Source organism: Falco rusticolus, chromosome 6 (genome assembly GCF_015220075.1).
Source record: "Falco rusticolus isolate bFalRus1 chromosome 6, bFalRus1.pri, whole genome shotgun sequence".
Taxonomy (NCBI): domain Eukaryota; kingdom Metazoa; phylum Chordata; class Aves; order Falconiformes; family Falconidae; genus Falco; species Falco rusticolus.
Window position 1 is genome coordinate 43,777,275 of NC_051192.1, and position 144,179 is coordinate 43,921,453.

General features: G+C 41.2%; 2 protein-coding genes across 3 annotated transcripts; one reads left to right on the forward strand and one right to left on the reverse strand.

The window, feature by feature from the left end:
- The first annotated feature begins 30,759 nt into the window (after positions 1-30,759).
- Positions 30,760-90,228, forward strand: IPCEF1 (interaction protein for cytohesin exchange factors 1). Of its 2 annotated transcripts, XM_037391143.1 has the most exons (11): positions 30,760-30,816; positions 46,330-46,380; positions 52,313-52,349; positions 53,018-53,187; positions 61,794-61,867; positions 63,587-63,658; positions 66,629-66,690; positions 70,675-70,763; positions 76,063-76,429; positions 85,572-85,762; positions 89,296-90,228. In XM_037391143.1, the coding sequence occupies exons 2-11, from the start codon at positions 46,357-46,359 to the stop codon at positions 89,494-89,496; spliced, it is 1,287 nt and encodes a 428-aa protein (XP_037247040.1). In that variant the 5' UTR covers positions 30,760-30,816; positions 46,330-46,356; the 3' UTR covers positions 89,497-90,228. The 2 variants fall into 2 exon arrangements, with proteins under 2 accessions (XP_037247040.1, XP_037247041.1); XM_037391144.1 differs by lacking the exons at positions 30,760-30,816; positions 46,330-46,380; positions 52,313-52,349 and adding an exon at positions 52,369-52,543.
- Positions 90,229-115,885: 25,657 nt separating this feature from the next.
- Positions 115,886-132,979, reverse strand: OPRM1 (opioid receptor mu 1). Its single transcript, XM_037392915.1, has 3 exons — positions 132,522-132,979; positions 117,345-117,697; positions 115,886-116,412 (listed from the first exon to the last, which is right to left on the reverse strand). The coding sequence occupies exons 1-3, from the start codon at positions 132,857-132,859 to the stop codon at positions 115,886-115,888; spliced, it is 1,218 nt and encodes a 405-aa protein (XP_037248812.1). The 5' UTR covers positions 132,860-132,979.
- Positions 132,980-144,179: the final 11,200 nt, after the last annotated feature.

The following is a 144,179-nucleotide window of genomic DNA, read 5'->3' on the forward strand; positions in this document are numbered from 1 at the left end:
CTCTCCTCCGTCCTGTGGAGTTTTTTGCTATGTGAAGTGGTTGTATGTGGCTGTGAGAGATGACCACTAAGTAAGGGTGTTTCTTGGCTCAGGTATGCACAAATAATGTCCGAATGACTCCTTTACCAAGGAGGAAGCATGTAGCTTTATTTCCTTTCCTTCCTATTTGTTATAAATTGCTAATAATACTAGGAAGGTCTTTCCCAGAGAACTGATGGGGCTCTGATCTGGAGAGGGACCATGTAGAGAACAAGTGTGTTGCCATTGGGTGATAGTGTAATTGGTTGAATAAGCTGCTGCAGATGTGTAGTGACAGCTAATAAATAATAGTCCTACATTTTGTTTCAAAGAACTACTGAAGGCCCTCACTGCATGAACACCGAATGAGAGGGAAAATATAGGTACCAGTGTAGGAAGAGAAATAAAGTGAAGTTGCAAGGAACTTATAGAAAGCAGATCTTTAAGAGCAGCTTTTACGCTTTTCTATGAAAAGCACTTAGACTTTAGATGGTTTGCTTCCCTACACAACCTCTCTTCCCTAGCAAAGAACAGAGATTTAAACCCCCTGGCTTTCTCTGTCTACGCACAGTGTGCGGTAGTAACCAGCTGATGTTTAGCAAGTAGGAGCACGTTGCAGATCACTTACCACTATTGTTGCCATTTGGGAGAAAATGCTGCTGTTGGTTTGGGAGAATGGTTTAAAATGCAGGATAGACCCATAGTGGTTCATGTCACAGCACTCCTGAGTGGTTATTTTTCTTTTTTACAGTAATGGCTTCTGTTAGAAGTTCTGGTGTATGGAGAAGTGTCAAAAATTTAGCTTTTTCAGATTGTTTCTTTTTCATTTTAATCTCATTTGAAGAGGGTGAAATCCATCCTGCATTTTTGGAATAATTTCTCCTACCCACCTCTTCTGCTATTCTTCTTTGTAGCTTATTGATTGAAAATCGAGGGGAAAAATCTGAAAAGCCTGAACTCCCAAAGACTAACGCACTTTCTTTGTTGATGAGGGTAAATTTGGAAGACGTTGATTGCTTAACTTACTGTGCATAGTAAATATAAATAGTGCTCTGTAGTTTGGGGGTTAAAAAAAGACCCACAGATCTAGGAATAAATCACAAGCAATATCTTTCTGGCTTAATTGGAGAAAAACGTAGGTACAAGTTAGAAACTGCTGCTATGCAGAAACTTGTCTCATCTCTTGGTATGAAAGGTACATGTATCTGTTCTGACAAAAACCGGGCCTAAGTTGACTTCCCTAATGAGTACATCGTGAATCCAGATATCCTGCCATGGTACAGTACTCCACAATACTCTGAATACTCTGTCACAGTGGCAAAACAACACAGTTAATGGGAAAAGATTGTAAAGTCCACAAGAATGAAAAAGAATGTTTCGTACTCTTGCATATATGTATAATGAGGTTTCAGGAATGTGCACTTCAGAAATACTGAGCAGGCTTCTATTTTAGTCTGTAGAGCATTTGGAAGCTGATATCTTGGGTGTTCCCTTAAATTAACTGTTGCAAGAAAATAATATTCTAGATGAAAATGCGCGAGAGGAAATAAGATAAAAATGAGTACTAATGGCTTGTAGAGACAGAGTTCAGGGCAATTCTAAAAGCAATGTTTCCTCTAATATTATGGTTAATGAAATTAGTGTTTGAATTGTGGATGACCAACGGGGTGGACAGAGTACTGAGAGTGTTATGCTAATTTTGTACTAATCAATGAAGTGATAACCTTTTCTTCCTCTTAGACAGGACTTGTTTTAAAAACATAATCTTCCATAAGCTGAGTGCTCATTGAATGGGGGGGGGCTATCTAAAACTTAGCCAAACCAGGAAACAGATGGTGAAGACTAGCTTTACAGTCGGAGAGGATAAAGCATTTTCTTTTTACAAAACTAGGGCTTTTTTGTTCAGTCTTATGTCCTGTTTTCTTACATTGGCAGCAGGCAGTTGTTCACAAATTGCCCTCTACCTGCAGTCATATCCTGAATAGACAAAGTTAAAACCTCTCATCAGACTTTAACTTGGGCCTTGCTGAAAAATCAGGCTCAAATCTTTTTGTGCAGGTTTTACTTCCTCAGGAGCTTTTTGGCATTCATCAGTCAGTTTTTGGTCTTGTTCATGATCTGGGCAGCAAGACTCTTGTGTGTATGCATTCTCAGAACTGCCATTGCCAGCAGGATTGGTATCTTGGAGGAGGGTGGGTGCTGGCTTGTGGTTTCTGCACTCAGATAAGTACTTCTTTCCCTGGCTTCCACCACACATCCTACTGTGCCATCTCTGAGTGTGAGTTCGAAATGCTGGTGCCCAACTGGAAAGATGTGTTGGATCCTTTGGATTAAACTGACCTTGTCCTGCTCTACTACTGTGGTTTCATTCCTCTCTTTAGTTAGAGTTTTCCTTTGCACATCCTGTGGTTATGGAGCACTTTTGTGGTCATTGCATAGAAATGCTTTTTGTCATCTTGCAGGCTGTAAGGTTTTGTAATGCATGATTGCTCTCGAGAAAGCCATTGACTTAAAGTAAAATGTAGAAAGAGCGCTACAAAAAGACTCAGTTTGGAGAATGAAGAGGGGCTGGGCTAAGCTGAATGTATGGGTGGGATATGTCAAATAAGTTTCAGTTGTGTAGCAGTAACTCCACAGAGAAACCAACCTGCTGAAGTGTTACATGCCCATTTGTTTCTACTGCTACATTTTTGTGGTGCTGGAATATGAAAGTCATTCGAAGTAGTTATATATAGTTCCATGCATGGCATTTGAGCTGTAAGATGCATGACAAAAGCAGTCAAGATCTGCTATCAATATATACTTTCACCACATTCTACTGCCTACGCTGCTGCTGCATCGGTTTAAAATAGTAACCCCTCTTTATCCTGTTGCCCACACGATGTGAGCCCAGCTCTCTGGCAAGTGTGTAACCATCAGTTTTGCCTTCTTTTGTGATAGTTGGGAACTGCTGGTGAGATCGTGTCATTCCCACAGGGCCTTACGCAGTGGTCCAAAAATTTGGTTAGTTTGGGTGACTGTGGACTCCGTCCAGAAGTGGAAACTCAAATTTAAATACAATGTTGCTGGACCAATATCACTTAGAGTTGGGATTTTTTTTATACATACTAAGTATGAAACAGGCAGGAGTTGTCTGTTACACATACTTGCCAGGAGGAAGAAAAATTAAGATTACATATTCGGTGGAGGAAAAAAACCCCAGACCTTTGGGTGTCCTCCAGTTCCTGCCAGTGGGAGAAATGTGTTTGTTTTAGCATGACATGAAATAGGTTTGAAAAGAAATGTTTACATCTCCTTGTGTGGCCATGTCAGTTGTTCAGGATGATGTAAGCCACTGAATTTCCCTCTTAAGTGTTTCTGCAGTTAACCAAATATATTTTTTTTTGGAGAGGGCAAAGACATCTTAGATGATTACATGATTTGTTAATTGGGTACGGAAGTGGAGGAATTAAACAAAAAACATGCTGGACAGTGCTGATTTACAGGGACAATCCTTGGGGTCAATTTGTGATTGTAATTTTTGTTTGTTCCCTGGGCTCTGGTGAGGATGAAATTTCACCGTGCATGGTGCCAGTTTGGCAGCTAGGCAGCAGCCAAGTAATCGGAGGACAACCAAGTCCAATTTATAGTGCCACTTTCAGCAAAGCGGGTTAGCTGCCTGGGTGTTGTGTTTGGCTGTTTCTTTTTTTGTTTCTTCCTCCACCCCCATAAACTAGCCCTCCTTCAGTATGGATGGGCCAGAGTAGGAGCTGCTGGAACATGCCTGTGGAGCAAACCCAGTGAAGCCATGGGCTGTGCTTGCTGCTGGCACTCAGCTGCCATGAGTTTTGATGTACTCTGGGAGTGCCTTTGCAGGTAATGAGCCTCCAGACCCTTGTGACCTTCGCTTAGAGGCTTTTTTCTTTGCGAAACATTTACTGAGAGCCATAGAAAATGCCACAGTCTAAAACAGCTCTCTGTATTTAATGGGGTTTCCAAGTAATTACATGCTTCTTGTGGCTACTTATTAACGTGCTTCCCTCTTCCATACCCCATTAGCTATTTCCAATGCAAATGCTTCTAATGAAATCCTCACCTATTTCCAGTGAAAATGTTAAATATTCATAAATGGGCTATATAATTTTATCTGTAAGCTGTGTAAAACCCAAGCAAACCAAAAAACCCCTGAAACACAAGAAGAAAAACTTTTCCTACCTTATAATAAAGTAGAAAATAATAATAAACTTCAGGAATGATAATGAATCATAATGAAACTAAGGATTTTCACCCAGGTGAAATGATCACTCAGATGGCTGCATCTTGGGTGATTTGTTTGATTTTATTAAATGGTAGTAGGAAGTGAGGGCAGCAGTTCAGGTATTGTAGATTCTTGTAGAGCAACTGTGGTGGTTAAATTTCTCTCATCAGAACTTAAAGGCTTTCTTAAGGATAACTTAAGAGACTGTCTTCTTTCTTAAGCATAACTTAGGAGACTGTCTTCCCCACGCCCATTGAACATCCCATTGAACACACAACTCTTAATATCTTCTGGCACAGCTCTTGGCTGTTTGTTTCTAGTGGGAAGTTGGTATAAGTTGCTATAAGTGAGTAGGATGAGGACAAAATATAAACTATCTCCAAAATGAATTATTTCCCTTACCCTGCTTCCTTCTTTCTGACCTTTTCCTACCTACATTAAGGCCAAGGGACTTTCCAGGAATTTATTGCACAAACAAGCAGCTATAAAGCTTTTAATATTTATAGCATAATCTAGTTTGTTTTGATGTCCAAGATAGTTTTGGACAGAGCTTTCCAGTAAAAATAGCGCCACCGGCAAGACAGTATTTCCAAGCTCTCAATTTGCGTAAGAGTTCCTCTCTGCCTAGTAGGCTGTTGGCTTAAACTCTGCTTTGAAGCTGCTTAGACCACCCCAAGCAGCCCTTGCCCTTTAGCTTCACATTGGCTTCTTATCTCTGTAGAGGAAGAGGAGCCTGCTCTTTCTCCTTGCTTTTGAGTTTTGTAACTCTGAATTCACAGGTCCTGTTGGAGAGATGGGTGCGGACCTGCTGCACAGCCCTCCTGCTTCTCTGCTGCTGCCTGTGCCTGCCCTGGGCAGGGTGATGGAGGGACCAGAAGGTGGGGAGGAGCCCAGCAGCTAAAGCAGCAGTCCCTTTCTTCCTCCTGCTCAGGAGCTGAGCAGCAGGCCTCTGGTTCAGCTTTCAAAATATGAATATAGAATGTTTTTGGTTGCAGAAGAGATGAGTAGTTGTTCAGGTTTGGGTTTTTTTTTTAGAAGTAATAAAATCAAAGTTAGGAAATACAAACCTTTAGGATCGAGTGCACCTTACTGTTTCCCAGTCAGAGTCTTGCCTGGGATGCTGCCGATGGGGCTGGGCATTAACCCTTGAAGCAGCAGGCTCCTGCTGAGCTCCGTGGCCCTCATGCCATCCTGGAGGAGCTGCTCTGTGGCTTTTTTCAGGGCTGGGTTGGATTTTATTAACAGCATCTGCACTGAGAGCTTCCTGCTGCCCTGTAGCCCAGTAGGGGATTTTCTTCCTCCTTCAGTGTGGCTTTTTCATGAGCTGGGAGCCAGGTGAGACTCACTCCCAGTTAGCAGGGAGAGACTGGTGTGGTGTGCTGGGTCATACACCTGGTCCACATCAACTGTGTGGGGCCCTGTGGTGAATAACCTGCACTCGACGGCTGTGACTGTGGTCCCGATGAGCTGTGGGTCAGAACTAGCTTGTGAGCGTACTCGAATAGCAAATGAATCTGGGGCTAGAAAATGAAAAACCAGAGTAGAAGACTAATGTGATAAGCATGAGTTGTTCTTTGTTTTGCAAAGTTTGTGGAAGTGTGGGAACAGTTTGGAGAGATGATGTGTCCCACAGCATGGTGTTAATGCAGAGGCAGCATGAGAGAGCCATTATTTAAAAAAAAAAAAGGTTTTGGAGCATTTGAGCTCCTCATGTGGCATGGCCATGATTCACCTAGTGCTGTGCAGAAAGGCCTGGGTTAGTGGTTGGACTTGATGATCTTAAAGGTCTTCTCCAACCTAAATAATTCTATGAAAGCAAAGTGGCAAGTAAGCTGGGGTTGTTGGGGAGAGACTGTGAAGTGAGGCAGACACCCGGGGATGCTCACGCATGGGTGAGCCTGGCCACAAGAAGTGCAATTGACTGGTGTTTGCTGTTGTGCGTGGGGTGGATATAGTCTGTGTGTGTGGAGTAAAGCTCTAGCAGGATGTGGAAGAGGCTCAGATTTCAATATCATGACTCATTTTCCCAGTGGTTGACCAAAAAGGGGGGAATGTGATGGGAAACCATGATGAGAAGTACTCCTGTTGGTGTCAAGAAATGGCAGTGAACAAAAAAAAATATAAAAAAATCCCAAACCATCACCAGCAATTTGAAGTTCAGAAAACCTGAATCACCCCTGGTAACTGAAGCACGTGATGTCTCCCACAGCTTGCTCCTGAAAATGTAGATAATTTTTTTTTCCTCTAGTTTCCAGTGAAGTATTTAACATGTTTTCAAAATGCAGAAATTTTCAGGCACCCTCTGGTCTCACACAGTGCTTGCTGCTCACATAGCTGGGTGTGATCGGAGACATCTTGGCAAGAGTGGGCGAGACTGGCAGTGTTGACTTGGGGCAGGAGCAAGTTGAGAGTTGCACCAGCCTGACTAGTTTAGTATGAGCTCTTCGGGTTAGACAGACATAACACGTTTACATCTTAAAATAAAGTGAAAGTAAATTATAAAAACAAAACAAAACAAAAACAAAGCCATTAGTGGAAGAAGAGACGCTGCCAAAGCATGGTTCTCTGCTTGTTCTCCAGTACTCTTACCTACCTTGCACCCCCTAAGACAAAATCCCAGGTAGTGCCTGAAAAGAAAGAGGCACACTAGGTGACCCCAAAGGCTTTCTTCTCTTGGTCAAAGCGCCAGATCAAGCAACAATTCTGTTATTTTTCTGTAGCTCTTGAGTGGCTTCCAGTGATGACCAGCTCATTCAGTCTGTTGCTGCCTTCTCCCTTTGCTGAAGCAAGGTGACTGGTGGTGGCACAGGTGCTGCACATGCATTTGGGCTGCAGTTGTGTGCTCCTCTAAGTGGCTCCGATTTGTCTGTCCTTGCTGAGCACCTTGGGCAGTTTCTGCATTTTCACTCTTGCATGCCTGCAGAAGGCAGTGTTGTGTTCAACATGCTTGTGCTGCTTTCATACTCCAGGATAAATAAGCATTTCTCCTGCTAAGTAAACAGAGCTTCTCTGGCAAGAGATCCTGTCCAAGGCAGCACTAGGTGTGATTCTTCTTTTTACTTTTTGTGTCAAATATGTTAGGTTTATTAGATCGGTTTCTAATTTGTGGCTGCAGGGGTGAAATGAAAATAGGATGCTGTTTATGAAGAGGATTCAAGTGAACATTTGAACAAACGAGAAAAGGCCAAGGAAATTAGAGAAGTAAAAACAGGCGCTATTTCTTCATCTTTGAGCAGTGCTAAACCAAAAATACACCAAGTGAATGTGTATGCGTTTTGCATTTGTGTGTGGGTTTTTTTTTTTTTCCTCTCAGCCTGCTGTCTGGAAACTTTTAATATTATTTTCCTACAAGTTTCCAGACAATAAGAATATCTTGAACTTTCAAAATGTAGCTGCAGGTAATTTTGAGGGACGGTTATGATCAAGCTGCTGCTTATTGTGCTGTTGTATCTGGGAGAGCAGACTGCTTGCAACATCTGGCTTTTCTGTTCCCAGTCCTCCCACTCTAAAACCAATGCACATCACATCAGGTGGCTTTCAAAATGATGAGCTCGTCACTAGATCCTCTTTTCACTGCCCTGTTTGGTGCAACTTTTGAGAACAATGTAAAATGGATTTTTAAAGGCTGGGGATATATACCACAGTATATAAGCACAGGTAGATATAATTATTGATAGGTTTGAGAACCGGAGCCATTGTAAGGTAACAGATACACTGTTTTAGATGAAAAGTGCATCAAATAGAGATTGTGTTGATATGTACTTGGACTATTAATTATGTGTTTGATTCAGAAATGCACAAAGCACCATTTGTGTGCAACTTCAGTAAAGTTCACGTGGAAAAGCTGAATCATCCAAGCCATCTGAATGATGTGCACTCTTTGGTGGTTGTTTTCTTCAGCAGGCAGCTGGTGATCTCTCTTCCTGTATTTGGGGTGGGGGGGAAGAAAAAGAAGATGGGAAGGAGCCTCCATGGGAGGGGAAGCCTCTTGGTTCATATGTGCAAACTTTATGATTTTCCTGAGAGATCTCTAGATTTGTGGTAAGTTAAAACTTTTTCAGAGGATTGAAGAGGCAATATATATTACAACTAGGTTACCAGTGGTTTTATTTTGAAATAGTAGTGCTTTATCCACTTCCCAGAAACCATTTGCTTAGTATAAGTTATATTTCAACTGGTGATTCATGGGGAGGACATGGGAGTTGTGCTAGGGCTGGGGATCCTTTAGACTGGGTGGCTTCTGTGCTCCTGCTCCCCTCTCGAAATCCAGAGGTGAACTGTGAGATTTGATGCCTCTCAGCCACCAGCCAGAAGATGACAACTCTGCTTCTCTTGTGCTGCCTGTGTTGTAAACTTAATGTGTATGTTTACCTGCCTAAGCTCAGTGGTAGTGAAGGGCTGTCTAATGCTGCAAAGGATTCCAGCTGAGGAGTGGGGGCCACAGGTGACAGGCGTGGGGGCGATAGTAGTTTTGCAGACACTCCCCCCGCACACACCCTACAGCTACGTGATCTTTAGTTTTTTGTATGTAGGATGTATCTAGTTTTCTGTGGGATGTTTTGTTTAATTGACGTTGGCAAACAAATTAACTGTTTTTAATGCTCTATCCTTTTATTACAGCCTTATCTATTTAGATCATAAGTTGTGGGGGGTTTTGTTGGTGGTTGGTTGTTTTTTTTTGTGTGTGTGTGTGTAGCAAGCCATATCTTACAGCTGTAACTTCCTGAGCATGTTGGGTCAGTGATTTAATTGGTCTCTAGGCACTTTCATACTGAATTGTAGTAATACAGCTCAAAAGGCCTAAAGAGCAGCAGAATGGAAAAAGCAACACAAAGAAGCTTTGCTCAGAGATCTTCTTGTTGGCTTGATTTTCTTTTCTGTTCTTTTTCTTTTCCACCCCCCCCATCCCAAGTTGAAGAGGGACACAACCAGCAGGCATTCAAATCTTCTTTTGTCTGCACCAAACTCTGTGACTGTGTCAGTATGAATAATAATCTGCCTGGGAAATGATGGCGAATTGCTTGTATTTCTAACCAACAACTGTTCTAACACAGAACAGAAAAAAAGGGTCAGGACTACTCTTCTCAGCAGGTTCTTCAAGAGAGTCTCCTGCTGACTGTGCTGGGGGGCACTTCCATTCTCTTTGGTGACTGTCATTTTAGGGCTGGCAGTGCCTGTCACATAACCTGAAGTACTCGCCACAGCAGGTAGTTCTAACGAGGGGGTAACAGTTCTTTGCTCAGAAAACATTGGCCTTTGAGGAAATATTAAATAAAATGGTGTTGCATAGTCTTAAGAAGAGGTGACTGGACTGGTGTTGTAAGAATAAACATTATAAAGATATGTGTAAGAAACTTATAGGACAGATTTTTACAAGATAAGAGACAGTAGGCTTAGGAGCCTAAAATCAGTAGAAAAACCTAATGTCAAGGAGAGTTAAGCACTGGTTTGGGCTGCTGAAGGAAGCTGTGGAACCTCCATTATTTGATGTATTTAAGAACAGGTTAGGCAGCCTCTGTCAGGAATAGCCCAAGTATAATTGATCCTGCTGGGAGGGACAGACTTAATGATCTCTTGATGTCTCTTTCCAATGTTATGAATCTGCAGAGATGTGAGTAGGCTGTGCATAATTGCCTCCTGGTAGAGTTCATCAAGCACTTCCAGGTTGTTCTGGATAAAAGCCACCATATGCACTTCAAATCACTATAACCATAGTGAAGTTTTGAGGCTTAAAGGAGCCTGAAGCAATGTGAGTCAATGCATGAGGGGATTCAGTTCAGTGGCGCCATAGAGGAAAAAAGGACAGGGAGCAGTAACATAAAAGAATCAGTACTTTTGCTGTTTTGTAGTTATCTGGAATCGACTCATCATCTTCTATGATTACTATTGTCATGTCTTCAGTCAAGGCACTTGCAGAACATTGTAAAAAGCTATTTATTTTGAAAAACTACAGGGTGTTTTTCCCTTAACGAAAGGAAAGTATTAAGGATGGTGCTACACTTCTGAGTCTTCAAGGGAAAGCATACTGATAGTTCTAAAAGGTGTTTCAGTCTTTGAAAACAAAACCAACAGATCTACAAAACCTACTCTTTAATATTGCTTCCTTTGGTATGATGAAGCTGAAAGACCTTCCTCTGCCTGGTTCCTATTGTAATCCTTAATTTTTAAAAAGGAAAAGTAACTAGTGGACAGGCAGGGTAGCTCAGTGCTGATGGAAGTAGTTTGTTTCTGTATAAGTTCTTTGTTAAAACAAGCTGTGAAGCAAAAAAAAAAAAAAAGTACCCAACCCCATCTTTCAACCAATGGGTGGTGGCCCAGGGATAAGAGCTTTGTGGGGAGATGCAGTGATGGCAGTATACTGAAAAATTAGTTTTCCATACAGTGCAAGTCATTAGTGGCCAGTCTCCAGAAAGCAGCACCAGATGCCCTGATTATTTTGGTATGCAAGTCTGTAGAAAGCTCCAAAGAAAAGGAACTGAAAGAATGGTGGCAGGTCCCTTGCTAGCAATTTTAAAGATGTGGGGTTTCATTTGCACATGAGTACAACAGCTCTCTTCAACAAAAAGCATGGTGGGAAGTGGGATAGACTGTGTCTCTTCAACCACTCAAAGGAGTAAGCCATCTGCTTTTCCATGTCATCACTGAACACTATCTGGTCTGCTGTCTTTGTCTCTTATGGACCATTAATTCTTTCTGTAAGTAACACATGCACTATGCACTTCTTCAGGCCCGTCACTGTTATCCTTTCTGTGACTTGATGCACATACAAAGGCAGTAGTGATTTTAGGAAGCAATAGCTGAGTCTGTGTATCAGATTCCAAAGTATGTTCTTGGGCAAGTTTTCAGGTAATCCATTTATATGCAGTTGAAGTGCTTTGAAGATATAAAGTGCCATGTTGCTGATAAATACTGATTAGTCATGCAAATAAATGGAAATATTTTAATTAGAGCAATTTCAACATGACTCTAACTGTGCAAAAAGAGTCTATATAAACATATTAAATAAGTAATTTATTAGTGGGAAAAACTTCTGATTAATGACACTGTGTTTTAATTTTTTTGGGGGGTGGGGAATAATACACATAGTAAAGTAGCAATGCAGGAGAATAATAATCTGATAAGATAAAAACCAATAACTAATAACCTCTGTTTCTCAAAGTATGCAGAAAGGTGCAAATGAGATATTTATGTGTCTGCATCTCTTCTTGAGCCACAGTAGAACTCCGAATAGGCTGGAGATGCTCAGATATGTACTGCCTGAAATGTGGCAGCTTTGCCAGATGGTTGCTGTTTGAGTCTACCTACGTGTCCTATGGTTCATAGTAGTTTTGCTCTAGGGTTTAGCACCCTTCTTTCTTGCAATGTTTTATTGGTATTGTGTTTTGTTGTGTGTGTGTGTGTGATCTGCCAGCATCCTGACTGGGAGTAACAGCAAGTGGCTGGAGCATTTGCCATGAGGCCTCTGGTGTTATGCAGGAGATGCATGTCAAATGTTACCAGGTCACTTATATCTACTTCATAGTCACTTCTGCATGTGTGTACAATTGCATCTGAGGTGAATAGAAATGGAGGGCCAGGATCAAGGTATCGTATTATGCTATACATGTTCAGGAAAGCTTTGGAGAGTTGGAGCCAGATCTTTCTTTCACGTTCTTGAGTGTGGTTGCACCCTACATTTTTGCTTCCCTTGGAAAGCAGAATCAGTTACCTTTGTGATGGGGAATAGAGCAGAATATCAGGCTATTGATATGTGTGTTCATCAACTTTGACAGTTGTGGTGACGCAAGTCGAGGCAGACTTAAAAGAAACACTATGTCTGCGTGGCTGGGTTCGGACAAAATGGCCTTTATTGTTTATACAAACTATTTATATATCTTACACAGTGCAGGTGTTAGACCCTGATAGGTTTTTTGTGTCCTCCTTCTTGCTTGCTATTTGCTGTTGCTGTAGGTGCCCGTATGCTGTGGTTCTAAGTTCCGATTCTTCACATCCTGTTCACATACCTGACAATCTGTCTTAAAGGTACACGGCTAACTAAGTCTTTGAGGTCAACTAACTTATCTGCAGACCCCAACAGACAGTGTATCTGGGCAATGTAAGTGACAAATGTTTGATGGACCATGGGAATATATTCATGAAATTGTTCCTTGTCTTCTTGGTTTTAGTGGAGTGTGCCAGAGTTCAGTTAACCTCCATTTAAAAATCAGGAGAAGCAACAGTTTATCTCGTGGCAAACACCACACAGTGGCTCAATTTACTGTCTGCCAGTTAGTCACAACACCCACATTCTATTTAATTTATGAATAAAATGCAAAGGCTTAATGTAAAATGAATCTTCCAGTCCAGCTTCCAAGTTTCAGGGGATTTTGCCTGAGCTTTTTATGAGCATTTACATGTGTGTATTTTTGTGGGTATATGTGTATATGCCCATGTATTTTTGAATCCCACCTGAATTTAAACTACTCATCTGTAATATTTATCAGAGATGGAATAGCAGGACTTGTCAGCTCTGTCTTTCAGAGTCATTCTTCCACCTTTGCTACAACCCTTCCCAAAAGCTTAGACTTATAAAGTCAAGGCACACAGGTCTGCCAGTTGCCACATTTCCCTGTCCTCACAGCAAGTCCTCTTACCTAGAAAGGGGGTAAAACCAGGCTCAAGTGAATGGTGTAATTATGCAGCTTGTGTGACTTGCAACTTTATGCCTGTACAAGAGGCATATTTCTCTCCCCTCCCCCTTTTTTTTCTTTCAACTGAGAATACACAGCAATAAATTTTTACAATCATTGAGGTTGTGATGCTTACTGAGTACATATTTAAATTTTTTATGGCTGTCTACACAAAGTTCAGTGCAAAACATCTTGTTATTCATTGCTATTCTCTTTCTAGCGTAAGGGTTACACTCCAAGTGCAGCTGTGTCTGTCTCTGCCTTTAAAAAGAGGTCAAATTGACATTTAGGAGTTGTGCTTTGAAAAAACTGCTGTGACTTCATGACCTTTCTAAAACTGGTGTTCTCTGCCTTTTAAATAGGGACTTTCACTTGAAGGAATTTACAACATATTTTCCTCTCAATCCTTCACACTTAGATCCTGGCTTCGTTCCAGGGTGTAGAAACTAGATTTGTTATTGCCTTATTTACAAGGTAGAGTTTCCCCCCTCGTTTGCTGAATTTGACAGATTGTAGACTATCAGACGCCACTTAACCTTTTTAAAAAATGTTTTATTTCAATTCTTTTTGCCTTAAAGAACCATTTATTCTCTTGAGAGATCCTCATCAGAATGAATAGGAAAAGTGGGTTATTCTGGATTAAATTTGTAATACCATTGTGTCAAATTGTGAGTTTATCAGAATGGGAGAAAATAGATTAAAGTTGTGCTCAGTTTTACCAACAGAATTTTACTTAAAATTCCTGTTTTATTTTTCCTGTGCATTTGCATATTTGGATAAAATTTGGGTAAAACAGTGGTCTGAATTTCCATTCCAAGCTTAAAACAAGACTCAAACATGGTAAACGTTTCAGGGAACAAACCTGTTACCCCAAATGGCTTCTGGCTCGAGACTGCAGGTTACTTATTTTTACCTTCAGTTTTTGTCTCTTGATATCTGACTGGCGCTAGGAGCCTGAAGCTCTGTTGGGAGACACAGCCAGCACTGGGACACTTGTCAGGAAGACTTGTGCATTCAGGACATGCTCAAGCCTTTCTCTCCCAAACATGCCATCATTAAGTCCTTCTGCCTCCTTGTTGCCCAAAACAGCTCCTCATCAGTACCTTCCTCTTGCCAGTGACCCTGCACACAGGTCCTGGGCCCAGAGTTTTCATTAGGAAGAGATAGTTGATGGTTGAGAGAGGTTGTAGTCCAGAGTTTGTTTTGGGACCAAAGGGCTCTTAAGAAAGCTCCCAAGTGAGCTGGTTGTCCTCCTGGTATCTCTGCTTTTCTGCTGGATTCCTCCCATTGCAGAACAAGGCTGCAGCAGTGCCAGGTCCTACTCAGGAGGGTGGAGGAGAAATGGTGCTGTGGTAGGGACCGGACCATGGCTGGAGGAGCTGATGTGTCTGTCTGATTATCCTGTTGTGCCAGGAGTGCTGGGTGTTGCTGAAGATCCCTGAGGAGGATTGTAGATTACAGCAAAGAGTAAGATACCCTACACCAAAGCACGTCTGATGTCTGCAGAGTCCATCCACACAGCACAGTCATTGTGTGAGGTGAAAGCAGGCACAGTGGCACCACTGCTGAACCTCACTCCTTGGAGACTGGCACCAACTGACTGCCCAGCATTGGTGGGTCTGAGGCATTTGTGCCTGTGGTGCTGGTCAGAAGGTCTGTCTGAGGAAGGTCTTCCTCTTAGATGCAATACTCTTTGGTGCTTGCCTGCTGGAGCTTCCTCACTTTTCTCCTTTCACGGAGCGTACGCAGACATTAGAGGTACAGCTGGAGAGATCTGGTGCTTTTCTGCAAACTGCAGCATCTTGTGTTAGTAACCCTGCAGACCCTACATCAGTCTCTGCTGGTTTTGGCAAAGATGGGAACTTCTGTGTGAGTGTGCAGACAGTAACTACTGATACGTGTATTACTTATACAGCATAGTCTCATATTACTTTCTTTAGATTTATTTCCAATGGATCTGGGCAAAAGGCTAGCCCTCATCTGGAATTTCTGAAAATGTTCTGTTGCTGTGTTATTTCACTTCCCCCCCCCCCCCCCCCCCCCCAATATCACTGTGTGAGCAGATGGCGCTTGCTGTCTGACTGGTTGGGCAGCCAGGCTTTTATTTGTATGACTGCTGCAGGAGGGCACAACAGTAGCTATGCAGCTAGCTGGGCTTCTGAGGAGTTTTAGTGGAGACTAGTGCTGCTTGGATTTTCTGATCCACTCAGCCCTCTTTTTTTAAAAAAATCTCAAATATATTGCAAGAAGATCCTGAATTGTACAACTTAACTCATTTGTAACAGCATGACATGCAGCTGAGGTATAACAGTCTGGTGCACAAATCCTTCAGAAACTGCTTCCATGGTTTCCTATTTGTTATTTGTGGCTTTTGACTGCCTGCCTGAGTTGTGTGTGGGTCTCTCTGCCCCATGACAAACTTGCAGTAGGAGAAAGATGATTTGTCCTCTGTGGATGAATATGGGTATTCATATAAAGCACAGACTGTCCAGTCATGCACATCAATAAAAATCCATTCAAGATAATGATGATAAAAATGGTTCATATATAAGTCAAATAGATAGTCTTCTGTAAACCCAGATACTAGCCAAGTCTGTAGAATGTGCTTAACTTATGCCCTGGTCCTGCAAGCATTTATCTGTGTGTGAATACATTTACGTAGCATTGTTGACTTTGAGAACTGTTCTGAAGAGTACTTCAAAGAATAAAAAAAGCCATGGAATACCCAAATCAATTTTGTTAAATCTCATCTATTTTAGTCTTCAGGCTGTGGTCAGGTGTATTTTGTATATCGGTAAGGGAAGGCTATCCCAGAGGTAAACAGCTGTTAACTGTGAACTTGCAAGATGTGAGCGCAGGTCCCAGGGCTCCTCAGCCTGCCTAACATCTTGTGTCTCAGGAGTAGGAAAACAAAGATGGTAGGAGAAAGTAATGTTTAACTCTTATTACAAAGTCTTATAAAAAACTGTGAGACAATCAAGAACTAGCTATGGCTCTTTATATTTCCTATTTGGGGTCAACAGGGTAACTGACATTTGATAGTGAATGTAGCTTATTGCAAGGTTTGGGTGTGAAACTTCTTGTAAATTCCTTCGGGTTTGCCATCAGGAAGAAAACTTGGAATGACTTGTATGGCCTCATCCACAAGCTAAAACAACTTAACACCTCCCCACCACACCCACCACCCCAAACAAACAAACAAACAATCAAAAGGCTTTGGAGCTAAATGACTGTTTAAAACCACTCTGGTAGACAAAATTGAATTTGATTTTTTTAAAGAAAAGACATTTAAATCATGTATATGTTAAATATGATGGCAGTGAGTGTCAATAGTCATTTATAACTGTACTCCTTTTTGGCACACTGAAGACTTGTAAGCTGTGGTCTCTTAGTAGACACCGAGCAGGAGAATGGTGCCCATTCATTCTCGCAGCATCGTTGTTGAGCTGACTGAAATATGAAGTTCAAATGCCTCTTTAGGGGATAGTTTCATGCTTTATCATGTACATGTGTACTATCAAAATTCACATTTGAATTGATTCCATGCCAGTGAGAACATCATGTATAGCTGGGTGTCATAATGGAAACCTGGATACAATGAATAAAAAGAGAAGAACTTGAAGGGAAAGAATGAGAACAGGAAGTCTAATCTTCAGCTTTTCTATATATAGAGGACACCTCAAGGGTAAGCACATACTGTTTTGTAGAAATACATTTAAAATGTGTTTTGTAGGCACATATTTTCACTGTGTTGTCATGATTGAAAACACATGTAGACTCTGAAAAATTATGTGAAGCATGCAGAGCCTTTGCTCATGCACATAAGTAAGAGCTATGCACAGTGTATACGTGTATAAATATTTAGCTGGAGGAACAGCCATATGAGAACTAGTTCAGAACCATCCCCAAGTCAGGAAGCTACAAATTATAGGTCTGAAATTTACCACACTGGCATGTCTACATAAATGAAACCAACTGGAAAGATAGGAGGGAGGAAAAACACATTTACAAATAGTATTAGAGAAGAGGAGAAATGCTAAACCCTTTTCTTGGCTCTAATCAGAAGGCAGGAAGATTATTACAGACAAGAGGTTTCAGGCTTCAGCTAAACAACTTCCCGGCTCTGAGTCTGAGTCTTGGTTTTTATTTACATATTTGCATGCAATTGGGGCTTTAAGCATAATCATTATTTTGATAGAGGCCAAGAGGCGGCATGGTTAAATATGGTTTTTCCCTTTCCAGGAACACTGTCATCATCTTATTTCCTCTTTATCTTTGCCAAGTCTTTAAGATGGGATGAAGTCATCTTCTTTATCTACCTAGTATCTACCATGACGAAGCCTTGATCCTGACCAAGGGTGTTGGCTGTTTCATGAATGTTGAGTTGGGAAGCAGCCATAGGAAACCTGAATTTGTATTGCAGACAGCAACACTTCAGCTAGAGTAAATACAACTGATACTTGCAAAACCACTGAGACAACTGCTAGTTGTCACAAGGCCTTATACAAGCACTGGTACATCAGTCCTCTTCCAGTCCTCCCACCCTTAGCCTACACCAGAGCAAGCTCTCAGAGCTTCTCTCCTGGCTCAGCTGTCACACTTGCAGCTCTAACTCAGTTGCAGCCAGGCTGCTGAAGGCTTGGGAAAAGTAGCTGCCTGGAACTATTGGTCGCTTCTCAGATCCAGGTGTTCCTGGAGCTGGAGTAAGGACAGCAGGTAAAATACAATCCTTTGAACTGAAGAGTAGGAAAAGGGGATGTCAGTAGGTCTAAAGCAAGAAAGCAAAGCAACTATGCATGTTTGGATTTGCCTTTTCCTTCTGCCTCTCTGAAGAGAATTGCTGAGCAGAGGTGTAACTCTTTCTGATGAGGAGCATCCCCACGTGGTGGGGGAAGGCTGGCGCTCACCTCATCTGGCTGGGTCTGGGAGGTCTGTAGTATGACTGGTGAGAATGTATCAGGACCGCTGCTCTTCCTCATGCAGACTTCTTGGAGCTTTGTCCATGTCGTTTGCTTCACCAACTTGGAGGATGTAAGGGAAGAGAAGGAGAAAAGAAAGCATTGTGTAAGTTGGGGAAACTGCCTTAATTATGCAATGTCTGAAACTTCTAAACTGGGGGGGAGGAGGGGTAAAAGCAAACATTTTCTTGAAACTGTATGCCATGAAACTAGGATTGAACACGTAGGCTCAGCTCATCACCTGGCTTCTCATCACCTTTCTTCAGGAAAGGAAATATGAGGAGTTTGTAAGTGCCTGGAAACTGGAGGCTTGGTGTAGGGAACTCCCTTGTTACAGGAGAAGAATCAGTAGGTTTAGAAACTTTAGTTCTGTCCTCAGGCTCTGCTGTTGGACAACATAAGTGGACACTGCATGTAACCCTAAGGAAAATGACTGTCAAGAATGTGTTGGCATTAATGTTACATGGCAGCTCCTGGAAACTGGCAGCGCCTGGACCAGAGGTGCTTCTGTGGGAGGGTACCAGCACGAAGAGCTGACTTCTGTCTTATTGTAGCCATGGCATTGTCATCAGCTTTGTTAACTTAAAATAATGAGACTTTGGCCAGCAGTTAGTAGTCTTTGCATCTTTTTAATTCCTCTGGTTGAAAAGCTAACTGCTGCTGTTAATGAGGTAGGTTAATCCTGATTGGTGTCTGATAATAAATACCTGTCTTGGGTAGTACCTGGGGACTGCAGCCCACACAGCTGGGGAGCTGTGGTTCCCTGTAGCGCTCAGTGGATTTGTGTCTGCTCTTCACAATGTTTCCGTCTGCAGGAGAGATCAGCTGTTGCTCTCCGTGGGTGATTTGGGGAATGGAGAGGGAGGTAAGCCAAGTTTGCTCGGCACTGCAAAGCAAACGGGGGAATAGAAAGCCCTTGAATTGTAAACCAGTGCTCTTCTATGGCTGGACTATTTTCCCTGCTGTCAATCTTTTAACTTTTCAATGGCTGTGGATCATTCAGTAGTACGTGGTGGTGGTCAGTCACTACCAGTTATTTGGTCCTTGAAATGACCTTTGCTAGATGGGGTTCCTGTGCCTGCAGAGAACTTGTCTGAACCATATTTAATGAAGAACATGAAAAAACATTAGTCTGAAAATTAGGACTAAGGAAAACATCTGGCTGGATATTTCTTCTTCCAGAATGAGTTTTAATTTTCTGTTAAGATTTTTAGTCAGTGCTTTGATATGTTTGGAATGATGACACTTACTTTTTGCAGTAAGAGGTGGTCAGGGTCTAAATCTTATTTCCATTTAATTCCCCTGGATTAGAATGCACACAGTTCTCCTTACTGGAGAAGGGGGAAGGAAATGGTTTGAGCTGTGGTATGAAGAAGTTGTGTAAAGAGAGGCTCAAAGTTTGTGGCTTGTGATGTTTCCACTGCCCGCTCCATTGTGCGCATATAGAGTGCAGTCTCTTTGGGTATGACACACGTGTACTGTTGTCACCTTCTACAGCAGAAGGCTGAGAATAGACATCTGCAGGAGGGGGAGTCTCTGCTGGGCTGTAGTCGTTGGAACAAAGCTGCATTCTAGAGATTTCAGTGGAGTTGGATTTATATGTGGCACTTCTTTCAAAATATCTTCCTATGTATTTCCCAAAGGCTTTTTAGCTGTAGGTAATGCTCCTTTTGGATTACCCTGTGTGTGATAGGGCAGAACTGGGAAAGGAGACTTAAACATTTAATCTGAGTACCATTCATTGGATTCAAAATTGGTTGTAACTAGTGCTTTCTTGAATACTTTGTATAGCTGTAATTGCTAACATTTTACACAATTGCATGCTGTTCCAGCATAACCAGCTTCTACCATGCTTTGATTAGAGCTGATGGGATCATGCACAGAAACTAGATGTCTTATTAGGCTCTGCTTATCTCATCCCAGAGCACAAGAGCTCCAAGAGAGCCTCCGACTGAAACCTGAGCTCCCCACAGGGCGAGCCCCAATGCAAGTGTAGGCTCCTGCTCACCTCTCTGGCTGGAGGAGGTCACCCCACCAGCTTTCAGGTTCTGCTCTTTAAACCAGCACTTCATCCAGCTGTAATGCCATGGCTGGATCAGGAAGCGTGCCGTTGATGCAAATCTTTTGTGGTCTAATGAGTAGTTAATAGTTAAACACTTTATGACTGGTGGAGGCTGGGTCATACGCTGGCTCACATTTTTAATGTGAGGCTAGGCTATAGAGAAATCTTGAACTGCTGCAGTTGAGTGTTTCTGGCAGACGGCCTAAGGGGGAGAAGAAAGGGTTTTGTAAATACACTGCTGTACAAATGTATGCTTAATGTGTGCACGTATATGTAGTATTTACTAAACAAGTAGCTTTGCGCAGTGGGAGAGGTAAGCAGCTGTTCTGCGTATGGCTGGGGCATGGTGCTGCTTCCCAGGAGAGCCTGGCCACATCCTCTCCTGCCAGGTGTTACCAGCCCCAGCGTGCAGCAGCAGCAGCACCCTGATTTCTAAGAAAGCGAACATCAGCGCTTAATACAGGGATTTTCTTTTGGAGGATGGACAAAAGCTCTCAATTATAAAGATTGTTTAGTAGGAAGCACTTATTAAGAAGAAAGAAAACATCCTGGATAAAATTTTAATTCCAAATGTCAGTGTTTAGAGGGAATGCCAAAGAAAGCATTGAATGTCTCATCTTCGTTAGATTAAAGAAGTGTAGGAAGCACAGTGACTTCAAATTCAGCATCAATCTGCTACTCAAGAAACCACATAAAGTAACTTTAAAAAGTGGATCTAAATGATATGAGAAAATGTGTTGAGAGAAAAATAAGAGGAGCAGCTAAAAGGATGAAATGCATCAAGACTTCTTATGTTTGTTTTGTTTCAATGTACCATTATTAGAAACTAAGAGTAAATATTTGTCTCCTGTCAAGGAAGACTTAAAAAGTACCAATAATAAAATGAAAAAGATAGTATGTGTAAGCAGAAAATTACAAGGGTCTATTAGAAATAAAAATATGTTGTGTTTTTTTTTTTTTAAATGGAAGTCATATCCAATAAAGTAAAATGGCAAGGACCATAAGTTCTGGTAAAGTTGTTAGGTTTTTTAGTTTGATTGCTAAAGTAGTACAAAATGAACTGGGGAGGGGTACATGCCAAAAATCCTTCCAAGACATCAGAAACAGAAACCAGAGAAATATTTTGATCCTGTTTGAGTTGTAAAAGAAGTGGGAAAAGATGACAAGACCATAAGAAACAGTGTTAAATGAGCCCTTGTACTAAATGTTTCTAGTGGAAAGTTTTTTTGTGTTGAAGAAATCGAAGGATTTCTAAGTAAGCAATCTAAGTCATCTTTCTAAGATTTCTAAGGCATCTAAGTAGTTCAAACTGAACTACTACTTGGATTTGTGAACCAACCTGAGCTGAAGGTTAATCCAGTTGATAGATGATGTGGTGCCGTAAGCATGTTAATTCAGACCAGGAGTGCACTTTGAAGCAAATCTTCTGATTATTCCCACTTACCTTGCTGTGGCACACGTGGTAGACTGAGCTCGTGTTATTTAAAATGAGTATCCTTGGAATAAAATTAAACTAGATGTGCTCCACCTATTTTGCTTTACAAATTCATTGTTGTTGGCCTACTGCACTTTGTGCCCATTGATGCAGTGGACTTGGCAGGGCTATTGCCAAAGGCTTGTGACAGGCAGCTACAGGTCTTTTGAAGCTTAATGGCTAATTAAAAGATGGCAAGTGAAGGTCAAGGTCAGAAACAAGATATGGAAAAGGGGAACTAGAATTTCAGTACATTGGGGCTCCCCAGCTTGAAAAAGAGGATTGCAAGTTAATGTGATAAAGGTTTGTCAGTTCTGACTGGCCCAGGGGTGGTTAGAGGGCAGCGCTGAATACCCACTTTTTCACAGGAAAACTAATATGCGCCTTTTAATAAAAAAAAAAATAAAAAACCCCCACCACACCCTAAAACCAACAAGCCTGACAGTAAATTTAAGCACAAAAGAAACTACTTTTTCACACACCACACAATTGAATTGTAGGAGTGAGTGTGGATTCTGTCTTGCTGAATGTGTAAATGGATTCAAAAAACAAGAAGAAAAGTTTATGGAAGGACAGGCTGTTGAGAGTTACTGCATAAAACAAAGCTGTGGAAGTCTTGCTTCAAGACGTACCCAGACTGTGGGATGGTTGAAGCCCCTGTGGAAGCCTCATTTGACATTGTCTCTGTTCCTATGCTCTCTACTTTGGCATCTGCTGTTGGCCACTGTCAGAGGTAGGGTTTGGGATTACCTTTACTCTGATACAGTTCACAGCATTGAATAAAAATTCCATTTTCTTTTCCCCCCAAAATCTGTTAAGTAATCCAGAAAAATAATAATCCGTGAAATCAATTTTATTCAGCTTGTTATTGAAGATACAAGTGCTTCATCTCTGAATTCCCTTGGGGGACACCAAAATTATCCATATTTTTTTTTAATATATCAGCCTTGGGGCAAGGTCTCTAGAAAGTGCTGTAGATGAAATCTGCACACGTATATTCTTCTCCAACAACATTGCATTCCCTTTCAATGGCCAAGGAAGTGTGCTTTAATTTTGGAGATCCTGCTGATGCTGTGAAGACTTGTGCAGGGCCTCTCAGCCTTGTGCACCATTTGTAACCTCACTTGCAGAGTCTTGCTGTAGTAGCCAGCTGTGGAAGTACCTTGGTTATACTGTCTCTGTGTCAGCCTTGGGAGTGATGTTGCCCTTGGGCATCTGGGCCAAAGATCAGTGGTAGCAGGGAGGTGGCTGGTGGGGCATGGGACAGGTGGGGAGAGGTGCTTTGCCAAGGACTGAGACAAGCAAGAATGTTCATAGGGTACCTTGGTAGTTTCTGATGGTGGGTGACACCAGGGATGCTACAGCTGTGGTTACAGCTGTTGTAGCAGCCTGTACCACAGGAATGGAACTACTTTTAAAGTGATGACACTGGGGAAAACAAGTACAGCTCCTTAGAGAGTTAAAATTGGAAGATCAGGTGGGTGGGTGTCCTGGGAAGCAGAAACTGCCCAGGGAGCTCCCCGAAGGATATGGTGCTCTTCTAAGTTTCAAAGATGCTTGGGACTCTTCAGCAAAGAACTGGTGTGGGCTCTTGGGGAAAAGGTGTGTGGCAAAGCAGAAATCTGTAACACTGGCTCATCTAATCACATCTTCTTTCTTGCCTTCCCACTTCCCCTTTTTCACTAACCATTCACCTTTGTTCCCCTTTGTCTCTTTTTGGAATAGACAAGGAATTCCTATATAACAGGAACTGTTGGAACTAAAATATAATATATGAGCTTGAAATGTTTGTTGAAGTGCTGCTACATCCAAAGCATTGCGTGATGAGCTGTTTGGGTCTCAGCAGCTGTTTATAGTGGTGGAACAATAGGAGTAGCAGAGGGGTGGAGGAGCTCTGAGCCCTGCTTGAAGCTTGGAGGATGACATGTGGCAATGTCACGGAGTCATGCTGGCCACAATGTTGGAGAGCAGCTGAAGGGCTCTTTGCTTTGTTTCCATCAGCTTGAACTTTGCTGCTTTCAAGGGAATTTGCCCAAAGACTAGTCAGTTCTGGTATAAAAGGAAAATAAATTCCTGCTTGTGGTGACAAGCTTGAAAACTGTATTTGACAAAACCCTAGATAACATTGTCTTTTTAATCAAGAAGGCTTTTTTGAGAGCTGGTTAAGCAATTGCTCCCTTACAACAAAGCAGAAACCAGTGGAATATCTTTAGTGTGCCTGCATGGGAAGTTTTGCTATCTTTGCACAGAACTGCTGCCATTAGCAACGTCAGTGTTGGTAGAGGTGTCACACAAGTTCTTAGGGTTTTGTTTGGTTTTGTTTGATCAGGGTAAAATCTAGTCTTTACATTTTCACATTCCTCATCCATACAATGGGCTTAACACTGAGCTGTCTTCCTTAAGTCTTGCAGAGATATCCGGACTTAAGTCTTCACAGAGGTGAAGTGCCCTGTTGAGGCACATTTGAACCTCGAAGAAAAATTACTTGATAAAAAAGGATCAGTGAATCCCAATTACATTTCTTGAAGTCTAGTGCTTAGGTACTAAGCCTATTTAAAATAGAGAGATTTTCATCACTAGACCACGATGACTCAAATGTTTACTAAGATGCTTTTAATCCTTTCTCTCACCTTATTATGACTGACTGTTGATGATGAAAAATGCAAATAAGCTGGGGAGGTGGAGGAAGGATAGAAATCATAGCTGGGCAGAAAAAGTGACAGGAGAGCATCCTTCAACTTCTTCGTCCTGGTGGGTTTATTGCTGTGCCAAGGATGAATGCTGTGGGGGAGGAAGAGAGAGAACAAGGAAATAGCAATTGTGGATGCTTTGCAATCTCAGCAGAAAATACTGATGAGAAACAACACACATGCAGCTGAGGTCAGTGCTTTCCCTGGTGAACAGGTCAGCGTGACCTCCTTTGCTCCTGGGAGGTGTGAGAGCTCAGCAGTCAGCTTCCCTCAGCCCAAGGATGCACAGCAAAGGAAATAAACTGGGAGGGAATTTGATTTGGGGAAATTCAATTTAATCCAAATGAATACAGATGATGTGTATATATCATTTGAAAAGCCATTATTTGATAAACAGGTGTGCAAACAAAAAGACCACGGTATGTCAGCCTTTTCTTACCAATGTTTCAAAAACTGGCCTTTTGCAAGTTAAAGATTTTTGAAGGCTCTGCATTTCAGGTGGCTATATCATCACAGTATTTGAATTTAAATGCAGCTCATGTGACCCTAAATTGTGATTGAATTCAATGCACTCTCAGTGACTTATATACAAAGTTATTAAAGTTTATTGATGAATTGTTGAATTTGATGACACAAGTCAGTGGCTGCATTGGCTTTTAATCTATTTATTTTACAGCTGGAATGGGATGTCCCTTTTTTGTGTTCTTTACAACTGATTAGGTGGGCTAGCCTGAGGAAGCTTAGAGCACAACTCAGTTACTTCAAAAAATAAATTTGAGATACATGAGAATAATGATATTTTTTAGAAGACTTTATAACACTTTAAAATATTTTCTTTTTCAAGAAATATGCTAGGGTTTTTTTTCTTTTTAATATTTGGTTTTGCAAAATTACCCTGTGTTTAGAATAGAAACAACTGAGTGAGAATACAAAAAATGTGTGTGGTGTTGGTTTATTTTTCTTATTTAACTAATCTTTTCTTCTCAAGAAAAGCATTGCATCCAGCAACTCCCCTCTTTTCTTAATTTTTTTCTTTTAAAAAAACATGCAGTAGTTGGATCAAGGTAGTCCTGTCCATGAAAAAACATGAAAAAACTCTTAAGTTTGATGACTTGGCAGAACCACTGAAACGTATGAATGGAGAAGGACGTGCTGGCTTAGTGAGAAAAGAAAACTTCTAAAGGAGTCTGTTTTTGAAGGTGAATAGTCTTAATTCATTACCATATCCCTAACAGTGGTAGTTTACAGTTGGATTTTAGCACATATTTTTACAAATGTGCACAAGTACACAGGTTCTCTTAAACTTGTATTTGTACTCATGTGTATCCTGCTTTTTGAAAATATATACATCTTTCTGCTTCTGGGAAGGCTTTTTAATATCTTTACTACTGGTTCGTGGATGACCTGCTAGTCAGAGGTAGGTTTGGATCTAATGGGGAATGCAGGCTCATTGCAACACCCAGGCTGGAGGGGAGCTCAGGAGGTGTCAGTCCAGCCACCTGCCCACAGCAGGCTCAGCTGTGAGCTCAGACCAGCTCACTCAGGGATTTATCCTCTTGAGTCTTGAAAACCTCCAAGGATGGAGACTGCACAATCTCTCTGGGTGACGAGTCCTGCCGTTCTCATGGGGAAAGAGGTTTTCTTTATACCCAGTCTGAAGCTCTGCTGTTTCAGCTTCTACCTGTTGTGTCTCATACTTCTGCCATGCACCACTGGGAAGAGCCTATCTCCATCATCCTGCTGACCCCCTTGTAGATGGCGGAGGGCTGCTTGATTGCCCCTGAAGCTGTCCCTTCTCTAAGCTGGAAATGTCCCAGTCCCTCAGCTTCTCCTCACAGGACACGTGTCCAGCTCCAACCATCTTGGTGGTCCCCTGCTGAGCTTGTCCCAGTGTGTCACTATCTTTCCTATGCTGGGGGATGGGGTGGGGATCTCAAACTGGATACAGTATTTAGATGTGGTTCAGGTCAAGCAAAGGGGGATAATTATGTCCCTCGATCTCCTGCTTATGCTCCCATCAATATAGCCCATGATGCTGTTACCCTCCTTACAAGCCCACCACACTCCCAGTGTATCTGCAACACCCAGTTCCTGTCACAGGGTTAGTGATGAAATTGTCCATGTGAATATTTACAATGGGAAGCTGTCACGGGCTCTCTGGCAGGTCACTGCATTTTGCTCATGCAGCCACAGCAACCAGCAGTAGTGTTAGTATGACTGGAACTGCTGAAGGCCTTTTATCAGAGATGAAAGGAAAGCAGTGGTATAAGGTTGTGCAAGAAATTATTTTGAAGCAAAGAGTGGGATTTAGGATTCTGTACATATGTTAAACTCTTTGATTAGTATAGTGCTGCAATAAAACCACTGTCTAATGTTTAACTCTGGCAGCTGTTTGTTTTCAATATGATTAAGCAATTTTCTGGTCACTTTAAAGACGTTCTGTTTTTCTTTTCTGATAACACTGTCATTATAAAGATCGTTCATATACTGCTCTCCTGTGTAACAGTTAGTTTGGGGAACTCCAAATATTTTAGAGGCATTAATTAGTAAATTTTCAAAACATTTCTCCAATGTAGGTAATATGTACCTCCTTTAAAAGTGTGGAGGTAACGCTATGGAAGTAGGCAAGGCTGGAGTCTGAGTGCTCGTTCCCTGCTCAAAGGCTGCTAGTCCCATGCTGTCCATTAGCATTTCATTCTCAAAGTCTCACACTGGGATTTAGCCAAGTGGTAGAGGTAAATATACAGCTGATTTCCTCCCTTTTGATTTTGCAAATAATGGTCCCACAAGGTTGACTTGATCTGAGGGAAGAGAGAAATACAAAACTGAAGTGATGTGTATAAAATCCCATCGGTCTCTCAGCACTGGAGTGCTCAAGGGCTGGTGAGTGCTCTCAGTTTCAATTTCACTTCATTGGGTGAAAGAAGTTAAAATATAAAGGAAACCTCACCGAGGAAGCTGGAACATCTTTACTGCTTAGAAGGAGACCTTCATGGTAGTGGGAGTTGGTAGATTTCAGTCATAAACGTTGAGTGCCAGCAGCAACTGGTTTGCATGTAACAGATGAGTACAGCAAATATGAATCACAGTGGTTGATAGAGTCTCATCTCATCCCACTTGTGGTCTCCACAGCTGGTGGCAGAAGTCATGCAACCAATAGTGTTTGCTGGTAAGTGATATGTAATCTGCTTTCAGTGGCTTTCCCATACCTTTTGGTACGTTCACCAGTTACTTAGTTGGCTGAATAGACAAAGGAAGGCTCAGATGAAACCTTACTTTCCTATCTGGTGAGAAACAAACACTCATAGAGCGTTTTGGAACGAAGACACAGTGTCTAATAGGATTCCGTTGCAAAAATGCAATGAATATGTGAACTGGGTTACTCTTTTTCTGATTCCTGTGACAAATGCTGCTCGACTCAAGGAGAAAATACAGATGCTATGTCTTGAATTTTTAACCACATAGATGTGTTTTCCCCTGTATAATGTCCAGGTCCAGTGGATTTGAAATCTTCTGTAGGAACACAAGGGAAAAGTAGTTTAACCTGCCTGCTTTTCACCAAGCCTTACTTCTTTTATCTCTGTGAGCTGCCCTTATGTTTCTGGTACATGTGATTTTGGTTATTCTGCTTCCACTGTCCTTTGCTCCCTCACAGGGAGCTTGCCAGATAAATCGGAATTGGGAATTCCTAAATTTTTGTGGTGCCCCCCACCCCCTGCAACTTTTCTTGTGTCCTTGTAGGCATGGTGGCAAGCTGTCAGGGACTTGGAAGTCCCTTTAGAAATCTCTTTTCTGCATCCCCCACGTCCATGGATGGAAGCTTAGTGATTTCTACAGCCTGTATTTGCACAAATTTATGCATATTTTTTTAACTCTCTGCATCACTCACCCTACTAAAATTTTTATTCCTGTGTTGCTCAGCATCTGCTTCAAAAGTTAGTGAAGCTCTCTTACTCTTTGCCACTGCTGTGGCCATAAGAAGCTAGTAAAACTCAGAGAATAATTTTCTTATGCTGTAAAATCTGCCATGTGTGTTTCAACCCAACACTCCAGGAAATCACCTCATTTATTGCTCTGTGCATACAGTGCGTTGCTATTTGCCTGCTTCACAGGGTAACATTTTCAATTCTGCACGCTCTGTTCACTGCTGCAGTGAGTTCCGAATACCGCGCTCAAAGCCGCTTCCTTTTGTCCATTTTATTACCTTTAATTGTTTGTTCCTTCCCTTTTTGTTTTATATAACTGAGAAAGAGTTCTCTTTTCCCTATATAAATCACAATTTTAAATATTTATGTTGCATCACTTATCAGTTATGCCATACTACAAAGCATTGTTTGTATTAAAATCCATCTTCCTACAAGAACTTCCCCCCCGCCCCCCTCCCCGGCAATTCTAGCTCATTCTTTTCACTCACTGCTATTTAGGCTTACAGAATTCTTTCTATTGTTTGTTGGTGATGGTTATTTTACATAATACTCCACACAAAACTGCTGTTGATTTAAACAAAAGCATTCTTAAATCCATTATATTATTCACCATTCCCTTCCTCATTTGTCTGAACATTTTGTTCCTTCTTTGACCACGGCTGAACATTAAGCAGAAGCTTCCTTTGAACATGTCACACCTCCTCTTTTAAGTCTGTTTGCAGAAGCAGAGCTATTAATCAGTTAAGTATTTTGCACTTCAAACGTTATTAATAGAAATTTAACAACAAAGGTGCATATATTTAGCTTTGCCTTACTGTGTATCTTCAAATGTTACACTGGAGAGAAGTCTTAACAGACGTCATCTTAGCTATGGGTTAGAAAAGTGGAAAAAAAAGTTGGTAAAAGGGGGGGAAGAAAGGCAACATAAAATAAATTTATTAGTATATCCTGAAGGATATACTGAGTGCTTCACAACACTGATGCAAAGCACCACATGCAATGTAAATACCAGTCATGGAAGTGTGATGCATTGAGTTATGTAGTAAATAGCTAAAAAGTGGGAAAGTTAAAAAAGAAAAAAAGTGTGCAGCCATAATGGAAATTTTCCTCAGTTTCATTGTTTGAGCATGTTCCAGTCTTGGTTGGAACTGGTTGAAGATGCGGCCTTTCTCTTCTGCCTAGAGTGTCACAAGCTCTAAGGTGGATGGACTTTGAATGTATTGTACTGGCATGTCCGCTCCCACAAAAGATTAATCTTTGTAGCAAAATATACTCTTCTGGGTGAACTGAGGTGCTTAAAACAATGTATGTTGTTCTGTGTGAACAAGGCTTTCAAGGTAATCCCTGTAGACTGACATGAGTCATCCGTTTTTTTGTGTTCTTATGCTTCTGTCAAGACTATTAGAAAGCCCTGTAATTATAACAACTGGCATTTGTGGCATCAAGGTCCAAATTAAATTTCTTCTGGGTGTCCTACAGATGGCACTGTAATTTCAGCATCATGAATAGTAAAGCATTCAGATCTCTGGATGTTTGTTTTACTTGCCTTTGCACCCTGGAATTTCCCAGCTGCAGTAGAGAGAGATCTGAGGAAGCACAGGAGAATCCCTATGCAGCCGCATCCCTCTGTCCTGCTTTGAAGAAACTGGTCTGTAATATTCCAGTGAGTCAAAAAGGAAAATTCACAGCAAATCATGCAATGATCGGCTTTATTTCTAGCAATGCCTACATTTTGAAGATGGATGAGGTTTATCAGAACGTATGCTCTGTCTTTTCTAGACTGTGATATGTGAATTAAGTAGAGTTGTGTAGAAAGCAATGAAAACTATTTAGATGTTTTTGCTGTAGTTAGGTCTTTATTCATTCTTGAAGTCCACATACCTGTGGCTGAAACTGTTGAATACACAAACCAGAAGAGTACCCAAAACTACAAGGTCCTGATTTTTATTTTATTTATTCTCCAAGCCTAATAACAATGTAACTTTCAGAAACATGTCTCATATTTTTAGTAGGGCTATTAATTTTGGCTTGCCATTGCATCAGCTAGTTAAAAATAAAAATGGGAAATAAAGATAATTGCTTTTAAACTATTAGACCTGTGTGCTCTTCTGTCGACCTTGCTGTCAGCCCTGTCCCTGCCTGGATGGTGTTTCCTGGGACACACCTTGCAGGTGACCCAGAAAAAACAAACCAGTAGAGCTCCGTGCCCTATCCTTTTTGTCCTGAGGGCTCCCTGGCCTTGGTGTGGCTGGGCTCAGGCTGCTCTGAGCTCTCCTGTATCTCGGGGTGCAGGGTCTGGATGCTGTCGGGCCCTGGGAGACTGAGGCTGATGGGTGCTCTGCGGAACAGGTTAGCAACAGAGATTGCGCTGCAGCTTGGGTACTGTGATCTGTTATGAGACACCTGTAATATTCTTTTTCCTGTCTCCTGTAATGTACTCTGAGTCTCTTCTCAGAAGCATTTGATAGCACAATTTTTAAACCAGTTTCCATTACAAAAAAATTTAAAAATTAGTTATCTGGGAATATTTCTGATGTTTTAGTCCCATTCCCTACCCAATTTCCATCTATCTTGGTTCTAGTATTAATAGTTCTGGCAGGCATGGCTTTTAGCGCTCACTTTGATGCCTAGCTAGTGGTTTGCGTAGTCATGACTTGTAAAAGAGACAGCAGTTTCCTCTTGGGCAATTTTGGCATTGCAACAGATTTCTGTAAGAGTTTCCTTTCTGCTTTGTGAGGTGTGGGAGTTGACAAGTGTGGCTGTTCATCAGAATTCCTTGCTGGTAAGGCTGTGGTTTATTTCTTTCCTCTTAAATGACAAATCTTAGTTGTTTCTGTCTAATTATATCTATTTTTTTTCTCTTTTTAAAAAACAATATAGTTTTAGCTGATGAAAAACAACACTTATTTGGTACAATAAAGGAAGTTCATACTGACAAGTAATTGCCTTGTTTAAGGGTTGTGTAAAAGATCTTACGCTTCTCTTTTTATTTCTCCTGTTTTGGTTAAAAAATGCAAATGGTTTACTTAAAAATGCTGAAATCTTTAGAAATAATGGAGTTTGTTTCTGAAGTGAAGACAAGTGACAGCATGTACGTGAATGATTCCTGATTTGGACCCGTTTAATTCAGTTATGTTTTAAGATCCATCAAAGGACAGGGTGGCAGTCTAGTCATGACTGTTTCATGCAAAGCGGATATTTGTGAAGGCAAGTGTGTAATATGGAAATGGAAGCACTTCCTTTATTGATTTTAGGTTCCTAGAGAAAAATGTGCAAATCTAGTGTCATGTAAAGACTGTTTAAATTGCAATATGGGGGTAGACTATAATGTGCTGTGGTGACAGCACTGAGCAGATTGATTTCTGGTTTTAATATGAAAAGAATTCTAGAATACATTAATTTTAATGCTTTTTTTCATAGACATGAAATTGTGTGAGTAAAGACACAGCAAAAGTACTAGGTGAATGGGCCTACCCATACTGTCAACAAAAGGACAGCCAGAATTGAAACCTCCTGTCCTTTGCACTGAAACAGAAAACCCAGACCCCTTACTGCATCTCTGGACTTGAGTTTTTCTCAACAAAATGTGCCTCTGGTGGAAGCTGATAGTAACAAATTGTTTAATTGTTCACTTGCCTACTTGCTTCCAACAAGTCCTTTTCGGGGTTTAGGGTAATATCTCCCTTTACTGGGCCTAGCTGGATTTCCTGAAAGGTTTGTTACCCCTGCTTAGGAGTTGAGTTTCAGTTCAGCAGGATTTTTCTGTCTGCCAGTTATGCCAACATTTAATGGTTTGTGGTAATTCATAAAGAAGAGAGAAATTGTGTGGTAGCTTCTCAGGAAATGGCATTCCTGTACCCTCCCCTGTGGTGAAATTTTTACTTTTTAGAGGTGAAAAGTGCCTCCCTGGGAAGGAGAGACTGCCACCAGCTCTTGGTGTTGACTCCGGTGACACAGCTGCACACGCTTTGATCAGGTGGAAGTCCCGTGGCATGGCAAAGGCTGCGTGCCTCGGGTCAGGGGTGCTGGAGCTCTTAGCTTTCAAGTGCTGCCTTGCTTTGACTTCGCCCAGCGTGCTGCCTCACCACTGCCCCTGAGAGCCGTCTGCTCCTCAAAGTAGAGAGTGGGTCCTGGCACACTGCATTCCAACACCTGCTTTCCATTGGAGAGTCATGCTGGTTTTGTAGGTGGGAAAGATGAAAGGGCACATTAAAATGTATACTGTGCAAAAGCATGCTTCACAACAGCATCTGTACTAGAGTTAGGAAGAAAAAGGGTGACAGAAAGCTCTGCTTCACTCTATAAACAACAAAAGCCATTAATACCAGGCTGCTAATGTACACATGAACCTTTTTGTGCAAGCTGCTTGTCCCGTCCATACGGGGAAACTTGATCTCTTGCAGGCATGTCCAGTAGCCAGGAAGCAGCATTTGCATCTCACTTTTTTGAGTGTTTTTCCGTAAGTGGGTGCAGCCACCGGGTGCTGCATGCTCAGCATGGCGTGCTCTGCACCAGCATCTGCGCAATCCCTGCAAGGTGGCCAGGGAAGGCATTGAGCCAACATGGGTTGAAAAGCTTCCACAGTTAAGATGCTGTCTGTTTTGTCTTTGTTAATTCCAGATGTTTCCCATTGCCCCACACATCCATCCCTTTCATATTCCCAGATGTTCTAGCTAAACTAATAGTGGTTGTGGTTGTGAATAGGATGAGGACTGGTTTGGATAAAGACGCAGCAGTAGGACACTGTACAGACAACAGTACTGTGCACTTACTTGATTAAATGGTACAGGTGTGCAGCCTGCCATTGATCATCTTGCCATGTGGTGGTCCTAGCAGATTCTCAGTTGGTGTCGGATCCTGAGGCAGGAGCAGTAACCCAGGGAGAGAGAGAGCTGTGTCACTGAGTGACATGTTGAATAGTTTCACTATTTTGTGTGTGGAACTGACTTCGAGGGATCACTTAACCACTCACTAACACACCTAGTACTATTTATGGGCCAATGTAGCTAGTACTGTTTATGGGCCTGGAGGAAATGTCCTGCCTGATGCATCACTTACTGCTAATGAAATCATGCTGAGTGTGGTTACACAATCATTAACAGGGAGATGGGCCTTGAGGTAATATTGTATGTGAAACTATACCTATTACCCCTTTCTGCATCTCAGTTTCCCTCTCAGCTGAAGCAGAGACCCATTTCTGTCTCTTAAGGATTTTTCTGAAAAGCAAAACATGCAGTTAAAGGATTAACTCATCAAAGTGCCTATGTGTATGCACTGTTTATGGCTTAGTGGCATACATTTCTAAAAATATTTTCCTTCTGCAGCCTCCTCTACCCTCTAATTGTTCACTTCTCTTTCCTACCATCAAGTTACAGGCTGGCTGCCCTCCAGTGTCTGATTCTTTTGCTTTTGCTATAGGAGCATCCCTGGCATAAGTCTGGTGAATAGGCTGAATTCTTCTGCCATGAAGAGTGTGTCTGTCCTCCTTTAGCTCTATCCCCTGCTTCTGGCTTAGCTGAGTCATGCTTTCTCTGTGCATACACTTTCAGTTGTCCCCATGGTCTTGCCTTTTTCCTTTCCAAACAGGTCTTGCATATTGTTTCCAAGGGGGGAAGGGGGAAACTAACACAATGACATGGCTTTGCCTCACTACTACTTCTTTAACTGCTTCTTCTCCTGCAGATATGGCTTCCTCATCTGGGTAGAGCTCATCTTCCTTTGACTCCTTTACTTTGCTTTTCCCCAGCAGCCCTCTACTCTATCTCCCTTTTCTCAGCCAGTACGTTTTTATTTTTTCTATTAAATACAATCAATTAACAAAAAACTCGCTTCTCTACCATCATTTTATCCTGGCACTTATCTCTGATTTTATCTGAACATTTCTTCTTAAAACCTTACCATCCATGATTCTGTCTGCCAATGGTTCACCTGTTTTCTGAGACACACCTAAAAATTGCCTTTTAGAAGGTCCTGGTATACCCCAAAATACTGTCTATGGTCTAATAAAAGATCCTATCCTCTGATCCATTTTTTTTCTCTCATGTTATTCCCAAGTAATTTTATTCACAATCATTAGCATGACATCTCCTTCTATAAAGGGTAGATCTACTCCTTTAATACAGCATTGTCTTTTTTTTTTTTTTTTGACCAAATGTAGAATTTAGTCTGTCTCTCTGGTATTTCATGGCTTAGTCTCTAGCTGGATCCAGCATGATTAACTTTTGCCTTTCCTAAATCATACTTGCTCATTACTGATAATGACATTATGGTCTAAGTGCCTTCTTCAATTCTCTATGTCCTCATTTCCAAGCTGTGTTTAAATTTTGCACAGACTTTCAAATGTTTTCACTCTTCATACAGAGAAATAAACTGTCATCCAAGCTGTCATTTCTCTCATGTCACATTTACTGAAATCTCCTATTCTCTGGCCTTGACAAAAGTAATTTCACCACCTCATATCAATTCAGAAACTCACTGCAAGGATAGTTTTCTTGCTCTGCTTCTTCGTGGAATCTCCTAGCCTATTTATTTAAGCTTCTGGACAGCACCAAACACATGCTGAGCCTTAACTCTCATTTTGAACTCCCTGGGATCCCTCCCTCCTTCCCTGGGATCCCTCTCTTAGTTTTACAAACATTTGAAAGCATTATATCACATCATTTGCAAAGCCACTTGCTATGGCACTAACACAAACCTTGACAATGTCTGTCCTGAAGCATGCTGAGACCCAACATATGAACCTGATGTCTGTTGTCTCTGTTATTTTGGACTCCATCTGATTCCTGTCTACATCGTCCAGTTGTATTCTGTCTTAAACTGGAAGCTGCCAGGAGCAGAGTTACCTTCTCTTTTCTTCCATGTTCCTACAGTACCTGCCACATGGTCCATTATAATGGAAATAAACTTACTGCAATCTACACTGCCAATACTTCAGCAAAATTTCTTCAACTTCTTTGGGTTGTAATGCTGTAAATCATTTTATATAGTGCCCTGCTTTGTTACATTGTTTAGTTGCTTTGTTATTCTTGTTCCTTCTTCCAAGGTCTCAGGAGAACTCATCATGCTCTTACTCTTTGGTGCATCCTGGTCTTTAAGGTTCTTCCAGGAACAGCTTATGGGTACAAGCACCATCAAAGTACAGTACCAGATAAATCATATTTATTGTGCTTATTTTCTTTTAATCTAGAGAAAATACAACTTCTAGGTGATTCAGTTCAGCTTAGATCTGTTATAGTTAATATGTCTCAGCCGACACAGTAACTTGCTCATGCATCTGAAATTTCTGTAGCTCCCTAGTATAGTCTTTAAATGATTTGTGTGGACCTAATGAAGTGCAAGGAGATTGGAGATGATGTTAAATAGTCAAATTTTCTCAGAAAGCAACAGTTTGAAGATGTTTGTAGTAAGTAGGAAGCAGCACTTCCCACATTTTTTGTTGAACATCAGTTAAGAGCAAAATAGGGAATTGGGAGGGAAGGGGAGGCAGTGAGGAATGGGGAAACACAAATATTAGTAATAATTATTGCTATTTTTAAAATTTATTAACTAGCAATTTAATGCACTGGAGTAGAGGTTCTTAGGTATGATTTTTGCCTTGTGTCTCTATCTGGAATCTTGTGGGTTGCACCCAAGTGCACTACCAGTACACTTAAAGCACTTTTCCTCCTGCTGAGATGAAGATTGAAGCTATACTCTAAAGTGCTGCATAGTACATGCCATTGCAGGGGTAAGCAAGATCCCCTAGCATTTTTTTTGTCTTCAGCATGCATTGTCTGCACCTGACGTTTCCAGTAAAGATGCATTGCGGAGATACAGTCCTAGAAACAGGGTGAATCACAGCAACTTGTCCTCAGTCTTGGGTTCCTGCAACCACAGAAGAAACATCTTGCTCTTGTATTGGTTAATTGCTGAGCTGGAGGAACTGGGGAAAACCCTGCGATGTTAATGATTTCTGATGAGATATACTTTCAGGTGGTGTTTGTGTTCTAGCCTGTTTGCCTCCCGATGGAAACCTTTGGACAGCTTTAGAGACAGCTTTTGGGCCATTATATTGCTTTATAATATTATCACGATATTATATTTGTATCCTATATTGCTGCTTGCAGATGTGCAAGGACATTGGGTGCGCAGTTAAAGTTACTATCTTTTCTGCACTGCTGCTTCCTCTTCTTTCACTTTTACTGAAGTGACACAGTAGGAGCATATTGGTTGCACATGCAACACATTATGAAATGTGCTGAAAACTTGAGTGACATTCAGTTTGAACAGCTGTTCAACCTTCTGACCTGACTTACAAAGCCCTGTGGAGTTTCAGCCTTGGCCACCTTGAATTCAACATTTCAGCATTCTTTTATCCTAGTATTTGTGGTCAGCTCACTTTCTTTTGCTAAGAATTGGGGTTTAAACTATGGAGTGGCAGACATTTCAAAACCAACACAAACATTTTGAAAGTGAGTCCTCTGGATTAGTTTGATTTTCTTGTTTGGGGTAGCTTGGATATTTTTTCTTCCTCATTGATCTCAGCAAATCACAGATTGATAGTCAAAAGTCTGTCTGCTTCATGAGAAACGTGGTTTTTGTGCTAACCTTCTTCTGAATTTAGGTGCATTTTATATTATTGTTCAATTGTATGTAAGTTGTGAAATTGAAATTTAAGGACTGTAATAGAATTTTTGAAAAATAAATATTTTGAAATAAGGACATAATGAACTTTAAACATGATATTGTGGCTTGATTCCACTTAATGTTTTTGTCATCCTGTGTTGGGCTACGGGTTTCAGCAAAAGGGATGATTAATGGAAAGATGGAATTAATACTGTGAAAAACACAAATGAAAAAATGTATTTGCCTTAACAGTCATTCAGCTTTTAGACTTTATCTAATCGGTGTTTTTAGACAAAAACAATTCCCCCCCCCCCCCCCCCTCTTTTTTTTTCCCATGGTAAGAAAGCAAGACTTTTCCTTTAAAACTGTATATTTTTATTAAATCTTGTTATACTTTCTGTCTTAAAATCTCTAGGGAGAGAAATTCTTTTTTCTTTTAAATGAAACGGTGTTTTTTGTTTTTTGTGGGTTTTTGTTTTGTTTTGTTTTGTTTTTTTTTTCCTGAGATTCTCTGGGGAAGAGAAATACAAAGAACTAATAGCTTGAAGATGAGAAATTTGTGGTCATGATTATTGTGTTAACTCACATTAGTTAATGGGATGTTATATTGGCATGTTAAAGTAATTTAAGTGTGATGCTTATCTTGTTCACATTTAGACTTTCTTCAAGATATTTCTTCATTACTGAAAAAATGAGGGTGGAATGGACAGTAACAGCTCTTGCCCAGAAAGATTAAGTTCTTACTGGTAGAGCAGGACTTTTGCATTCAGATATTCCCCTCAGAGCTCTGTGTGCTCACTGAGCTGTTTCTGGTCGTCTGAAAAGCACCATCACACATCATGAGGTAGTAATTTAGTTGTGTTCTGCCAGCGATATGCCTAGAGGAGTTATATCCAGTCTTTTCCACGATCTTCCAATCTTCTCGATCTTTTCATGGCTTTAACAAGACAGGTGTATTACAACCTTTTTCTTGACAATGCTTGCCAAACAGATGTGCTAGTTTATAATATCTGGTCAGAAGACATGAGAAGCTATCTAACTGACAACAGAAACAGGATGCGTTGTGGCACTTCCTTGAGTAAAGCCTGGGAGATCAGCTAGGAAGACAAATACACCATTCCTTCCCGTGTCAGGAAAAGTGTGTGTTGAAAGTTGTGTCATCAAGTGAGTTGATTTAAAGTGAGACAATTTAAATTATGAGTGCTTCAATTCCATATATTAGCTTCAAACCCTTTAACTGGTATGAATTATAACTCTGCTGCAATGGGAAATACCAAGCATGGTGTTGCTTTTCTCCAAGCATTTACTTCTCATTATTTGTCCTACGTTGCGGGGTTTGTTGCCAATATTTTTTGTTGCCAAAATAGCAGATGGCATGAGAGGGAAAACTGAAGTAACATTATTTAAAGAGAATCATAAAAGTAAGAGTAACTATTGAGGCTGCAATTAGTGAGCTATACATTGCCATTTAAATAGTTGATACTAATAATTTATAATTTTGTCTTTATTACTGTTTTTTATCACTGGGAAGTCTGAAAGTTATTTTTTCTATTTGCTTTTCTTATGTAGAACTTGAAAGATATTTGTGTAAGAATCAAGTTAACAAATGAAGGTACATTATATTGGAATATATCATAGAAATATAAAAGGACAAACAGCTGGGGGCTGATTCAGAAGAAAAACAGAGGAGAGAGAGTCTCTCCTTAGAAGAGAAAGGAGACAGACAGACTTAACTTTGTATGAAGTATCGGGAGAGTCAGAATATGGTGGAATTTAAGGGGAAAATGTTTTGTCATATACCACTTATGACATCAAAAAAAGCCAGATCTTTTAAGAAAACTTGGAAATTGTTTCTGTGAAAGGACAAGTTCAGTTTTTAGTTTTATGTAACTAGTTTCACCATATTACCTTCCCCATTAGAAAAATGATCACTGCTTTCCTTTCAGATTTTACTACAGTGAGGGTAAACCCACAGAAAAGGAGTAAGGTAAAATGTTCATTTATGTAAAATCAAGAAGCAAGTGTCTGATTTAGTCAGATCTGTATTTGTAGGAGTAGTAAATAGCCAACTTTAATGATTTATTTCTGCGTGCAGATGTTTTGGCAAAGGATGTAGTGTTTAAGAAGCAAGAATCATAGTAAATCCCCAATGCCTAGAGGCAGTGATGGCTGTAGAAAAGTATTGCAGCAATCTTTTGTAACCAGTAATAGTTTTTTCTGAGTTTTATTTCAGCTCTCAGGGCCAACCAGCTTGTTATGCTACCCATCTTGGACAAGACCCCCTTTTCACACTGGTGGGAGGCAATCTTTTAGCAGATATTTCTTGCTATGCTCTTGCTATGCTCTTTTTTGTGTGGTGAAACAGGCTTTCTTCTCTTGCTCATTGCAAACATACGTCAAAGTGAAGATGGCTGGTAGCAATTTGAACAGATAATGAGAATGAATGTGATTAAAAGAAAACCAGATCTAGTGCTGAAATAGCCTGGAAGCAGGGAAGCCACTGATGATTAAACTGGATTCCCAGGGCAAAGTGTTCCATGAGGAGGCACCTCCTCCTCATATCTTTGAGGTTTTATCATAGAGGTGATTTTTTGCCTCTCAGCAGTCCATATCTGGTCTGACTCAGATATACTGAGAACAGCACTGCGCTCCCAGCTTGCTGGCCTGCCTGTCCTGAACCCTGGAGAAACTCCATGTTATATACTAGCACGTGGACCTAGATGTTGAATTGAGCAATGGGTGCTGGTTAAATTTATCTGGAGAAGCTCTGATGTGAACAGTCCAGTTTTCTCTATTCTCTTGTTCCTGGGGAAATGCTTTTCACCCATGGGGAAAAGAAGACCACGTGCAAATCTCTATGGTTGACCAGACTACACTGTAGTGCAGGAGCAGTTCCACCTCCTGGTGCCACCTGCCAGGGCAGTCTTCCATTGCCATCCCTTGCCCCGCTAGGTTGCTCTGTTGCAGAGGTGACATCTGAGTACAGTTTATGTACTTTGTGTACTGTGAAGGGTGGAAGGAAGATAAACTCTTCAGTGCTCCCAATCTTTTAATGAAGAATCAAACAGGACTCTCAAGACTTCTGTTTCTTGTGAACTTTGTGAATATGGAGTTGAAGTCTTTGATGGAAGAAACAACAAGCCCCCTCCAGCTATTTCTTCCTTATTTCGTTCTCATAATCATCAGCATAACTATTTTGCTTTACTTTTTAAAACCTGTTCTCTTGACATTTCTTTGAAAGTGTGAACGCTGGCCCTTTGTATGATGCTGTCAATAAAATGACCATTGCCTGAGTGGAAAAAAGGAGGAGAGGATTCACATCTAAAATTCAGAGAGTGCAAACAGTAGCAATTTTTTGTGGCCTTTTGTACTCAAATGCAGGAGCCAAAAGTGTGCTCCTGTTATCCTGATGTACTACATTGCAGTTGTGGCAGTTGTAATGGAACTGAATTTCCTTGTTACATTGCTTGTCAGGGTGGCAGCTTGGGAAATATTGCTCAGGTAACTGTTCTTTTTGGACATAGCAGAAAACTCCATCCACAGTGCTCTGGAGAGCAGCTGTAAACACAGGAAGGACTGGTAAACTTCTTTTCTAGTTGTGGTTTTGCTGACTTAAATCAAATTATCACTGCCCACAAGATGCCTCTGGCAATGTGTAGGTGGGGGCTGAGACCCACTGTGCATTCCGGCAGCACCAAGGGGGCTGCAGGGAGGCCATTCTCTGCCCAGGGGACTCCAGCCTCTGTGATGGGTTTTCATCCTGATGGCCACTGGAGGGGAAATGGTATAAATTCTCCAAAAGGAAAATGACACTGTGTTGTGCTGGGCAAAGGGCCTTGAAGTCAGTTTGGTCTTGAAATGGTGCAGCACAGAGCTGGAAGCAGGGATGCGCCAGGCAGTCTCCCCATGGCAGCTTTATCTGCCAGAATTTTTTTATTGGCTTTTCTAGGAGATCTGGTTCATTTTGATGACCGTAACTTTTCTCTTTATTTTTTTTTTCCTCTGAACCTCATCCTCCAAGTTCACAACATGTTTTGTAGCAGCTTATTCCTGTGATAATTTTTTTTACGATTTTTACCTTCCACTGAATGCATAAAACCTTCTGCAATGTCTTGACACCAAATGTTTGTCAGAACTGCCTTCCAGTGAGGATGTCTCAGGTTCCTGTCACTACAATAACCCGTGTTTATGATTAGTGCAGCATTTCTGTGCCTTTGTGCTGGGGGCAAACATCCCTTTCATTCTCTCTTTAGATGCTGAACCTTGCAGTGTTCCCTCAAGACTGTTTGCTGAATGGCTGGTCTGAAAAAACAGGAGGGAATAATGTTCCCTCTCCCCTCATCGGTACCTTTTTGCAAGGAACTTGTTTCAAGAGAAACCCCTTAATTGTTGTCTCAGGAGGGGCTACAGGCTTTGGGCTTTTTTTCCTGCTTCTCCTCTGTGTTTCATCTTCTGGGCTAGCAAGAACTTGCATGTCTTTGGAAAAGAGTAGAACACCAGGGAAAATCTTCTTTAGACCTAGAGTGTTTCCTTACACCTTAACTGTACTAATACTTCATCCATTTCTGCAGCCAGCTTAACTTTGCCTGCTTTTATTGCCTGTCACAGCAAAAAAGCCAGTTAGGAGGCAGTAATGATTACAGCATTGCACTTAATGTTTCTGCAAACTCTTCCTTGGCCTTCAAATATAAGAGCAGTAGGAATCAGCTCAACACTATAAACAGGAGTTTGCATGCAAACTCACATTTGGGGCAGACACACTTCACTAAGCATGCCATTTTGATATCTTGTTTTTGTCTGTGTGGCCACGGAGGCAGCTGGAGCATCTCTCCTCTGTTGAATCTCTTCTTTCCAGCCCCTCTCCTCCTGAAGGCATTGAGCGTGGGCTCCTGCAACTGCTTGCTCAGAGCTGTCAAGACCTGTAACCTGCTGCTCTTGGGCTTCCTGGCTGGAGTGACAGGACCTGGCCACCATCCAAGCAGGGCAATGTTTCCAGATCTTTTCTGTCTCTGACACAGGAGCAGTAAACTTTGTTCCAGTTTTTCCTGGCTCTCTCCTAAACAGAGTCAGAAGTTGAATTTTTGAATTGCTTGCAGGTGAGGGGACTGAATAATTTCAAATGCATTTGAAAATAAGGCTATAACCAACATTATTATAAAGTGACAAATACAGTTTCTTGCTGCTAAGCCTGTGATAAGAACCCTTTTGGCTTTTCAAGGGGTAATTTTTGTTTAACAAGCTTAAATTTATCCATTGTGGCCAAAGCTGTACATATAGTCTGGCAATTATGACTTATGATTATACTTATTGTTTCTGATGCTAATGGTGAATCAGTAGTTTCATCTGCAATTTGAAATACGAAGTCATGGGGACTGAGGTGGGTGGGGTGCAACATAAATGGTGTGGGATGGGCCATGAACTTTCATAAAAAGTGCCTTAATGTTGGTTTGTCGTTGCCACATTGCAAAACATGAGCTTAATATCCAACTTTCCTGGTAAGTCAGTAAATGAGAGAAAATCTACAGATCAAAAAATTCCTTGTAAAGTAAGGTAGTCAATTTAGATAGCTAATTAAGCAGTTAAGTAACTGGCTAGATCTGATTAACTAGTAGTTAATGGTAAAGTTCTGTCAGATTAAGTTGATGTCTAGTAACCCGAAGGACAACTATGGGTTTACGATCACAGTAATTACTTTTCCCCCTGCATTGTTGCAAGAACCCCAGTTAGAGGTAATGTGATAATTTAGGTTTATTATGTAAGGCTGTCTCCTTGCCACAAGACAGTGCTTCAAGCCCTTCTGTAATACAGGGCAATGCTGTTCCTAATGCCTGTTAAGTGAGATATGTGGTTAAGTAATCATAGATATTTTTTTTAACGGAAATTTTTGTAGCACTATCACTAGTTTCATATTGCCTGTCAATTCATTGTCCATTGAAGTGCAGATTGTTGCATGCAGCCAAACAAACAGAAAGCAAACAGAGAGGTTAAAGCTGGTGACCAGTGTGAGAAATATAAACAGAAGGAAGGCAAAGAGCATATTTTCCAGGTTGTCTTATAAACCTGACTTGGTACTTGGTAAAGCAGATTATTTTTGTTGGTTTTTTGTTTGTTTGTTTTAAGTAGTCTGCCATCTTTTTTTTTTGTTTGTTTGGTTTTTTTTTGGAGTAATCTGCCATCTGAACAGGAACTGAGAGCTATGCATATTTTGGGTGCTTCTGCAACACAAATCATTTGAGTCATGTTGCATATCTCAAATATTTTGTTCAGAAGCAGGAAGGCATATGCCCGCTCTGGATGTCATCTGAGGGATGCCTGGAAGGCACGTCTGGCAGGTTCATGTCAGCATCATTGCATATTGACGTACTCAGCGCAGTTTGTAACTGGTTAGAGACAGCATGAGGCCCTGTCGATTTTGACTTCCACAAGAGTAACATTACTAATTAATTAAGATTGTTTTTTACAGTTAGAATCAATGGAACATCAGTGGTTTTCTTCCTTTTTTCCATCCTTTGATCTTTAACAGAAATATTTCCATTTATTTCAAAAGAGTTGATGTAGTCAGATGGAAATAATTGCAAGGTTCTTCTAATAAGTCACTTGCTGTGTTTCCACATTTATTGCATCAGCTATTACTCATGTACCTACTTGTTTATTACTCTTCTTGAAAGAGCAGGAGTGAAGTGGGACTACTACAGCTGTGCAAACTGATATTTACAATTCAGTTGTTGAATCAAAATTAAAAAAAAAAACCCACAACCAAACACTCAAAAACTTGAATTTGAAGTCTTTTAGCTGAAACCACTTTTGACATACTGTATGCAATTCAGACTGAAATTAAATGAGCCGTTTCGAGCACCTCTAAGAAAAGCTAAAGAAATGTAGTTATGGTTTACCCATGATAATGTAAATCCATCCCCTTTGCTTTTATCTAGGAGATCCATTCTGCTTTATCCTCCAGGAAGTAAGAGATTCCAGTTTGTTTTCTTCTTTATAAAGCCATTTGAAGTGGGAGAGGTTTCACTGTGCCTTGGGTTTTTTTTCTGTCTTCAGTTTGTTCCACTTTGCAATTTTAGTGGATTGAACATCCATGGCAGCAGATTGCATTCCTGGTGCACATTTTCCGTGTGGGTGCCTTAATCTGTAGGCTGGAGGGTTTCCCTCTCTTTCTGTTCTTATCTCATTGCAAATGGAGAGGCTTAGGAGGAAGAGCAGAGTCCCACACCCTCACCTTGATGCTTAGGGGGTGACACCTCCTTCAAATTCAAGGTCCACCTAAGTCAGGTCAAGGATACACACACAGGTGTCTCCAATCTGCCCTGAGTCCTATGAAATGAGGTGTTCTGGGCCAAGTCATCTCCTGCTGCAGTGGTTCCAGTCAGGAATCTAGACACCTTCCCGGTGCTGTGAACTTATGTTGTCTCCTGCTGACCCCTCGCAGGCTTGCCCAGCTCCCCAGCTCAGGTGTAGCTTTTGTGGGTGTAGAAGCTCTTCTGCCAGCAAAACCACCAGCCCTGGGCTGCTATGGTGTGACCACCTACCATCACACAGAGGGCATGTGAGGGGCACAGCTCAGCAGGGGATGCAAACTGCAGCCTGTGGGAGGGGAATACTGGGGGGTAGGGGGTTATGGTTTCCAGAGACGGCCCTTATGGATTCATGCTAGACCAGTAAGGTGGGTATAGACTAGCTCTACTTGAGTGGTCATATTTATCCAGCTCCTTCTCCTAATTCACCTGTCTGTTTAGAAAGGATAGATGGTTTTCATACAGAGCACCTGCAGAAAATTGAAAGGAAACACTTATTTTATCATAGTGCAGAGATAAACAGGTTATGCCCTTCCGAAATATTGGTTTTGCAACAGTTCAGTACACTTGAGCAGACATAAAAGTCCTAATGTTATTTTACAGTGTAACTAATCTCACTCAAGTTGGGTTTACTTAAGAGAAATAAACTCAGGTTATGTGTATGAGAATTATTTCTGCAGTGAATGTGTGATTTATTTATTTTTAAAATATCTTCCTTTACACAAGGAATAATAACTTATGCTCTTAGCTAAAATGAGAGAGAAGTTAATGCTGCTTTTAAAAATTGGATGCTGGCTCAAAGATTGCTTATCCAGTTTCTGGAAACTAAAGCAAAGTTTGAGTTAAAATCACTGACAACATTCTGCTGAAATCCATTTCAACACAAAGCACGCAGGTGGAAGCATTTCCTTGCCAATTAACGAACACTTCTCCTCTTGCTTCCGTACCATGGCTAATTCAAATTTGTGTAGTTCATATAATTGCACCCCACCCTCCCTAAATCCACAGCACACATAAAATGAAGAAATGACAGGAAAAAAGTACCCATCACAATAATTACTATAATTTAGTTTGTTATTCCCTTGCTTTCTGGCTCGGTATTTGAGTCTTGATATTAATTTGCTTGTATAACTAAAGGTGTTTCCTCTACTTGTTGATACTAGCTATGATTTCTAAACATCCTTGAATCTATTTGCTATAACATCTCTCCTCATCATAATATGTCTTCAATTTGAGCCACTAATAGAAAGCACTTCTTTCTATTTTTGGACAGAAACAGTTGGGAGCCAGAAAAATATGTATTTGTTTGTCTTTCTATTTTTGGTTTGAAATTGCTGGAAGCCAGTAGGTGGGTTTTTATTTTGTTTTAAGTTTTTATTTTAAACTAAAACAAATATTATGTATGAGGAATGGCACATATCTTAAATTACTGGTTCTAGTAACAGGAAAAAGTTCTCGTTAGAAATTCCTCTGAAGTGTGGCTCTATTTCTGGAAATCCTTTCTTGTTCACTTCAACAGTCTTGTATCCTCTGCTGTTTCACTCAATGATTCTGTCATATGCAGAGGGCTGAGTTTTGTAGGAACCTTACTGGCACTAAAAAGTTGGTATGTTTTCCTTCATCTTGTATGCTGCACCGTTTCTTTCATCATCTGTCCATTCCACCAGTCAAAGAAAAATCATGCAGGGAGTTGACTATCAGTTGTATATACCAAATGAAATCACCTGAACTGTCACCTAGATGGAAAACTACTAACTTTGTGTTTTTTCGGAAAATACATCCTAGCATCTACCGTTGGACTGCACAGATTTTGCTCTTGAGAACAGAAAATTGCAATTTGATATAAAATGGGTAATTCACTATGAGATCTCATCCCACTTAGGAGAGCCAGCAGGTTACCTAATTAGAATTCCCAAAAAACACTTGGAATTACTCAGCCAAAATGGAAATAAAAATCTTACAGATTTTTTTCAAAGTAAAAAACTAAATGGAAAAAAATTCCAACTCCCAACCTGTCCCGTTTTACTGATTTATTCTCTATGCATTTCCATAAAAAAACCACCCAAACCAACAAACTAAACCAAACCAACACCCCCCCTGCCCCCGTGAAAAACTAACCCCAAAACACAACTAAACAAAAAGCACCCCCCCTAAAACTTTGATAGCTTTGAGTTAGTGTTCCTTATTATTGGTTGACTTCTAAATCAGTAAAATCAGTTCACATAGCATAGCATTCTCTTTTGAAAAGGTCTTTTTCTTTGAGGGCTGAGTGGTGTGGGGAGGGTAAAGCTGGCAGGTCAAAGTGTATTAACACAGCTTTTTACTGGCAAGTCTTACATTATATGAAAATATAATACAGAAGTAATGGAAACTTTCTCTTTTTACAGTGTTCCCACTAAGCTTTGAAACCATTCATGGAAGCTGATGGCAACGCTCTTGTAAGTATAATTAAAGTTTTACCAGGCCTACTGATCAGCTGAAGAGGCTGTATGTGCAGGTTGTGTCCTTGTAACCATAGAAGACTGTGGACAACATCAGTATCCAAGCTTATGGGCCAGATCAAGTGTTGAAACTGCCACAGGCTGCCCCAGTTTTGCTCTAAGGATGAAATGAAGTCTATTGTATGGGCCTGATGCCAGGGTGCCCTCACTTCCAAGTCCTACTCCTCAATGGATGAGAAAGCAGTAACTTAGTATACATGTGCTTAGTAAAGGAAAGCACAACTCTGTTGAAGATGTACTGTGGATCACAGCTGCCTTTGGTACCTTAGACTCATGCATTGTGACTCGAACTTCATGAGATAAGAAATCTGGTCTTCAGTATTAGCCCAATGCCCTTGCTTTTACTTATAAAACAATTCCCCACCCCACCCCTATCCCCTGAAACAGCCCCATATACCTATGTCACCCCATTTTTTTTCTCCTGGGGAGCTTGCAGGCTGCAAGCTCCTCAGCATCTAGGCAGAACCATCCCTTGGGGCAATCCCTGACTGTTCCTGGCAGCTCCCTAGAGGGATGCTGCCCAGCTGAGTTTGGTTCCCAGAGATGATTGCTCAAGGCAATTTGGAAGGGAGACTGAACATGTAGCCCCTATGCTATATATTTGCAAATCCTTGCCATTAGGCAAGGTAAGGAGAGCCACAAGGGTGTGGGCCCAAGGAAGATCCAGCAGCTTCTAATGATTATGATCAGCTGCCCCTGACCCAGGGTGCCTGGAGTTTCTGATGCGTCTCCCTCTGATTGGGGAAGGTCAAGCACCCATTAACTGGTACTCAGGAGGGACTTAGCTAAGACCTAGGCCCACAGCACAGCCAACCACCCAGAAGTTTGTGCAGCAGGGTGTGAAGAACAAGCAAAGTAAGGGGGCCTCAGCTGAAATTGTGCTGCTGTAAGTGTTCAGCATGATGGTAACAGGGCAGTTTCCCCAACAGATGTGGGAAGCAGCTTTTTTTTTGCTAGGGCAGAGGCTTCCACACTGATTCAGTTTCAGATGGCGGACGCAGTCCTCCAAGTCTCATACTGAAGGAAGTGCCTGGGACCTCTCTCTGAGGCCAGGAGACATGACCCTCTGCCCTGCAGGAGGTGCGCCATCTTGGAGGAGCTGTTCTGGCAAGCGGAGGAGATAAAGGAGGAAGTGAGCAGGCTGTGCAGCATCAGAGAAAATCGAAGTGAGATAAATAGGGTCTTCTCTGAGGGCCTCGGTCCCCACCTGCAATGGAGAAACAAGCAGTGTCTAACCCCACTATCAAAGTAAGCAAAACCTGTGGAGAAGAGGGATGGAAGGTGATGACTGCTAGTACCAAGATAAAGGCTCTTACCCCACCTAAGAACTTGCAACTGCGAAGCAGGTTGAGGTTGACTGCCCTCAAAATTGAAAAGGAGCCAGATGGACCTATTAGTGAAGGACCTGGTTCACCTAACTATAAACCATGCAAGGCTACTAGGAAAAAATGGTGAGTCGTTGCAATGGCTGACTCCCTGCTGTGGGGGACAGAGGCACCTATCTGTAGGCCTGACCAGCCATATAGAGAGGTTTGCTGCCTGGCAAGGGCCAGGATCCAGGATGTTGAGAGGGACTGTCAAAGCTTGTCCAGCCCTCTGACTTCTACCTCCACTGTTATTTCATGTGAGCACAAACGATAGCGCCAGGGGTAATTGTCAGTATATGTTGGGAACTGCCTAGTGGGAAAACAGCATTGCAGAAAAGGGGCCTAGGAGTTTTGGTGGACATCAAGTTGAACATGAGCTAGCAGTGTGTCCTGGTGGCCAAGAAGGCCACTGGTATCCTGGGGTGTATTAGGAGGAGCATGGCCAGAAGGTCAAGGGAGGTTGTCCTCCCCCTCTACTCTGCCCTGGTGAGGCCACATCTGGAGCGCTGTGTCCAGTTCTGGGCTCCCCAGTGGAAGAGAGACAGGGAACTATTGGAGATGGACCAGCAGAGGGCTATGAAGATGATGAGGGGACCAGAGCATCTCCCTTGTGAGGAAAGGCTGAAAGAACTGGGCCTGTTTAGCCTGGAGAGGAGAAGACTGAGAGGGGATCTTATCGATGCGTACTAATACCTTCAGGGTGAGGCCAGCCCCTGTTCAGTGGTGCCAGTGACAGGACAAGGGGCAACGGTCACAAACTGCAACACAGGCAGCTCCATCTGAATATGAGGGAAAACTTCTCTGCTTTGAGGGTGACAGAGCAGTGAAACAGGCTGCCCAGAGAGTCTGTGGAGTCTCCTTCTCTGGAGACTTTCAAAACCTGCCTGGATGCAACTCTGCAACCTGCTGTAGGTGAACCTGCTTTAGCACGGGGTTAGACTACATGATCTCCAGAGGTGCCTTCCAACCATGACTATTCTGTGACCTCCAGAAGTCCCTTCCAATCTTAATCATACTGTGATTCTGTAAAAAAAAAAAAGGATTTCTAAACTGACAGAAGTCTCTCATTGAAGCTGTCATTTTGGTGGAGCCTGTCTGGTGTGGAAGTGGCTGTGGACAATGCTCGGTTGTACAGCTCCCCTTGCAACTGGCTCATGGGGGTATTTGCCAAATGTAGCAGTAATGGATAGAAATCTTGAAGCCTGTATTGTCCTGCAGGATCACCATCCCATCCTGTTCAGCCCTCAGTGAACCAAAACCTACCAAAAAAGATTAAAACCTACACTGTATTTCCAGCCTTTCACAGAAAGGATGGCCCTCCTAAAGGTGCAAGTAACTGTAATGTTTTGCATTATTTTTGAGCTTTCTGAGGATATTGCTCTCAGTTTTTCCCTGGTAATAATGACAGCTAGAAAACAGATCTGATTTTTTTGTTTGTTGGGTTTTTTTTTTCAGTTGAACCTGTGACAAATGAAATAAATCATTTGCCATCAGGCAATTAAGCTTTGCAGGGAAACATCCAATATTGTCAGAAGCACAGTAAAATCATGACATTTGGTTCAGTTTCAGCTTGTTCTGGTGACTATGCTTGGTAGTTACAGTACATTTACATCTAAACTGTTGCTACACCCCTGGTCAGTAATGTTGGTTTTTGCTTTAATAACTCTGCCTTTCAGTTTCCTCTTTGTTCTGCACTGGTGTTAGCGTCTCTCAGGAGTGAAACTTAAAAGTGTCGCTTAATCAGTGTTCACCCAGGTTCACTGAAATGAAAGATGTTGGCTCTCATAAGCCCGTTTTCAGAGGAGGAGACTTGACTTCTTGAGCAAAGATTTGCCACTGGAGACTTGCTAATGTGTTCTGTTCTCATGGAAAACTGAATTAAAATCCTGCTGGTCAGGCATTTTGGAATTTCGTGATATTCATTTAAATACAGTTTTTCTCCCATTTTAAAATGGAAACAGTTTTACTGAAAACTGTTTATTTCATAAAGTATCTGTCTGAATCTAACAACTGGTGCTTTGGAGAAAGAGGCTGCTTTTGTTCATAAATCAAAAAATTTGGGAAAGCAATTTTGTGAATAACACTGGATTTCATTGCTGCAGTCTGGGATTAGAAGTTTCTCTTGTGCAGAGCAAAATAGATTTTTTTTTTAATAAGATGATACTGGGCTTCTGAACAGCACTAAAAAACATTTTAAAGTTGCTGAATTCCAGATTTGGGATTAATTTGTTGAAAATTTACTTCAGCTTTCAGGAATACTGGGAAAGACAACCAGAAATAGATCTTAATTCACAAAATGACACTCAGCAATGATTTCATTAGAGATTTTTCACTGATTTTATCCAGGCAAACTAAATGCAGTGCTGGCTGGGGAAACTGCCCTTCCTTTCTCCATCAATTACCCAACTTTTGCCACAAAATACGAAGAGATGAGGATTCATCATCCCTGTCAACTTGGGACAGGATACCATCATTGCTGCTGAATTAATAAATACACACTTGTAAATTCTTTTTGCTACCCCAATATCTTATTAGGTAATCAGTTTTTAACTCAGTCTGTATATAAAGTGGGCCCTAAAGATGGTATGTAATATGTACATTAACCCTTTCTTGGCAGATGAGCCACAGACCATGTTGTTGTACTTTAGGTCATCAATAAGGTTAGTGGAAAGATCTACTTCCTCAGTTGTTTAGAGAGCCACATCCTGTCTCAGTATTGCTTTTGTACGACTGTATGTTGCTTAAAGGTGAAACGGCCCTACCATAGTATCATAGCAAAGATGTGATGTTGACCCACTATATAATTTTTATGCAAGGAGAGCTGATTCATATTTGTTTTTCTCATTATTGTTTTGGGTAGCTCTAAAGGAAAATAATGTGACTGTGTGACCCATTGATTCACCGAGGCCATATATTATTTCCATGTGTCATTAATAGGGCATTACCTTCTTTGGAACAAAGACACAAGGGGTGGCCTGTACAGGATGGGAAAATAGTGAAGCCTCGCTGATGTGTTTTCTTATTGCTTTTCTTTGTCTGTTGTCATGGAGAATACTCTGAGAGAGATAGTGGTAGAATTAAAAAAAAAAAAAAAAAAAAAAAAAGAAAAAAGAATACATGATGATTAAGCAGGAGTATGGGATTATTCATTCCTGGTAAAGCCTCCCACACGTGTGTTGTTCAGGTCATCTCAAATAGGCATCAGATAAGCACACGACTGTCATACACGGTTCTGTAGTCTGTGATACATGATGCAAAGATCATTGGTTACAGAAAGTTCTAGCTCTTGCAAATACTGGTGGTAGTGGTCTCTACTGTTTCCAGATGATATAGCTTTACTCACCTATAATTCCCCTGTGAAAAGAGCCATCAAATCCTTCAAGAACATTATGAAATGGGTGGTTGTTTTCCTGAAAAGCCAGCTGGCTAGGCAGAGGGGTTGCATTAGGGATGTTCATAGCGTAGCTCTGCAGCGGATCAGGTAGCTACCGGCTTTGCATAGCAACATTGTGGCCAGCATAATAAATCATACATCACCTTATCCAGCATTTGTCATTTGGAAGCTTCAAAACCTTCCTAAAAATAGAAAAAAGGTGAATGTTTTTGTTCCCATGCTAGAGGTGGAAAGGTTGAGGCAAAGAGGAGTCAAGTGCTTTGTCCACAATCATATGACCAAACCAGCCTGACTGCGGAGAATTTACTTCAAAAGCCAGACCTTACATTTCTAATGATGTCTTTTTTGGTCCATAGTTTTCTGGTTTAGTTTCATTTTCTATGTGTTTGTGTGGGATGAAACATATAGACTGCAAAGGAGTAAATATAATTCATTTGTGTTATTTTTGCAGTGATTAAAACTTTCATATATGGAATGGCAAACTTATAGCATGTTTATGTTTTATGGTTTGGATAATCTGTCAGGTTCACGTGAATTTATTTTTTTTTTTAATTTTGTAAAAGAAAAGTTATGAAACTCTTACAGGGGGAAATACATTCTGTGCACTAAATAAAAAACCAGGAGTGGAAAATCCAATTTTTTTCTTTTTTTGGATTTCTTAGAATGAGCTAAACATCAAGCAGACACCTGGCATGTATTTTAAATCTCCCCATATTTATAAATCCCTCTTGTGGATCATAATAAAGCATTAAAATGCTGGACTCCTAACTTCTATTTTTTTAACTTCTAAACACAGAATACAATTCAGGCAAACATAGCAAAGTCGAAGCTGCCTGTGGGTGTGAAACAGGAAGCACTAGTAGATAGACACATGTATAATAGTTACGCTTGCTCTTGCTCAACTAGATATACATCAATTTTAATTAACACGTTTTATGCTTCAGCTGCTAACATCCCTTCAGCAGTGAGTGGGTTATGTGTTTCCATCCTGCATATACCACCAGCATCACCACCACGTCCTTCTCTAGCTTCCCCCTCCCCTTTCTACACAAATGTTGCAACACAATCTGAAATTTCCTCTTTTCTTTCCTTCCTGCATTTCTTACAGGTTCCCTTGCGTCAGAAGGCAAAAAAGAAAAGTCAAGGTAATGAGAGATTGTTTTTTCTTTTCTATCCTGGGTTCCTCTTTTGTTATTTTCTTAGTATGTCTTATTCTTGGGAGAGTGAGGATTTTATACTGCTACTCAGCTGGTAGAAGGCTGCTTTTTAACTCCACTGATTCTTGCACCGATTCTGAGAAAAATGACAACAGGCTGTTCCTTTGGACTAAATCCTTGCGGTATGTTAGTTGAAACAAAGCTGGAAATCAGTAAGGTAGATTCAGCTGCCTGCACTTACACACACACACACACACTAGCGGTTTTCATGTACTTGGCATAATAGTTTTCTCTAGCTGACTTAAATAGATGTATTCTTTTCAGTGCAGCTGTGAGAAGGGAAATATATGCATGCTTCTTTTAAAAAGATCAAAGGATATGTTTTTAATTTACAAAATCTCCTGTATGGTTATCTTAGCTTTAATTAGCATCTGCATTATCTATAGCTTAATATTTTGTTTCTCCACATCACAATGCCTTTTGAATGTGTGTTACTGTCACAGCCATTATAAAACTGAACGACTTCTAAGTATATTTTAAGATACGCTCGGCTGACTCGCTGAAATTGCTAAGTAAGGTTGATATCTTTAATTGCCAGCTACATCTTTCCTGGTAATGACTTTTAAACAAACACCACTGTATTTTTAATGGCACAGGGTTCTTTATAATGAGCCGACGGAGGATATCGTGTAAAGAGCTGGGGCAAGCTGATTGCCAAGGATGGCTCTACAAAAAGAAAGAAAAAGGAGCTTTCATTGGCAACAAATGGAAAAAGTTCTGGTGTGTGCTCAAGGAGTCATCGCTGTATTGGTACAGCAGTCAGCTGGTGAGTACGGCGTCTGTCCGGCTCTGGACAAAAAATGTGTGCTGGGATCAAAAAAAGGGAAGCTGGGGTCACAATTTAGATGCATCCTGGAGATGTACAAATGTGCATTTCTCAGCTCTGACATTTCTTGTAATCTGGGAAGTGTCTATGTGAATGTGAAACAAGCAGAATGTTTTTTCTATTTCAGCAAGTACTTGTGAAATGTTAACTTGCTGTCTGTTCTGCACTTTAAAGAGCTGCTCTTTGCAGGCACTGGAAGCATTTGAATTTGAGAAAGGTTTTCCTGGGCTGGGTAGTTTGCAGATGCCCAAAACAGGAACACTTCTTCACTTCTAGTTTAATTTTCAGAAGTCTCTTTTCTGCTTCTCTTTCTATCCCCTTCCACACTGAGATTAATCTGTTTGTTTGTTTTCTTGTTTTTTTTCCTGCTCCCCCCCACCTCCCCAGTTTGCACTGGGGTAGGGTTGCAGATACAAGCACTGTCAGCTGGTGATGTTTCTACTCCTGGTCTTGCTGGTGTCTCATCCACAGAATTGTTATTTAAGGTTCTCTTGTTCTTGCTGATGTTTAGCTTCCTGCTCTGTCGAGTTGATGCTAAAAGTCAAATCTGCAGGAGGACACAGTGTTTGGAAGTCAAGGTCCAGCTTTCTGTTCAGGGGATGAGCTTTCCTCAGGACAGCTGGAATAGCATTTCTCTTTCTGCTGATCCAGCTCGAGTAGTCTACTCCACTTACAGTGCAAGCGGGAAATAGTCTGAGATAAAGAGCAGCAGGCCTTGAATTCCTGTAATGAGTTGAAGAAACTAGGAATTAAAAGTTGAAAAGGGGTGGGGAAGGCATAATTAGCAATCCAGAGTAACCCTTTTAAGGAAAGGTTATGGCTGAGTGCAAAGAAGCAGTGGGTCCTAGAGGACAGCTGGCTTTACTCCAGGCTGTTTGCTACAGCTCGGCTTGATGGGGCAGAAAGGGTGTCTTGCCTGTCCTAGGAAGATTCAGACATAATTATTCTCTTTGCTTTGCTCTCTTGCACTGCTACCTTGAAAAAAGCTCCTATCATGTTCAGATGATGGACTGACAGAGACCAGAATTGGGGCATGCAGAGGACTGGGGGGTGCCAGCAGCAACATAGGTTGGAATTCAGCAGCTTCAGTGTAGAATTGTGGATGGGCATCAGGTTCCCTAAATGCAAATGGGCTGCTCTGGAAATCAGCATGTCCCAAGCCCAGAAAAGGATGAAGGTTAAGAAATCCTTATTAATCCTTAGAGCAGTTAAAGAAATTAAATCCAGTCTGGATTGTTTCCACTTGCTCATTTCTATTGCAGTAATTCCTCACTAAAATCTTGCTTACTTTCAGGGAACAAATGAAATAGTTAAAACCATAATAAAAATCCTATTACTTTAAATAAAACTTTACTCATGTAAAGAGTATTTCACATTCTCCTTTTAGTTGTGGGTACAGTGGTGGGGTTTTTGTAAGAATAAAAACTTTGACTGGCATTTAAAGATGGTATTAGCTATTCTTTTTTTGACGAAAAGTGAAAACAATACTGCTGGTCTTGGGCTGTTGTTTTTTGTGGTGTTGTGGTTGTCTGATTTAGCTTCCTTTCAAGAAAGGAACCTTCAAGCAGTCAAGTCAAATACGTGCATGAGAGAAGGAGAAAGAAAAGAAATAGGAAAAGTAGAAAAGAATAACAGGGCTTTGTTTTCCAACGGTTACAATATCTCTGCTTGAAAGACGTGGCCTGACAGATATACTCAGCAGCAGCATTAATACCCTGCAAACCCCTTATTAGCACTGGCTGCTCTAAATCACTGCTTGCAGTAGTACTTCTGGCCAAGCAATGTTAAGAAAGGTGAGCCGGCTGGCTGATGTGCCCTTTAGACATGGGCAATGTCAGAAAGGAATTATTCTGAGGAGCAGTCAAGCTGGGAGGAAATAAAACAAGGCAAAACTAGTCAAAGTTTGCCTTCTGTGAAGAGAATGGTAGTGGGGGAAGAGGTGAAAAGTCCTCTACCTCCTTTAGTTGGTGTGACCTGGCTAAATTCTGCTCTTGGCATCCAGAGAAACCATAGTCATGCTGATCCAGTGCTACTAGACAGCATTCATCAGTCGGGTAAACTCATCCTTTTAGTCCATGCCTGCTTTTCTGGCTGTCACTGACTGCCCCAAAATGAACAAGGCTGAAGAACGGGTGGCACCCTCATTCCGATTTATTTCATATGCTCTAAAGAGTTCATATGGCTTCAAAATACTGATGTGACCTCTGACTTCTCACCTATCATGGTTCTTGCAAACTTGTTAGCTGATAGCACCTCTTTGCTTTCAACTTCTGCTGACACACATGCTATTTTACATTAAAAACTTGAGGTTTCTTTGGACAACTTAAAGTGCAACCTCTGCATAACTGTAGATTCAGACAACATTTGTAATGTCAGTAACAATGGGGTGTGGGAAGGAGAGGTGTCTTTTGCTAAGATTTGCTTACTTAAATTGATGAGACCAGGGCCTTGCTCAGTGTCATATCTAAGATTAATTAGACCTGTTGTATTTTCACAGATATTTTCACTTTTAGATTAATGAAACAGAAATAACGGTGACATACTCGCTTGCTTGATATTTCTTTTTACTATCTGCCTAGCTTTAATATTGTCTGCATTTCCACTGCCTTCAATGGAGTTAATCCTCAGTCCCAATGGGGCATCCAAGATGACAAACTTTAATTCATAGCTGTGTTGAAAAAGAGGAGCCCTGTCCTCACATGGCTGAGACTTCCCATGACAGACCCTCTTATAGAAGCTGAAGTGAAAGGTGGTGGCGGAGGAGCAGGGTTGAGGTTGAAGGAACCAGGGCACACTGGCTGCCTCTAGCTCTGTCTGACCAGTTTTGTTCTTGTGAGAAATGAGTGTGTTTTGTTTGTGGCTGTGTGGAAACTGCAGTCAACCAGACACTGGCAACTGTAGCATAGCAACAGGGTGCTGGACCTTTTTTTCTAATGGAGATGGAGAAAATAGAGTGTGGGTGGAATTTGTATGGGAATGTGCTTTGTCCCGGATTTGGGTAGGTAACCTCAGCTAACATCATGTTCTTGGCAAAGTCTGTCTTCAGGCACCTCAGAAGCTCTGGATGTTTCTATTGCTCTGATTTAATTTACCTTCAGGCCACTCTGGTACTGCATCTTACACATGAGGCAGATTGGAGAAGGCAATGTCACTCTGTGTGACATTTGCAGGTGGTATTTCCTTCAATTTAACATAAAACACATTGTGAAAACCACAGCTCAAAAGAGGAAAAAATAGTAAAACGCTGAGAAGGGTCAGCGATAGCAGATCAAACACCCCAAGAGTCAAGCTTCTCCTTCACTGCAAGCAAATCAGACCACACAGGCAAATCCAAATTAATTTTTGACCAGCTACTGAGGTACTGTGAGTGGCAAAGTCAGGGCCCTGGTGGTCTCAGCAGACTTGGGTAGACTGCCCTGAAACATCTTCCCACATAGGCTTGCTCTTTCTGTAAAGCGTGGGTACCAATGAGGCAGGTAAACCTGTCTGCAGCATATACGTGGCCCCAGTCTGGGGAGGGGAAGATGTCTGGGCAAGGAAGAAACACAGAAGGTCTGGTTTTGCAGTGGAAACAGAAAATATCAGAAAATGGATCTGATCAGTCGGACTTCTTGGGTGCATTCAGGAACACCAGACTTCTTAGACAACTGCTTTTCGTTAACATTTGGTTCCCCCTTTCGAGTACTGCTCTCTGTAGGCAGCTGCCCTAAAGAAAATTATTTAAAAAGGATAGTGTGTGACCCTTTCTGTTCCTTAAGCAGTTTAGTTCTCATACTGAAACCCCAGAGGGATCAGTATTCTTGCATAGGAAGAGGGGTGGTGGGGATGATCTTCATGTGTAATCCCAGGCTCCTGGCTCCTTGTGACCATGTTGGATCGTGTTGACTGGAAAGGGACATAAATGCCTCTGTCTTGTGGCCTTTAGGGTAGCTCAGCTAGTTTTCCAAGTAGAGTTGAAATACAGTTTTGCAGGACGTGTTAACGATGGTTGTCATGGGGATTCAGCTGAAAAGAAATATAAATATAAAATCAAAGGGTTGCAGGCTGTGATCTACTGTCACTATTTATCTTTGGGGTTTTTTTTGCCTGTCTGCTGGATTTAAATTGGTCCTCACTCTAACAGCTTTGCCAGGAGATGTATAATTGCAGTCTTTTAAAACAGAAGTCTTTTACCTTTAAGTTATAGCAGCTGCTTACATGGATGATGAAAAGTCATTGATGTCAACTGATTGTGCTGAAGGGTTTGGGGACCTCTGGATCTTACACAAATTATTCACAGCTCTATAGGTTGTCTCACTGGTGTACTTGGCAGAGACAAAAATGACTTAAAAGGCTGAGGACTGACCTGCTCCTCCAACACAGGGTCTTCTGGGGGCAGCACTGAAACACTTTGAAGCCGTGAGGAGTACCCTGAATCGCAGATTGGAGCTGTTCCACAATAACTAGTTACTTCCCCTTTACAGCACTGTTTTTAAAACTCTTTCTGCACCATTACATTCACTTTAAATATTGAAAAAAAGCCTAGTAACTGATTTACTAAATCTCCTAAAGCCACAACATTTAGGCAATGTATTGAGGCAAGCTAAAAAGGACATCAGTCTCTTTCATTGGATGAATGCATTATGTTTCATAAATATATTTAATTTTTTTTGAGTGAAAAGCTTTTTCTGTGAAAAAGTAGTTACTTTCTTTTTGCCCCAAGCATTTGCAGAGACAGTTGTTGTTATTGAAATTATTTTCCTACAACTGGGCATAGCAAAATGCACGGATTTATATGTTAGGCTAGCCTGCATAAAACCCACAAGACATAAAAGCTTATTATTTTAAACATCCTGACTAGATAGGAAACAGGTCAAGGTTCTTTTAATCTGAGTTTTTTAGGGCTATTTTACAACATTGCAATAAAATCTGAAGGAATTTTGAGTGGAATGTGTGAGTTATAGCGTGCTTAAAGCTACATTAAAGGTAACATTTTTGAGAAAATAAAATATTTAGGACTCCCATACACTTTTAATGTTTGAAAATGCCATTTTTATTCCAAGAATGACCAACAAGATGACTTCCACATGTTCTACCCCTAGTGTTTATTTGGAATTTTATTTGGTGATTGTAATAACTCTCATAAGGTTTTATTGTTATGATTTGTTTTCCTTTTTTTTCTGATAATTATGGAACTACATACCCATCAGACTCCTGTTTTCTGTTATATAGATAGCACATTTGAGATGTTACCAATAGTGCACTAAAAAAAAATAAATTCATACTGTTATCCTCTTTCACTCATACATAAAATGAAACATTAAAATTTCCTTATAAATGCACAAATGTGAAATCACAGACAGAATTAATATAAAATCTGAATGCATCGAGAAAGAATCCATATGAGAGAACATAATCTTTTACCAACTGGAACATGCCAAATACTGCATAAGAAGTCTGGGGATTTCTCTGTTGTAAAACTGGTGAATGTAGATTACTGAAATCAAAGCCTACAGATCTATTTTCATTGGCAATTTACAGAGTATTCCTCGAACTTAGATACTCATTGGATATGTCAGTGGTTCAAGACCAAGTTCTACCTCCGTATGGGTGAGAGCACCTCAGGTGAATGTCCCCACACTGGCTTAAAGGGTCCTGATAATTCACTAGTCTCAGTACAGAACCCGAATGTTCAAATATTTGTATACATTGACTGTTGAGACAGTGACCTATCTAATGCCATTGCATGGGCTTATTCTCCTCATGAGTGCTTGTGCAGCACCCTGCACAATTTATAGGATGCATTCTAGACCAATGGCTCCTGCACCAACAGATAAAACTGGCTGAGCTGTGATTGCATTCATAGCATGTAAGGCCAACCCGCCCCAGACCTTGGTCACCCACTCACCCACCTGGTATCTTACCTAGCTCAGGCCATGGAGTTATTGGTGTGTGGCTGAGAAGGGGGACCTGGGTATATTCCTTCATGTAGGGTCTTCTGGATCTTTTTTTTTTTTTTTAAACTGGGTTTATTTATTCATACTGCAGAGAAACAGCTGACACTGTATATATTTCTCATCCATCAGTGTGTGTAATAATGGCTTTGATACCTCATGAACTGCTTTTTTGAGGTTGGTCTCTGGTGTTGGCTGGTCTTGGGAACCAAACAGGAATTTCAGTGTCCTTGCTGCACCTGGTCTAGTAAATGACCACTCTTTTTGGTACAGAAATGCAGGATAGTATATTCTCTAACTTTAATACAATGCAGCCAATGAGTAGAACTCCTCCTTTACTCATCCCTACTCATCTCAGTGTACCTGGTGTACTATGGATCTGGGATGGAAATGCTAGCTTAAGGTCTAATTGATTGAAATACACTTATTATTTTTTAAAAAAAAAGACTTAAAAAATCCTGTAACTTTTTTTATTTAGTTAATTATTAATTTATCTCAGTGAGTTTAGTCTCACTACATTCTAACCTATGGAATGGAAACAAAAGCTCCCCAAGCCAGGTTCTAAACAAGTTTGACAGATACAAATATAATCAGAGAAAGTTAAAAACCCACAATAGCTAATAAGCACTTTTTGGTACAAATGAAGCCATGTTGCAAAATCAAAGTTTTTTTCAGCTCAGATGCTGATGAACATTTTTTCTTCTGTAATGAAGAAAATAAGAAAAAACCTCCCTTCTACTGCTGCTTTTTCCACCCCTCCACCCCCTGTCCTGGAGCAGGGAAAACTATCCATTTACTGGTGAAGATGAAAAATGTAAACTTCTCATATGAATATTTAACACATTAAAACTGCAGGAATGATGGTTATGCTGTGATTTATTATATACCAGACAACAGATATGCACAGGTGCGCAGAAGCCACCCACTGAAATATCAGTTTTGTATCCATATCACAGTTCCCAGAGATTCATACTTCCAAGCATTAAATCTCGATGAACATCTTTTTATAGTCTCTTCATATTCATGCATTGTGTGACTTGAGATGCTGTCAGTCATCTTCATTTATGCTCTGTCTTTGTAATTTTTGTGTACATTTTACCTGCTTTACGTACACGTTAGTGTATGATTTCTGAATTTTAATATGCTCAGGGATAAGAGCTGGGAGCAGCAAAAAAGTGGTTCAGGAGATAACACTGTGTTTCGGAAAGTACATTTTTTTCCGAACATTATGTGCTACAGACTTTTGTCTACATTATTGCTCCTCTTAGGAGGCTTATTGTGGCTAATCAGGTGAATGTAGATGTAGTACAGGGAGAGGTTTCAGCTGCAGGCAGCAAGAACAGGGATTTGAGGCTGACTGGTAACTCCAGTTTTGCTGGAGCTGTTTTCCGATGCAGAGTCCAGCTGACCTAGAAGAGAGATGTGAATGCTCAGCAAATCCTCTCTTATCCAGAAAGAGATGACTGCATATAATCAATGTACTGTAAATGTCTGCATGGCTTTTGTTTTGTTAACTCCTGTACCATACCTGTGAATTTCTGGGGGGAGTGGCAGCTGGGTGGCCAAATCCATCTGAGGCTGGTTTGTGGTGTTTGACAGCGCTCAGTGGTGTGGGACCATCCCCTTGCACCATTTCACCTCCTGGCATGGAAGCCTCTGCAGTACTCATGTACAGGCCCATATGAGTTATATATATATATATATATATGTATATGTATATGAAATGGTCCATGTTACAATTACCCAGGAAGACCCTCCTCCATCTCTACCTAGGATCATTTTGGGTCACTTTTTCACTTTTGAATTCCTGTCACTATAGACATGTCTTTTTCAAATATACGTAATCGTTATATGTGGTGCTGTTATGTATCTGTGTAACATGGATGCATGTTGTACAATGGAACAAATGCTCCCTTGAGATTGTATGTAACATCCAGACCTGACCAGAGGATATAGCTCAAACTTGTGCTCTTTTATATCATCTATCTCTTTTGAGAAGCTTCTGTTTTTAGAGCTGAGGATCAGTAGTTTCATTTTCTGTGGTCTATGCACAAAGTGTGGCTTTTCTTTGTTGAAAGGAGCTATGTGATCACTGATGGCTGAGAAGGAATTGGGTTCCTCCACCTTCCCACTGTTTTCAGGTCCTGGTTTGATCCAAACCTAAGTTTTGCACTTGACAATTTCAGACTCTGGACTAGACTTATGACTTACTCATGATCCCTGTGCAGGGATGCTCTGATACAAATGCTCCAGGGAGGGGAGGAAAGGGCATCTACCTCAGCACTCTTGTACAAGTTGAGGATCCTTCCTTCTTCAGGCACATTGATATTTGTAATTGTACAATAAATGCTATGCTCATACTCTACCACTTGCACAGACAGGGCAGCGGCTTTCTAGCATCCAGGACTTGTGCAAGTAGTATACGTATAGGAATATTTCTTGTTCCCAAATACTGCCTGAAACAGGGTGTTAATCTGTCCCCATGGTGATAAGCATATATTTTCACAGTATAAAAAACTGTCAAAAACAAGCACTTGCATGTTAAATATCATTGAGCATTGAGCCTGGTAGCTTACCAATTCGTTGATGCGGTGATTTTTTTTTTTTTTTCAGTCTGAAAAAGCAGAAGGATTTATCAGACTTCCAGACTTCAGTGTGGACCAAGCAATTGAATGCAAAAAAAAGCAGTAAGTTTATCTCTTATCCCTACTTTTGCATGATTTTTACAATGCTGCAAGGAATTAAACATCAGTAGTGTCTGACAATGAAGCTGTGAGAAGCTCTTCTGTGTTTTATAAATAATGAGATACTGAGCTACTGAAAGAAAACCATATTGTAAAAAGATTTTTGAAAATTCTCTGCCAGTTGTGCTCTGCTAAAACCACAAATAAAAAAGTAGATCAGTATGCCAAATTATTCCCCTCCCCCCCCCTTCCCCCCTTTGTTCACTGATTATGAGTAAGTTGTAGTCTATCTCAGATACCTTCTCTTGGGTGAGGACGTCAATGGGGGTGTAAGTAACACTGCTTCCCTCCAGGTCAGGACTATTCTTTAGGCTGCTGTGGTGCAGCAGAACTTGGGCTGTATTGAAGTCTCTGGTTTGTGCAGGGAATAAAAACTTCGTTTAGCAGGGTACACATTTCAACATATTCTCTCCAGAATCCATATGCAGCGCTGACTTCCAGCTGCTTCTGAATACACTTCAAAGGTTTGGAGGGGTGTTGCTGCTGTTCAAAGTTGTAAGCTTGACATGGTTTTTATTCTGTCCCTCAAGAGAAAGCCTTTGTTCTTCTGTTAAGGTCTCATGCTGCGATTAGCTGTAGGTGTTCTTGAGATTAACTGGGGGTTTGACTCCTCCAAAGAAAGGAGACAGCTATTTTGAATATGGGGAGCCCCATTTTGTTTTCTCAGAAGAAAGGTTGAGTCACATAGTACAGGACCATGAGAAAATGTTGCCCTTCACTTTTGCAGCTGTTGGCTGTTGATGACTGGGAGGGAAACACATACTCATCACTTACATGGGATAGGTTAAGTTAGGACAACGGTGAAGAGTGACCAGTGCTGCTGTGTCATCTGGGGCCCAGCCAAACAGCGTGTGCTTCCATGGGACAGGGTCAATCACCTACCAAGGAACAAAAAAGGGAAGCCATGCAGTCTCAGGATCGGACACTATGTTTTAGGGGAAAAAAACCCAAACTACTTTGAAAAGTCTTATGGTGAATATTCAACTAAAGCATAGACTGGGGCTGAAACCAACAGGTGAACTGTTGGAGATGGTCAAGGGACTACCTTCATTTTGCTTGTTTCAAACCTGCCACCTAGTTGCCTCTTTGATGCCTCCTAAAACTTGTCTTGGAAAAGGCAGTAAAGAGTCATTCACTATTCACCTGCTGTGTGCAGCTTGTCATTTGGTTGTATAACATGTCCCTTCCCTCAGCCATCAGTGTTCCATGCTGTGGGGTCTTAGCCTAATTAACCACTCATGGAAGCTGTTTCATACCTTGGGTCACCCCTGGTTCTTTCTCTGAACATTTTTTAGCTTTACTTTGCTTTTCAGAGCTGGGAGAAGCAAAACTGCACAGTGTTTGAGATATGGGCACACAACAGAATTATGTAATGGAATAACGGAAGTCTTTGTTTTATTCTTTATACCTTCCTTTTTAGTTCCTCTAGTTTATACCCTCTGAATAATGTATGGCTTAGGAAATGAGCTAAAAATAGACTAGAGTTCTAAGGAAAGAGCTATATGGATGGATAAACTGATCCAGATTAATATATTGGAGTGAATAAATATTTTAAATAATCCATTCAGCTATTATTTTTTCTTTCTTATGGGAACTAGTTTTCTTCATAACTCTTCTATTTTTAGTTTTCTTCATATCTCTTCTATTTTTCTTTTCTTAAAGTGCTATTAAGATCAGCCACCCACAGATCAAGACATTTTATTTTGCCGCAGAAAATGTTCTGGAAATGAACACGTAAGTAGGAGCGACTGGCCATGTTTCATCCTGTCTCACGCCTGAGAACACCTTTCCAAAACTCATTCTTTCACTGTCAAGTGGTTGTTGACAAAGTCATTTGGGGAATTACTGGGTCTGTTTTGTTTTCTGGTGACTGTATGGAAGGAAACTACTGCTATTTGTTCACTTATGACAGTTGGAATCAGAATTGTGTTCTTAGCCTGATTTTGGTATTAATCTTCTACATTTGCTAGTATAAATCCCTTTCTATTAGAGAGGCGCAAAGATCTGATAACAAGTTCATCACCTTGGGAGAAGTGAGGGAAGAAAGGGAGGGAAAAGCTTAATATTGTTTTGTCCAAGAAGTGATCTAGGGCTAGAATATAACAGTGTCTGCTTTCAGAGTAGCATATCAGTTAATAAGGAGGGTTAAAGGGATAGAAAGGGCTGTTATTTAATGTAAGTAAGCAGTTACTTCAATGCCAAACTATGTTGCAGTTAACCAGTCCTCATGACAGATCATAAATCTTTCCCACAAATGTCTGTAACAATTAATTCATGCAGTTTTTAAATGCAAAAAGTAAAATGGATATGAAAAAAGTAAAATGGATATATTAGAAACCACTGAGCTTTCAGAAATAGAAATTATTTGCTGTTGATCCAGTCTGGGCCTATTTATATACATCTCGTATTTTCTTTGTCTTTTTTACTCCAGATTCCAGTCTGTTCACAATGCTATTGCATTAAATGGACAAATACTGGACTCAGAGCAACACAATTTAAATGGGAAGAGAGTGCCTATGATAGTCAGGTCAGGATTTTAATCATGGCTCTGCTGGCGATATTTGTGAGTTTCTTCACAGAGCATTGACTGTTCTTTCCCTCTATAAATAGGGAACCTCATAAATACTTACCAACAACAGAAAATGACAAAGGTTGAGAGAACCTGTGTGATCTTCTGAAAGGGCTATAAATACAGGAATGCACAATACTACAGCAGTGTACATACTTGCATATTTATTCATAAATCTGTACTCTATAGATGCTTACAAGTAAATAGAGATGGAAAAAATGCATTGTCCTTTACAACTTGGAGCAGCACAGAGCATGCTGATGGGGAGATAACCATCCGTTTCTGTATCACTGCATTTCCTACCAGAGCTCCTGAATGGAGTGAGAAGTTCTTGAGGCAGGTGGGCTGAGGATGACTGAGAATGAGGGACTGCTGGACAGGAGTGTTTCTGTTGAAAGTGTAACCCTGGTTGAGAGAGAAGAGGGGGAAGGATGAAGGGAGAAGCAAAAGGAAAATTAGAGCTAATGGAGGACGTTAGTGAGTGCTAACAGCCAGTTTGGAGCCCAGCTGGAAATTCTCAGTGTCTTAATGACACTTTTGAAATGTTTAGTCTCATGTGAGTGAGTGATTGATTGAAGTTTCTGCAGGTGTCCCAGCTCTTATGTCCCCAGAACGGTTTTCTTCAAACTCCACTTCTCGAGTAAATTTCATTTTGGCTTAAAGCTAGGTAGCCTGGTGTTAGAGCAGCTTGCACTATACTGCTCTAATACTAATTCCTCACTGTTGTAACTGATGATGTTTTCCTTGGCAAAGTATAAAATGCATGCATTTAATACATAAAGTACACGCATACTCACGCATATGTCAAAACAGACTAAAAGACATCTGTTCTCTTGGCTCCATTCCTGCAAATACATATGCATGTTAGTGGTTCCAACTGAACTCACCGGGGCATTCATGCATGTCGAGTTACTGGTGTGCATAAATGCTCTCTGGATCATGACCTTTTGTAACTCTTCATGCATATATATCTATTAAATCAATAGTGGGTTTATTAATACAGTCATTTACTTCATTAATTTGGCATGTATTTGCTATTGTCATGCACACATGAGAAGTAAATGTGTGCTGGCTAGCTGAGTGCATTTACCTGGCCAGTTGTATGCAGTTGCTTGTGATCTGTCTTTGTGGTTAATGAAGTCCTGGATTTTTTAGCAAACCTTTTATTTTGTTAGGATTTTTAAAATTTAGAATATCATTCTGTTATGATTAATTGTCAGAAGAAAGTCAAGAATCCACTCTTACAGAAATGATACTTTGTTTTCTTGAATTATGTGGCTCTATTGTTCATACTGCAGTCTAAAAATCCAGCTACTTTGACACTGATCCTACTAGCAAATTTCCCATTGCTTCAGTAGAATCAAGATCAGACACAATGTTTTTTCACAGTTATGAACCTTAGTTCCTGCTCTTCATACCTTCCCTATTTAGGCATTGAGTTTTAATCTGAAAGGCTTCAGATTTTTCAGTCGTTTCTTAAAACCTGGACAGATCTGAATGAACTACAGGCAAACACAATATACAAAAATTATATCTAGGGATTGTTTCTAGCACTAGAAAAATGCAGCCACCTAGGAACATCAATGAAAAAAACCTCTGGTAATAGCTTAAAGCAACACAGGAAGTGAAACTTAGTAAAAACAGAAGTACACAGAGAGTTGAAGAAAGCAGTATATAATGGTCAGAAAGTCTGGCTTTAAATGGCTCATGTTCTTAGATTGTGCTGTGATAGCTTTGGCCAGGGCAGCTGACACCATCTCCTGTGGCTCCTATGCCTTTTGCTTCGTCTCAGGTGACAGATGACAGACACCTCAAGAGCAGGGCCAAGCCACTGACATTATGATACAGCACAGGTACTTTTCCTTTAGCTTCCACGAATGCAGCTCCTTGGTCATCAGAAGTGCTCTTTTCAAGGTCAGGGAAAGATGTCACAGGCAACTAGTCCTGCTCGCCACAGGGAGAATTAATATTCAGGTAACTGTTGCCTTTCTAGAAAGAAGATCTGATCTAAGAAATAGAAAGAAATATTTTACATCTTTAGGTTAATAAAAATAGATACAGATGCATCTGAAAGGGGCAAAACTGAACAGCATGCAAGTACCCCTAACTCTATATTCCCTCTGTTTCAAATACAGGTGGCTAAGTAAGCTGGGAATGGCTGTAGACCCTCAGGCACCCAATGGGAAGAATGAGGAAGGTATGCTCCTAATGGTGGTTTCAGTGTGTAACTACATCATGTTCTTCACAGTTCTTGCTTGGCCAAATGTTTGTCAGCTCTTTCTTTGAAATTGTCAACTTGGGTCCATCTACCGACTGAGCTCAGAGAAACCACACTGACATAGCACAGAGTAATCACAGAAAAAAGAATCAACGGTGAGAAACAGTGCTGCTGAGACACGCAGTGGTCTTGTGAAAGGTGTGTAACTACTTTCTAGCAGTTTGCCAGCTTGCTAAGCCTACCAAATACTAAGAGAAAGAGCTGTACTACTCTGAGTTTTGAGCTGGTAAGGTATATTACAAGAGTTGTGCTGTGGCCCAGGAGCCTGCTAGCTTGGGAACATCTTGTGCAAAGGTTTCAATAACAGCAATGTTCGGGGGTGGTAGTAGTGGTGTACTGAAGACTACAAGTTCATTCAGAGCCAAGCCTAAGTGTTCATTGTGGAATGAGTAATTTTAAAAGTTCCCTATCAATTTATTTATTGTCTTAATTTGCACCCTAACCTAACAGAACATTTTTTGGGGAGGGTACCTGCACTCAGATCACAAAACTGGGCAGAGACAAAGCAAGTCACCTGTCAGAGTGCTTGGGAAAGCTGCTGGTGAGGACACATCCTGGGAGCTTGTTTAGAATGAGAAGTGCTGTGTGTAGTGTTATGTTAACACACCAGGGATGGACTCTGACCTAAGGAACATGTAACATCTGGGCTTTTGACCCTCTGTTTTTAGGGTATTGGTACCCAGCGTCTTTTTTGGAACTTCTCAGGTTGTGAATGAGCTGTCATGAAGAAGAAACAGGTATTTGTAGTAGTATGAACATTTAGGTGGTGCAGCCCATTTTGTCTAAGCACTGAAATGTTCCTGTCTGCATCCCTTTTGCAGTTTCCCAGAATAAGGTTATGCTTTAAGTCCAGGCTTTGGACATGTAATTGCACTATTGATCAGTTTGATCTGGCTCTGTTTATATTCTGGCTCCATTTATACTCTGCCTTTTATAATAAAAGCAGCTTTAGGGCTCGTAATCATACACACCACCAATTTCTGAAGACTCAGCAGGTCTCATCAATTTCTTTGTTTTCAGTTAATGGTTCCTCTTTATTTCTTGTTAGGAAACTTGTTAATTCCCATGCTCCCAAGTTACTTAGAAATGCATGTGTCCTCTTTGAACCCAATATTGTATAAAAACAGTCAGAGATAATCAGGATAAAGGTCTATATTGAGTATTAGACTATGTAGCAAGAGCTGCATAGTAATTGTACTCAGGGAGGAAGCGTTGAAATATGTTGTCCATGTTTTCACAAAGCAGGAGTCGGATGGAAGATGAAGATCATGAAAATTCTATACATGAAAACAATTTTTCTTTAAAGCCTCAAAAAACGTAGCATTGGTTGTGTTGGCTGAATTGAGAATTCAATTCAAAATGAGTCAGCCCACTAATCTTAATTAAAAAAAAAATGACAGAAAGATACAAAATAATCTACTCAACCTCTGCATCAGGTTATCTAAGTACCCTGCAGCGAACATAACATAGTTAAGATTTATTCAGCTTTTAAAGCTGGTGGCCCACTTCCACTTCAGAAAAAGGCATTCCAGTTCTGGTTTCAAGCACATCTCATCTTTGCAAGTGTGTTTTGTCACAGGTGCTCCAGCAGCAGCCTTGAGCATGGGTTTGAGCATGGGTTTAGCACCCCACTGACATGCTTGAGGGGACGTGCCCTTGCAGGGGCATTGCTATGTTTCAGAAAAACGCTGTCTTACCCACAGTCACTTCTGTTCCTACTAACCTGGTTCTTTCCTCTGTATCACACATCATAACTCTTCAGGAGGGTCTTGGCACTTGTTATGGCAGTTCTTGTGTATTCATGTACTTTCAATGCATTTTAACACCCCCCCCTCCAACCCCATTTGCCTGTTCAGAGTATCAGAAACAGCTGTTGATTCTTTTTCAGTTCTTCTGTGTGCCTAAAAGAGGAGCTGTAGAAACAATAAGCTCTTTGCTAAGAGTTATTCAAGAAGGCATTAATAAAGCCTTAGAATTTGATATAGGCCTTATTGCAGCCAGTTTTAGTTCTTTATGCTAAGATGTGCCAGCACATATTTCCAGTAAACAGAGTAGCAACTATGCTGTTAAAACCCCCTATAGTTCTGCAGGCAGTACGGGGAGAAAAAGTGATGAATCTCTTTAAATTTGACTTTGTTAACATAGAAACTTATCTCTGACGTATAAAACTTTTCTCTCAAAAATTTGTTCCCCTCACACTATACTTATTAAAACACCCAAATGACAAGCACAAAAAAGATGATGTGTGGGTATTTAGTTAAAAGATGGGATAATCACAGGTGATTTCCCAGAAACGGTGCCAACACACTGCTTTCTAGTGGTGTGAACCCAGAAGTCCAGCTCTTACAAAGTAATCCCAGAACATAAACAACCCTCACCTACTTGGGGAGAGACCTGGTGGGATGTTTCCACTGGAGAGTCCCAGTTGCCCTGGGACAGCACAAGTTGCTGCATGCCCCAGCAGCGGAGGGAGAGGCAGTGCAGAGTGCTAGCTCGCATGGGGAATGCAGAAGCAGGGCAGCCTCTGCTCTCCTGACCCTTGGTACTCACTCAGGTTGTCCTCATTAAGCTCCAGCTGTGTCTTTGCAACCTTTCATGTCCCCAGCTCTGTCGGATGGGGATGAGCACTGTCACCCCTCACACGTGGTGCAGGGCAGGATGCAAGCACTTGCTGCTGTAAGGGTTGGAAGTGAAAAAGGACTGTCGTTAAACCCCAGCTGGCAACCAAGTACCACGCAGCTGCTCACTCACTCCATGGGGTGGGGAGGAGAATCAGGAAAATAAGTAAATATTTGGGTTGAGATAAGAATAATCTAATAATTGGCATAAAATGAAATATAGCAATAATAGTAGTAGTAGTAGTAATAAAAATAATAATAGTAGTGGAATAATAATAATAGTAGTGATGAAAAGGAGAGGGAGGGATAGAGGAATAAAATTCAAAAGGAAAAACCAAAACCAAATGATGCACAATACAATTGCTCACCACTTGCTGACCAACGTGTGCTGGGAGATTTAGCAGAGGAAGTGATCTTGCTCGGTGGTTGCAGCCAGACCCTGGGAATAGGAACCAGCAACTTACTGCCTCCTCTTTCTTGTGTCTCATTCTATCAATGATTAGCACTTCATTTAATCCACTTTTTAAAAGCATCTAAGATTATGCTTTCACCTGCTACACAGGTAGCTGAAAGAAATAACAATGTGATTACCTGCCTGCCACTTGTCAAGGGATATTGAGAGTCCATCAGCTTACTTTTTATTAAATAATAATTAAAAAAAAAAAAAGAGAAAAAAAATGAGTGGTGCATATAGTGCTAAAGTACTGTGTTTACTTCTAGTACTAGCTCTGCACATGTACTGCCATACCACATGGCATGCCTATGTGAGTTACTGTGTGGTGACAGAAGACTCTCATAAGGCTGCTCTATGGTTTCCAAAGCACTATGTAAGCAATCTGTTTCCTCCAAAACTGCAGCCAAAACACCAGTGCCTGTTGCTAGCTCCAGGAAAACTTACTAGTTACAGAGATTAAGGGACAGCATCTGCTACTTGCAGTTTGTCTCCCTAACTTAGACTACAAATGATGCAGCCTTTAAAAGAAAGGGAGGGGGGGAAAAAACCCACCCCAAACTTATTTGTGAAGCTATTTAGAGGAGGGACACCTAGTGTTTCCAGCCATAGCAGATTTTTTTACTTAAAAAAAAAGAAAAAAATACTGCCATGAAGTAGTACCACATTACCACAGGTGGGTTAATTTTCACTGTAGGAGACACTGATGTTACAGCATGGTCCTCAGCCCAGGACATCCTATTTGGTGATCTTTGGTTACCGCAATGCTGTGAGGAATAAGTAAGCATTGGTCTAATACTTCTTTTTTTGCTCATTTTTCCATGTCTGCCTCAGAATGCTATAGTGAAAGTGAACATGATGATCCAGAAATAACAGACACACCACCTCCTCCCTACACAGTCCAGCCACCACCTCCTTCTTCGGTAAGTAGGTTGTAATTATCCTGTTTCTTCTTGCTAGCTGGTTGGAACAAAACTTTCTTGAGGTGGTGGACCTTTGAGGACTAACCTAAAAAGTGGCTGGAAATGTTGACCCTGTGTGCCTGTGACATGAGGATGCGCTGACTGCCCCTGCCCCATGGCAGAACATGCAGTTATTGCAACCTGTGCTGCCGGGAGCCTCATGCTGTAAAAGAGCAGCTATTTCAGATGGAGGCATATTTGTCTTGCTGGAGAATGGAAGATGTCCCTACCTCATATGCATGCTGTGTCTTTTCTTTACAAGGTTTTTAACACACTGCCATAACCTAGATTTTCATACTATTCTTTTTGTAAAAAAAAACTGTCCCAAATCTTCTTTCTTTTTGTGACCCTGGTAGCATCATCCAACAGATTTGTATTTATATTTATTTGAGCTGTTCTTAAGGCTACTGAATTTGAAGCTACTTTTGTGGCACTGAAGTGAAGGGAAAGAGGCCTCTTCTTACAGTGATAAAATTGGTTCTTTTCCTCTACTTCTGAAAAATAGATTATAAAAACACGAAAAAAGGCACCCTCCCAAAATCTATGCTATTTTTCTCTCTCGCTGAAGCAGATTTGCCCGGAATCTTCCTTCCTGCCTTGCTTCATCTCATAAATTAGAATAAGCACTATGTACTCTTATGCATCTAATCAAATTGACTTGCCTAATTATTAGCCACTTATCACCCTATTAATCTTATTTCTATACTGTTGCCCTTCCCAGTGATCTCATCTCCCTTTACATGTGCTTTAAGATATGAGGTTTACTTAATTCTGTGTTTAGAAATGAGTAATCTGGTTTGGGATGGTAATGCAGCTGAAACAGGGGATCCTGAGTTTAAGCCTTTCCCTTCCCCAGCTGAAAGTTAACATTGAGGGCTATGCAGCAATATATTTAGTACTAAATCACCTCATTGCATCTCATGGAAGGGAAGTGTCTGCTGCCTCACTGGTGTGGTACAGGTTCCCGTATAGCACACTGAAATGATACCCAGTAGCTGCAGTTGGCACAGAGGCAGTGAAGCAGGAGCAAATTTGAAATACACAGATGAGCTGGAGAAGCTTGCGCGGTCACAGGCAACAATAAAAGGAGATGTCAAGCGCAGGGTTGCCTATTTGGCAATCCTTAGTTAGCTTCTGCAAAACTGGGAGTGTATATCACACTGTCACTCACTTGCCCCCTTCTGCTTCAGTCAGATAAGCCAGTCTTCACTTCCCCTCCTGAAACAGCTGTGTAATGTTAATCACTGTAAAACAACCCACCCGGCACTCAGGGGGTGCGTGGTGTCCGCTGCTGTGTAAAGCGTGATTCTTCATTGCCTGTATTAACTGGAAGTTAAATGTGGCTGAGTGGCTATAAATACCGGAGAAAATAGGAACCTTGGCAATATGTCTTCAGGAGTTATTCTAGGCCCAAGGCCGATAATGAAGCATCTTGAATTTTATGCCTCAGTGGTTTGCCTTTAAAAGGCTGTAGATGTCTTTCCCGTCTGCTCACCTCTGAGAGAATGCCTGCATTTTTCCAGATGATGAGTTTTAAACAGGTGCTGTTTTTTAGTTTTCTGTTTTTCTGGCTTCCTGCTGCTTGTCAGTCTGTTGCTGCAGAGGTGATCTCCGGTTGTATCCTTCCCATATGCTCCTCTTGAGTGCTGGGCTCCACGTTTCAGCAGGGGACACATAGGAGGCAGGCAGTGGTGCAGGTGCTGGGGGGTCCTGCTTTCTCAGCCTTTACCTTAAAGGTAAAGTTATCCTCCCTCCAGCCTTTAGCTCTCTCAGCTGATTTTCCTTCTCCTCATCCCCAGCTTAACATCCCTTCCCCCATGGACAAAGGTTAGTGTCTCCTGAGAAAAATTGTCATTTTTTTCACCCCAGAAGTGGCCACAGGAGCCAACACAGCTGTGTTTGACTGCAAAACAGTCTTCTTTTAAACACTTGATTTAATGACCCTTTCCCTTCTGGACAAGTACTGGAGCAAGGAAACTGGAACTGTTGGGAAAGAACAGCTCCTGATGGAAAGTCAGTTCTAGGAGTGGAACTCTTGGTTGTCTCAGGGAAGGCTGGTTAAACGTTGCTTGCTGCCTGTTTATTTGCTGTGGAGTTTTTGAACCAAGCTGTGAGGTCCCAAACATGTGACGGATTTGGGTTGACACTCTGTGGGTACACCACTTTTGGAAGGCTTGCTTGAACCTTTTCACATTGCTACTGCAAGAGACACTTATCCTGGAAACCCAGCCCAGGATCAAGAATGCCACAGGCAGCAACTGGGGTTCATTATTTTATATAATTTTTATCTTTTTTTACTGTTGCACTTCTTCCTTCCAAGTGCCAAAGGGATTTTGCAAAATATTAGGAGCTATACGTAATTTCGAAAATCAGACCAATACTCTTTTAAGCAGAAAGGCCTCCATACTTCTCGAGATCAACTCCAGACTTAAAACTGTTAAGCCTGGAAATTAATAGCCACCCAGGTGCAGGCTCTATGACATACTAGAACAGCAAATATTTTGCTGTAATTCTAGCACAAAATTTTCACTTGCTGATCCAAACCATTCTGAATCTTGAAAAATAAAAGAGTAGTGATTATGAGCTTTCTATGTCTATGCATGCTTTTGGGTACTGTGGAAGAAAAAAGCAAGCGAGGAACAAGTAAACTTTAACATCTGTAGGAGAAAAGTTAAACTGACCATCTGCATTGACTTCTCCACATGTGAATGGATTTAAAGTTTTAAAAGCAGCAGCTATATATTGAGACAATAGATTTCAGCAGTCCCAAAAGAGCAGTTGAGGTGTTTCATGGTGATAATTTTTCTTTAAAAAATGCCTAGAGACTCATTGATCTTCAGTGGAATCCTTATGATCTGCTGGCTCAAGCATCTGCATTTTAAAATGTCCTCAAATGGACATTTATTATTATATGGATGATTGCAAAACTTCCAAAGGAACTGCTCAAGTAAGTTAGGCAAACACTTGTCATGCCAAAGGGGAGAAAAAAAAAAAAAGCACAAAACATATGTAGAGAAAAAGAAACACATTCTGGTAGTCATCTTTATTCTCACCCACATTTTTTTATTTAATACACAATGAAAATGAAAACAAAAATATATTCCACTCAGTAAGGCACAGTTTTCATTTCATTAGCACTTTCTTTTGCATGGAAAAATGCCAGAAAAATAGAGGTGAGATCTAACATCTTCCTTTCCTGTCTTTGAACACTTGAAATGAGACGATCCACACCAAGTGAGCAAGAGCTTTTACTGTTTGGTTGTTCTGCTTGGCTATACAAATGCTTCAACAATTTGTCATTGCAATAGGAGCTCTTAGATGAAATGCTTAAGGTCCCTTTGTTCCCAAGGACATTTTTATTACTCCTACTTGTAGTTTATGACAACATCTCCTTGTCCTTTGCTTTAGGATGCATTTGTGAAAGTTTCCATTTTAAAAACAAAAATGCACCTGAAACACAATGTTGTACGTCTTGTAATAGGAATATAAATTAAGTCTGGTCTCCTTTGGGACAGTCTTGGAGGAACTGCTTTGAAAATTTAGATAAGTGAAGAAAGTGCTACAAATGGTGACCCACAATTTTATATTGGTCCTCCTCATCTTCTGAATTGATTAGTAGCTGCATGATACAGCTACATTAGAAGCACAGAAGCTAAATTTACTCTCTTTTTTTTTTTTTCCCTGTGAAAAGGAAGTAGTATACAATACAGCAACACTGAATTGCAGAAGTTTAAATATCATAAACAAAAAAATTGTCACTCTTGGTTTGGTTTATATGAATAGATTTTATTTCTAGTTTACCAGGTTGTAAGTAAGTGTTCCAAGCTAGTCCCTTTATTGTGCTTGCAGCTTGTCTGGGTTTCCCTCACACTTCAGTAATTTTCAGTACTTTCAGTTTAGTTATCATCTGGTTTAATCCTTACACAAATCTATTCTACATACGTATTAAGAACATAAACTAGCCAGAATTGTGGTCCATTAAGCCTGGTATGCTGATTCTGGCATCGGCCAGTAGCAGATGATTTGCAAAGGAGTAAATTTCTGCCATAGCAGATACAAGAAATTTGGCTTTAATATCATGATGATCTCATCACAATTTCTGGTAGTTTCTGCTAAGAGCTTAACTTGAAGGCTTTGTCTCCCCTTGTCTTCCATTACTTTATTGCTGTCAATTAATCCTCTTCTGCATATTTGGATGCATATTTGTGTGTTTGTGTAGGTATTGGTGGTTAAAAAGCAGACTAGAGCTAGTTCTTCATGAGTGAGTTGCTTTTGGTGACCAAACTAATAATACAACTCAATCAATATAGATGCCTACTGTAGGCAGATGGGCATCTATGACTTGTCTGGGAAGCTAAATACTTCTCAAAACTTTGTTTTCTCTCAACCTTTCTTTGCATTTAATTGTGCATTTATCAAGCCCTCTCTCATTCAACTCCTAGCTCCTAACGATGACTATTAGATGTCTCTGAGACCTTTCTGATTGTATGTGCTCTTGTTAAAGCAGGGTGACAAGTTCAGTATGGAGGGCCTTAGGATGTCTTAATGATTTCTGACATGTTTCTAGTAAAGTTTGGGTCCCTTTCCAAATTAATGTACTGAAGGATGAATCTTAGCAGGTGAACTAGCAGCACAAATGTTGTACCATTCCCCTTTTCCCGCCCTCCGCCCCATGACTGTCTGTTTTTAATTTCCACCATTAATTTGCTATCTTATTACTCATCAACCTTTTTGCCGTGGTGATTGATTAGTCCCTTGAATGGATCAGGTAAAATGGCTTTGTGTGGTGAGAAGGCCAAAGTACTTCAGTGCGTTGGGCCCATTTCTGTCTGTCCGTGGCTATGGCATTGGCAGATTTATTGAATCTTCAAAACAACTTCATGTTCAGTGCTAATTAGGAGTTTTTTTTCTGCATTCTTGATTAGACCTATAAAATGAAGAAGAAAAAGTCAATGTGAGTGTAAGGCCTAGCATGGAAGGCTACATTCAATGCAATATTTCTCCTTAGTGTTTTTTTTAGGCATTGTCAGTTTTTTATTTGTTTTATCTCTGGCTTCCTTGTGGCTTAGTTTCTGAAGTTACTGCTTTGTAGGAGATTGATATTGGCTGCCATATCTCAGGCTTGTTTGAATGGTTACTTAATCAGATTACATAATTTTTTTTGTCAGCATTTCAGCTGCATATCTACATATAGAACCTAGGAACAAGAATAACTTGCAAATAATTTTTCTCCCCCTCTCCCCTTGTTTCTGGAAAGCAGGATCCACAGAAGTCTTCTTTCACCTCAACTCTGTCAAGTGAAGCATCTTGTTCTCTCTCCTCTCCTGAAAGTACTTTCAACTCCCAAGAGTCATCATCTTCCTTGACATCCAAAGTGGTTTATTCCGAGAGGCAGTCCTGGCTTGACCTAGTTAACAGCTCTGCCATGGAAGAGGGTGATCAGCCTTTAACTTTCTGCGTACAGATTCACTCTGATGAGCCACCAGAAGTAGACTGTGGAGATGCAGCAGACAGCCAGGAGGTCCAGCTTTCCAAACCCAGTGGTGGATCCCAAAACTCTTTTTTAGGTCCAGATACAAATTGTCTAGCTGTGCCAGACGCAACAGGACAGAGATCACTAGCCAAAGGTGAGCTAATGAGAGAGGAGAGTTTTGTCTGCAAATCCATACGATATGGGAGTTCAGGGTTTTTCCTCAGCTTCCTTTCCTCTCTTCCTTCCTTTACATTCTTCACTGAAGAGTCTTCCAGTGGCACATCATTTATAACTAATATTTTGTTTATTGCGTGTTAAATATGTAACCTAGTATCTAATTGGTAAGTACCTTTACAGATCTTCTCAAATTTTTCTTATGTGTTAAAATCATAGCCTCTGTATAAAATTCTAACATAGACACATTTTTATTAGCTTGCTTTATTTCAATACAGCTGTCTTTTATTAGTTTGGATTGAATAAAAATTTTAAGAAAGTATGTCACAGAATTGACACTCTAAGGAAAATGGCATATGTAGGAAGTGCTGAGCACGGGGTTAGGTCAACCTAATTTTAAAAATAAAAGCAGTTGCATTTACTTCCAGTATGTATTCCCTATTTGTTTCATTAAGCTTCATTGTAATCAAAAGGAAACAACTGTGATCCTGAATAAGAAAGTCCATTAGCACTGATTTTGCTTAACCAAATGGATATCTACATAGGTATTTTCCTAATGAAATGTGCTGCTAAATTAAAAGGGTGGCGTAGTTCCAGAATTTGCTCATTGTTACTGTTAATAGCTCTCCTGCCATAGCCAGGCAATGTGTATTGCCTTTTGAGCAAATCTGCTTCTTCCTGCATTAAAAGCAACTGAAGCATGAGGCATTCCTGGCATACAACATACTGAAATGAGAAGATGCTCAGCATGCTGTGTGGAGAGGTAATACATGAGGAAGCAACAATGTTTTTGTGGATCAGGTCTACCCATGATTCCAAATCCTTGTAAAGATTTGAAGCAAGTACTTTGGTTTTTTTGGAAGAGCAGTGTTGTCTTGTTACAATACAAAACAAAGCTGCATCTAAAAGCTTAGGCTGAAGGTAAGGCGAAGGTGGAAAGAAACCGTGCTGGACTTGCTGGGAACTTAGGAGTATTTCTCTGTGGGTGAGCTTGGCATTGATTAAAAAAAAAAACAACCAACCAACCAACCAACCAAAACTCCCCCCCCCAAAAAAACCCAGAAACTGAGTGAAGTACAGATTTTAGCAAAAGTGAAAATTAACTCAGAGTGTTTTGTGCTCAGCTTCATTATCCATATTCTAGGCTGCTCCACTAGAGACTTCTGTAGCAATGAAGATCAGTATGGAAACTGAGAGCAAATGTATGTACCATGTGGCAGAAAAGAGTGGATGTTTTGGGAGAGTTACTGTGGAATCTAATTCCCATAAGCTCTGTCTTTGTAAGTAGTGAAAAGGCTGAGGCTGGCAAAAACAGGATCCCTATAGAAAATGTCACAAAGATGTAGTAAATGCATAGTCTTCTGTAATTTCACCTTTTGGGTTAATTTTGACTATGTAATGCCTTTGGGAAACAATATTAGGTACATTCAGGTGGATTGTTGCAGTGTAGGTCATTTATGACATGATGGCTTGTAGATCCTGTTGAGCAAGATTCAGTGGTTGCTCTTCAGAAATCTGAACTTTTGCTTAGAATATCTTACGCTGGTATTGTCAGCAGTCCTGCAGTAATTCATAGGTTAATGCTTTCCATCATAACTGCAAGGGTGACAAGTACTTTCTATGGTTGTAGAATTAGCATGACACATTTATAATTATTTAAAGCACAGTTTGACAGGCTCAATAATACTAACCAATAAAAATAGGATTAAATTGTAAATCAAGGCACATTTTAGTATATTCCTGACATTTGTAAAGTGGTTTAATTTTCCCAAAAATATTCCCGGGGAAATGAATTCTTCTGTTGCTCACTGTTTAGCTGATGGCCAACCCTGATCGAAGAATACTTCCATCCTAAGCACACCCGTGATCTCTGATGGAATTCCAGAAATAGATCATTTCAATGAGACAGTCACTATGGAAACTGTATAACCTCACTAGTTACTGTCTGCATTGTAACCCACTGTTGAACAAGTAAGATGTACACCACACACATTTTTCTTTTCTTTTTCAGTATGGGGAGGGGATGGAAAGTGTTGGCATGTGGGGCCCTCCCCTGCAATGGCCACTGAAAAAGTAAATTTGCAAGGAGATTAGTTAAGCTACTTCAATTTGAGAATGAGGTAGGAAAAAGGATTAACATAAAATAGCAATTCAGTTCCAAATGAAAGTTATCAAAAAGGATACAATTCTGTTTCTGTGGCTTATCCCCCAAGAATTTTCCCCTCCAGCTAGTTGATAAGGATGTGCACAAATACTGTGAGATGAATGCAAACTGTGGGATAAAAGCTAGCTGCAAAGCCTCATGATTTACAATAACTAGTAAGAACACCCTTGTTATCTGATGTGAAACAAGAATGCATATCTCAGTGCAGTTCATATTATTTGCTATACAATGCTTCTGAATAGCGTATTTTCAACAGCTCATCATGTTTTAGAGCACTGAGACTGTATCCAGGAGGAGACAGGTCTGCCTTGCATGGGCATCTGTCCTGGAAGTGCATGTCCCCTGTGCATAAAGCCAGCCTTGCTGTTATCAGAACAGGTATGTGGTCCTTGAACCTACTTCCCACAGAGTGTTCAAGTGTGTCCATGCTCTCTCCTTCTCCTTGTGAGTACAGAAAAAACCTGTCACACACTCTGTTTTGCAGCCACACTCTGTTTAGTGAAAGCCAATGAGGAATTTTTGGTTGTAGCTGATAGCAGCCTAGAGCTGAAGTGTGAGTTTTCAAGAGCACTTTTGTTGAAGAACACTTTTGGTGGCCAAAGTGGAAAATAGCAAAAGAAATGGAGGCCAATGTGAGAAAAGTTGGTACCTAGAAGGAAGAAAGAGTAGTTGTGGCTTTGTGGGAAGAACTTATCATGAAAATACAAAAATAGTGAAGAAACCTCAGTGATGAGTTAAACAATGGAAGAAGTTTCTCAAAGATAAATGGATGAATCTCTGTAGGAGAAACTACAGCTTCAACTAAATGATCATGGGTAACTTTTTCAATGAAAATTATTTAATGAAATCTGCTAAGCAACTGTGTTTGGTGCAAGGAGCTGTACCATACAATGTTTTTAATGATCTTTCCAGCCACTCTTAGTGAAACTGGAACACTCTTAGTGTTATGACCATTCTCAGTGTTGATTACTGGGGAGAGGTTACATACCAGAAAGCAATACAAAGGTACAAAAAAGATGAGTTTAACAGTTTTCTCTTTTGGAAGATGATCAGCTTTGTGGGAATATTTAATACTTTCATGTTGCAGCTTGCTTCATGCATAGTGACAAAGGATACAAAGCTGCCTGTGACACAAAGAAACCGAAAGGTAAACAAGAAATGGTTGAGAATACAAACAGCTATCTGACTACGTGCTCTGTATCCAGAAGCTGGCCTTGCCCTGTCCAGAATGGCTAGACACACTCTGCAGCCGAACTCCATCCTTTATATTTCTTCTGGCAACCACTGGAACAAAAAAAAATCTGACTATGACCCACCTCCATCATCATCAAAAACTATGATAAGAAAAGGAAGCTGCAAAAACTGAGAAGTTACTGTAAGAGAGCAGGAGTGTGTGTTTATATTTATTTAGGGATCTTCTACTGTAGCAACAACATCCTTCTTCCTTGCATTTTCTGAAGGTTTTATGATCACGTGAAGTTAATGTACCTTGGCAAGGAATTCTTATGGTACCACTTCTGGGTTATTTATTTTACCTTAGCTCACAGTAGCTAGTAGAAGATCTGGTGTGTGCCAGTATTTTGAAAAACCTGGAAAGCTTTTCAAATATAACTTGAATTTTACCTGGATTGGATTTGTGGGAAGGAGTTGGTTAAATAGGAACTGGATGAATTGAATTCCTTCTTTTCTCAGAACTGACATCCTCTTCTTCTTTGTAGTCTGCCTGTGCCAGTAATAGCCAGAACAGATCCTCTGGTGTGCTCTGGCCCCTTTATTCCTTCTGCAAATGTTACACAAAATGTCCAGATCATGGCTGAGACTAGCCAAGCAGTGTGCCTATGGTAGGAACAACTATGTAGAGAAATAACTGTGTTTGAATGATTATTTTGTTTCTCATCAAAAAGGCTTTAGAAATCACAGTGAAAACTATAATGTTATGGTTTTCTGAACTCTCTGAAAAAGGGATACTTATTTGTGTTGTTTCCAGTTCAGTCACAGTTTGTTAAAATGCTATCCCTCACTGCTGAGTCCTCTATACTGTTATAGTCATGATCATCTAACTGTTCATGGTAACATGCTTTTCCTGTTATTTTCTCCCACTTTCTTCTACCTTTAGTTCCGCATTTGCCAGTGAGGAGTTTGCCTAAGCTATGCCCATGTAATTTGAATATTTCCTGTCTTTTCTGTTCTGTAGCTATGTGGAAAAGGTGATTTCCCCAAAGTATCATCATATTCCCATTGAAAAGTCCATTACCACTATGGAGAAGGAAGGGATGGGGGTGTGGGTAGGTGGGTAGGCAAGGGCAAAAGCAGTTTATGGTTTTTTCCCTCTGCTCCCACCAGCCTAGGTGTATATGTTGTCCCATTGGCATCAAAAGTTCTGGAAGAATTAGAAATGGAGGTGCTGGCACAGCTACAAGAAGCTCCTAAGAGCAGCAAAGACAGGAGGAAGAAGCAGATATTTTATTTTATTTTTTTTGCCTGGGATTAATACACAGTTGGAAAGCTGTGGAATCTCAGTTAGAGAATGGGAGAACAAGTATTCATATTTCAGTTTAGATTTAGTAAGATATGTTCTGTTGGAGGTAGTTTTTAATGCAAAATGCACTTTCTGCTGAACATTGCCAGTTTCTCTATCTTTACTGCTGGGAAACAATCAGCTTGGTTTCCCACAGCTGCTTTTTGAAAAGTTCTGGATAATTTCACTTTTTTAGGCTTAAAAAGCATGGAAGTTGAGATTTCAGGCAGGGTCCTGTATTGCTGCTGAAAGGTGGGTAGTCTCAATACCTTAATGTCTCCCACCTGTGGTAAGTTGGCCGACAGGAAGGTGGAAGCTGAAAATCGAGGAGGTGAAAAGCTGGCGTGTTGAACCTCTGGTGGCTTGCTCTTGTCTGTAATATCTTCCATTAGTTAAAGGAAAATTCCAGCTAAGTTGCATCAAGCCACAAAATTGTGTTTTACTTCTCCTGAAACAGAATTTGTCAGAAGTTCTGGCTTGCCTGAAATATTAACTTTTTTTCCTCACTCCAACCTAGAAGGTCTCTTTCTCTTGAATGTTAAAATATCTCAGGGCAGAGCTTCTCTTTCCCTCAGGTCAGCACTGGTTCTTTTCCACTTTCCCCACTGTGGAGTCTGACAAAGTTAGACTTTGTCCAATTAGACTTTGCCTAATTAAGAGCTGTACAACACTAAAGAATTTTTCCAGAAGTGCTATGAAACTTCAGCAGGCTGCAAGGCTTGTGAGTGAAGGGCATGGTGAAGGATCCTCAGAAGACTGATCCTTCTGTGGCATCACTGAACAGAATTGCTTATAGTTAATACCACCGAGGGAAGGCAAAAGTGCACGATGCATGCGTTTCTCTGTGTGCATACTCATAAATGCACATGATATGTAGTATCCTTCTGCTGTTGCCATTTGTTCCTTACCACTAATCCTTCAGTAGGTCCTGAGAGAAAAAATGAATGTATTTTATCTTTAAAATAACATGAGATAAAGAAGTGCTGTAGTAGCATTTCAGTTTCCTAACATGCATGCCCAAGACTGAAGGTGCTTAGCTTGAAGAGGACTGGTGAAAGTGTTAACTTGCAATGTTTTATTTTTAAGTGATTTTGAATGAGTGCTTGCTGTTAGCTGTGTGACCTGTCTAGAAAGACTCACTCCAGAGCAGTGCTAGTGACGCATGCTATTACAAATCTTTGCCAGCAAAATACATCCATCGTTATAAAGCCTCAGAGGTTAACAAAACTTAGAGTAGGCATGGTACATTTATCTCTGGGAGGCTGGCACAGACAATCTGTTCATTTTAACACCCGGCCCCGATCTTGTGTTCTGTGTGCTTTTTGCATACTGTTTTACTTTGTGATGGAAAGCAAATATTTTATAACAATCAGATAGTATAGTCTAGACAGTTCAGGTTTCATAGGAGGAATCCAGATCACTGAAGCCTAAAAATACAGAGCTGGTGAATGCCTGTGCTTCTTTTAGAGACTTGCTCATCTGCAGGACAGTGATCTGACTCCAGGTGCAAGGGAGTTAAGTGATACCAAGTGCTGGGAAAATGTGCTGTGAATGTTTGAAGCTGGAGAAAAAAGTCTGGTCTGTGCTTAAGCCTTGAGTCACTTGCTTTATCTCTGCTATTTAATTTTCTCTCGGGTGTTTTGTGGAGAAAACAAGCAAGCAAACTACAGGTAGTGCTTTCTTCTTTTACTTTTGTGGCATTAAGAGGCTTGTGAAATACCATAATGCACCATTGTGTGAGTGAGGAGAAATATTTCCTTATCACAGATTATTTTATTTGGCTTGTTAATTGACTGCTAGACATAATGTCTCTTCCCTTCCTCCATTACTTCTCCCCCTTTCAGATTTACAGCATCAACCTAGTGTGTTCAGTGGTAGCTTCAAGCCTGCAAAACATGGGCTTTTGCTTTCTGAGCTTGGTGCAGGGGAACTCGGGACAGTGAAGGTAAAAGTCCAGGCAGGTACCAGTTGTCTGGCCTCAATTTACAGAGGTTTCTTGGCAGCCATGCTCTTCATCGATGGCAACATTATCTACTTCTATACAAAAGCACAATGTTAAGATACTGTTTTGTAATTTTTTAACTTGTGGGAGGGGTTCCCTGCTCATCAATGTAAACAAAGATGGAGACAAAAAATGGTACTCTATAGCTCATACCTGGCTCTATACAGCTGGCACGTTTCACTCACCCTTGTTTTCCAACTGTTTCCTGAAATCCTATTTAGCTCCTTCCCTGTCACTCCCTTTATCCACCCAATCTGAAGAATCTAGCACATTCCCTCTGGAATTACCTGACCCTGATCAGTCCTTTGGGGGTGGTAATCATGGAACAATAAGAAATAGGAGAGTAGTTTACGGTCGCAATCTTGAAAGGATGCAGGAGCTGAGTATGCATTGCTCATCAAGTGCATTTTCTGGTAGCAACTTGCTGGGCATTTCTGATTTTGGCTCCATCTTTTTCTGAGTATTACTGTCCTCCTCACCTTCACCCACAAGTGCATGGTAGATATCAGAGTATTTAGCATGGAAGAGAAGAGTTCAGTGAGGGTGTTTTCTTGTGCTTTCTGCTCTGTAACCCTTTTAAGACACTGAGGAGCCTCACAAGTTAGCCTTAAAAAATATCAGGAGGGACCTTATGTCCCCAAGGGCTTGACTGTTTTTTAAAGTTGTTGAACAGGATCAATGCATTTTTTTTTTCTTCTTATATACTTTTTCTTGGATGTCTGATAAAGCTCAATTTCTTTCTCAAAGTGATACTGTGTACAGTCCTGATGGGTGATGCCTATGGTAAAGCTGAGCCACTCCTGTGCAGGAGCTGGCTAATGAAACAAACAGCTGCTTCATCCCAAGAAAGCTGGCAGGAAGCTAGTTATAGTTATGAGCCTCATGGCATGAGCCAACAGTTTTCAGGAAATACTACTGCCGTGTATTATGCCTTACACTTGCATTTTTTTCTATTTCCCTCAGCTTGTTAAATATACAACAGTTCTCCTTTTCCTCCCAGCACTGTACCAATGTTAGAAGTTATATTTAGTTCTTGTCAGTTACAGCAGACTTTTTATAATCTCAAAGTAGTGAAAAAAGGCCAGCAACACAGTGAAGGCAAATATTTGTAGCATATCATAAACCTTTCTAGTAACCTAAATATTTAGAAAGAACAGGGGTGTAGGAGGATGCTGTACTTTTTAAAACATGGTGAAGATAAAGAGCAGCCTTGTAAGTGTGCTGACATGTTGGAGAAGTCTTTTTGCTAGAGCATGAGTGAGAAAAAGGACTTCTCCTTTTGTTCAGAAAATGTTTGCTGGCTGAAGGTGATGTAGAGAACTCAATGTTTAACTTTTCGTTAAGAGAAAAAAGAGCCCAGCCAGTTTGACCAGCACACGGACTGCAGCTGAGAAGAACCACCACCACCATCCCCAGTGAAATAAAAACAGATGTTATCCCGTTGGATTTTGATGGCTTCATTAGCACCCTGAAAACACCAATAGTGTTAAGATTTTCCTTTAGCTAACACTGAAGTAGAAAAGCTTGCAGTGTGGACTGAGAGACTAGAAGCAGGTTGCACAGTCTGTTGCTGAGAATGGCTTTCTGCCAACCCCCCCCTATATAGATCTGGTACATTTTTAGTTTCTGACTGTTCATTTTTAAGTTGTGTTATTCTGGATAATGTCTTTGCTTCAATTTTTGTCTTATCTTATGTTATTTCATTCTCAGCTGTTTACTAGCTTTTCTTTTCATGTCCTCTCCCTCATGGAAGATGGTACCACAGCTTGAAAGCCATCACAATAATTAAGGTGGAGATAAGAAGTCTTTGTTGTAAGGCACCAAAAGCAAATTCTGTGCTGCAATCTGTGAAACTCAGGGTTTAGGTGTCAGGTGCCTCAAGGGTTCCTGCTTTAATATGTTGTCTAAGGACCTTCTCTTGGGGGCCCTGAAAAGTTCCTATGTTTCATTTCACCACTCAATTTTTTTAAAATCTGGTTTTAATGATTATCAAAACCTGGTGATGAATAAGAACACCAAACACAATGTGACCTGTGAGTTGCCAGGTAGAAATGTGTGCAGCATGCAGGGAAAGGTAAATGGGTGTAGATGCTATCAAAGTTCTTTTTGTTCAAATGTGGTATTACTGACAGTTGTTCAAAGAAGTCTGTGATATATTCAGAGCATTAAGGCAGCATTGTATCAGTGGAAATACGTGCTTGTATCTGGATCACGACCTGGTTCTTAAAAGCATTTGAGTCTGGTAATATGTCTTTCTCATATGCATTATTACCCTATAAATTACACTAAAAATTGCCCTTGGTTTTAACTCTAATACCATTATATTACAGTTGGCTAAGAGCCTTCCTGATGGCTAAGAGCCTTCCTGATGGCTGAACCTAACATTTCTGCTATCTGCTGCCACATTCACATTCTCATACCCAATTTATTCTTTGCAGATCAGGAAAAATGTGATGATGATGAGATGGAGCGACTTTACAAGTCATTAGAACAAGCAAGTCTGTCTCCCATTGGTGATCGTCGGCTGTCAACAAAGAAGGAGCTCAGGAAGTCATTTATAAAACGCAGCAAAAACCCCTCCGTTAATGAGAAACTCCACAAAATTCGAATGCTGAACAGCACATTAAAGGTGAGATCGCAGAGCTGGCCAAAGAAAAGCCTGAGAGAAAGAAACATTTTGGCTGAAAAAAGCAGCAAGCTTAGACTTCAGCCAAACTCTATAATTACGTATTTCCTTAAAGCCCCAGAGAATTTGGTTAAGATTTGAATTGTTTTCTACTTCATTCTGAATACTGAGCTGTGTTTTGTTGTTCAGTTTGAACTGGAAGCAGAGGCAATAGTTCAGAAGGGACTTTTCTTGCAGAAGTTCCAGCCCATTTGGAAAATTTAATAAAGAAAGCTTCTCTTAGTTAGCTGGAAAACTTACAATCTCGGCTGAATACACTAAACAGGAGAGCCTTAAAAAAAGGAAGAGCAGACAAAGTGTGTTGATGATAAAGGACATGACAATGACCCTGAGCCAAAAAAAGTTTTCCTTATGTGATTATTGGAGAATGTACAGGAAGTGCCAAAGCTATTGTAAAGACCTCCTGTAACTAAAATATTTTTAATAACAAATGCATCCTGCTTTTATGTTGAAAATGTATCGTGAACTGGAGGGGTGGAGGGGTTCAGGGGATGTTCCATGAAAGGGCCAGTAAATCTGTCTGGAATATGGGGATTTATGAGGCTGTTTACTCGCCAGCGTCAAGCGTCATGGGATTTCAAAGCCTGCTTCCGAATGGTACTGAGGGAGACTGAAAGCTTAACCATAGTATTTAAATCGTAAGGAGAAGAAAGAATAAGTGCAAACCTGGGGCTTCCCTTTTTTCTTGTTGTATGCATTAGAAGCAGGAATTGAGTATCTTGTTTCAAGTGTGTGTGTTTGGCATCACGCATTGTAAGCTGGAGAAATGTGTGTAAAAACTTCTCCTATCAGCACAATTGTTTTTAATTTTTATTAGTTTATTATTATTATTATTATTATCATTAGATTATTAGTTGCAATGGGAGGCTTGAGCTCTGGCACCTCAGCCAAATTGTTAAATGTTATTATTCCTGATGATACAGTTGAGAAGACAAGTGGGAATATAGGCATTCTCCCTGGCTCCATACAAGACCTGGTGAAGTCTCTCAGGATCAGTCTTCAGTGACACGGTACTGACTATAGCAGTATCCATCTGCATCAGCAATACAGTGAGCATATCACAAAAGAGAAAGTTAGCTTTAAAAGTATGCCTATTTTATGCTATGGGAAACTAAATATAGAAACATACTGCAAAGTTTTTTCCCTGGTAGGAACCTCATTAATAAATCTAAGAACCAGTTAGTATGAAATGGAGTTGTACCTTGTGGGACAATCAATTTCAATTAGTATGGAGCTGAATGGAAGTCTGACTGCCAGACATGAGCAGAGAGGACAGCTTTACATTGATTTAGCATGGGAGTATTGTATAAGTTGTGATTAGTAGTGCTTATAACCTTAGGCTTGTCTAACACTTGTATTTAATATGGAAAAATCACTTTTGGAGTGTTCATAATGTATAAAATGTGTTGATATTTTTTTCTTTCTTCAAACTAAGAAATTGGAGTATTGACAAGACAAACATAGCACAGACGTTTTCTCACAGACACAAACAGAGTTCTATGCATGGAGTGTTTAAGTTAGCCTATCTAAAAGGCAAATGCCTGCAGCAGTGGGAAAGTGCCATATTCTTTGCATCAGTAGGATTATGTGCTTTTAAAGTCAATTTTCTTAATATATAACATGAGACATGAAATAATTAGAAATAATGTATTGGAAGTTTAAAAATCAGGAAAGTTTTGCATCTGATCCATATTTACTGTGCTTTAATTAAAAACCTATTAGTTTGAGAAGCGATTTATGCAAGATTCAGTGCAATTTTAATTTTGAACTTTTGACTCCACATCTTTAACAACAGTTTAATGCTGCTGCTACAACATATCGTTAACAAAACATGCTTTAGATAGTTTGGAAGAGGAGGAAGCTGTGTGCAAATGCATCACAGTCTTAATGAATGTGGGAAATAGATTTAGTGCTACAGGAAAAATTCCATTGCATGGCTTTTTGCCACCAAGTTTGTCCACTGGAAATGTTCTTTTCTCCTTTCTGTCTCCCTGTCTCCTCTTCTTCTCTTAGGCTAACTGCACATATCTCTGCATCAATGCCAGAAGTCTTCTTACAAGGGTCAGCACTAGGTCTTGAGAGTAGGACCTCTGTTAACCAACAGTTGAACAAGTTTTTGTATTTAAAAATGGTGCAGGTATCAAAGGTATTACAGCAGATAGTTTTTTAGAGTAGTAGTGGGATATGGATGTTTAAGCAGCCAATTGCTACTATTAGGAAGTGTCGTGAATGTGTGGGAGCATTTTCAAGGCAGCCACTACCATGGAGTGCCCTCAGGTGTGACCAAATTGGTGGCAGCAGAAGAAAATGGTTAGAATTATTCCACTGATTTCACACAGAGAAGGGGTGGGGGTGAGGACAGGGTGGCACAGGAGTGTGGAGAGCCAGGCAAAATCAAGGAAAGTTTGTGTGCCTCCATTAGGAAATTGTGGCTGCTAACAAAGGCTTCTTTTTCCTGTGGTCCGCTGCATGGATAAGCAATAAGGGCTTGAAAAGCAAGTTGTGTCAGAAAATGTGATGACAGCAATGAATATAAATATCTGAAAGGAAGGTGTAAAGAAGACAGAGCCAGGGTCTTTCCAGTGGGTGCCCAGTGGCACCAGGACCAGAGACAGTGGGCACAAATTGAAACACAGGAGGTTCTCTCTGAACATCAAGAAACACTTCTTGTTAGCATGAGCACTTGTACAGGTTACCCAGAGAAGCTGTGGAGTTACCATCCTTGGAGATATTCAAAGGCCGTCCAGACACGGTCCTAGGCAGCCTGCTCTTTAGGTGGCTCTGCCTGAAGAAGGGGGTTGGACCAGGTGACCTCCAAAGGTCCTTTCCAACTTCAACCATTCTGTGATTCTGTGACGTAGAGGGTACTGGTGTCCCTACATCAGTGACAGTTCATACCTTTCAATTGAATCAGAGTGCCTGCAATATATGGTCTGAGCTGCTCTTGCCTAAAAGTAGAGACCAGATTTAGTAGTAGTAGCCAGTGGTAGATGTATTAGCAGCCACATGTACTTTAGCCACTCTAATGCCAGTGCACAGATAATACCCAAAATTATTTTCTGCTAGCTCCCAGAGAGGAAACTTTTATAATGTGACCAGGGAATAAGTATTTTTGAGAAAGTTGAAACTGGTGTAAGTAACAAAAATAAATGCTATTGTGCTAGTTTCATGCAAGCACTAACTTGTTGTGAGTCAGTATAGCAATGTCTAATTTTCACATGAATCCTCTCATGAGGTTTTGCTAAGGATCCTATAACAAACTACATGAAATCATAATCTTTCATTCAACTGGGACAAATTTCTGCTGTGGACTTAACTTTGATGATCTGCTTTCTAAAAATGGAAACAAGTTGCCAGGAGGCTGGATTATTTGCCATCTTCTTGTGATATGGTTCTCTAATGTTCCCAGAGTGTTTTTGTTATGGACAATGAGCTTGACAGTTTCTATAGGAAATAACCACTTGTTCTTTTCCTAGTGTAAGGAACATGACCTCGCCACAATTAACCAGTTGCTAGAGGACCCAAAGTTGACGGCAGTGAAGTACAGAGAGTGGAGGAACACAAACATCATGCTGGTCCAAGATATTTATCAGCAGCAGGAGGTCCAGGACGTGTCCACAGAGAATAGCGAGGAGCAAGAGATGACTTCACAGCCTATTGCTGAAAGTGCTATCTGAGGCCATGGTTCAACAGTTCATGTCAAAATACTTCCCCACGGGTCTTCACGTTTTCCTGGGTTTGATTGTTTTTATCTCACCCCTCTTTACATTCCTTTCCAACTCTACTCCCCATCCCCCTGGGTGAGGGGGGAGTGAGCGAGCGGCTGCGTGGTACTTAATTACCAGCTGGGGTTAAACCATGACAGACATATAGGCACTTTAAACTACTGCATTTTGGGGTTTATTTTTTCCAAGTGTTTTTGAAAGGAAAATAACCCCTTCTCCAAAGCTTTAATTGCTCTTGCAAAATGCATTTCATGTCAAGAGGGCAAATCCCCCCAGCTTAAAAAAGCATGCCTGAACCTGGGCTGCATACCTAAGAAGACTACTTTATGAAGCAGCGAAGAAATGTTTTTCCATCTTTGGAGAAATAAATTAAATGTCCAGTTCCTGGAAATCACAGACCTGTGTAATATGTCCTGTACAAATGTGAGATCCTTGGGGTTTTTTTAACCACGTAACTTACCGTTAAAGGAAACTATAACTATGCCAGCAGGATGTAGTCTACTCTCTACCTTTTTATGCTGTAAGGTAACCTAATGTAGGCATTTTCATCTCTACATTTGTTCATTTTCACCACTCTACCAGTTTAAACTGAGACAAATGGAATAGCAGTTATGCATGAGTTTATACTACGGACATCTGTCAGGACCCAGTTTGTGTTCTGCCTGCATTTTAGGAGTTTCAAATTTATTTATGGACCAAGCCAAAGTACTGTCTTTCTACATGAAGAAGAGAAGGTCTCTCAATGTTTGCTAACATGTAATTCACTCTTCGGGGAGGCAGCTAATGCTTCAACAAGTTTCAACTTTTCTTATAAACTTGGCAGAACTCCTTGGACGATTATTTTCTTCTTTCTTATTTTTGGATATTGTGAATATATAAGGTACAAGTTCATCCCAGATTCCTACTTAGGAAGGTGATCAAGTTCTACAAGGCAGAAGCTAAATAACTGAATTCCTGATGTGGACCTGAATGTGCAAAATATAGCTGCAAATATTTTTTGTAAATATATGTCATGTTATGGCTTATATGAATGTGACTATGTATTGTATATATGTTTTATTTATATATTTATATATGCTGAATTTCTTAATGTAGATAGGCACACATGGACCAGGCCCACCCAGATGAGAGTGCTTACAGGTTGACCTCAAATGCCTATTTGTTTTTCATTCCATTATAAATCACAGTAGTGTCTGGAAATTTGAGATTACCCTGAGACATGTGCTGTGACTTTTTGTTGTCTTTCTAGCTTTAAGTTTTGGATTAAGAAAATCTGTACAATTTGGAGCAGGAAATGAAGTTTTTGAGAAAGTTTCAGGATTTCTCTTTGCGCAAACAAAACCAAGCAAGTTAAGAGGTTTTGCTGCAGGATCCTAACTTTTTGGCTTCATTGCCTTCAGTACAAGGTTTGGGATTTTTGCCTTCTCATCTTCTGCATGTGTACAAGTATGAAGAACTTTGCAGAGTGATGAATTTTGAAAAGCAAGAATTAGCCCACCATTCTCAAACTAATGCCACTACAGGAACTGTTGCAATCTGTACTTCTGTTGGCTATTTCCTAAAGATATTCTTTGTCATTAGATTTCAACACAGTTTATCTTTTGAAGCCAAATATGCTATACAGATACAGCCATAGTCATCCATCTTTATACATTATATGTTTTATCATAGCTTGACTAAGAAACAAAAGTTAATAGTGTTAGTAGGAACACGTAAAAACTTTTCCACCTGCGTAGCGATGTCTGACTGTTCATACTGCATCTTTAATACTCAGCAGCTTTCCTTTTATAATAGAGACATGGACTTACATGCCAAGGCAGCCAAAAATGGCAGTTAAGGCTGTGTTGAGTGTGAGAACTGAGGAGCAGATACCAAGCTATAAAAAAGGAGAAACAGAAGGAAGAATGTAAGCCTCTGATGCAGGCTTTAAGGGAAGAAAGTCAAGGAAAATGGGGGCTAGCTGAATGCTGAAGCAGGGTTATGCTTGGGATAGCATCACTGCCTCAGGTATAAAAGAGCTGAGGAATGTGAGGGTAAGGACTGATCTTGGGTCAGGACTTAAAATTAGGGCTAGTCTGCCAGCGGGGAACAAATGTTAGCTGAGACCTGGAAGTGGGTGACTTCGCTAATTCTAACTAGAAGCTGATGGAAATTAAGCAAGCTCAAGAACTGGTGTGATTTCATTTAGAGAAATTGTGTCTTAAAAATTGAGCCCGTTTTAAGGTGTGGGTTTGTTGTTTGTTGTTTGTTTGTTTTTTTTTAAATCTTTCACCATTCCCAGAAGACCCCCTGGACAGCGGACAACTGTGAGTGTCCTGCTCCTAACTGAAATTCTTCGAAGCAGATGTATAGGTGGGAGAGGGGTAGTCCCTGATTCTGACATGATATCAATTAACTGCCGAGAGCACACTGAAAATTAAGAGTGTAGGGATTAATCTACCTGGTCTATCTCAATTTAAAGAACTGGCACGAAATAACTGATAAATAATGGAGCTCAAATTGCACGTACGTTTTCTCATGAGTTTCTCATGAAACAAAGCATCTAAACACCATTTTTCTTCAAAAGCGTCTTCACTTAGATCTTAAAAACAAGCACATACTTCAGTGGCCTGTCAAACTGAGCCAGACAAGTCAGTGCCTTGCAGTTCTGAGCAAAGTCCTAGTCAAGTTTGTTTGCTGATGTAGATTTGCACTATATAAAGGAAGGCACTATGTGGCCTGCACAGGTTGGGTTGGCTGTTTTCACACTGTGCTTATACAAGAATATACAAAACAGGTTTCCCAAATATAGGGACAGACAAATGTCCTCAGAGTGCCCAAGCTGTACTATTGGTTTTGACAGATTGTATAGCCTAAAATAGCTTTTAAAAGACTCTCAGGTGGTCAGCAGATACTTTCTATTGAACTATTGAGGTTTTGGGAACCTGCTGAGGATGGGCTGTATCACCCTCTTAGAAAAGAACAGAAAATTCTTGAATAGGGTTACTGTAATGCCGTTGTTATGACAAATTTCTGGCTGTTCAAGAAAACAAATGTATGGGTTTTATGCAAGCGCAGTGCTGGGATTCTATCTCCATTCTCTTTCAGCTACTATTTAGACACAAAACAAATGGAAAGTGTGGGAAATGGGAAGTGAAAACTGCAGTACAACAGGATTCATCTTCCAGCATTGCTAATTAATGTGACAGTTTTCACCTCGTGCTGGGTTCACACAAGGGGCTGTGCAGCAACGTGGAAGCACAGTTGGAGCAAGAAGTGTGCACGAGCTGGCAGCTACAAGTAGTGGATGCAGCGAGGAGCCACCTTGGCAGGAAAAACTTGGACAACTCTGCGCTCCACTCAGTGATATTGGGGTAAACGGTATCTGTTGGTCTGAATTTGGAAGGCCTGCACTATTGACTTATAACATAGGGAAACTGTGCATCCCTAGTGAATGTCTAAAAGTCGCTAACCATCTGCCTCATGGGACCTGTTTTATGTAATTATTCAGGAGAAGGTGTGTATTTATGGACGTGTGCACATGCACAATTACTCTTTCGTCAGTAAAGCCTTTGGTTATTGGCGCAGAAAAGTCCAGCTATCCAGATTTTGGAGTAACTAATGACAATATCTGATTTCAGCTGTTTCTGCAGCCTGGCTTTGGTGGCTTTTCTGGAAATTTAATCTCTGTTTTGGTGGTGTAGCTGTCACCGGAATGAGTTACCAGAATGAGGTGGGAACGCATTTCCTTTCCTAAGATGGAAGAGGTTTCACGCGAGGACTGTGAGTTGTTTCCACATCTAGTTCTGATGATTCATTCAATATTGGGTTTCACGTGAAACAGGAATAAACAGGAATAAATAATGTGCTACAACCTTCTTGTTTTTGCCAATAGTTTTCTTTTTGGAGAAAACCTTGATATTGAGAGAAAAGACTGTTTTGGGACAGCCAAGGAGGGAGGGGAAAAAAAGAGGTGGCATTTATTTAAAACTATGTGGAATTTAAGAATTTTAAATTATTTATAACTAAGAAAAATTATGGGCATGCTGTGTCTATTGTGTGAGCCTGTAAGCTTATGTGTACTACAGATTTAATACAAAAACTTGTATTTTTTAACTCTTAAAGTAGCAAGTGAGTCCATGTAATCCTAGTTCTATGTGAGGAACACCATGTACTGTGATTGAAGTTTGGGGTTTGGGCTTTTTGTCTTGTTTTGCTTGTTGGTGGTACAAAAGTAACCAATTGCAATGAGGAACTGGGCTTACTTCATATGAAAAGTCTTTCTGTTACCAGGAAACCAAAGTGGTTTTCTTGTAGCAGTAGAGCCCAAGTGGTGTTTCCTGTTCTGTGTGGGGCATGATGAAGCAGCAGGCATCTTAAGACATCAGTTAGCATTTCCTTGATGGCTTGAAAATTTATCCCATTTTGGACTGCTGCAAGCTGCCACATTCTTGCATTTTTAAGAACTGGCTTTAGTTAATAATGAAAGAAGAAAAAAGATGGAACAGAAAAGCTCTGAGCTAAGATCAGGCTATGATTCTTGTCTCTGTGCATGAGAATAATGGGAGTTAAGCTTGCCAAAAGCTAGGCATTTCCACACTGAAAAAAGATAGGTGTTGAGGAGAGTACTACATTCCTTGAAATTTGCTACAGGAAAAGTTCCAAGACTTGTTTGCTCTGGAAAAATGGGTATTTTTCTGATTTATTTCCTCCTGGTAAAAATCCAAAGGCAGTTGTTTATAAGCTGGCAGAAAGTTAAAAATGAAGCATGCATGTAATTCATTGATAGTTCGTCAATCTTGATGTATTACCTTGAAATGATTGACTTTAAATGACTCGGGCCTTTAAAGCAGCCAATTTATTTCATTGGGAAACCATTGTTGCTTATGGCAGTTTTACCTTCTTTCGCCTCAAACCAAAGAAAAGGGGATTCGAAAACATGCCTCCCACTCTCATGTGAAGAGAAACCAGCACTAGCCTAGCAAAGATTCAGGTAAGCCACTTAACGAACATTTAGCAAGATAACTCCCCTAGTGAAATGGCATATGTGCGTACTAATAGCAGTGCTTTTGTGCAAAGCTTTCAGTGCTGAGGGCTGGCCAAAGGGAGGGATGGGGGCATCTATTCCCATACCCTCTGTGTGGAAAGGGAAAGCCATGCACAGAGGAGTATTTGTGAGGGTATCTGTTAGGCAGGGCTAGGGCCTGCAGCACCATGAAGGTACATGGAATCCCAATTAGGTATTTTATCTGCTAAGTCTGTGGCTTCACCGCCACCCCACACCCCCCACCCCCCGTTTCAAACTCAAAGCACAGTGTTTGCACTCAGCACTGCCTTTTTACTGCTTGTTGCCCACATATGTGACTTGATTTTAATGGAATGATACACACATCTTGCAGAATGAGAGCCTTATGTTTGCACTTGTCAATTAAACACTGAAATGAGAGAATATTTTGCTCAGCCTTTTTTTTTACTTTTCACTGCAGATTTTCCAGTTTACTGCTATATAATAAAATAAGGATTTGCTGGTTCTTTAAACAAGCAATTTCCCCTTGGGACTAATATTACTATTAAGTTAAGTAATCTGGAACCAGGAAGAGTCAATGAATGGTTTAACTGAGAATACCTTCCACTAGTTTGCAATGTAATTTTTGAAACTGCTGTTAAAGTAGTTCTCTTTAACAGGTTGCTGTAGCCACACTTAAGGAATGGTGGTCTTTTCTGACAGGCGTGGGGCGTTCTTGGATTTTTATTTTTTTTTTAGCGGACAGAGCAGCCTGTTTCAATTAGAAGAGGACTGGGATCTTTGTCAAGAGTTTCGGTTTAGCCAGCCAGGCCAGTCAGATAGCAGCACAGTGAAGGTGTGTTTCCTAAGAAATGAGCTTGTCTAAGGGCTGAGCTGCCCTGAAGGTAGAATGTCCCTGTCCCCCTCTTTCCCCCAGTCTCCTACATGTTCCCACCACTTGCCTTGGGCTAATCTGCTCATCATTTGGCACCTGTCTCAGCTCAGCTGAGTCAGGCAGTAAGAAACAGACGCAGCAAGCTGGATAGTCACCTACTGTGATGGTGACTAAAATTGGCTTACGGAGGGGTTCAATGACTGCTACAGCCCTCACAAGGGAGGCAGCTGGATTGTGTAGGCAGAAGAAAAAGGAAAAAGAGCTATGGAAGCAGGAGGGAAGAGGGGTCCTTTTCCTTTTAGGAGCAAAGCATTAGCTTGACTCAGCTTCCCACAAAGCTATAGCTTCACTTTCACCAAGTGATTTCCTTTTTTTCTGCCCTGCAACATGTGGTTGCAAAGACAACCTGAGGAAGTGATTTTCATGTGGGGTTTACTGTGATCTCAGCCTGTGCTCTTGCTTTCCATGCCTCATGCATGGCCAATCATTTTGTTTCTGGGTCTGAAAGTGAAACTCTACAAAAAAAAGTGCTATGTTTCCTTAACATCTTTTCTGTCATGCTTGCTGCAGGGATGCTGGTGCAGGCATGAGAGATGCAGTGGCTGGGGCTCAAGGACCATACGTGTACCTGTTTAGGCTAGCTATGCACCCGCACCTCTCACACCCGCACCTCTCGGACTTGCACCGCCTCTTGTTTTCCTCTGGCATTTGATTTACACCCTCCTGTGATAGTACAAAATATAACCGGCTCCAAAGCTTTGTAAGAACAGAAATGAGTTGCACATCAAGATTTGGACATTTGTCTTTTCTCTGCTTAAAAAACCCTGCTGGGCTTCGCTGGGCTTCCAGGCAGTCCCTGTGAGCTTGGGGTCAGTACGTTTGCTGGCAACACAGAGGACAAAGGCACTGCTGCTGGCATCTGACCCTATCTCACCACTTCACATTTTGGAAAGGCTCGGTCATCATTCTTCTGCTGTTATCATGGGCTGTTTCTTATTACTGGAAGAAAGCACCTGCTGTCAGGGGGCAAGTTCCTGTGTTACCTTCCTGTGCTCAAGAAATGACCTAGCTGTCACTAGGGAATGTTTAAAATTGCCCGACAGAAGCCTTGGTAGTACATGGAATGTCGTGCATGGTGACAACCTGCTCCGTTATTTTGATGGGGAAACGTGCGTCTCTCCCCCTTCCACTTCTAGGCAGAGGGTGTCAGCCTCGGGCAGACACGCGGATCCCCCGGGTACCGCCGGTGGGAGAGCGCCGCTTCCCGAACCGGGCTCCGCACATTTTGCAGATGGAGAACGCTGGTCCCTTAGCACAACCTGCTGGCTGTTGGCGAGGCAGCAAGCAAGGGAGAAACACCGCTTTATATGGAAGAGGGAAAGTAATAGTGTTACTGCTGTAGTCGTGATGGTCTTAGTCTGCATCTGAGCACATTTGACAGTGAGGTGACAGCATTTGCTGCAGATGGAAAACCGGAGATGCTGTTTGGCGCACTGGCCCTCTCCAGACCTGAAACAGCAGCAGTAAACTGAAACCAGGTACAGTTTCAGTTTAAAATAAAATAAGGATAAAATGAGGATAAAGATGCTCTGTGAGGAAAAGCAAGTTAATGCCTGAAGGGGCAAAGGGAGGCGCTAGGGAAGGCAAGGTGGCAAATCGGGGTGGTGGTGGTGGGGTGGTGGGGTGGGGGTGGTGGTGGGGAGGGGTGAGGGGGAAAGGGGTGATTATTGCCTGTGGGAAAATGAGGAGTGTGAGATCAGTGGAAACCCAAAAGCTGCCATACAACTCAAATCTCGGGGGGGATGGTTTTAGTATCTGGTTATTTAACAACCGTGAATCTCAGCCAGTGAGTTGTTGAAGCTGTTTTGCAGACCACCCTAGAAGACGAGGGTTGAGAGGTTGGTGGTTCTTTTGTGGAAAATGCTCTCATGTTGGAATTAGGGACTGTGGCATGTTTCTGTCCCTTGTGAAATGTCTGTGCAGGTCTGGTAAAACCCAAAAGCCACCATCGCGGTGTGGTACAGGGAGACAGCTGAAAATTTTGCAGCATCTCCAACGTGCTCAGCTCTTGCAATTGGCAGCCATGTCCTGGCAATCTATGGGCCTATCTGTGCTCTTGTGGTCCTGCTGCTGAAGTAAAAGATATGTTTCTAAGGTGCATTTTCTTAAATCTTATTTTTATTACAGATAGTAAATTCAGTTCACCTTGGCTAGCACTGAAGTCCATAAATTACAGCAGCAATGAAAATGACCCTGGTGGTTGTGTCCTTTCGTGTGTAATTTGAAAATTTCACTCTACAAATGCCAGGAGGAGTCCCAAATAAGATTTCATACTGCTGTAAAGCACACACATCACCTTTCCAGCTTGATGTGATATTTTATCATGAGCATCCCTTTTTTTCTGTGAAATAATTTATTCTGCTCATTTTGCTGATGACAAGTTGAGACAATTCTGTTGGTGGCATCTTATGTGCTGTTCCTGAACTGTGTTTTCTAACACACAAAAAAGGATGAAGTACTGGCTGGAAGAAGCAGGTGAGAGTCTCAGGAGTGAAGCAGCAAACAAAGCTCAGTACTTTGGAGACAGTGACACAAATGATGTACACGTCTTGAAAAGGTGATGTGGGAACCTCACTCATTAAGCAAAGGAAAGAAACAAATCCCCTGAGGAATCAGAGGAATGATGAAGGCTGAGTTTGTGTGACAGCACTGTTCATACAAAAATCCGAGTGCAAAGTGACCCCTGGGAACAAAGCCCAGATGCTGGAAGGTGTTGATTGGTTTGGGACCATGGCTGCTCTGAGAGATTGCAGGGCAATCTGGTTGGGCCGTACCCCAGGTCGGCCTGCCTCGGTGCTGGGCTAGAGGAATGGGAGATGATGCGGCCAGGCCTTTCCTCTGGATGTTAGCACCCATGCTAACTGTTCTCTGACATGATGCTGATTTGTGGATCTGGATCCAGCTTAGATCACCTGGTCTAGTTCTGCATTTCTGTTTCTGGAGGGCTGTTCTCAAGCCCTTCATTCCCCAGCCTGTAATGATACTAGGGGTTGCCCCAACCCATGTGCAGGAATTTGCACTTGGCCTTGTTGAACTTCATGAGGTTCACAGGGGCCCACCTCTCAAGATTGTCCAGGTCCTTCTGGATGGCATCCTGTCCCTCAGGCATTTGAATTGCACCACTCAGCTTTGTGTCATCTGAAAACTTGCTGAGGGTGCGCTCAATGCCACTGTCTGTGTCATCGATGAAGACATTAAACAGTACTGGTCCCAGTATGGACCCCTGAGGGACACCATTTGTTACTGATCTCCATCTGGATATTAAGTCAATGACTACTACTCTGGATGCGACCATGCAACCAATTCCTTATCCACTGACAGTCCCATGAAATCCATAACTCTCCAATTTAGAAAAAAGGACTTTGTGAGGAACAGTGTCAGAGGCCTTACAGAAGTCCAGATAGACATCTGTAGCTCTTCCTTTGTCCATTGATGTATCACTCCATCACTGAAGGCCAGTATGTTGGTCAGGCAGGACTTGCCCTTGATGAAGCCATGCTGGCTGTTTTGAATCACCTCCTTGTCTTCCATGTGCCTTAGCACAGCTTCTAGGAGGATCTGTTCCATGATTTTTCCAGGCACAGATGTAAGGCTGTCAGGTTGGTAGTTCACAGGGGTCCTCATTTCTACCCCTTTGTGCTGGTTTTGGCTGGGATGAAGTTAATTTTCTTCACAGTAGCTAGTATATAGCTATTTTGAATTTGTGCTGGACACAGCATTGATAACACAGGGATGCTTCGGTTTTTGCTGAGCAGTGCTTACACAGAGCCAAGGCCTTTTCTGCTTCTCATGCTGCCCCATCAGTGAGCAGGCTGGCGGTGCAAAGAAGCTGGGAGGGGCACGGCTGGGACCGCTGACCCCCACTGACCAAAGGGGTAGTCCATACCATATGATGTCAAGCTAGGGGAAGAAGGAAGGAGGGGACGTTTGGATTTATGATGCCTGTCTTCCCCAGGAAACTGTTAACATGTGACAAAGCCCGGCTTTCCTGGGGATGGCTGAGCACCTGCCTGCCATTGGGAAGCGGTGAATGAATTCCTTGTTCTGCTTTGCTTGTGCATGTGGCTTTTGTTTACCTATTAAACTGCCTTTATCTCAACCTATGAGTTTTCTCATTTTTACTCTGATTCTCTCCCTTGTCCCACCAGGGCAGGGAGTGAGTGAGTAGCTGTGTGGGGCTCAGTTTCTGGCTGGGGTTAAACCATGATACCTTTTTTAAAATGGGTGCAATTTTCCCTTTTTCCAGTCACCAGGGGCTTCATCTGACTGCCATGACTTTTCAGGTATCATGGAGAGTGGCTTGGGAACTACATCAGCCAATTCCCTACGTACTATTAGGAGTCTCTGTGTTAGGCAAGAGGCAAGTTGAAGAGGTTCCCTGCTTAGGTGTCCTCCCTGGCAAGAAGTGCTGCATCCTAGAGCTGACATTGTCCACTGTGGAGTTAGACCCCATAAGCCAAATTCTTCTTGTGTGACTTTGTCTTTCCTGAAGCTAGAATACAGCTGTGTGCAATTGCAGATGCCTTTTCAGAAGAAATACACAGCTAAGCTGGCTTGTGCTGGTTCACTCAGCTAATGGCAGAGGGGTGCACTCAGCTGGCACCCTGCGGAGGGGGGCTCAGCAGCTGAACTCTCCATCTTCTTGGCTCTATCACTGTTGAAGTCAGGGCAGTGTGAGTAGGCTTACCCTCTGCTACAGGCATCTGACTCATTTTCAATAATGGGAGGCTGCTTTAGAAATCCATAAGGCCCTTCCATATCTCCAAATTAACAGAAAAAAATAGGGTGCGGATGGCAGATTGTGTCACGGGCAAAACAATCTTGACTAATTCTTGCCTATTACCACAAACTTTTCATCAGGATTCAGGTACTGAAGAAAACCTCTGGAAATTAACTAAAATGTGCCAGCTGCAGTGGTCAAAATACTGCTTTGGTGCCCTCAGATGGATCCCTGCCCCAGCATGGGCTGCCTGCAGCCACGGTCCCTTGGGATGTCCCTGTCCTTACTACTTATTATTCACTGCCATTTTTTGACCAAAAAAGGTTTCAATATAGGGTCCTGTATAACAGGAAAAAAGATTAACTATGTTTTTCCAGAGACCATTCAATAACTTTTACAGTGACTTCCAAGTAATTTGTTTTCCTCAGAACTATGTTTTTAAGATTATGCTGAGTTCTCTTGAAAACATCTTCCTACAAACAAATTGAAAAACCTTATTTTAATTTTTGCTTTCTACCAAACTTTTACCTCCATCAGATAAGATCAAATTGATTAATCTTGTGGCAGGATTGATAATGGATTGGGAAATACATCATATAGGTATTGTCAATACTGAAATCTCCAAACCAGGCAATAAGATCAACACTTACCTTCCACTGGTACCCAGTTTTCTAATTCACTGTTTCTCTCGAACTTCAAAAAATTTTCCTCTTGATGAGTGCTTTTATGTATTGCATTTTAGTAAATACAATAAAGGAAAACTATTTCACTTCTTTTGGCTGAATTTTAACAAGGCACAGGATCATATTGTTCTCCTTTTTTCCCCTCTGAGATTTATAACAATGAGTGTTTTCTTTTGATTTTTTGGAAGAATCAATATATTTGTGAATAAAGTGCAATTTAATTCAGGACAATCCAAATTTTCTCTCCTTACTTAACAAGTCTGATAATGTACATATTCAACCTCTTTATTGAATGTTTGCCTGGTTTAGTCAACACTGCAGAGATTATATAGGCTGTTCAAATTTAATTGCTTTTTTGTATTCCTTCGTTGGAATATTTCCTTGTATCTGATGTTCCAGAGAATCAGAAGACAAAAGAACAGGAAATGGAAGGGCTCAAGGCATGCGCTGTTTGCATGTAAATGATGCATTACTTGGGTGTTTCTGCACATCTGTTTACTGTCACAGCCCCTTTTTGCAAATATCTATTTTATTTTTTCTCTTGTAATGCTGCTAGTATGCAGCATCAGAAGAAAGCATTCATCCCAGTTCCCTGTATCTTGAGTCAGAGGGATAAATACAGCTTGGTGGATCCAAATGTGTTAGGAGTCTGATGACAACAGCAGTCAAATCTTGCTCTGAAAGATTTAGAAATCAAGATTGCTTCTGTGTATTATAATGCAATTAGATAAAATCAGAGAATGGTGACATCGTAACACTGACTAACAAGTTATTATACAATGTTTAAGAGATTACTTTTTATCAATAGAGGATCAGACAAAATCTAAGCCTCAGCTTATGACAGATCATAACTTCATGCATTGACGATAGTTCTATTAGCAATGGAGAAGATGAGTATCATCACTAGATGAACTCTGAACAGGAGGACTCCCACTGGTGTTGCTAATAATTATAACTTCCCTCTGTGCTGATAGTCTCTGGCTTAATGCAGTTCATTACAGAGCAACACAAAACTAATTTTTTTAAAGTATTTGATAGAGCATTTATGTTGCCTTTTAAAATTGCCATCATTATTGCTGTCATTTGGAATTGTTAATATGGGATAATTGTAAGAAAGCTTTTATTTCCTAAGAAAACCATGCATTAGAGGTGGCAGAGAGAGTCAATGTTATTTGTATAAAAATAGGAGAAGTAGCAGCAGAATTACACATTCACAGTCACACCACCTGTGTTTCTGTCTATTGGTTGCACTGAAGTAGTATCATAGACTCATAGAATTGTTTAGGTTGGAACAGACCTTTTAAGATCATCAAGTCCAACCATTTACTTAGCACTGCCAAGTCCACCACTAAACCATGTCGTTAAGTGCCACATCTACATATCTTTTAAATACCACCGGGGATGGTGACTCAACCACTTCCCTGGGCAGCCTGTTCCAATGCTTGATGTTTTTTGGTGAATAAATGTTTCCTAATATCCAATCTAAACCTCCCCTGGTGCAACTTGAGGCCATTTCCTCTTGTCCCATCACTTGTTACTTGGGAGAAGAGACCGACACCCACCTCACTACAGCCTCCTATCAGTAGTTATAGGGAGTGATAAGGTCTCCCCCGACCCACCTTTTCTTCAGTCTAACCCCCAGTTCCCTCAGCTGTTCCTCATAAGACTTGTTCTCTAGACCCTTCACAAGCTAGAAGTTTTAAATTTTAATATGGATAGCTAACATAATTTTTTAAAAAATAATTTATTTATTTTATTTTTATTTAATTTTCCCAAGTTAGTTTTCAGGAGATTGAAGAGTTTGCTTCAGTTTCATGTTCAAACTTATGTTTACTCATTATTATTTTTGTTTTGGATGGTTGAGCTTGTTAAGGGAGACTCATTTGAACTTTGTTTGTCTTAATACAAGCAGATACAAAATCATGGATCTGGGAACAAAAAAATTGCTGAAATAAACTAATTGTGACACATTTGTAGATAAAAACAAACAAATGAGTAAGTGTGTGACACATTTGTAGATAAAAGCAAACAAATGAGCAAGTGCTCCTGGTATGATTCTGATAATGTGAACAGAGCCCTTGGAGAATATAACCCCTGGATTAATATGCTCCCCCCGTGCCCCTCCCCCCCCCCCCCCCTCCCCCCCGATATGTATTTTTCAGGAAGGACAGTGGCTAGTATATGAATGCATTTCTGAAAAGTCATGCACATGTCTGAAACTTTGGGTGCTCTTCTGATTTCCATACCAGCACAGACACTGATACTTGTAGGCTAGATGGCAGTAAATGATACACAATGAATGGAAATTTGGAAACCATGCCTTACAGGAAGAAAATTAAGAAGTGCAAAGTGTTTCATTTAATGTATTTGGAGAAGTAAAAAGATTTTGCAATGCTCTATTTTTTTTTTCCCCTAATGAAGCTGAACTCATCCCAGTTCAGATGAGGCTCCCAGTGATAAAAGCTCTGAAGCGCCCTGGAGAAGCCTGCCTCTCTGCCTTGAATTTACTCAGGGGAAAGTTGGGAGAATAAATTCACTAGATCAAAGTTATCCCTCTAAGAAGCATCTCATCCAAACCCAATATCCAAGAAAGTGGCTTCTAACAGCACAGAGTCCTTAAACTGTTGGAAAAGGCACTGCAATATGTAGGAGGTGAAGCAATGGCCAACTCAGGTAGCTCCTCTGTGTAACACACGTGGTAGATACATGTTATGGACAGAAGTATCATGAGATTATAATGGGATTTCTGTCCTTTAAACTCATTGAATCAATAATATCACCCTTCTCTATTTAAAAAAACCCACCCTGTCATGCTGTGGGATCATTCAGACTTGTTAAAAGACTAGCAGAACGATTTTATAGAATGTCTGATCAGAGGATTACAACATTTGGTTTTGGCCTTCATACTCTGGATCGGTGAACTTGCCTGTAAGGGATGAGCAAAACACTACCTGAAGAAATCCTTGGAGTGTTTTGGTTTAAAAGTAATAATACAGGTCACTAGTAGCAATGGATTTTAGGTAACCATGGCAAAACTGCAGCAAATCTCTTACAGGCCCTGAACAAACACACGTCAACAATAAAATACAATTCAGAAGTGAGTGAGAAAAAGAAAACAAACAGAACAGTATTAATAAATGTATTATGCAGGAAAATTCAGTGAAATCAGAATTACCTATACTGTAAAACCCAGGGCAAGTTTCATATGTCACATAGGCGATGATCGCCACGGGCTGTTTTGCTAAGGTTTCCTACTTCCACTCCCCTGCCCCTTTCCCTTTAGCATTACTGGCTCTGCTTTGTAGTTGCTATATTGCCTCCTGTCTGGCGTAAGCTCAGTGAACCTACTGCTGCTTCTTCCCCGACGCAGCAGTAATCTTCTGTTCATCGTATAATGCTTTTCTGTTCCAGTCCTATTCCTTTCTAGAAATGATCATTTGTATTAGATGCATAGCTTCTATTAACGTATTTGGTGCCTGTTGCTAGGCTTTTTGCAAAGATATCAATGAGAGTGTAAAAAGAAGCATCACTTTTCCCCTCTAAGTTTATGATGAAAAGAGCAGTGAAATAAAATGTTGTCTAAAAATTGTCATGAAGCAAAAATACTGTGAGTGTTCAATAATTTTACAGGCTTTAACATGCCTTTCTTCAAGCTCAAGGTGGGGGGTTTTTTTGTTTGTTTTGGGTTTGGTTTTTTTTTTATTACAACCTGTATCAGCACCTTAATCTGTGAATCTGTAGGTATGTGCAAATTTATGTGTAGTCAAGAAAATGCTGTTGGATTAGAAGGGATTAATTGAAGTAATACACAATGTCTGTCTTTCATCTTTATCCATACTACTTTTACGTTCCTCACTAATGTAGCACTTAGAAATTTAGCCTGATATTACAAATCACTCCAAAACTTTCACTGAATCATCCAGCAGAGAAAAAAAATGTCTTCTTCAGCTAATGCCAAAGGTGAGATTGGTGCAGTGGGATTAATTTGATGCTACATTAAAAACCAAATACAGGTTTGTGTATAGTTATTGTGTTCATCCTTACTGTAAATTTTAACAGAGAGTAGGAGTATGAAATGGTTGCAAAGATCCTCATCCAAAGAAAACACTATGCCCTGCCCTTAACCTGGTGAGTCATTTTACTGTGGGACTTTGGGAGGCTGCAGATGGCTCTGCATCCCAGAGGTCAGCTATATCTTGCTGGGGAGCTGCAGTGTCTGTGCAGCTTCCCTTGGATGATAAACAGAATTTATCACTGCTTCCTATCCAGGCAGTAGATAGTGCATCAGGGAAGATGCAAACTCACTTAATGGAGTTTCATCTCTTCCAAAGCAACAAAACCATTGGATAATTGAAGGCTGGAAAAACTGAATTGTCAGTGCTGCCCAAGGTGGCATCATGGTTCAGGCTGTGCTCCACAGTTCAGGCCCAGGAAGCTGACCTATAGTGGCTGCCTACTACGTACAAATGTGTCTTAGGGAACTGAACCTACCATGGCTTCTCTTGTTACTATGTCTGGATGTTCACTTACTTTCTGGGCAGGTGGTGTCTATGAAACAAATGGAACTTGAGGATTGATGCAGTTTTGCATCATCTTTTTTCCCTCTGTGGGATCCTCTTGCCTTGTGTTATCAGGCTAGATCCTCATGTCAGCTGATGTGCTCCTTGAGGACAACGGTTTTCTCTGGGGCTTACACAGGTTGGGAATGGCTGAGAGCAGTGTGTTCAACAGCTGCTGGCTTGCTTCACCTTCTATTCACAGAGAAATGTGGGTGCCCAATAGACATAAAGCAAGGCCATTAATGTAGAAGGTTTATTTGCTTTCTTCTATAGCCAAAACTTTACTGAGGTTCGTGTGCTGGACTATGCAATCACAGAATCATAGAAATGGTGTTTTGAAGGGATGTCTGGATATAGTAAGCTTGTTCTCTGATATCTGTGATATTTCTCCACATGATGCAGTGTCTGACTGACAGCGATCATAGATCAGTTAGCTTTTTTGCTGCAGACATAGCTTCTTTGACTACTCCCGTTATATGTTGGTAATATGAAAAAATATTCAGACCTAGATTAAACATAGCATGACAGACTGGAAACCTGTTGAAGGTCTGATAAATAACTAGGAAATAAAAGACATGTAGGAAAATGAAAAGATGCATGAATCCTCCACATCAGAGCTCATTACAGAGGAACTCAGGAGAGTTTCTGTCTTGCATCCTTGCATCCTTGATATGGGAGAAGCCTGAAGAGGTGTCTCAGAATGAAGTGTCAGCTGAAGTGGCTTAGAATAAATCAGTTTTTCTGCTACGATCAAATAGTGAGGGCCAGATGTTATTCACTCAAGGGTTCTAAAAGACCTCAAGTATGAAATTGCGTGAGCTACTGTGTTGTATTATGCATTTTAAAACTGACTGTAGAATATGGCAGTTGGGAACCTCCTATTTTTAAAAACAAAAGAGCCTGAGGAAAGGGGAAATACTGAAAGCTACGTCTGATTTTTCAGTAAGCCAGGTAGGTGGAAGAACAGAATGGATAGACAGGTGGCAAATATGACAGAATGAAGAACTACTGACCCAGCATTTCAGAGGTCATCAGAGGAGCTGATGAGTGTGTGGAAAAAAGTGATCCAACTGAGGTACACTGTGTATCGCTGTATGTCACCAAAGGCTTTTAAAAACCCCAAATTATAATGATAAAAAGGAAAAAAAAATCTTCATGAATTAATAACTGAATGAAAGATGAGAAACAAACAGTAAGAATCAGTAGTAAGTGGAAGGGAGGTTTCCAGTGATGTCCCAGAAAGTTGCTGTCCCATTTTGTCATACATTTCATGTAAGAGTGGCATGCAGTGAAGTAACAATGTTTATCAAAACAGGCAGTTATTTAAAATAGTTGTAGCTAGGCCAGATGTGACAAAGAGTATTGGGTGGCTGGGGGATCAAATGATCGATGCCATGGAAAGCTGATATACACAAAATACTGTGCTTGTGGAGAAAAAAATCCCAACCACACATGTACACAGTGGATAGTAAATTAGTTGCGACTGATCAGGCAAAAGACCTCCAGAGTCATTGCGGGTAATCCCCTGAAAACATCCATACAGTGCTCAAGAGTGTTCAAAATGCCAATGAGCATGCTACGGGAGAAACAACTGAGGAGTTTTACAATGAAATCTGTAAAATCATGACTGCCATGAAGAAGAGAATAAAAATAGTCACGATTATTCCTTACTGGATAGTCATATTCTTATCCTCTTGCTCAAATGTTGTACCGAATGGCCTTTATTCACTTCCCTGCCTGCCCTCCCCCCCACCCCCCCACCCCCCCTCCAGGTATGAGAAACAGTTATGCCCAAATAAAATATCTGTCAGAAGTTTTAAAATCAACAAAACAAGAATATTTCAGCACAACTCAACCATGGGACTCCTTGCTAGTGGACACTTTAGGTAATGACCTCTATCAATTTACAGATTGAGGAATTTGTCCAATCACTCCATAAAAAATAAATCAAGAAAGTCTTTTAAAAATTATGAGTACTTCTACAATAGAGAAAATGTGCCCAGGAACATTATCAGGACACTGAGACCTGCTGGGACAAAACAACTTGCATTTAAGATAGCAAATTCTTTTAACTTCCAAGACTGTATACGAGCGTGCAGGTCAGCAGGGAGGCAGGCAGGCTCTGCCCTGCCTCTGGATTTCGCGGAAGAGGCAGGCTTGTTACAGTGCGTGGGCATGTACTGAGGCTGTGTAATTTAATAGGAAAGAGCCTGGGAAGCCTCTGTCTGCCAGAAGCTGGAGAGGGAAAATTTCCCTCTGCTCACCCTGTCTTTCTGCTGCTGGAGACAGGCTCCCACACTGGTTGGCTCCTGGAGCTGAGCCCTTACAGTGAGCGCTCAGTGCAGGAGGGACATTTGGATCAAAATGGAATTCTGCCCATATGCTGGTTTTTTTTTTTTTTTTATATATATATATAAAGAACTATTGGGATTTCTCCTTTTTACATAAAAAATACAACATACTCTTTAAAGCAGTCAGGCAATTAATGAGAATCTTCAAGGTAGTTGTGTTTGTATCAATTGATTGCATAACATTTCTTAGAGCTAAGTTATTAATATATGGCATAACACATTAAACAACATGCATTTTACTACAGTATGTTGCAAATATACAAGAAACACAAACATTTTTATTAAAGTTTACAACGCAGATACAGAAGTTGTGTAACAATGTGCTACCAGAAAAGAAAGAACTACCAACAAACATTCAAGCCTTTTGGAAAAAAATGAGACATTTTACTTATTTTTGCTAATGTTCTGCTAATAAAATTTGCTTCCTCATATCCTTAGATCATCAAGGCTACAACACTTCTACTGCTAAAAATATTTAATCAGGTTGCCCAATTAATTATTGGACTGTAGAAACCAAAAATATCTTTAAACATGCTAGCCTGTCTGTTGGCAAGTCCTAGTATTTTGCCTGTGAGCAAAATTCCATACTAAGTACAGAAGAAATGATGGTTTCAATTAATTGTGTAAATTCTGTGAAAGCTGATGAACTTTTGACTAGTCATGAAACTATGATTTAAAGTTTAATTAAACATACAAGACTTTTCAAATAGTCATTCAATATATTTCAGTTTTGTGAGGTGGTTGTATGTGAGCATGGCAGACTACTCAGAACTCGTCAGATAGTAATGATGTTGTATGATATTAATCTGTTTGTATTTTTGATGTATTCTGTTTTGTTATTTAAATAACACTGCTGTGTAGCACAAAGCAATATATCAGACTCTTCCGAGTGCCTACCTTATACTATTTACAAATTGGATGCAAAACCTCTTAGCATGGTGATGACTCTGGTTTAAACTTTAATGACTATGAGAAGATCCTGTTACACTAGTACAAAATTAAGTACTAAACCCCTATGACTGCACAGTTGAACCTTCAACAGAAAAGGAAAAAAAAATGAAGGCACTTCTGCTATATCTAGTTTCATGTTCTGCTGATATATAGGGGTACATATTTAGCTGCAACAGTGATGAGACTCAAATATTACTTTAATTTGCAACTTGCAAGGCAACTTGAACATTTGGCCTTCAATCTTTATTATGCAGTCCATGGCAGAAACGAACAATTCCACATTGAAAGCATACTGTTACATAGATTTTAACAGTGAAAAAAAGAAATACATTTTGGCTGCAGAAATAAAAAGACAAAAACCCCTGTTCCATAAAGTTGTATTTTAGAATACACTTAAATTCATCAAAGTACGTTTTCCCTTGGTTAACTACTGATGATTTATTTACAAAGCAAGTAACAAACAATGGCTAGAAAATACCATTGTACCACAAATGATCTACATGGATATTTCTATTTTTCATACTAGAAAACAGTTAAGGTGGCATTTACTTCAGTACAATGTTTCTTTCATAAATCTTAATGTATTTTAGTAGTTAATACAAAATGGAGATGTAGACTGTATGACGTTTGTTAAAAAAGCAAACATTATGGATTTGGTTAAGAAAAACTAAATGTCTAGCAAACGGCAACTTTCTATTAAAAAAAAGACAAGTCTAATTTATTAACTGATCCAAGCATTTCACATAGCTCTGGCAGGCTTATAGCTAGACTTCTGTTCACATAGGAATTTATGTTAATAGTCTTTGCTGTTTTGGGGACCATTTGACAACCAACAACATGGAATGCTTTCATTTACTCATCTTTTTTAGAAGAAGAGATAGCTCATTGTTTTGATTTAAAAGCCCGTTTTTTATACAAGAACCAGAAGCAGAAGATGAAGCTTGGAGTTTTTTGTTGAGTAAGCACTGAATATTTTCACTTCAAAATTATGGAACATGTAATCCTTGTAAGATAATCCCTCTTGAACTGCAAATGTGTTGTTCTAGATGGTCTTGTGAGACTTCAGCACACAAATAACCTGCACAGAAAACACCTCTAGAAAGAAATTTAAAGAGTAAATAGGTACCCAACAGTATTACAACTTCATTTCCTATTGTTTCCTATCATTGAAAGCTCACCTTTATTTTTCAAACTATAGCTGTCTAACCTTTGAATTTTTGTTTCCAACCTGTTTAACACCACTGTAACTTCTCAAGAACATGTCAGATTGCTACAGGTACAGTAGCTTTGTTTTAGACTAATGTATGTAATCCTGGTAAACATGACTCTCTCGAACACTGGAGCCTGGCAAGCCCCCGTATCTGTTGGCTCTGCTTGCTGTTAAGTTTCATGCTTCTGTTATGTGCAATGTAGCAGTGCTGCAGAAGCAATTTTGGGCAGACTGGAAAAAGCAGGCGCTTTCCTCTGTGGTATGTTTTTGAGGGAAAGTGTGTCCTACACGTTCCCATAGCATAGTGCCCAGACACACTGTGGCATGGTGTGCAAGTGCTTTGAGAGCTATGCGGCAGGAGACCCTGTCACGGCAGTGGAGTAGTTTCAGCTTCTTGAAGTTCCAACTGAAAGGAAAGAAATTGCAAATACAATGAACAATTACTTGATTTCTTCCCGCTCACAAGTTTGTGTGTGTGTGTGTTTGCATTGTGGTTTCTTGTTTGTGTGTGGGTTTTTTTTTGGTTTTTTTTTTTTTTTTAAGAGGAATTTACTTCTCATTTGCAGCTACTGTCCTGCCTTGTAAAGCTGAACAGGAAGTCCGGAGGCAGGGCAAGGCTTTGCCTCTGCCACAAAGCAACAAAGGCGGAGGGAATGACCATAGAAAAGTTTCATGCCTGACCTTCAAAGACAAAGAATCATCAGCAGACCTGAAATGTGAATTCAAATGACAGTATATTTCATACCAAAAGAATTGTTCTCTTTATGACTTTCATGACTACGGAAGGATTTTGCTCCCCCCCGTATTCTTTCTGCAGCAGCTGCAGGGTAGTTTCTATTGTAGATAATACATGCTGCACCCACATCAGCACGGCGGCTAACTTTTGTATTTGCAGTTAAAAGTCTGCATTTAACAAAACAAAACATTAAACGAAAGTTTAAATTTTGTGTGAGATGGACTTTGTACCAGCAAACAAACCCAACCACCTGCCAGCCCTGTGTGCCCACGGCATCCCTGTGAAGTCCTGTTTGCATACAGGCACGCCAGCACTACAGATGTTTTCATCGAGCAAATCTGCTCACTGCACAGCACGCCCTGAAAGTCTGCAACCCTTTTCACTACCCAGCACATACTGTCCTGCAGCCCTAGAACCTGTTGAAAACAGAGCGGGGGACACTGCACATAAAGGGTTTTCGAAAAGCAGAGTCACAGACGAAGCCTGACTGAGACAAAAGAGGGAACGTGCTCCTGTAAAAGTAATGGGACATGAGTGAGCATTTTGGGGCAGGGAGAAGGAAAGTGCGTTTTCTAACTTGAAACACTAACTTTCCAAGCACATTCAGCAAAGTGGAGGCTGTTAGGACTTCTGAGTCAGAGAGAAATTTCTTCAAGGCCACAAGATAACTCAAATGCTTGTTCAAGGAAACATGCTATATATAGGGATTTTCTTTATTCTGTAGCAGGATTATTTCTCCTCATTTCGCTTTGGCCAGAAACTCACCTCATCCTAAATGTGAATGTTTCTGTCTTTTGGAGAAGTCTAGATCCAGAAATTAATTTGGAAGTATATATTCACTTATCTTTATGGATTAGATACAATAGAAACATTTCTTTTGTATATTTTTAACAGTGATATTTTTCTAATTTATTAAGGAAAAAATAGAAATGTTTTGTCCCGTTTATTTTAATTCCCAGCTTAAGGAATGCCACAAACATAGGGCACCTTAAATGCCATCTAATTAGTTCTGGGCCTCATAGCACAGTTAATTCTTTTTTCCTTTCATGAAACAGTCTGACAAACACATTCTGTTTCCTCTGCTACCTAGAAGATTCACAAAGAGCCCATGTCAGTGTCAATCAGCAACAAAAGAAAGCTCAGTTTTAAGGATCTATTGAATTTAAACAAGCTTTTCACAGATGTCATTATTTCGCTAGAAATGGGCTTTATATGAAATCAATACTTTATAACTATTGAAATACAGTATTATTTACAGAGAAGATATGTCCTTTTCCTAGAAGTACACAGAAAGGCCATTCTCTGTTAATTCAGGTAGATGTGCATTGGCCCAGCTTGTGTCACGTTTCTGCATGGGACTCACCAGCATTCCCCTTATTTGTTTGCAATCTGTCACACAGTACTGGGAAACTGAAAATGTAAGAATGTACTTTCTCCATTTATTTAACCAAAGTGAAACCGGCTTTCATTTTTTCCTTCTTTCAACTTAAAAGTTCTTCTTTAACCCAATATCTTTTCTATTTCTACACGTGGCTGCCAATCCAAGCAATAAGGACAAAGCTTTCAGGACTGAGCACAAATACTTCTGAGCACAAATGAGCTTCTGGTTAGTGCATGTCTGAGGCCTCATGTTCAGCATATGAGGAGGATTTGCAGCTTCCATTAGGGCATTTAGACACTTCAGTGGTTAAGGAGAAAACATTAGAAGCTAAAAATACAAAAAATAGTTACATAGGATGACTAAATAGTCCTGAAAATGTGCCCATACATAATTTGCTTACTTGCTTGGGTACATTCAGTTGAAGCTGCTATAAAAACTTAAATGAGTCACAAAGAAACCAATTCACTGAAACAAATCAAATTTGTCAGATTTCTATAATTATTATCAATCAATTTTTCTAAGTATGTATGATTTTTTTTGCTATTAACAGGTAGATATTAATAAAAATTAAAAGTATTTGGAAAATATAATTTTCAGGAAAAAAAAGAATTATCAATTACTTTTAGATTTTAAAAATATTCAATGTTTTTAATCTTGGATAAATTAATTCAGAGAGTCTCTGCGTTTGAAGTAAAAGCTATTTCAAAATATTTGTCAAGGTCTTTGTTATGAATCAGGTTAATGTCAATGACATCAAAAAACCTCAGCCATTTGCAAAAGCTAGTATTTGGTCCTTTATTACCATTCTCTACCAATATTGGGCCATACAGAGAAAAGTTCAAAATAAGCAGTTTTGCTGTGAGCAAATTTTCCCAGGATTCCATCCCTCCTACTCTCATTTTAACTCTTCATGCAAATGCACTTACAAGAAGATTGCATATGCCTCCCTAAAAACTAAAGTGAGCCAAGCCTTTTAGCTCACTTTGGAACAAATGTCACCTACGCATTTTACCGCCATAGTTAAGTGTAACACAGCATACATGCCCCACAGACAGGCAACACCTCAGTCTTACAACTTGTTCAGTTTTTGCATGCCTGATTAGCCACAGTCTTTTCTCTCAGAACTATGTTGCTCCACTGAGCACCTACAATTTTTATAAACGCTCACACCGTCAGTGCTACGGATCGGATGCTACTCTGTGCATTTGAAAGAAGCTGCATTTCTGCAGGAATTTTGAACTTGTTCTGCTCTTTCATGTTTTGTAAATGCTGATAAAACCATAATCAATCTCTTCATCTAGATCTTTCTGGTAATTGCAAAGAGCCATAGAGTAGGCTAAAGGCCAGTATCTTAACTCACTCACAATAATGTGAATATTTATGATGTGTCCTGGTGCTGCTTTTGTACTGATAGAAAACACATTTGTTCCTTCCACCAGCAAACGCTTATTTTTAAGTGCTTTAAGACTGAGAGGCCTTAAGCTGTTAAACGATTGAGTGCTTTCAGTTCTCATTAACTTTAGCAGAAGCAAAGAATTCTCACTTGGTAAAAAGCAACTTGTAGAATTTCTGTTTCTTCAAAACCGATGTGAAGTGTGTTGAGTACTATACAGCCTTGCAATTAGAATTCATACCAAATGCTCATCAAGGTCTTGTCTCTACAAAAGCAAGCTTGTCAGTATACTTGGGTCAATACAGATACACTAGATAGACTTTCTTTTACAGAAAGCACTTACCTGTGAAAATAATGCCCCGTCACCAAAATTTACAAAAGCTCACTGTTTGAGCAAATAGGGGTTTACTTGGTTTTTTTTTTTTAATTTTATTTTTGTCTTTATATTTTCTTTTCTGAGAGCAAGAGCTGCATTCATGCTAGGGCTTTCTCTGTTTAAAAAATAATAATAATAATAAAATATTAGATGTTAGAGAGAATTTGCGCCCTGCATGAGGAGACAAGGAAGCAGCAGCAGAGCGACTGGCATGAAGAGTATGTTGGTATGAGATGGTAAAAAGACCTTGTTGCAGCTTGATAGTTTGTTTGTGCTGTGTGACACCTCGCTGGCTCTCTCCCTTGTTGGTATAGGTTGAAAGATCTTTGTGGGAAGGATCATCTATTCTGTGTTTGCTCAGTGCCCAGGGAAACAGACTTTATTTCACTCAGCCTGTGGGCAGTACCATGCTAACCTTTGCTTAAGGGTATAAGTTTAGAAAGCTACAGCTCTTCTAAAAATAATGTAAAGATACATAACTAAATGTAGAAAATGTGTGCCCACACACTGCACTGTAAAAAGCTGGAATTGTACTAGCTACAGATACAATCCTGTTGCCAGACACATGCACAAAATTGACTCCACTGAGGGCTGCAAATGCATTATTAACAGCTGAATCTGTCTAATAATTTTTCACTACACCTAGTAAATACTACACATATATACAAACATACATATACACATGTGCCTATGCCAAGTTTGGAAGTTCTGCTCCATCACCAAAGTGTGCATGAGACTGAGTAGGTGCTAACTGATTTCATGGGCCACAGACTGTCATGTATGAATCAGATGCTGGTGAACACCACCACCAACTGCAGATAGTTAATAAAGCTTCTGTCTTTGGCTGTTCTCCCTTTAGCCTGCTCCTTCCTCTTTTCTGGTGCAATTAGTATTCTGTCTGTTGGGAGATGGTAATGGCCTGATTTGGGCTTTCTGGCAGCAGTTGAGTGCCAGGTATGCAACTGTTTCACATGAAGCCATTGACTTCTGCACCTTGAGGAGGCAGCTAGCTGGTGGCTGAAGTGGCAGCAGTGAGACACTGGTGCAGGAGTAACCTAAGTATATTGCTGAAAGGGGATATGGCAAGGAACGAACCAGGCTTGTGCCTTTTGTTCTTCTTTTTAATGAATTACAGAGACAACTCAAGCTTTTTCTAGTGCTTGTGATGTGCTTGAGTTACTTTCATGAGTATGTTAAGGTTTGCTTTCATGTTTTACCTGATGCTCACTGAGGGATGGGAATTGGAAATTCTCAGGACTAATCACTGGAACATGGATGTTGAACATGTAACAAAAGACCTTCTTTACAGAAGCTAAGCAACAGTAGCCTGAATAATAATAATAAAAATCTATCTCTCTTTGTATCTGCTGTGCCATAAACTCCCGGCTTCTCGAAGGCTTTTTCTACATGGAAAAAGTATATTCTCAGTATATCTTAAACAGCAAAATGGCACAATCCTCCTTAAGATGTGTGTATATATTTTTATATCTCAAAACCCACCTTAGCCAATGCAGATAAAAATCTGATACAAGCCTTTGTCTACTTCTTGCATGTCTTCCAGGACAAAGAAGGCCAGGTAGGCCTTCTTTGTACATCAATCAAAAGTGTACAAGCATAGTTTCTTCTCCTTTTTATTCACTGTTACAATGGGAGAAGAAAGATCTATATTCTGTCCCACTCCTGCCTCCACCAGTGGACAAGGAGTGTGAATAGAGAAATCTGTGATTAATTTCCAACCAGTTCTAAAGCAGTCGCCTGTTGTAAACATCCTTCAAATGAAACACTGTTTTTGTGTGCTTTGTGTATGCATGCATGCTGGACCCCATCATGCAAGGTACCTTTGAAAGCCCTCAGCTTCTGAGCATCAACCATAGAACAATGAGCACCGTGCAGGACTGGGGTTGCTGTGTCTGCATACACCATATAACCCTGAAGGTATTTAAAACTTCATGTAGCTACAAATCGGTATAAACTGTAACTTCAGAATACATGTCATCTCTGAGCAGGAGGCCTGGATCCAGAGATGACGTCTCCACTGCTAGTCATACCTGATGGTTAGTCCTGTCCACAGTGTTGGCAGTGGAAGCATGGTCACGAGTGTTTTGTCGGACTCGGGTGGAGTTTTGCTGCTCAATGGTTGAGGAAATGGGGATGCAGAACTCTCTGAAACACCTTTTAAAATTCTCATCTAGAAATGCATAAAGAACTGGATTAAGGCAGCTATTTGTATACCCTAGAGCAATACAGAAGTGCCAGGAGACAGTCTGGAAAGTAGTTTCTGGGATGTTGACCAGGGCTTTAACGATGACATAAATGTGGATGGGAGTCCAGCAGACAATAAACACTGCCACCACTACAAGAACCATCCTTGTGATTCTCCGTAGGTTCCTGTCCTTCTCTTTGGAGCCAGATAACATGCGAACACTCTTCAGGCGTAAAATCATCAGCCCGTAGCACACAGTAATGATCAGGACTGGCATGATGAAGGCAAAGATGAACACACAGATCTTCAGGAGGTTCTCCCAGTACCATGCAGGGTGGGAGAATGTAAGTGTGCAGTCAATAGAGCCTGCAGAAAAAGGAAAACAGAAGAGAAAAACAAGTGGGTCAGTTTTTCACTTGTTTTTCTTTAAACATTTTTTGTTAAATATGGTAGGAAAATATATGAAAATTTACTAAGTAAACAGGTAAAATGAAGCAATCTGTGACCTGTCATCAGCAGAAATATTGACAGGACACAGTGCTGCAAAACACGTATGACGTGTGAATTAGAAAAAAAAAAGGGTACTGTGTTCTCTTTTGCATTTTATTACTTGGAATTGTATGTATATTGGACAAGAAAAAGAGTTGAATTGTCACATATGCTTAAACTTTGACTCATTTTCACTTTCAGTATAAAACCAGGTGGAAAGAAAGATGGTCTTACTACCATATCTGCTGAGAGTTTGACCATTTCGGGGCAATGGGGAAGAAAATGACATGACCCTTGGTAACTGTGACCAATAGAGGGTTTGGATTTATGTTGAGATGCTGCCACTTCCTGGGAAGTCTTTGAGCACCAGTGATCCAGAACATGCTCTCTGCTCTGTATCGTGTCCTGCCAGACTGTGTGCAACATGTCTATGACTGCCAGCCTCAGCGGGAATATCCTGGGTAAAGCACAGGCTTCTGTGCTATAGGACAATTCATAACCGCCCCACAGCAGAAGGCAGGCAGGTACAGATGCTTTTCCAAATACTACAGTAACTGTGCTGGGGAGCCAGACTCCCACAGATGCACCAAAAGAGCTGGAGCTGCCTGTTATAAAAGACAGATCATGTGCAGTGCTGTGTCCAGTCCACTACAGCCAGATACAAAATTGTTGAAGGGGTCCATTTGCACTGACACCTGCTTTATACAGCTTGGAGATCAGAAGTTAACTCCACACATCTACAATAAAGTGAAACAATGCAAGAGTTTATACATTGAAATACTCCATTTAGGAATCAAAACCAGACTTACCATGCCTGTATTTAGTAGTTGCCATGAACATAACTGGCAGGCCAATGGCAGAAGAAAGAATCCAGTTGCAGACATTGACAATTTTGGCATTTCTGGGGGTACGGAAATCAAGGGCCTTAACTGGGTGGCAAACAGCTACGTAGCGATCCACACTCATGGTGCAAAGTGTAAAGATACTGGTGAACATATTATAGTAGTCAATGGATATAACAATCTTACAAAGGATGGTCCCAAATGGCCATGTTCCCATCAAGTAATTCACACTCTGGAATGGCAGAGTACTTGTTGCTAGGGCATCTGCCAATGCAAGATTGAAAATGTAGATATTGGTGGCAGTCTTCATTTTCGTGTACCTAGACAAAAAAATCAGCAAAGAATGTAAATGACCACAACTGACAATGTTCAACAAAAATGAGTCCAGTGCACCACCTATAAGAAACTTCTGTGAAATGATGGGCTAGATCCTGTCAAAGGTCATCTTTTCTGCTTTTAACCAAACGACCTTGCTATGGCTTATCTACAAGAACATTTGCAGTTCAGTGAAGCATTAGCTAAAGGGTGTAAGGAAGAAAAAGAAAGATTAATATACCTTGTGCAGAGAGAAAGGATACACATAGGAGAAACAATATTATAGATGCTAAAGAATTGAGAAGCTGAAAAAATTGTATTTGTACGTATCAGACACTGTATTAAATGGATAGATTTTCTGGATCTGCTGATGTCATGTCAAGCATCAGAACTGTGGTCTGTAGAAACATAGAGCTCATTCGTAGGTTGTAGAGCAGTAATGACATAATTCCTTAGGGAAAAAGTACCTAAAAGATTAGTATAATTATCAAATCTACTGTGCCTAAAAATCGAGGCTTTTAGACTCTCATTTGTTTATAATTATAGAATTCTAAAATAATTTATAATGATAGCTACTACATTGCTTTATCAATCTCAATGTCCAATATAAGTTGGACAGATGTTCTTTCAATTAAATGAGAAGACAGATGCTATTAACCATATGCATCGAATATACCGATAGCACCACCACCCTGAGTGGATGCTGCAGTCCTGCAGCTTGAGGTAGGAATGCTCAATGTGCTCCCCAGTGCCTATTTCAGCAGGAGGGTCTTGAACCTCCATTGTACCTCCTTCTTCCTAAGTCTGTGCTGCTAACAACCCAAAAAACACTTCCTGAATTTTGAATATGCCACACTTCAATCCCAGCTGAGCATGGGGAGCTTCTTATGTTCTAATTTGTATTTGCATTGCTAAAGGCAGAATCCAAATTCCTCCTTAGTTTCATCAAATTTCTGAAGAGCCCTTCACTCTTGGAGGTCCGTTGTGTCAGCTGAGCAGCACTTGAGATCCACTTGTTATGAGGATGCTATACTTTGGCAGTGGTACAATGAATGTTTCGCTCTAAGTAATGATCCTGGCCATGCTGCCCTGCTGTCCTGACTGCTGCCAAGGCTGCTGGGCACTGGGGCTGCCTGGCTTTCGGAGGGGCAGATGGCTTGCTCTTTTGATAATACCTCCTTCTGTTTCTGCAGAGTAACAAGTACAGGATTTGATCAAACAATTTACAATTTATAGAGTGATTTGCAAGAGGAATAGGCCATTTGAAAAGATTTTTCAGACAATCTGCTGGGGAAGACAAAGTATAAAACACAGTATTTCATGGGTTTTTTTCTCTCTGACTTCGATCTTTTCAGAACATGAGTCAGCTGCAACTCCCGCCCCACCCCCACCCCCACCCCCCCGATGACAGGGCTCTGTAGGGAACACACATTTGGAACTTTTTTGGTAGGGCCTGGAGAAATGCAGACTTCTTACTGGATGCATCTAGATAGCTTTTATGATGAACATCCTAAGAAGCTTGTACTGGCTTTGTTTTCTCATTTTCTAGCACTGTGAATGAGGACCCACTAACAACCCTAATTTCAATTCAGGGTGAGGGTTTTTTTTAATGTTTTCAAGTAGATCCAAGCTCTTTCTTGACTGTTGTCTTGAGAAAGTATGATCTCAAGTATTAAATAAAACCTATATTCTGAAAGTACCCTAGAAACTTTTCTTACAGGAGCACTCCATTTATCCGACAAGTTTCTAATGCTAACTTAGGCAGAGGTGAATGCTGCAGGCATCCATACCTCTCTCTGCTGGGAATTATTTAGAAAAAATGTAGAGGATTGCATTGTGGGAGAGGTACACAATAAGCTGCAGCTCTAAAAACAGTTTGCAGGGAGGAGAAAATATTTTCTGGGCAATTTGCTGGAGAATCTTGCAGGGGAGAAAGAAAATAGCAACATTTTAAAATTACTTCACTATTACCAGCATGAAAATGTTGTACTAAGCCCTCTTTTTGCCATGTCCCCTGCTGCTTATCAAAAATAAATGTCTTCTCTGCAGGTCTGACAACAGATCCAGGACTAGCTCAAGTTGTGTCCAGAGCGCTAACCTGGAGGTTGGATTGCATTGCGAGCAGACATACCCAGCTTGCTCCAGTCTGATCTGCTCAGGCAGCAACTGCAGTGGAGGGGCAGTGGCTCTCAATTCTGCACAGATGAATAAAGGCAGTGAGGATCCTGCACCCTCACCCAGGCTGCTGACCTCTACTCAGCCCTGAGATGACTGCCCTGTTTTTATGGCTGCACAAGGAAGCAGGCTTAGGTGTGCTGCTCAGGGCTGCTGCCATCACACGTGGTTGTGCCACAGTTCTGTCTGGAGAGCCCATCATCAGGTGATAATGATAACATGTTTCTTTTAATATTGGTAATTAAATCCATTCCTGTGATTTAAAGGGAATGCTTGATACAGCAAAAAAACCTCTACATCAACCACTATGTGAGTGACTCTCAGGTTAGCATGACAGAGGACGGGCAGGAAAAAGCTCTGAATAAGTGGAATGAAGTTTGTTCACTGGGACTGGCATGGGCCTTATCCCACTGAAATGCTACATATTTTTCAGTGTTGGTGTCTTGTTTCATTGCCAGTTTAAGCTTAAAAGTTCTTGGACATATTTTAACGGGCTCTATAGGTTATTAATGAAGTATTTTGCTTGATGTACTCTGTAATCTTTGTATTTCTAACCACGTTGTTATTACAAAGAAAGGAAGCAGAGCTTTTATGGTGATAGAAAGCATTTACCTCCACAATTACCTAATAAACAAAAGCCTATTGAAATTCACAGCATTCTTTTCAGTGACATCTATGGGATTTTGGTGTTTCTCTGTACTGAATATTTCAAGATTTTATGAAGGGCATATTTCTGAAAGGTACATTTTGTTAAACACGTATTTTTCCAAATAAAAGTAGATTATCAGTGTTCCAAGGATTTTTTTTTTTGGTACAAACAAATAAATACTGAAGCAATAGTTTAAAAGTAATTTTAACAGCATGAAAAATAGCAGTCTCTCAAAATGGAGCTCTTCAAAGCCTTGATCTTAGCTGTTATTATACCCTTTGCTAAGGTATCAGTCTACCTATTTGAACAAGTAGCACAAACATTTCCATCATCCAGACATAGACGTATATGTGATGAGATTGCTACACTTCAGAGGGACTGGATCTTATATGTAATCAAAGTCACAGTGTATCTGTATGACTTATACCAAAAGTATTGTGTTTATAAATGTAATCTTTTAACAGATACAGTTTTCACACCTTCATTCAATGCCACTAGAGAATCTCAAAATGAACAGATGTTTAAAGAATCTTAAATGCAACTCATGAAAATCTGAATGGTAGTATTTACATTTCATTGAAATTTCAGCATCTAAAACACTAAGTATATTAAATTTTACATGAAAATGAGCAAAGTTGCAAGTGAAAACAGAAGTTGGCTTTGGTCATCATTACTTTTTGTTTTACAACCCTGCAATGAAAGACTAATAGAGCAACATGATGATTCAATTTTTTTGGGGAATATTTAGCTCAATACTGCTTTTGATATATAGAGTAATTAATTATTCTCATAATACTGACGCCCACGAGCATGCCCTTTGTAACTCCTCAGCACATGTTCTGTATCATAAAATATCTGTGTTTATGAAGCATTTTTTTGTTGGTTGTCATAGAAGATAGAACAGATTTACAACAGTAAGAATATACTTTATGTCTAATTCTGTAGGGAAAACTCAGCCTTGCCTTTATCTTCAACCTAGCAAAGCTTTAAAGTATACTTGAAGTTTGAAGATCTGAGCCATAGAGGTTCACTCAACTGGGATTTGGTTGGATATGAAAAAGCAATAGAGAAAAGCATGAGAATCCTACTCAGATAGTCACTAAGTTCCTAGCATTCAAGGATAAATAAACCAGTCCTGAAACGACCTCTTCAACTAGCAGCCCATGGGCCACTTGTAGTTTGCAAACAAAATAAAGGGTTCACCAAACTAACCTAGAGAGACCGCCAGCTCCATTGCACAAAGGGTAACAGCATCTTGAGCAGGAGCCACGAGCACCTTCCCTTCCACCTCACAGTCATGTGACAAGAGATGTAAGCACACTTGTGCCTCTGTCTCTTTCTGCAAGATGTGCCATAGCTTGCTTTCTGGCCAGCCCACTCCAATGGTTTAGTCTCCACCTTAACACCTCCAAAAATGTTTTGAGGAGTCTTTTCTTTTAAGCCTCTGTGGCTCAAAAGTAAAGAATGCATAATATTAAGACTATGTATTTTCTTAAAAAAATAATGAAATTTTTAGTTTTCATCATGTTTTATCTAAGCCTAATAGACACAGCTGGTATACTGACACATGAACCTTTCCCTTCCACTTGTTGGACAAGCTGTTTACATCCCTGTGGACTGCTGAAATATACCATCCTCCAGACACTTCAGCCCTTCTGTACCTGACCAATTTTTTAGCACCCTTGTACCACTAGGCTGGTGCAAAGAAGCCAGAGAGGGGTTCCATGTTTAGCTCAATGAAGATAGTAATACATAGCATTAAAAAGTAATTTGAAAACTGCTCCTATCTGAATAACAACAATGAAGAGAAAAGCAGAAACAAGTTTTTAGTTAGGAAGTGGGCTGACCGATTATAGATTGGTAATAACTACTTTCAGCAACACAAAGGCATGCAAGTGTTTGTCCACAGAACGCTAAGTTGGAGACAAAGAGTGCTTCAACTGAACTGTGTTTAAGATCAACACAAAATGTATGAAAAACTGGCTTAATTGCAGGAGATTCATTGCAGAAAGCAGTCATTCATGAAAATGGTTTGGCTGTTGAAAGAAACAACAGCTAGCAATTAGGTCTTGCAAACAGACAACCTGATAACTCTTGATTCTGGAGAGGATTAGGTTACTGTTTCAAATTCATGTTCTTCTTGCATACATGACTGGTTAAATAATGAAAAATCATTATGTGCATACATTAGATTAGTTGAAGTCTCCTTGGGTGGGAAGATCAAAATATGTGAAGTATGCCTAGTTGAACCAATTTAAATGAACACTTATTTCCATGGCTGTTCTGGTACATCTTGTATATGCAACTCAAAAACAATATGAAAGAGGGATTTTTGTGTGCTTTCTTGAGGTATGAGGTACTTTCAATCTTCATCAAGCCCTTAAAGCTTTGACAAAGGTCATGTCATATTCAGGACGGTCAGGAAAACCCCTCAAAAATGTCTCCTGTCCGCCAATCCAATTAGCATGTCTGACACTGAAGTGAAGTCTCTCAGCTAGGCCATATTCTAGAAAGTACCTTTGAGCTAAAGGGTCTGAATGATAGGCTTTATTGATGGCCATACTATCTTATTGTCATTTTTCTTTCTTTGCTTGTTAGTGGGTCTCTGTAGAGTGAAAGACTCGTACTGTATCTCAGCCACAGTCGTGACGTGTGCTGTGGCAGACTGTTACCTATTAAAGTTTTGAAGTCATATATATTCTGGATAAGCCTAACCTACCTGTCTGGAAACGTATGATTTAATCAGCTTCAAGATTTAATCTTTGATTTTTCTATTTATGGGTACTTCAGAATGCTCTTAAGCCACTAAATTCAAGCTCTAGGTACAAGCACCATAAATTTGTGTACAATCCTTACACGTTATTAGGGGGTCAGGCCACCCAGACTGGAGGTACCACACTGTGGTTAGCAATCTACTCATCTTTTTGATTAATTTTCCTCTGAAGAGATCCTATACAAGGATATAACTTAAAAATAATAAGCCCTCAGGGGAAATAAACTAAAAACAAATGGACACCACCCACCCACCCCTGCAGCAGGTACATTATAGCAGAAAATGTTCAGCCTTAGTTACAGTGAAATTGTGCAATTTGCAGCACATTCACTTGCTGCACTGATCCTGAGTTTGGGGTAAAGAGCTGAACTGGGGGAAGGGAGGAAGGCTTCACTGCCTTTAAGAAAGACAGGCAGTGTTTGTTTTCTCCTGTTAAAACCCTGCATCCTGGCTCCCTGCACGGTGCTACCTGGTCACTGCTGTGACCTGTGATAGTGGCTTAATTAGAGAGATGAAAAAACATACAAATACCAAGCATCACTTCAGGTGTCAAGGCATGACATAGTAAGGGAGCGCAGTAGATGTAAATTTACAAGGCCTAGTGATTTGTCATAGTTGGTCAGGAACACAGCAAGGCCCTCACATACATGGTGCTGGAGCTGCCCTCCTTCCTCACACAACGGCGAGGGGATGCCCGTTTTCTGAAGGAGTCTGAATATATGTGCTGAATTTGGATCTGAACATAGGCCACATCACTGCTGGACTGTAGCTGCTTCAGCTGATGCCTCTTTTCTCCCTAATACTTTGTTTTCCCACTGCCAGGTTCCCTTTTCACCTTATTCTTCTCCATAGCACACATGAAATTAAGCCCAAATTTCACCAAAGCTTACTTCCCTCGGGTTACCTTGCTAGCATCTTTGACTTCCCAGCTTTTCCTTTCCTTGCAAGGGGTCAGGATCAAGGCATGTGCAGATCTATCAGTATTTGCTTACAGGATCCCAGCAGGAGAAGTCAGCAGGGCACACTGGCTCAGGGCACACCGGCCAGGAAGCACTGGCTCAGGGCCCTTTCTCAGGTACTCAGAACCAATTAGCGACTTCACTCCAGCCTCACCATTGAGAGCGGGAGAGCTAAATGAAAGCCTAAAAAGGCAGAGTCAACTTTCTTCAGACTGTGGTACCAGTCTGTTTGGGAATGATGTGGCACCAAGAGAGTTGGGAGGGCATCCGACTCATCCTGTTTTCAATTAGTTACAGCCCCGTGTTGGGCTTTGGGCTAAAATTCACTTGTTGCTTTATGGCTCTTCCAGCTTTGTTGCTACTGGAAGGCATCATCTAAAGGTCCCCTTCCTGATATTTAGTTTGAATCAGTGAGTTTAGTCCCTCCCCAGAGGAAACAAAACAAGCTTCTTTCTTTGGGAAAATTCGCTATTTCGGGGAGGAAGGCTGGTCCCTTCCCTTGATGTCTGACTAAGAAGATTAACGAGCAAGGAGATTACTTCGGACAGAATACACAAACTCCACAGTAGTTGCAGCAGCTAACTATTTTATTATTTCTCACTTATTATTTTAATGCCTTTTTTAATTATATGTACATGCAAAATATCCTGGCCAAAATCCATACAAAATAAAGCTGATGTCACACATTCTTTCTTTTTTCCAAAAAGGGGAGAGGAACCAGACAAGAACAGCTGTTTATAGGTTATTCATATCAATTTGCCACACAAACATTTAAGATGTTGTAATACCTTAACTCCTATTATCCTCATTTCTTTTTCTTTCCCCAGACACCATAAAAAGCTACTTTACGATAAAAAGAAAATGACTAATATATATGCCTCAATGCCCAAACAGTCACCTGCTGGTACACTTCCCTCCCTTCCAGCCTAGTTAAATGGGGGAAAAATTATCTGCCAATTATTCAAGGGCTTAATCTGGCCTTTTTGTTAAACCAATTTTAGCTGAGTCTCTGTTTGCCTAGTGCTGAGGCATATATATGGGTCTCCAGTAAAGGCTGCTGCTTTCACAGTTATTGTGTAACACCTCTCTCTGAAATAAATCAAGGCTGCTAAAAATCCTACCTCCAATATATTGTCATTATCCAGCAGTGGGTGCTTATTGCTGAGGTTTTTGCTTTGCTAGGAAGACACGGAAAGGAAAACCGTCAGTGTCTTCAACTTCACTTTCTCCCCTCTGCCTTCAGGGAAGCGTATCAGAGAGTAAAGCCACTGACTACACCTATGATAACTGCAGTGACATTCTTCTAGGGAGGACAAGTTAGCAGCTATTTCCTGTGGTTTCCAGGTTCTGGTTCCCTCCTCCTGATTTATAGGTTGTTCACCTCAGGTGAGGACTGTGCATGAAAGACCCCCTGCTCAGCAGGGAAGCTGGCAGGGAAGCCTTTGAAGACAGTTTTACCACTAGTAGATGTGAGATCCTCAAAGGTGTGATGGGGAACAGCAGTGATAAAATCCCCCCAGGTCAGAGGGTGTCAGGGAGGCAGCACGAGGCTCGAGGCAAGGCCACAGACTGTACACATCAAAGTAACACTAAGTATACAAGGTATGATGGTCTCTCATACAAGAGGTTGGGATCTTCTAGTGAAGCGGTCGAGTGTGATCTGGAAAGGAGTGACAGAGGTGAGACAAAGGGACTGGAGAGAGAATAAATGTGGAGGAAGACTTGCCTGTGATGGGGGGGCTGGGGGGAAGCAGGTGATGGTGGAGGCAGGTGTGCCAGAAAGGTGTACAAGTATGTGTTTGGAGAAGACTGGACCTAAAGTACCAGGAATCATGGATTTAGTCTCCACATGACAAGAATGAGATTGTGTCTGAAATTGAGGCTTTGAGGGAGGTACTGAGACTATCATCTTATGAGAAGGATTTGGGTAACTGGTTTCTTGGATGATTTTTCTAGAGAGGCAGCACATCCCAGGGCTGAAGGTTAGCACTGTGCAAGGGGAAAACAAGGCAAAGATACCCTAAATGCTGCTCCCTGCCCCCTCCCTTAAGAAAGAGACTTCTCTCAGCTGGAACTGCTCCATACAACACAATGAGGAGGAGAAGCTCTGTTTTACACAAACATTTGCGTTTTGAAGTTTTTTTCCTGCTCTGAGATACAAGATCTTATAGCTGCTAATTGAACACTTCTCAGTAAGAAGTTGGGAAAAAAATGCTATTTCATGTATTTCACAGTTATTTGATTAGCTCTGGTCTGTCATCACTACTTTCATTCATCGTGTAAATTCAAAGGGAAATATAAATAAAATGTGGACGTGTTTAGCATTAAATAGATGAATGAGAATGCTACTTGACACAGCTAGGCTAAGCTGTGGAACTCCTTGCTAGTGAACACCATTAAAAGCCAACTTCCAAAAGGGGCAGGGGCTTTGAAAATTAATGATCTTGAAAGATAAGATCCCCACTTATAATATCATAAACCCAAACTTCATAGTATAAACCCAAGAAGGCACAGATGGTTATAAAAAGAACTTTGTTTCAGATCAGGCTAACCACAGAAATTCAGAAAACAGCTCCTTTCAGGTTTTTAAAAAATAGCTATAGTGAGTGGATTTGTATTTGGAAAAGAATCATAAAGGATTAAAAAGCTGTTTTCACTTGGAATCATAATGAAAAGAAATAATTGTTTAAAAATGTCCATTAATCAGGATCTCTACAGCATCCATCTTAGAACACCTAATCTTAAAAATAACCAACTCTAGAATCTTTAATAATGTTTCAGAATTCTGAAATTATACTTTAGAGAATTTGTTTCAAAGTAGCTTTGTTTAGAAGTGGTAATATTTGTGCCCTTTTGTTTTGAACCTTATATTTGACTCTGATGTTTTGGGGACTGCTGCATGTTTGAAATGTCCACAAAAAGCTACTGAATAAATGCTGATGGAAACTGCAGGTCAGAAAGTCTCTCTGCAGTGTAACAGACTGTTAGAAGGATTCTCACACAGTGATGCCCCTGTTTCTTCCACTCTTCAACTAAACACCAGCTGCTGGCTATGGTGGGAAAGAGGTTAGTAAACCAGACTATGATTCTGAGATGTTTGGGCGTACATTATGTCATGTTTGAGATTTTTGTAAACATATCACCTTTTGATCTAGAAAAATTATAAAAGCTTACCAACAGTGAAGCAAAAGCTATGCCTCATGATGTGAAAACATGAAATAAAGCAGTACTTCAGCACTGTTAGCCAATTAGCTCATTAGTCATTAGCTTGCTAATAACAACACAATATAAACAATATATGCTTACAACATTTTCTAATTTTACTGAAGCCATGAGAAGTTGATACATTATGACTTATTTTTACAACAAAATAAAAAAAAAAAAAACCAAGAAGTGTCTAACACTTTTTTTTTCAATGGGAGCCATTACCAAAATGATATTCCAGGAAAAGCGCAGTGGGATCAAACAGCTTTTTCAAGAGAAACTGAGTTAGAGGGGATGCCTTTTGCCCAGGAGTGCCCAGTGGTAGCTTCTGGCAGAGCATGGGATCTCAGGCACAGGGGCTGGAGGAGAGTGGGGCTGCAGAGCTCTCGCTCATCCCGCAGTGCCTTCTGCTCCCTCAGGGAGATGGGGGTTATGCCCAGGCTGCAGGCTAATGTGTTTTCAGCCAAATTTTGATCATGTCCATATCAACATAATTTTTCCAAAAAAGAGACTACAAAGGTATACGTGCTGTTTTATCTCTCTGCTTCCCTTCATCCCAGGGGAGGAGGGAGGGGAGCTGCTTGCTGATCAAAAACTGACCCGCTAGCAGAGGTTGGCAAACGTCTATTAAAAACACTGTGCAAACAAGAACACCTGCCTTTCTGTAACGCGGGACGCTGAGGGTCACCCCCTCATTATGCTGCTCGTCTCATTCAGCTTCTGTGCTGTTCCTGCCCCATCTGACTCCTTCAGTTCTGTCCCGAGATCTCTGACTTGTGCTGGTGAGCAGTATCAATTCATAATTGACGTGACTCATTAAGGCTGTTGTGGCTTTAGTTAATTTATTAAAAAATAGCTCTTAGCAATGGGGTGGAACCTTTTCTTTGTAGATAGCGCAACAGGCAGGACACACATTCACACATACAATGCCATCCAAATGCAGAGTTCATGTGGCTGTGGACAGGAAAGAAAAGAATGAATTTTACGCATTTTCTTAGTTTCCAAGTTCCCTGATCTCTGCTGCTACAAGAGATACTGTAGGCCTTCTCCCACAGTGCATCCATAACTCCATGTCACCTTACAAGGAAGAACTCCTGTATTTTAGAAAAACCTGCTTCGCTTCAGCCACTTTCAAGCTTGTGATAACTTTCATTTTATTTCTCTAAATAGACTCTCTCCGCTTCATATGTTATAACTTATTCCCAGATCCCTCACTTTTCCCTTTCTGTGCACATGTATCAGAATATTTATTCCTCTGGTGATACCAATTCTTTCTACAATTGAAATTTCACCCCAAATACTGTTCTACTTAGTAAAACAATTTTCCTGTAGTGTGAGTGAGCCGAGCTGCAGTAACCAAAACTTTCAGTCCTGCATATTATTTCTGGATTAGATGATGTTTCATCTAAGGGTACAGCTTTTTTTTTTTTCTTCCAAAACACTATTAAGAGGCTGTTTTGAGAGACATAGAAAGAAATCTCTTTGTTTCGGAGAGGACTTCTATCCTTGTTTTATTTTTTATTTTTTTTTAAAGTAGAGTAATAATTTATGCTGATGAAACAAGACATTTCCTTCCTCCTGATAAGGATAACAGAGAAGCTGAGGCCCCTTTGTTTATGGTACATGACAAAAATTAATAGCAAAGCAATTAAGGACTCACTCTTGACTCGAGTGACTTTAGCGGCTGTTGGTGGAATTACAGTCCCCTCAGGGCTCTTGGCACCATGGAGGACTGGGACCTCTGAGAGCTATTCCTTTCTTCCAGACCGGCAACGCCAAAGATTTTCAACTATGATCTATTACAGCTTTCTAGCATATTGCCTTAATCACAGGGCATATTCTTCTTCCTACTCTAATGTGTGACTAATATCCCACTGACTTGACGAGAAAGCTGGAAAAGCCTATAGATTACTGTGTAAATTAATTCAATACCACATGGTACTAATTGTACACTGTCTTCTTGTACCCTGCAGCAGCTAGAAGGAGCATTTGCTGTTGACACAGCCATAACAACACTGTGTTCATATTAGCAATTTACACTTATACAAAGCACATGAGGAAAATAGATAATACAAATTATGTACAGATTTTTCAGATTACAGGAAATTCACGGCTGGCAGTAAAACCTGACTATTACTGCTGTCACTCAGAAGGCATTTTTTTGTACTTGACAAAGGAAAGAGCTCAGTGTTTAACATGGGTTCAGCCTCACACACTACAGATATAACGCATAAATATTAATTCAAGGATGAAAGTATTCAGCTGAACAGGAAACATTTGGGAGAATGAGGAAGGTGGATGAGAATGTGTTAATTACAAAGTAACATGTATAAATTGGAAATCCATGGACCTGCTTTGCATGAAGACCCTGATTTTTGTATGGATAATGACAATACATTTCTAACTCCTGGTTGGACATGTCTGTTTCTGACCCTGTTCACCCCAGCTGGGATAACAGGGTGGCATTGTGGACTGATAGTGACAATCCCACTTGCATGGCTCTGGCTTTAAACCCACAGGTCTGCTTCATGTGGAAAAGTTGTAAAAATAATAATGTTTATAAGAATATATAATCATTATTAAAGAAAATACTTCTAAAGAAGCCAAGCATGAGATAATAGCATGCAGCACACTGATCACTGGCCTGGACTCTGAAAGGTGAGTAGGGGACAACGTTTCAAAGATCTAAGCACCTATCTCCCAACTTCCAGTATTTTCAAGGCAAACTAGGTACCAATATCACTTTATCATCTTATTTCTAGTAGTCTCAATTATTCTCAAAATTAATACCAACGTCAATGTTTTGTTCTTCCTGAACAGGCATAGCGTGAAAGGCAGATAATAAAGGGGAGCTTTATATGATGCCAGATTCAATCCAGTGAAAGACTTGCCTCCTATTTGTAGCTGGATCCAAGGATACATGAATGTGAGCACATATGCTCACCATTTCACCTATGTGCTTATTATATGACTGGGAATACTGTCATGTTAGTATAGCTCGCAACAGGAAATAAATCAAAAAGTTCCCTCCTGCTGTCCAGAGAAACACAGAATCTACAGAGAAGCATAGAAAGGAAATGCATTTTTTTGTTGCTTAAACCACAGATCCTATTCAACCATTAACATGTACTCTTTTTCATCCCAAACTGGTAAACAGCTCCATGACAGTAATTGGGAAGGAACTCTTGTCATACCAAAAGCTGTTCTTGCACAGGAGACCTGGGTTTGGTCCTGCCTTTGCCAAATTCCTGGATGGTTTTGGAGAAGCCACGTAATTTCCTTGTACTTTCCTTTGTAAAATGGAAATATATTTTTGCTTTGTCCTATTGCTTTTTTGGTTTTAAGTTGTAAACTCAGGGAAAGATGCTCTCCTTAGATAGTCATCTAAATGCAAGTGCCTCATTCAATTTGGCTTTGTGGTGCAAGTGTAATTCAATTAATTAATGTAAGAAATATGAGCCTAGTATGGGTTATGCCTGGTATAAATATATAATTCCAGGGACACCCTATGACATATTTCTCTGCTGACAGCTAGCCTGGCTCTGTTAGACTGTACATCTGCTTTTTCTCCCAGAGGACCGCTGAGGTGACTGCAGTCATGCCTCTGTTCAGAAGCCTTTCTGCTTCTGCATCTGAAGATGCAGCGGCATCTTTGCACAGGTAGCATGAATCTTGGACTGACCAAAACCACAGAGGGTAAGAGCCTCTCCCCAGCTCTTTGCACGTAAATCGCAGCCTCTAAAGTATAAACGCACGAGGTTTCTGAACTGCTACAATCTGAACCACTGAGGCGTATTACTTGTGCTCCCATGAGGTCTATCGGCCGCACAGGCTTTGCAGGGTCGTCCCCGCCACACGCCGAAGGCCTCGCCCGCCGCCGCGCCGCAGCAGCCCGGCCCCGCTGCCCTCACCCCGCCGCCGGCGCCGCACCCGCCGCCAAGCCACCCCGCGCCGGCCGCCGGCCTCTGCTCCTGCCTGCCAGCTCCCCGCGGCCACGGCACCCGTGCCCGACGGCTGCTTCTCGGGCTCCTCGGGAAACAGTGTTCCGAGGGAGAAGGGGCGCTGGAAGCGCTGGGGCTGCCGCGGCTGCGGGGGGAGCGCGCCCCAGGGGCGCCCCTGCGGCTGCGCCCGGGGGGCTCGGCGGCTGCTTGCCTCGGAAACGACGGGCAGCTACGAGGGGCGCGGAGCGCGGTCAGCCCCGTCCCGCCGCCCCCGGGAGGTGGCAGTGTTCCCCCACGGAAACCGCCCGCCCCGCCGCTGCCGGCCCGCCCGGCCGCGCCCGCCGCTGCCGCCCGGTCCCCCGCCTGAGAAGCGGGCTGGGAGCGCTCGGTGACAGCCCGCGCGGGCCGGCGGGCGAGGAAGGTGCGAAGTGCTGCAGCACGGCCGGGAAACCGGCATTACGGAGAGCGGCCGCGATCCTGGCGGGTTTATACACGTGTATACGCACTAATGTATATACACATATAAATGTATACGACTATAAACGTCTATATCAAGACTTGAGTTAGAGGATCCACAAACCCGGGCAGAGAGAAGCGTTTAGCAGCGATGCCGTTCACGTTTCGCTTGTGCGTTTGGGAGCGGTGAGGGGAAAGACGCGAGGATGTGTGCCGGCGTCCGTGTGCGACCCCGCGCCCGCACACGCTCACAGGCAGCGGCTAAGGTCCCTTTAAATCCTCCCTCCGCAGCGGACAGCTGCGGGATTCAGGCCTCGCTGGCCACAGCAGCCCGCAGAGGAGCTGCAGCCCGGAGGCTCTGTAGAGCATCCCCGGACCCGCAGCGGTCTCTGGCGGACCGCCCAGCCCGGCCGCTCCTCACGGCCCCACCGCAAGTTTCTCTTCCCCCGACCACCCGCTCCGACGCTTTCTCATAGCCCCCCTGCCCGGCCCCGCGGGGCAGGAGCCCCTCCGCACCCCCCAGCGCGGCCCTCTGCGCGCTGCCTGCCGGAGCGGCGCCGCAGCGTCCGCCATCGGGACGCCGGCCCGCAGCCCGGCTCCCCGCGGCGGGGCGTCCGCCCCGACGGCTGCGGCCGTGGGCTGCGGGGCAGGGCGGGGCGGGGCGGCACTCACCTGACTATGACATACATGACCAAGAAGTTGCCGAAGAGCCCCACGACGCAGACGACGGAGTAGAGGGCCATGATGGCGATGGCCGTCACCACGGAGGGGCCGCCGCCCGCGGGCGCGCAAGGCCCGCCGCCGCCCGCGCTGCCGTTGGCGCCGCCGCAGGGCTCGGAGCGGTTCCAGCCCGCCGCCGCCGAGCCGTTGCCCCAGGCGCCCGGCGGCGCGACCGCGCAGGGTGGCGCGGCGGGGCGGCAGGCAGCGGAGGCGTTGGCGGCGAAGGGGAGCTCCAGGGCGCCGGCGAGGAGCGGCGCGGAGCCGTTGCCCAGCAGGTAGGCGACAGCCATGGCGCGCAGCGGCGTCAGCGCGGCCGCCGGCTCTCCGCGCCCGAGGGCAGCCCGGCGCGGTGCTGGCGCGCTGCGCTGCTGTGGCGGGGCGCGCCGTCGGGGCGGGCGGGCGCCACCGCCTCCCCGGCACCGCGCACCGCCGCTGGGTGCGGGCACATGTGTGCGGCGGGCGGGGCGGGCAGGGGAGGAGGGGCCTGTGGAGGCAGGGGCGGCGGGGGGCGGCGGGGAGGCGGGGCTCGCCCCTTCGCTCCATCGCGGGCCGGCGGGGCACGGGCAGCCCCCGCCCCTCGCGGCCAGCGGAGCCCCCGCCGGGGCGCACCGGGTACGCAGCCGGGCACGGCCGCCCCGTCGCGCCGCCGGCCGGCCGCGGGGAGCGGGGCCGCGGCAGCGGGTTTCCCCTGCCCTGCGGGCGGCACTCGGAAGCAGAGCGCTTCAGGCAGGCCCGTCCCGCCCGCCGCAGGCACCCGCGGCGAACAGCAGGCAGAAAACACCGGGCGAGGCTTTCTTCGCGGGCTAAGGGCCGGGGCAGGGGGGAGATCCCTGCGCGACCGATTAACGTAGCGAGTCAGGGATCTTAACAAAACAGTGTCCTCTCTGATTACAGAGATAGCTGAGCCTTGTCATAAAATGTGGTGAACCGTACGGCTCCACGCGGGGAGGGGTGACTGTGAACAGAATTGTGCTTTGGGAATGACTGGAGCTCAGGGATCCTCAGGATTTTCTCAGGACTTGCTGTCCCGGAGCTCCAGAGATGCGCTCCCCTAGACATTGGTGTGATTGTTATCGGCTGCGATAACACAGATAAGGTGTCAAACCCGTTCTCCGAACTGTACATGCATTGTACCGGGTGCTTGGCTTGCACGTCGCTTTTGTGCATCAGCAGGCTTCTGTGATTGGTTTGTTCCAGATGAGCACAGAGGTGCATCTCCAGGACTGCCTGCTGGATGGCGGATCATTAATTACTAGGGCTTAGGTCTTTTGCTGTCTCATCAGTGAAATCAGAGGGGATCCCTGGTAAGGCAGAAAAAATACTTCTAGTGAGCAGGAAGGTGATAGAGTGGCAGTGATTGCTCCTGCTGCCTCATCATGGACCCACGCTTGGTGTATCTGCTCACCACGTGCAGAGCGTCTCCCACTACTTCGAGAGTGGTAATGGCAGAAGTGGAGAAGGAGCAAGTTGCGCCCTGGCAGAAAGACACAACCCCCCAGGCATTTTAGTCTGAGGAGTCCCTGTATTTCTGTGCCACGAGCAATGGGAACCAGTGCCAGTCAGGGCAGGTAACAGCAGTAGAATCAGACCACACACTCTTCCGAAGTACCTCTGATCATTAGCAGTGAGGAAGGAGAGGGAATGGGAAAGGAGTGTCACTGGACTTTGAGAGGGATGTAGATTTGGGTAATTGGTATTTCTTTTTTTCAAATTATGTACTGTCAAGTCTTACCAGTCATATAGCCAAATGGAAGAAGATCAAGTAAGCTGTTAATGGGCACTTTTGGTGGATAGCATGTATTACTTCATGGCCAGAGAGAGTATTTTCAGCATTCTTTATTGATAGGACAGACCCATTTAGCATTATATTCAGAAAAGAGCTTTAGAATAGGAGTTATATTGTCACTCGAAAAAGTTGTGGACAAGGGGAAATGAAAGCAAGAACTCAGAGATTTCACATGGTTAAGGCCACTGCCTCTTTAGCCCTTGCTGAGTATAGCATGTTTAGTCATACACAGAGCGGGAGGAGCAAGGCTTTAAAACTGGGCCGTTCTCAAAGACTTTCATCTCTGGGTATGTGCATAGCATGCAAGAGCCTCTCTCTGTGTCCCAGCAAAGCCATCAGAAGAGTTTAATGTAAGTCTGGACACAACTATTATTTAGCCCTTTGAATGCACCTGTGCCTGGCTGTGGAAGGAGTGGGGAAGATGTGGAACAAAAATCAAGGCTGCTAGGAGACCCACTCTGTATCTTGTGTCGTAGCCAGAATTGTACCATCCTTGCTGTCAGAAGGGCCTTCAGTGTATTAAAAATGACTGTCTTAAAAAAGCCTAAAAAATAGATGCCCGGGTAAATCTAGTGTTATGTACAGGTCTTTCTTATTAAAGATGAAAGAATTATTATGCCTGATTAAATGAACCTTTTGGCAGGTGCAGATGAAAACTTGGGCTGCAGAGGGGACTGGCAAAAAGCCCTGGGAGTTGAACCTGTTTAAGATAGGCCTCATTAAGCAAAATTCCAAGGTAGGAGAATGGTAGTTAAATACACCTCTTTGCAAAGTTATTACAAATGTTATTTATCAAGGACATAGGCAATACGAAATAAATCTTTACAGTAATGCTTTCAGGTGTTGAAGGACATTTTAAGTATGATAATGCATGAGACCCTTTCTTCAAATAATTTCAGATAATAAAGGACTGTGTAGTCAAGATTCTGCTGAGAAGGTATTTGTGAAGTTGCAGACTAGTAATTCCTTCTTGTGGGTAGTAGTATGGTGCATGAGGAAAAGGGAAATACATAGCTTTGAGACATGTACATTTTAAATGGATGCTTCAACATCAGGTTGGGGTCAGAATCACAACCACCATCTCAAATCAAATTTTTGTTTGTCCCTTTTCCGCCAAAGCACTACCAGTGGGAAAGCTTCCAGGGCTGTAAGTAGAAATGGATGGACTGAAGGCCTGAGAAAGACTCAAGACTTTCAGAGAATTTTAGGATGAAAATAGTTTGAGTTTGTCAAAGACTGTCCTAGGAGAGAGCTGGTTGGTGAGGTCACTCCAATGCAGCTATGTATCTCTATCTCTACAGCTACATCTATATATCACGATATATCTCAATAGCAAAACCAGAGTTTCATGTCAATCATTCACTTCCACCGTCTCCATAAGTCCTAAACTAAATGGAAACCACGTGCCTTGCTTGTAGTCTAGTTAAGAAACTGAGCTGAGAGATGGGTTGATGTGGCATGGCACTTTGTAAAGACAGCCTGTATGCTAGTAGCATCGTGGTGTGACCTGTTTGTTCTAGGAGTAGGGCAAGAAGGGGTCTGGAGCAGGCTGTGCACTCCTTGCTGGTGGAAGTACTCTCTCTCCTTGTGGTGTGTAGTGGTACAGCCTGTGCTGTATCCATGTATTCTGTGCAGAGTGAGGAGTAGGAGAAGTTACAAAAGAGAGGGGAAGGACAGACCGATCTCAGAAATCCCAGAGCTGTTTGCATCATAGCCTTCAACTGGTTCTGAAGTCCTCCAAAGACACATTCTCCTTTCTCCCCTCAAGGATATCCTTAATGTGATGTAGTGATAATGTTTTGGTAGCAGCATTGTGAAGGCTATTTTAAATCAATGCATGATACTAGCAGGCTGTATGACCTGGTTTCAGGTTTGGGCAGAACCCAACTCACCATGCAATGTAAGGAATGTGTAGCCTGGAAAATGCTATTTAAGAATTTACAGGCAAGTCTGTTAATTAATATTAATTTTTCAGTGTCCAGAAGGGCTGACTGTGGTCACAATGGCTGATATTTTATTTAATGTAGCTCAATTTCTATGTCTTGTTTGTTCTTGAAGTTTTTTACCCGAAGTCATACTAATTGAGATCAGCATGCCTCCGCCTCCTTAGTTGCAGTGCAATGTTTTATCCAAAACTTATCTTTCTTTCCTGAAGTAAATAAAAGCTTCGTTGTTCAATGTATAGGGATTTTAAGTATGATTTTTATATAATGATGCTACATAATCCTGAAACTTAGACTTAGGCTACAGAATGTTGATGATGAGAAATAAACGTCATCTAGAATTGTAGATTTCAACACTTCTTTCATATAACTTCAGGATCTGTAAAAATATTTACCATTGGCCTATGTTCTTTTGAAAATTCCACTCCTAATCTTCACAGACAATGAAAATAGTGACGTAGATTTTGGCAGCAGGACCCCAAGAGATATCCAGCTGAAGAAGAAGTTAGAGTAAATGGTGGTAGCTAATGAGAAGAAACGCAGAGCCCAGGGTATGGAGCATTTGGTAGGAGGGAGGTAGTAGTGAGGGAAGGATCCAGGATGTGAGAGGCTTGAGTAGGACTGTGGTGTGCCTTAGTAAAGGGGAGATGGACAGGTGCTAATGGAGTCAAAGACAAAACCAACTTAGTTTAAGTGTCTAGTACAAGCCGGTGTCAGAGAGGTTAAATGTGAGGTCAATCACTGGTCTGATGTAGCAAGGATTTTCCTTCTCTCATACAAGTGTTTAGCTGTGAAAGAACCAGGTGCTCACTTGGGGAAATGAGAGTTGTCTTGACTTCTGGCATGAAATATGTGTACGCATCATTTAAAGCTGTATATTTACAGTTGACTAGTTTGTGCTTTATAGTAGCCATGTGAGGGCTGATTTTTGGAGGTGGGGAACACTAGTGCCAACAGCCCAAATGGCCTGGAGGGCTGCTGTGAATTCTAGGGTGCTAGGAATATGTGATGCACTTGCTACAGTTTGGGTCCTTAAAATTAATTGAATGCTTTAACAAATTTGATAGTAGCATTTTTGCCTCGCTTTCTAGCATATGGATAATAATAATGTAGTAATAACTCATGTATGAAGCTGGTCTGCAGTCAGTTATCTTTTTGGAAAGTAGAAGTTTCTGTGTTCAGCTTTTTTCTTGTTCGTGTTGAAGAAGCAGCCTCAGTCATTTGCATTGCTTCTGCATTAGTGACCCAGGCCACCTGTGTCTCCTTGCCAAGTTGTGACAGTGTCTCTGCAGATAAGGATTGTCTGCTGGGTGGCAAATACTAAACCCATTAGTTGAAAATAAGTTGTTTAGGTTCCAGCATATCTGAGTTCTACTGCACTTGTGAAAAATAAAATGTATCTTCAAAGTTTAATAATTGTAGTTATGAGTGATAGCTTTTGTGTGTGTCTTGCAAAGGATGCACCTGTTGGAGAAATACTGTCCACAGAGACTTGACTGCTCTGCCCAGTTGCAGGTGGTAATGTAAGGAAAATCGTTTCTGTGGCAATAAAATTGGCTTTTGCTGAAGGGAGAAGATCCAAATAGGCAATTAAAAGAAAACAAAATTACATACTTCTAGGAAATCCTCACAATGCACTAGAAAAGTACTTGTTATGGGCCTCGCAGGTTCCACAAGGCATTTTGAGATACACAAAAGACTCTGAGGAGCTATCGTAAATTGCCCTGTAACAAATATCACTTCTAAGTCACAGTTTAATGCCATTTTGGTAGCATTGAAAATAAAGCATTATGTGACATTGAGCAATTACCAACCATTATTTGTTTAATGAAATTAAATTATACAATGGTGCAGAATAAAGAGAAGAATTTGATTCTTGGAGTGTAAGAACACTGTGAGATTGCTACAAAGTGGGCATGGTGATGCCTAGCTTTTTGATTTCTCCATGTGATTTTATTTTGTGAAATAAATTCATTTCAGAATTAAAAGGAGAGGGAAAATGTTGATTATGTTTTTGAGACTTTTCCAATGTGTATTTTGGTTAATTTTATTATAGTTAAAAGCTACAGAATTAAAAATCTGACAAGCTTTACTTATTTTCAAATGGGGAAATAGTCTCAATTTGCTTCTGTGTGAAGTGTGAGCTTTTGATTCTTTTCATAAACCCAACTCTGGGATCTTGTTGCCTGACAAGTTTATCAAACTTAATGTTCTGTTGCGTCTACCTGCCTGCATTTCTGAAACCTTTCCCTGGGCATCTTTTGTGGATCTTTTTTTAGGACTGCATTATTTATTCCATCCTCCAAACTCATGTCCTGTCCTTTTCAAATCCTTTCTTGTTTCTAATTTCCTCTGCAACACTTACAAGAGGTGATAAGGAAGAGGTACATTTGATCTACTATGGGTAAATCTTCTGTCTAATGTAACTTTACTGATATAATTGCCATCATTGCAGTTCCCATGTGAAAACTCTTAATTTGAAATAATGGGAAGTTTTAAGTATGTTGTTAGTTTTATTCCTAATTATTCTTATATATAAAAATAAAACATGCCAAAGATAATGCATACCTTGGTCAACAGCAGCTGTCCAAGCACAGTTTGATCTCCACATTTTGTGTTTACAGGGTAATTCTCACATGTCATGAACCTGGTTGCACCAGTGGTTGAGCCCTGAATGTATCATCAGTCATAGTGTGCACGTTCACCTGATGGTGTCTTCATCAATTCTGTTCTTCAGCTGCCTTACAAGGGGGAAGATGGGGGTCTATTGCAAAGCAAAAAGCTATCCTGTCTCTCAGTACTTGTGCAAATGCTCAGGATGATGCCAGTGCCCTAGATCATAGATATCACAGAATGGCTGGGATGAGGAGGCCCTTCTGGAGATCGTCTAGTCCTACAGCCCACTCAGAGCAGGGCCATCTACAGCAGATTGCTCAGGGCTCTCCTTTCGGATTTTGAATAACTCTAAGGATGGAGACTCCACAACCTTTCTGGGTAACCTGTTCCAGTGTTCAACCACACACAGAGTAATGATGTTTTTCTTACATTTAAATGGAATTTCCTGTATTTCAATTTGTGCCTGTTGCTGGCTCCATCCTCTTTATGCTGCCCTGTCAGGTACTTATACACATTGATATGATACCGCTGAACCTTCTCTTCTCCAGGCTGAACAATACCAGCGTTCTCAGCCATTCCTTATATGTCAGATGCTCCAGTCCCTTAATCATCTTCGTGGACCTTTGCTTGACTATCTCCAGTATGTCTCCTCTTGTACTGGGGAGCACAGAACTGGACCCAGATGTGCCTCACCCATGCTGAGCAGAGGGGAATGATCATGTCACTCAGCCTCCTGGCAATGCTTTTCTTAATGCAGGACAGGAGGCTGTTGGCCACTTCTGCTGTGAGGACACACTGCAGTGCAGGCTCATGGTCAATGTTCTGTTTGCCAGGACCATCAAGGCCTGCTCTGCCAAGGTGCTTTCCAGTCACTCAGCCCCTAGGCCGTACTGGTGCAATGGATTATTTCTCCCCAGGGGCAGGACTTGGCATTTCCCCTTGCTGAACTTCATGAGATTTCGGTTAGTTCATTTCTGCAGACTGTTGAGCTCCCTCCAAATGGCAGCACGACCCTCTGGTGTATCAGCTGCTCCTCACAGTTTTATATCATCTGCAAAATTCTTGAAAGCGCATTCTGCCCCATTGTCCAGCCCATTAATGAAGATGTTAATCAGCACTGGCCCCAGTATTGACCCCTGGGGTATGTTACTAATGACTGAGTGTTATTCAGCTGGACTTTATGTTGCTGGTCACAACCCTTTGAGACCAGCCATTCAGCCAGTTTTCAGTCCACCTCACTGTCTTCTAATCTAGTCCATACTTCATTAGTTTGTGAGGATGTCATGAGAGACAGTATTGAAAACCTTGCTAGAGAGAAGATAAACAAAATCCACTACTATCCTGTCAAACACCAGACTAGTCACTCCACTGTAAAAGGCTATCAGGTTGGTCAGGCATGACTTTCCCTTTGTAACAATCTATATTGACCACTTCCAAACACCTTCTTGTCCTTGAGCTGTCTGGCAATAGCTTCCAGAAAGATTTGCTCCATCACCTTTCCAGGGACTGAGCTGAGGCTGAGCAGCCTGTCAACCCAGATCCTCCTTCTTGCCCTTCCTGAAGACAAGGTTTTCTTTCTTCCAGTCCTCCAGAGTCTCCCTTGATCACCATGATCTTTCGAAGATAACCAAGAATGACCTCACAGTGACACAGCCAGCTCCCTCAGCACTCCTTGGTGTGTCCCATCGGGGCCCATGGACCTGTGTATGTTCAGTTTGTTTAAATGTTCCCTAACTTATCTCCACCAAAGGTAGGTTCTCCTTGTTTCAGACTTTCTCAAGGGGCTTGGGCCTAGGATAGCTGAAGGGCACTTTATCTGTAAGATCTGAGGAGAAGAAGGCATTGAATATGTTGGTTTTTATCTTGTCCTTTGTCACCAGGTCTTCTGCCTAATTAGGACATTAGTCTGCTCACTAATCCTGACCCATAAGCTTTCAGTTGGGTCCTCATCTGTCCCTAGACAGAGCTCTGTGCATTCTACTGCTCTCTCCTCTCCTTACTGCCCCAGCCTGTCCTTCCTAAAGAGCCTGTAGCCCTCCGTTGCAGCTGTCCAGTCATGTGAGCTATACCACCTTTTCCTTGTGATCCCAATGAGACCATGACCCTGCAACAGCGCTCAGACCTCCTGTGTCCTCCCCATGCCATGCACATTAGTGAACAGGCATTTCAGAGAGGCATCCAGTCATGTGGGTTTTCCAGAAGAGGTGTTAGAGCTGTCCTGTTGGCACTTGCTTGTTTGTGTGCATACCCTTGGGGTGGGCTTCCTTCTGCCCTGTTTTGTTAATTATTTCCTGTTCACATTGTCCTGCTTACTTTGCTTGTGACCTCAGTCCACCACTTCCTCACTTGATTGTTGGTTGTCTACTCCCTCCCCATCATTCCTAACTCAAAGCTATCCTCACAGGCTGCCCAGCTTGTGGACCTTTGCCCCACTGCAGGTGGATCCCATCTTTTCCTAGAAGTTCTTGATCGTCTATGTGGGTCCCATGGTTGTATCACCCCTAGAGCCATGCAGTCACTCATGTCTAGTATGTTCCAGGTCTCCCCTGGCTGCTGTGGTGCAGGCAAAAAAACCTGTAGAGAGCTAATAAAAATATGAGTGCACCTTCCTGCCTTTCTAAAATTTCACAGCTTAGAGAAAGAAAAATAGGGTGCTGAGTCTGAATAATTGTCTTTCCTAATGATAACCTCAATATTGGGAAATGAATCTCAATTTCTTTGAAGTTTAGGTAAAGCACATATGGCAGCTCGCTCTCAAGGCAAAATCATGATCTTCAGCCCTGAGGAAAGCCAGCTGTAAGCTTCTAAGGCTGGAAAATTGCAAATTTTTGGATTCTGGCTAACGGAAAGATGGAGAGAGAGGAGGAGGCAGGATTTGATTTAAACAGTTGATTAACTTACCCCTGGGGCAGATTCCTTGTACCACTAAACATATTTGTCTTTATTGACACCTGTTTTAGTCAGATTTAGTTAGATTCTCAGACTTGTCTTTTGGCGTGCAACAGTGAAGTTGTTCTTTTTATCAAAAGCTGGGGGAACAATCCAAAATGTACAAGCAGTCAGCAGCAGTGACTTCAGCCACAGTTATACATACTTCTTTTCATAGACAATTTTCAATGTCTCACTTCTCAGGATGGGCTTGACTTGGGAAATTACTCCTCCTTGCACTGGACAAGATTGGAGTATCCGGTTTTCCAATTTTAAGTTTATGCAATTTAAGGAAAAATACATGCTGAGTTTCTTTAAAAAGCCCTTTAATGAAAACAGCTTAACCACATGAACTGAAAGCATCATGTTAAAATTAAATCTGCATGTTCCCTCTAGTTATCAAAGGGTTTTGTTGGGTTTTTTGGTTTGGGTTTGTTTTTTTTTTTTCCAGTGGGAGGAACTGTTGCCCCCTTAAATTGTAAGTGCAATATACATTTCAAGAATAGAACTTAAAATCTAATGACTGGCAAGGATTTGGCAAATTTTCTTTCCCTTTTTGGTAGTGACTTCCCAGTGTTATATGTATTGCAAAAGTCGTGCTGCATGAAAAAGGATGGTTGCTTCTTTCTGTTATAATGTTCCTACTTTATTGCCTTTTTGCTGCTGTTTGCTCACAAAGGGTGAATACACTGAGCCAAGATGAAAGTGCTGAAAAAAGTGTGCAGCTGAAGCTGAGGGATGACAGCGCAGTCATCAGCGACTTGCCTGAATCAGAGTCATGTACACTTTTTCTTCTGGAGAGTTAATTTGCAGCAGAGATATACTTAGGGTTAGTTAGATTTAAATATTAGGTGTTCAGCATCCTAACAGATCACCCTGGCAATGTCTCCCATAAAGGGATATGTTGTTTTTTATGAATATTAAATGGGAGTTTAATTATCTCAGTTCTTCTGGAAGGACCTCCAGATGTCTTTAGCGAGCTTCGTTTAGGTGAGTTCACTCTTCCTTGTCTTCAGTCCCTTTAGATACTCCCTTAGTTTCAATGCAGTTTACTTAGGAGTTGTAATTTGCCTTAAAATAACTAAAATATTATCCTGTCATGGACAAAAATATCAAATATCAAGATGATGTTCAGAAGGGTATCAGCATACTTTAGGCTCTGAGGTTCAAAACTATGAACCTGTCAGTTGTTCCCTGATTCTGGAGAAATCAGAGATCCATTGACACCTAGATTTTCACCTTCAAATTTGTTGAGAAATTTCTTGCTTATGTGTAGATGAACGTCAGCCTCCACAAAAGGAGAGTGAGGACTTTTTTTGTAAGGGTATGTGCTTTTGGGTGATTTCTGGTTTTTGGGGAGATTTCTGGTCCTGCTGCAAAGATTCTTTATGTATTTTGTATTAAATGATAAAATAGAATGATTCTTTTTAGGGGGAAGAGAAGGTCTCTCTCTATGGTCAAATTATTAGATTATAGATTATGTGCTTGCTTTCCTCTTCTTTATCCATCAAATCTTGAATTTTCTCCTATTGAATAGACAAATTCAACTGGAATAGTAGACTGCTTTCCTGAGGTTTTCACAGCATAAAGGAAGGATTTGAAACAATGTCAGTCATCATCCAGAATTACTAATGCCTAAAATCAGTGCCTTTCAACTTTATTTTTGAAGATAAACCTGTCCATTTTCTAGACAGGGATTGGGGGAAAGATCAGGGGAAGGGAGATACCTTTTATTATCTCCAATTCACCGAGGAGGGCAGGTTGTCACACTTGCCTTTGTCCTTGACAAATCTGAAGTCAGCTAACACAGGGGGTCACATCCTTGGCAGGAAGAGTTTGGTGGATCTCATTCTGAAGTGCCTAAATCTGCTTGTTTGGTGCGCAAGGAAACAAGAACCCTGGACTCTGTTCTCGATTCAGAAGCTGGACCAGCTAGTCGGCTAAAGGCCAGAGCGGTCAATGCTATGATAGCTAAGTTAGTGTTTTAGAGTTTTATGTACATTTGTGACTTGCCTCTAAAACAGACTTACTGAATTTGAAAAAGTCCTAAAGATAGTATTTTAAATTTAAATCTTAATCAAGGAGTAATGACCTTTCTTAGCATCACTGGAAAAGTTAAGAACATGTTTTCCAGTGTTTTGTGGGGAGATGTTACTTGTTTTTTTCAGGTAATTATTGATTTTTAAACTCTACAGTAAGACTTTGCACTCAGATAACTTCGAATATAAGAAGCCGGTGGTGATACCAAATGATCTTTACATATCTGTTCACACACAGCAACATTTTATTTTGATATAAACAGAAATATGCTTGCTGTTAATGTAAAACATTAAAATA

Excerpts from the sequence above, each read along its gene's own strand:
- OPRM1 (XM_037392915.1), bottom strand. The coding sequence starts at position 132,859 with ATGGCTGTCGCCTACCTGCTGGGCAACGGCTCCGCGCCGCTCCTCGCC. Across the intron at positions 117,698-132,521 it reads GTCATGTATGTCATAGTCAG|GTACACGAAAATGAAGACTG; the intron begins GTGAGTGCCGCC and ends TTTTTTGTCTAG. Across the intron at positions 116,413-117,344 it reads AACTACTAAATACAGGCATG|GCTCTATTGACTGCACACTT; the intron begins GTAAGTCTGGTT and ends CTTTTTCTGCAG.
- IPCEF1 (XM_037391143.1), top strand. The coding sequence starts at position 46,357 with ATGGAAGCTGATGGCAACGCTCTT. Across the intron at positions 66,691-70,674 it reads CAATGGGAAGAATGAGGAAG|AATGCTATAGTGAAAGTGAA; the intron begins GTATGCTCCTAA and ends TGTCTGCCTCAG. Across the intron at positions 85,763-89,295 it reads TGCTGAACAGCACATTAAAG|TGTAAGGAACATGACCTCGC; the intron begins GTGAGATCGCAG and ends TTCTTTTCCTAG.